The sequence below is a fragment of the Echeneis naucrates genome, chromosome 11 (genome assembly GCF_900963305.1).
Source record: "Echeneis naucrates chromosome 11, fEcheNa1.1, whole genome shotgun sequence".
Lineage (NCBI taxonomy): Eukaryota > Metazoa > Chordata > Actinopteri > Carangiformes > Echeneidae > Echeneis > Echeneis naucrates.
Window position 1 is genome coordinate 1949700 of NC_042521.1, and position 137980 is coordinate 2087679.

The 137980-nt window shown below is 43.9% G+C and overlaps 15 protein-coding genes across 19 annotated transcripts in view; 6 read left to right on the plus strand and 9 right to left on the minus strand.

The window, feature by feature from the left end:
• Positions 1 to 12917: 12917 nt before the first annotated feature.
• Positions 12918 to 35069, minus strand: cnot3b (CCR4-NOT transcription complex, subunit 3b). The gene is made up of 19 exons (XM_029513950.1): positions 34911 to 35069; positions 31624 to 31686; positions 28196 to 28263; positions 27084 to 27158; positions 26527 to 26616; positions 24373 to 24501; positions 23638 to 23733; positions 21753 to 21881; positions 21343 to 21433; positions 20898 to 21031; positions 19662 to 19718; positions 18480 to 19470; positions 18232 to 18334; positions 17983 to 18130; positions 16022 to 16118; positions 15604 to 15805; positions 14193 to 14325; positions 13617 to 13742; positions 12918 to 13381 (listed from the first exon to the last, which is right to left on the minus strand). Exons 2-19 carry the CDS (start codon positions 31646 to 31648, stop codon positions 13283 to 13285), a joined length of 2793 nt encoding a protein of 930 aa, XP_029369810.1. The 5' UTR covers positions 31649 to 31686; positions 34911 to 35069; the 3' UTR covers positions 12918 to 13282.
• Positions 35070 to 37300: 2231 nt separating this feature from the next.
• LOC115051398 (coiled-coil domain-containing protein 106-like) lies at positions 37301 to 39792 on the minus strand. Its single transcript, XM_029514791.1, has 9 exons — positions 39753 to 39792; positions 39608 to 39613; positions 39041 to 39058; positions 38834 to 38951; positions 38564 to 38760; positions 38210 to 38356; positions 37929 to 38135; positions 37685 to 37845; positions 37301 to 37456 (listed from the first exon to the last, which is right to left on the minus strand). The coding sequence occupies exons 1-9, from the start codon at positions 39790 to 39792 to the stop codon at positions 37301 to 37303; spliced, it is 1050 nt and encodes a 349-aa protein (XP_029370651.1).
• A 1067-nt stretch (positions 39793 to 40859) lies between these two features.
• Positions 40860 to 42420, plus strand: tmem238a (transmembrane protein 238a). Its single transcript, XM_029514002.1, has 3 exons — positions 40860 to 40922; positions 41319 to 41505; positions 42084 to 42420. Exons 2-3 carry the CDS (start codon positions 41355 to 41357, stop codon positions 42245 to 42247), a joined length of 315 nt encoding a protein of 104 aa, XP_029369862.1. The 5' UTR covers positions 40860 to 40922; positions 41319 to 41354; the 3' UTR covers positions 42248 to 42420.
• Positions 42421 to 44815: 2395 nt separating this feature from the next.
• Positions 44816 to 47256, plus strand: LOC115050878 (recoverin-like). 2 transcript variants are annotated; one of them, XM_029514001.1, is made up of 4 exons: positions 44816 to 44884; positions 45379 to 45887; positions 46743 to 46854; positions 46966 to 47256. In XM_029514001.1, the coding sequence occupies exons 2-4, from the start codon at positions 45507 to 45509 to the stop codon at positions 47049 to 47051; spliced, it is 579 nt and encodes a 192-aa protein (XP_029369861.1). In that variant the 5' UTR covers positions 44816 to 44884; positions 45379 to 45506; the 3' UTR covers positions 47052 to 47256. The 2 variants fall into 2 exon arrangements, with proteins under 2 accessions (XP_029369861.1, XP_029369860.1); XM_029514000.1 differs by having other exon boundaries at positions 44830 to 44884; positions 45360 to 45887.
• Positions 47257 to 49819: 2563 nt separating this feature from the next.
• LOC115050870 (germ cell-specific gene 1-like protein) lies at positions 49820 to 53176 on the minus strand. The gene is made up of 7 exons (XM_029513989.1): positions 52981 to 53176; positions 52022 to 52216; positions 51137 to 51196; positions 50899 to 51057; positions 50696 to 50807; positions 50356 to 50558; positions 49820 to 49998 (listed from the first exon to the last, which is right to left on the minus strand). The coding sequence occupies exons 1-7, from the start codon at positions 53174 to 53176 to the stop codon at positions 49820 to 49822; spliced, it is 1104 nt and encodes a 367-aa protein (XP_029369849.1).
• A 2772-nt stretch (positions 53177 to 55948) lies between these two features.
• epn1b (epsin 1b) lies at positions 55949 to 63339 on the minus strand. 2 transcript variants are annotated; one of them, XM_029513951.1, is made up of 11 exons: positions 63285 to 63339; positions 62615 to 62751; positions 62379 to 62484; positions 61977 to 62132; positions 61288 to 61416; positions 60738 to 60858; positions 60472 to 60647; positions 59227 to 60388; positions 58855 to 59001; positions 57983 to 58141; positions 55949 to 57499 (listed from the first exon to the last, which is right to left on the minus strand). In XM_029513951.1, exons 3-11 carry the CDS (start codon positions 62445 to 62447, stop codon positions 57096 to 57098), a joined length of 2523 nt encoding a protein of 840 aa, XP_029369811.1. In that variant the 5' UTR covers positions 62448 to 62484; positions 62615 to 62751; positions 63285 to 63339; the 3' UTR covers positions 55949 to 57095. The 2 variants fall into 2 exon arrangements, with proteins under 2 accessions (XP_029369811.1, XP_029369812.1); XM_029513952.1 differs by lacking the exon at positions 63285 to 63339 and adding an exon at positions 62903 to 63249.
• A 626-nt stretch (positions 63340 to 63965) lies between these two features.
• Positions 63966 to 69670, plus strand: necap1 (NECAP endocytosis associated 1). Its single transcript, XM_029513994.1, has 8 exons — positions 63966 to 64080; positions 65142 to 65242; positions 65558 to 65662; positions 65769 to 65850; positions 66180 to 66288; positions 66442 to 66589; positions 66827 to 66920; positions 67417 to 69670. The coding sequence occupies exons 1-8, from the start codon at positions 63986 to 63988 to the stop codon at positions 67469 to 67471; spliced, it is 789 nt and encodes a 262-aa protein (XP_029369854.1). The 5' UTR covers positions 63966 to 63985; the 3' UTR covers positions 67472 to 69670.
• Positions 69671 to 74042: 4372 nt separating this feature from the next.
• On the minus strand, positions 74043 to 78641 carry LOC115050859 (serine/threonine-protein kinase SBK2). Its single transcript, XM_029513972.1, has 5 exons — positions 78489 to 78641; positions 76183 to 76327; positions 75904 to 76106; positions 75562 to 75723; positions 74043 to 75455 (listed from the first exon to the last, which is right to left on the minus strand). The coding sequence occupies exons 1-5, from the start codon at positions 78492 to 78494 to the stop codon at positions 74868 to 74870; spliced, it is 1104 nt and encodes a 367-aa protein (XP_029369832.1). The 5' UTR covers positions 78495 to 78641; the 3' UTR covers positions 74043 to 74867.
• An 891-nt stretch (positions 78642 to 79532) lies between these two features.
• On the minus strand, positions 79533 to 85837 carry LOC115051399 (uncharacterized). The gene is made up of 6 exons (XM_029514792.1): positions 85829 to 85837; positions 85325 to 85421; positions 80960 to 81114; positions 80779 to 80871; positions 80524 to 80705; positions 79533 to 80279 (listed from the first exon to the last, which is right to left on the minus strand). Exons 1-6 carry the CDS (start codon positions 85835 to 85837, stop codon positions 80129 to 80131), a joined length of 687 nt encoding a protein of 228 aa, XP_029370652.1. The 3' UTR covers positions 79533 to 80128.
• A 7467-nt stretch (positions 85838 to 93304) lies between these two features.
• On the minus strand, positions 93305 to 99145 carry LOC115051400 (myelin-associated glycoprotein). The gene is made up of 11 exons (XM_029514793.1): positions 99097 to 99145; positions 98200 to 98387; positions 97840 to 97993; positions 97338 to 97495; positions 96827 to 96983; positions 96114 to 96250; positions 95743 to 95875; positions 94806 to 94902; positions 94611 to 94629; positions 94202 to 94279; positions 93305 to 93705 (listed from the first exon to the last, which is right to left on the minus strand). The coding sequence occupies exons 1-11, from the start codon at positions 99143 to 99145 to the stop codon at positions 93640 to 93642; spliced, it is 1236 nt and encodes a 411-aa protein (XP_029370653.1). The 3' UTR covers positions 93305 to 93639.
• A 1892-nt stretch (positions 99146 to 101037) lies between these two features.
• On the plus strand, positions 101038 to 107903 carry LOC115050856 (fMet-Leu-Phe receptor-like). Its single transcript, XM_029513968.1, has 3 exons — positions 101038 to 101160; positions 104683 to 104860; positions 105294 to 107903. Exons 1-3 carry the CDS (start codon positions 101066 to 101068, stop codon positions 106176 to 106178), a joined length of 1158 nt encoding a protein of 385 aa, XP_029369828.1. The 5' UTR covers positions 101038 to 101065; the 3' UTR covers positions 106179 to 107903.
• A 2840-nt stretch (positions 107904 to 110743) lies between these two features.
• Positions 110744 to 117592, minus strand: LOC115051401 (chitin synthase chs-1-like). The gene is given in 19 exon segments (XM_029514794.1): positions 110744 to 110929; positions 111419 to 111512; positions 111593 to 111807; positions 111896 to 112006; positions 112244 to 112308; positions 112772 to 113056; positions 113122 to 113301; positions 113387 to 113555; positions 113644 to 113759; positions 113842 to 114042; positions 114134 to 114470; positions 114580 to 114754; positions 114830 to 114985; positions 115200 to 115295; positions 115376 to 115559; positions 115680 to 116559; positions 116649 to 116837; positions 117009 to 117144; positions 117567 to 117592. Coding segments are annotated over 19 exon segments (3801 nt in total).
• Positions 117593 to 121142: 3550 nt separating this feature from the next.
• On the minus strand, positions 121143 to 125675 carry slc39a7 (solute carrier family 39 member 7). Of its 2 annotated transcripts, XR_003841236.1 has the most exons (9): positions 125548 to 125675; positions 124423 to 124904; positions 123808 to 123976; positions 123645 to 123707; positions 123365 to 123499; positions 123094 to 123207; positions 122732 to 122928; positions 122149 to 122466; positions 121143 to 121998 (listed from the first exon to the last, which is right to left on the minus strand). XR_003841236.1 is itself a non-coding variant. In XM_029513966.1 (8 exons), exons 2-8 carry the CDS (start codon positions 124888 to 124890, stop codon positions 122212 to 122214), a joined length of 1401 nt encoding a protein of 466 aa, XP_029369826.1. In that variant the 5' UTR covers positions 124891 to 124904; positions 125548 to 125675; the 3' UTR covers positions 121143 to 122211. The 2 variants fall into 2 exon arrangements, 1 of the variants encoding a protein (XP_029369826.1); XM_029513966.1 differs by having other exon boundaries at positions 121143 to 122466.
• Positions 125676 to 126156: 481 nt separating this feature from the next.
• Positions 126157 to 129104, plus strand: LOC115050863 (major histocompatibility complex class I-related gene protein-like). The gene is made up of 8 exons (XM_029513980.1): positions 126157 to 126308; positions 126688 to 126954; positions 127263 to 127541; positions 127690 to 128016; positions 128121 to 128219; positions 128410 to 128427; positions 128567 to 128636; positions 128806 to 129104. The coding sequence occupies exons 1-7, from the start codon at positions 126254 to 126256 to the stop codon at positions 128611 to 128613; spliced, it is 1092 nt and encodes a 363-aa protein (XP_029369840.1). The 5' UTR covers positions 126157 to 126253; the 3' UTR covers positions 128614 to 128636; positions 128806 to 129104.
• Positions 129105 to 130662: 1558 nt separating this feature from the next.
• LOC115050862 (class I histocompatibility antigen, F10 alpha chain-like) overlaps positions 130663 to 137980 on the plus strand; it is a 10812-nt gene continuing 3494 nt past the window's right edge. The window contains exons 1-7 of one of the 2 annotated variants that reach the window (XM_029513978.1): positions 130663 to 130803; positions 131740 to 132000; positions 135060 to 135338; positions 135498 to 135800; positions 136049 to 136150; positions 136650 to 136676; positions 136766 to 137980. The exon at positions 136766 to 137980 is cut by the window's right edge and continues 130 nt beyond it. In XM_029513978.1, coding sequence (XP_029369838.1) covers positions 130752 to 130803; positions 131740 to 132000; positions 135060 to 135338; positions 135498 to 135800; positions 136049 to 136150; positions 136650 to 136676; positions 136766 to 136821 — 1080 coding nt within the window. In that variant the 5' untranslated portion in view covers positions 130663 to 130751 and the 3' untranslated portion in view covers positions 136822 to 137980. The remainder of the gene's footprint in view (positions 130804 to 131739; positions 132001 to 135059; positions 135339 to 135497; positions 135801 to 136048; positions 136151 to 136649; positions 136677 to 136765) is intronic. The other variant, XM_029513979.1, reaches the window with a different exon arrangement.

The window sequence follows — 137980 nt, forward strand, 5'->3', positions numbered from 1 at the left end:
AATCTTGTTTTCACTTATCTATTTAATAAAATATTGACAAGCCCATTTGATATAAAACAAATCAATTTCTCTCTTTAATGAGATGTGTCCATGCACTGCAGCTCAGGTCAGTATAATAAAACTCATATAGAGAATCTGAAAATCTTCACTAAAGCCTGACAAAAGACGTGAAAAAACATTTGGCTTTTATTGTAAATCGATGCCCTTGTCCTCATTAAAAAAAGAAATCGTAAATCCATAACTGAGATTTTTAAGTTGTATCTAGTTTCAAAATGCTGTAATATAAAATGAAAGTCAGAGGTTTAAGCTCTCAAATGGCTTTCATTTCATGTTGCTATCTGCTCAGTCTGAAGAATAAAGGTTTTAGTGAGCGTTAGGCTCTTCTGAAAGCAGCGCTGAGGCTTTCTCAGGTCGCCTCATCGGGTTAAAGGAAGCAGGTGATACTGGAGAGCTGTCAACGTTTTGGCATGAGTGTGCTGCACTTCTGAGAGATGATGGAAGAAGAAGGTCGGGGGTTTTTCCACACCTGTAAACAGACACATTTCATTTCTCACTCACGTCACCGAAGCTGTGGAGGAGTTCCAGGAAGAGGAACCACAGTACAGCACAAACACAATAGTGTTTGTTCCCGAAGGTTGTTGTGCACATAAAGCACCACCAGCCATTTGTACCCACTCCCCCAACGAGGAACATGAAGAACCGAGTCTGCCCCCCCCTCAAACATCCGGGGGAGCAGCCAAGGCCGTTTGTCTACGTACAGAGCCCATTTCCAACGTGTTCGCTGGTGAAAGCTGAAGGCCTGACCCCCACCTATCAGATTAATCACTGCTGACTCATGAATCGACCATGATGGATGGTGAAGCTGCAGACGATCCACCTCCTCCACCACAATGAGCCGGAGTTTTCCATTACGCTATAAGGGACAGTAGCTTCGAATCATCGACTGCGCCGCCTTTAAAGACTGAAGTCCGCTCCAGTGCAAACTCTCACCCAAAATACACCCCGTTCTGAGGAACAACCCCGCTGTTATATCATCCACCTGTGATGTTGCAATGCTTCTGTCATAAACTAACCGTACCCACATTCTCCTTCTCTTCCACTTCAGGCAGTGATTTCCCTCCGTTTCCCAGAATGCCTGTCAGCAGCCCCCAGAGAGCGGGCGTGAACTTGTTGATTTCACTCAGAGGTAGGCGTATGCAGGCACACAAACAGCTTCAAAGTGTGATCATTCAGCTGTGGTGTTACAGGCAGCCATAATCACAGCGATGCCCCTTACTCAAACACATGTGCTGTGACTGCACTGCAGTCCGGTCTATGGAGGCTGCTGTGGGTGGACTCAGCGCTCCCTCTCTTCCTCTCCTGCAAACCATTTGCAGCCTCATGTTTATGGGAAATGATATTAAATACTCTCAGCTCTTCAAATTTAAAGGACTGACATTGAAATGTTTCCTTTGCAGCAAATGCTTCAATCAATGGATCAATGTTTTATTGACTAAACAATTAACTGCATCAATCAATGCTGAAAAATAACTGTTGGTTTGCAGCCATCCTTTGTCTTATATAACCATTAAACAACTTTGTGTTACAAAATGTTGGTCAAATGGAAATCACTCGGTGCAGGACCTCCACGCTGGCACAACACTGAGGTGGAAGAGTCCGTTTGAACCATCAACGTGGGAATAAGCAGCAAACCTGCTCCACCACCTGAGCCACAGCTCATCAGGGGAATCAATAAGACAATGGAATCCTTCATTTCCGGCTCTGTCCTGTGACAAAACGCTCCCAAAATCTGTCTTCCAACAATTCATTTTTTAATCAAGCAAAAATTCCAGACATTCTGACTTCAGCACAAACACAATGATTTGAGAGGATAAATAAATAAATCACCTCAATTGCCTGATATTAAACAGACTAAAAGATAAACTGGTTTGCCAGAAAGAGATCAGATGAATGTCAGTTGAATCAATAATGAGAATAATGAGAAGTTACAATCTTGCGTCGGCGTCTGAAGCATTTCCTGCTGAAGGAACTGCAGTAAAACATCTGGATGTGATATTACCGTCTGTGTTTATAGCCCCAAAATATTTAATCAATCAATCAGGCACAGATCAGCAAACATGCTAAACATCTGCTGTTTCCAAATTTTAAAGGGTGATAAATTTCAGCCTAAATACATAAATAATTATTTTGGGGTATTAAACTTTGTAAAAACATTTTTATGAAGATTTCACCTTGGCTTCTGAAAAAAAAGGACATTTTACTGACTAAAAATGAATCGGCAGATAAATCAGTTCACTGCATTTCTACTTTGATCGCACAAACACAGGAGTGTTGATAATCTGGTCGTGATGTTTATTAGTTAACTCATCCATGTCGATTCACAGTTCTACAGTAATAAAAACGAAGAGTTCACCCTGAGCAGGGCTCAGCGCCAAAAGCTGTTTTCACAGATTTAGCGTTTCAGGTCATATTTCTATCTTCAGTTTCAATTAGTCACTCTGCTGCAGGTGAAGCATCACAGCGGCGCTTTAAAAGCTCCAGAAGGGCTGAATCTAAGTGTGTCGGTTCTGGACGGGAAGTACTTCTCTAATACCCTCACTTCAGCACCCCACTGGGGCAGGTGTAGGTGTGCAGCTGTAAACACCCCGGTTAAAGCACATCCTCGACCACACATGTCCCTGGAACCATATGCAAGGTGATATCATCCAAAAACACTCACCTACACACACACACCTACACGCATGCTTTCCCAAACACAAACACACACACAGTAAGTTAGGTAAGGCTTGCCAACACCTGGGAGCCCATGAAGCAACAGTGCTGGGGGGGTTGGGAGGGGGCAGTTAGTTTGCAGTGCTTCTGCATTAGCATTCACGCTGGAGCAATCCATGAGCGAGTGTGCGTCTTTGTATACCATTTGTCTTTTTCCTGCATGACTCAAAGACGCACAAAAAAATGAACAAATAAATAAATAAATGGCACAATGATTGCCTTTCTTTGAGCTGCGAGGTGACTGTGTGTGTGACTGATGCTGCTGCATGCAGCGCTCCACAGTGAGACACAAAATGGGAGGGTTTTGTTGCATTATGCCGAGGCGTTACTGTATTGTATGTTTGCATTGATGGGAGCAGATGAGAGAGGAGCCTCATGATTTAAAAATTAAAACAAATTAATTGGAGAAAAACAAGCTGTCAGTCTGTGTAACACGCTGCAGCAGCACAAAGGAACACACAATAAGAAGCAGACAAAAAAAAGAAAAACAAAAACAACAGGAAGGGTACCTGTTTTGTCTCCACACGGAGGATGCTGGTCCTGTAGATGCGGCACCATTTTCCCCCTTTGGACAGAAGGACAGTCAGGATCCGCCAAACAAACAGCTTTTCTTTATGTTACGGACGGAAAACATCCAGCTTTAAGTTAGCATTTCCAACATGACTCATTTTACTCTGACAGAAATGTCAGGTTTGTTTAAGTTCACAGGAAATGTCTCGATTTCCATTTATTTTTGTTTGTTTTGCTCTTGTTGTTGTTGTTCGGTGTGAGTGTGTTGTTGTGTTTTATTTTACCTTTTGTCTTCTTTCCGTCCGGTTATTGTGGGTCCTCGGAGGAAAACGTGTCTCCTACATTTTTCATTGTAATTCCAGCTCAGTTAGAACGAACCGACGACCCGCAGCGAAGCAGCAGCAACAACAACAACAACAACAACAACAAAATAAACAACAACACAAACAGAACGTTTAAATCGGTCCGGTCTCGTTGTGTGGGCTCGAGCCGTCGCAGGCTCCCGGCCGTTGCTCGGTAACGTCTCCCTCAGTCTGACGGAGGCTGCTCTCATTCACGTCCGCAGAGCTCCGCGTGCGAGCCGCCGATTGGACGGCGCGCGGCACGCGCATTCCTCAAGTACCGACGGAGCTCAGCCAATCAGCGAGCGGCTGGCTCTCGGTCTTCGCCTCTGATTGGCCGAGCCGCGCTCGAAAACCTTCGGCCAATTTCCGGCTCTCGCGCACCTGCGACCGTTTCCGGCTCATGTGAATATTAATGAGCTGAGCGGAAATTAGTTCCGCATCAATGCGGGAATTTAGTTCGTAATTATTTATCAGACGTCACATTGCGTCATTCCGTCACGTAATGAGTTGCATATTAATGCGCTGAGCTGTGAGGTGGGTCTTTGTTCATCCGCCGACCGATAAAGTAGTTCCATATGAATGAGCGGACCGAAAGTGATGAGTCACACATGAAAGCTGAGAAATCATTATTCAGCAGAATTCATATCGGGTCGTCATGGTGACGGTTGATGATGCAGGCTGTCAATATTAATGAGCTGACCGGAAATCCGTTCAGTCGCCATCCACTGACCGGAAATGACGAATCACACACACACGAGCTAAGGAGATATTTGGAGAAATAATATAAAGTCACATTTTAAAAATGTAAATTAAATTATACCAACTCCGACAGCTACCGATCTGTATGATGCTAACAGCTAATGTAGCTCAATAACATTATTATATATTTTACTTTAATGTCAAATCCGTTTTCCTGCCGTCTGAAATCTGTTTATTTATATTTTCTGAACTTTTTTTTAATTTGTGATGGTTGTTGTGCATATTTGTTTTTGTCTGTAACACCAAAATGTCCTTTTATGGACTAATAAAGCATCTTTATTTTTTTATTTAAATTTACAGTTCAGCCTCGAGCTAAAGAATAAAACTAAAACAATGATATTTTACATTTTATCGGCCTTCATCGTCATTGACACGATTTGGTGGTTACACAGTTGTTTCTTTCTTCTAATGAAGAAGATAATTACTTTGCTGAGAAGCTAATGAAATACAACCACCCCGTCCAACATTAAAATGACCGTGGAAAAGGTGTTGCTCATATTTCTGTTTCCTGTACCATAAAAAAAAAACTTGGCTTTAGACCGCTGGAGTTTAATATTTTATCATCTAAAATCAGGAGAAACATCCCAAATAAGAATAAAGTAGCCTACACAGCCAGGAAGCTATCATCTGTGAAGTGTTTTAGTATTTCCAGGCCCTTTACTCGTAATGTACAGTAATTACCTTTATAAGATTAATACCTGACCAATAAAGGTGTGTGAGCTCTTCTCTGGGGAGAATTAGGACTCTAATGTGGCCTCCTGATGAATGGGAGGGAAGAAGGAGGACGGAGGATGCGGGCTGATAATGCGGTGTCATCAGTTACCTTGACAACCGCAGCCTCTCCGCGTTAATTATGAATTTGTGGCAGTAAATTAGCAGAGGCTTGTTCCCTGTTCTTGGCCCAGGCTGAAGGCGGCTCAGCTCAGGCCGCTCGCCTTCATTACTCACTGCAGACTTCGGCAACAGGACAGAAAATATCAAATGCAACATTACTGGAAGCTCATTTTGGTCCAAATATCTCACTCCAACGACCACTGAGGTCAGCAGGCATAAATAACCTGGAGAGTTTCAGGGCCAGCTCAGCTTTGGATGGATGGAAGGCACTCATGGAAATTCAGCCTGTACCATGATGTGGATCAGTTAGAGTGCATTGACGTTTTCATGGTGGAGGTGGAGAGAAGCACGGCTTCAGATTAAATATTTCATTTCATATTTTCTTTTGTATTCTGTCTGTCTGATATGGGTCAGTGTGGACTCTTCCATCAGTGATAAAAGTTCCACTCTGGCTAGATTCATTTTACTTATTCATGTTTATGCAAATGAATACTTTATTCAAAGGCATAATGTGTCCGGAGCGTCTCCTCCAGTTCAATAAGCACAACTACGGAAGTGGAGTTTTACATCTTGCAAACACGACAGCACAAGGACATGACCTCGGTGGTTACTGAGTGAATGTTAACCTGCACAAACAGCGTGAGCTTTTAAATGCCAAAGACCCAAAACGATGCACCATCGACATGATGTTAGCGGATAAAAATACTCCTGTGAACTCGGCTAAATCTCCACTGCATCCCCCACTGGATGAAGTCATGCTCCTCAGATCTGCTGCTTTATATTCAACCTCTCAGTCAGTCAGACTCTTGCCAGCTGCCTTCCAGTTACTGTTCTTTTTCTTTTTTTTAAAAGCAGATGAATATTTTATTCCAAGTCTGTAGGTTTGGACCTGAGCTGTGCAGGAACCACAGATGGAGCAGCTACATGTTGGACTCTGCAGGAATAGCCGGAGGACCGCTGGCCAGCTGTTCCCCTCACAGAAGACATTTCACCGTGATGTGCTCACAGGAGGCGGACTGATGAACACGTGTGTTTTAAAAGCAGCTAAATCAGTTAAAGTGTCAACAGATCAATACCGTCACGAAACTTACAATCAATACAGCACATTTTAGATTCCAGACAAACAAGAGAGAGAGCTGAATTCATTCCAGGGCGGAGATTTTTGAGAATAAAATCAACTCAAGTCATGAGAAGAGGCTGCATCATCATTATCAGCTCGATTAATTATATTATTTAGTGACAAGTGCACATATGCTTAACTCATTCGATCACATACTGACTTTACGTTAAAATATGCATGTTTATGAACGAAAGCTGATTATAGAAGACGCATGTTAAATAAAAATATAACCATCTGAAGCCTGTTATTAAATGTCATTACATCCTGCAGCAGAACGGGAAGAAAGATGTCCACAATGAAAGAGAACTAAATGTGAAATGCATAATTACTTTTGTATGAATCTGCTGTTGAAAATAATCTCATCTAAGTGTCTTTTTCTTTCAGGAGGAACCGAAGTGAATATAAGATTCAGTGACAATGAGAAAGCTCAGAGTCCGATGTGGAGGAGGAAGATGGAGGACGGATGAAACTCCAGAAACTCCGCTTCAAACGCCATCAAACGTTTGTGACGTCGGCTGTGCCGGACCTTGGTTGTCATGGTTACAGCAGGTGATGGTTGGGTTTGGGAAAAGATGGCGGTTTGGGGGTCAAAGAAGCAACTTCCTCCTCCTCCTCTGCATTAGATGAGCTTTGTTGTCACGGCAACGATGGGAATCGAACACAGCACCCCTGTGTCGGTGAGGGAGCGTTTGATGCTGCTCTCAGTGGTGGACCTGCCAGACCTCAGGACGTCAACACACAGGGATGAGTCAAAGTGTCCTCTGGCCAGCAAAGAGTGCGTCACCAGCACACATGAGCGAACACAAAAACAACACAACACATGTGCATAAGTAACACGTCAGACCAAAACGAATGTGATTTCACCGCGTGGCTTCACACAGCTCGATGAAGGACTTCTTTCCTTCAGGAGTTCAGCGGGCAGGAAGGCCGTCTGGACCAGAACACCTTCCAAATGAAACCACATTCAGGCCAGTTTTGGGTTATTTGGATCAAATCGTTTAACTCAGCAGTCAGTTTGTCAATCAGAGCTCCAAACTGGCAACACACCGATCAGTTCTGACACTCTCGGTGAGTTATTCTGGTTCAGTTCGGTTCGATTATCGATAAATGGGAAGAAAAACACGTTGTTGTTGTTTGGACAGTCGGGTTCTTTACCGAATCCAACATTAGATACACAACAGAATGTGAAACACCTGTATCAGGGGCGGAGCCATCCAGAGCGCACAGCAGCCACACACACATCTTCACCGTTTAAAAACACCAAACTCATCATCATTAGATCCATAGTTTGGCATTCAAAATCCCTCAGCTCATCTGGAGGTGGTCCAGTCTGCGTGTAGAGGTCGATATTGAAGTCCAGGATGAGTCATCTTTGAAAGCCCTGCTAACATTCAGACGTAGTTTTGTGTCACAGACGGCCGGTGTGAGGTGATGAGAGAGACCTAGTCTTCCCAGGAGTGTTTTCCTGGAGGGAAAGGAAAAGCTGGATGACTCTGCGGCATCAGGATGCAGGGACCAGGTTCCTGCAACTGCTGCCATGAAGACGATTTAATGGAGCCGGAAGAAGAAAATAAGCAGAAGATGCTGCACAGTGTCAAAACACTCAATGTCTTCTTTGACCGCTGCAAAGATGACATCGTGCATTTCGATGCAACAGGCAGCTTTGTGCTGAAGGACAAAGGTCAGAAGTCACCCTTCTACATGTATGGAGTAGTTTAGACACCAAACCTCTCCCTGCGGACACACCGCAGCATCGCTTTCCCAGTTTTTGGCGCCAGCGATCAGAAAACAAGGCCGTGGTGATCTGTGAAGGATCAGTGGCTGCAGATATTTCCCGATCGTAGTTGGACAGGCACAAGACGATTCCATCCGTCTTCCAATCCTCCACAGATGCCTGAGTCATGTCATGAAAAATGTGAAGGAGCTTTGCGAGAAACGGTACGAGGTATCCGTATGTTAATATGCTCAATTGCAGACTCTTACATTTTTTTAAATTTTCCTTTGTAGAGCCTCGAAACACTTCAAGTCGGCAATGCAGGTGTTTGGATGAATGACCGAGGCGTCTGCCCTGCAGGAAGTGGATGATCAAATGGTTCACTGTGCCAGATATTTATATCACCATCCTTATTCCTGGTTACCTCCTCAGAACTGTGCACCTTACTTCTGTTTATATTGGATTTATTTCTCATATTTTCCTAAACACTTTTTTGCACTGATCCTGGTGACACTCTAACTTCATGGTGCTGATGTATAATGACAGTAAACATGGTTCTCCAGTTCCTGCAGTGGATTTTCACCAAGGCAGGAGCGTGTGAGGAGGACGACTCCATCACAAATCAGGACTACGAGGTGTTTGGATGCAACTTTTGGCTTTTCCTTACACAAAAATGTGAAAGTTCAGACACACTTGGCTTAGATGATGCTGGAGTAGTTCTAAGAAAGTCTTACATATTTTTAAATTATGTTTTTAGAACGACGCAGGACCGACACCTTTTCAGCACCATTTTGAAGAGGTGATCGAGCAGGAAGGTGAAGACGACCCCAACCGTTGTCCAACCTTCATGAAGTACTCTCTTCCTCAGGCTGCCCTGTTACATCATCTTACGTCTACATGTCTGTGTATATACGTACACACACACACACACACAATATTCACTACTGCCTTCAGTTTTTGGATGTCATCAGTAACTTTTACATAATAGCAGAATTGGCTGCAGATAGGTGTGTTTTCCTGCTCGATCCTGCACGCAGCACAACCGAGCTGGCTGACTCAGATGATGCAGCAGACAGATCTCCGTAATGAAGCCGTTCTACCTGTCAAGCATGAATGCAGCAACTTCGAACCCCCAGAAACAGAGAACGAGGAGGATTTAGTCATTTGAACCAAAGGCTGGACAGGATCCCTCGTATTAACCACGTCAGCTCTGGAAGAGACTTTCTACCACAGAGATGCCATCACCAACGTCACCCGGCTGAGCTATCACCACATTCAGGACAGAATCGTCATCATGTCTTCGAAAGACGCAACACTGAAGAAAAAAATACAAAATCAAAGAAAAAGGTTTCTTCTTGCACACCTTTTACAGATTCAGTGTGACATCTGTTGTGGGTGGTTCCATGTGGAATGCCTTAACATGGACTCTGCAGCACTTCAGCAGTAAAAGGCTGACTGGACTTCTATTTTCCAGCAATAAAGCCATTGTTAGAACTTCTGGGCCAAAGTGTTGTTACTGAACAGTAAAGATGGAGTTTTTTCAGTGCAATACCAAAAAAATAAATAAATAAATCTCAATCAAATCAATCAATTTGTCCAAAATGACACAGTAAAGATGCTTGATAATGAGTGAGGCGGTAGTCAGGATGGTCCTGATGTCAACTGTACCAACCAGTCAGAACTTCTGGGCCAAGGTGATATTACTGCACATTAAAAATTCTTTGTTAGTCATTAGAATGAATGGGTGAGCTTCACTGATTGCCTTCATATTATCAACGACTTATTTTGAAAACTGGAAGTCATCTCGCTCAGTATTCAATTAACGTAAGTTCCACTGAAAATGTTGGTGCGGCTGGCTGGACCGCAGTATCCCCTCCTGGTAAAGAAGGGCCTGCAGGCGGTGACCTCGGTTGAGTTGTGTAATGATGTGGTGAACATGCAGCCAGTCATCCAAGAAAAAGAGAGAGAGAGTGTGTACAGCTGTCGCACAGCCAAACAGTCAAACAGCCGAAAACCAAACCACCAAAAAACTAAACAACTAAACAGTCAAACAACCAAACAGCCAAAAAACTAAACCACCAAACAGTCAAACAGGAAAATATGGCGGCACGTCTTCGTATGTCACTGAGTTTACATGAGGTGAAACCAAGTGAGGAGTAAACAAGCTTCACTCGGCCTCACGAACATGAAAGCATGAAAGCAGGGAGAGAGGGAGGAAGTGGGGCGGTTGTAGCCCAGAGGTGTGGAGGGGACGGGGGGGGGCTGATACCACCGAGGAGCCCTTTAGCAACACAGTTCACCCTGCTAGCTGCGAAGGAGGAGCCCAGAAAGTGTGAACGTGGGAAAAACATCCACGTCCATTCGAGGAAGGAGGAAGGAGTCGGCCATTTTGTTCTCTGCCACCACAGACACTCCGGAAAGATCAAACACTGATTCTGTTTGCTGTCTCATGTTCTCCTCAGAATACAAAACGCATAAATCATTTACACGAGTCATCAGTCTGCTCTGATTGGCTCCCTGATCTCAGGCCTGCGTGACCGCAGCGCTAAATCCAGCCAACCAGAAAAAGACGGAGAGGACGTGAACCGAAGGCGCCTTAACATCATCAGGGGGCAACGGCAGCAAGAGAAGAGAAGGCAGTCTGTGTTGAAGTCTATGGGGAAATGGCCCAACTTCCTGCTCTTTAAATGACGGTCCCATTTAGAGGAGAACAGACCATAATGCATTAGGGGGCGTGGCTTCAACATTTGGAGAAAATATTAGACAGATGATGCCACGCTGATCTGAACAAAACAACTCAGCGTTTTCACAAACCACAACTCAAGGCCAGTTTTCTGAAAAGTAATTATTTTAATATTTTACAATCCTTTATTCATGGTTATTTTATTATTTACTTTTTCAGCGCCACTTTGCAAGTGTCATTATTCCATGCTGTCTGACGACAACAACGACCAACAAAAGAAAAGGGAGGAGAAAAAAAAGTGGGGGTGGGGGGTTGAAGAATGAGAGTCTATACAACACTTTTTGTTGAGGGGCAGAGAAATTCACATTTGGGCTCTCGGATTGACCTCTCACCCCTTCTGCTTGTCAAAAAAACAAAAACAACAACAGGTAAACAGAAAGGTTAAAAGCAGGACTGTCAGTCAGGTGAAGGTGTAGAGTTGTCTGCGTCTGTTTGGCTATAAAAACACACCAGGACTGCTCAGAGAGGATCTTTAAAAAGAAAACGGGTCCTCTGGGTTTTTAAAATGCTTTCCCCATCTCTGGAAAAAAACAAACCAACAAACAAACAAACAAAAAAACAAGATAGAAACTACCACAGTTAATTCAAAAATACAAAATATAAAGATGGTCTCTCTTCCAGGTGCCGCTCCAAACATTGGAGGATAATATTTAGGTTTTTCTTGTTTTTCTAAAAAAGCCTTAAGTGAAATGAGAAGAGCTGCTGGCGAGTAAAGAGGGGGGGTGAAGGGGGTGAGGGGGGTGAAGGGGGGGGGGTAAATGAGATAAGAAGTCAGACTGTTTGTTGTGCTGTGGTGACAGGAGCTGCTGGCGGATACATTTCCTCATAAAATGATCTATCAAATACTTCCTGAGAAACAAAGGAAATATCTACCTGGTGTTCTGAGAGGGGGGGGGCAGTGTGGAGGAGGAGGGTGAGAGAACAGAATCAAAATCTGAGAACAAAAAGAAAATAATAATAATGATTAAAAAAACTGAAGAAGAAACAAGCGGCTGCAGCTCACTGAGTGTTCGAGGACCGGGGGGGTCAGGGCCTGTGGGCAGAGGTGCTGGTGTTGCTGTTTGTGCGTTTTGGAGGAGGAAGACAACAAACTGTCTGTCCAGCTGCAGGACATGTTGAGATGTTGGTGAAACAGTGGGGGGGGGCTCTGCTACAGAAACACGACATCAAACTGCACTGATCTGCTTCCTTCGCTCATTTCTGAATGAATCAAATGTTTGGGGTTTTGTTTTGGTGTCTTTTGGTTGAATGGATTTCATCTGAAGTCTGGAATGATCAGCTGCATCTGAACACAGCAGAGCAGAAGAGAAAATAAAAACCTGAACTCTCAGCGTCTCCCACGGATCCTGAACCGTTTTCACAGCGACTATTTCTGTGCTGAGAGGAAGCTGTGAAAGCGGGAGGCCTGTGGGTTTTTTCCAGAGTAACGGGGGCACCGCTCCTGTTGATAGATGTTACTGTTTAAGTTTTCAGTCCTGCGAGCGTCGTTAATAAAAACCACGTTCACCCCCACTGAGTTGGAACGGAGGCAGATATCTCAGAAATACCCCCCGACGTGTGTGTTTTTAAATGTGATTTGAATGAACGGCGCCTTTAAAGACGTTTCTAGCTGCATTTTAAAACCAGAGAGCGGTGACATAACGCTGCCCACCAGGTAAAAGACGGCCACCGCCGACACCTCGCTGGCTGTGCTGTCACACTCCTACGCCGCGGCTCGATGGGGGGAGGCAGGGCCGGCTATTTTTAGAGCACAGCAGCTGATGGTTCACCAAAAAAAAAAAAAAAAAAGATTTAAATCAAACCGGCTACTTTTACCACAAACAACAACAGCAACAGCTGCGCCTCGGGAGGACAGCTGAGTGTGTTGGCATGTTTGAACTGTAGAAACACAGGACCAGTTCAGATGGGTCAAATATCTAAGGTGATTCTGAAGCAGTTCTGGTTTGTAAAAATGTTTCCTGCTGAAGTCGCCGGCTGGACTTTGGCCGCTGGTCTGAGCTGTTTGCGTTAGCTGCCTCTTCTTCAGGTTTAGTCAGGGAAAGGAAAGAGTCTGGACTGTGTGTTTAACCAATTATCTTTGGTTCCTCAGAAGCAACAGCTTTTAAAGCTAAAACAACAGGAGAACACAGAGTGGGAAAAGCACGTGATGGTCTGAATATTAGGTGTGATTTTTTTTTTTTTTGTGTGTCTTATCTGCCAAAACAAACCAAAGTCTTGTTGTTTTAAAGAAAGTTCCAGTTCAAGAAAAGATGGAAATAAAAGGCCTGATGATGGAGGAGGGAGGAGCGGATCACTGAGGATGATGAGGTGGGCTGGAGGACCCGAGGGGGGGAGGGGTCCGAACCTGTCTGCCCTCCCCTCCTCTGGTCCAGTTGTCTCCCCCCTCCCCCTGCGATGAGCTGAGGTCATCCAGGAATGTCAGCAGGTGGACCGCCGTTCTTCTGTCTTCGGCCCGTCCGTCTGCTGTCCACGTTTCCCTCTGCAGGTCACTGGAGGTCTCGGTCTTCTAGGTACCGGTACTCAAACGTGAAGCCCTCCTTCTTCCTCTGGCCCCATTTCTCATAGTCAAAGTAAATGTACGTTCCCTAAAACACAGAAAATTAAATATTAAAGACGAAGTAGGTTCAGTAAAATGCCAACCAGCTGCCTGAGAGTTCAACCCGCTGTAGAAAGAAGGTGTTTAGAGCAGAGCGCTGTGGACTGAAGGTCCATACCTCCACCTGGTCTGATTCTAAATCAGGTCAAGGTTCCACGCTGACGGAGTAAAAACATTAAAGGCCTCAAAAATGTTCTGTAACTGAAGTAAAAACTGAATCTTACCTGCTCAAATTCATCAGTGATGGTTTTGGGTTCTTCATGTCTTTGAAACCACATCATGTATTTTGTGTGGAACCTCCAGGACTGTTTCTTCAGGGCTTTGGCTGCCAGATACTGGGCCTTAGTGCCCTGAGGAGAGAGGAGGGGGGAGGGAGGAGAGGGGAGGGAGGAGGGAAGAGAGGGGAGGGAGGGGGGAAGGAAGGAAGAGGGAGGAGAGGGGAGAGAAAGGAGGAGAGGAAAGGAGAGGAGAGGAAGGAGAGGGGAGGGAGGGGGGAGGAGGGAGGAAAGGAGGGGGGGGGAGAGGAGAGAGGAAAGGAAAGGAGAGGAGAGAGGAGAGGAGGGAGGAAGGGAGAGGAGAGGAGAGAGAGGAGAGAGGGGGGAGGGGGGAGGAGGGGAGGAAAGGGAACTTGAATTATCTTTCCAGTTTTGGTTTTGATGCAGTTTAAAAGAACAAAATGACTTTTTCAGATGAATGTAACATTAAAATCTTAATTTCAGTAGTTATTTTGTTACCAGCAGCCTGTTTTTCTGTGATTGTCTCGATAAAAGCTGATCTGATATTTCTGGTTCCATACGAACCTCCAGGTAGTAGAAGATGAAAAACAGGGTTTCTGTAGAAAGCCTCTGGTAAAACTCTACAGTGTCGGAGTGGGGGGGTGGCACCTGGTGGTGGAAAGGCAGGGTGGGGCAGGGGTTCCTCATCAGGTACTGCCTGGAGGGGCAAACGCATGAGAGGAAATGAAAAACTACTGCCAGAACAAATGTAAACGTACAAAATAAAGAGAGCAGAGAACGGGTGAATAAAAGGAACTAACTTTACATGGTTGACAAACTGCAGATACCTTATAGTCATGTATGTATTTTAACTATTCAATTTAAATCAAACTTAAATATATAAATATGTATAAAAAAAACCAAACTTTACTCTAAAACCTGATCAGAAACAAAGCCATCACAATCACAAATTAAAAAGAGGTCCGGCAACCTGAGGCGACCTGAAGCACCAGAGAGACGAATTTTAGCTAAAAACTATTAGGGACAATCGATTAACGCTGTAAATCAGACGAGCTCCTGATGGATCAGCACAAAGAGGGAAAACTCATCAGACGGTCACACACTCGGCCCCGATTCACTTTTCCATCCAGACCACGTGTTTTTAGATCGGGGACAAACTCAGATCGCCCTGTTTCCACGGGGACGAAGGACCAGAGGGGGACAAAGAGGACGAAACGTACGCACTTCAAATGACCCGAGGACGACGTTACCGTGACGGAGCGGGACCTGAACTGGAGCACACGTCAATACCTTGTTTCCAACACAGAAGAAGAAATATGTCCAAGCAGGTGGTGTGTGTGTGTGTGTGTGTCCTCTGGCTCTAAAATACAACAGGTAATGTGGAACAATAGTGTGCTTGAGTGTGTGTTTAAATGTCAGTTGTACCTGTGTGGGCTGATAGCAGTGTAGAGACAGCGTGCTCTAATTGTGTAGTTGTGTAATGTTGTTGTGACTGTACGCAGAGCAGTTTGAAAACACTAATGATGCTACAAATATAACTCCTGCTCCAATACACCTGTTTCAGTTTTCACAGAATGAAAATATCAATTTAAGTTGATCTGACCCTAACACACACACACACACACACACGTACGACTGGAGCCAACACACAAAGACAAACAACCACTCACGCTCGCATTCACACCTACGGTCAACGAGACATGCATGTCTTTGGACGCAGACCCGGGGAGAGCATGGAAACGCCACACTCTGAGCTACAAACCTCATATTCTCCAGATTTACAGAAATATTTTTGTTTGGTGAAAAAGACCCAACAACGATTGTGCCATCTTTACAATCTGAAAATCGCCTCTAACATATTAAATGCTGGTGGTGAAAGTCATCCTAAAGTCTCAGCTGATCGTTTGTTTTCAACATTTCATCCCGAAGGTTGACTTTTTTTCTGATTGGTTTCAAAATAAGAGCGTCACTGCACCTGATCCTCTCGGAGTCGGACGGGTGGGGCATGTGCATCCACGCCGCCTCCTCCATGGCCTGTTGGTAGAGCTGGTCTTTGGACAGGGGAACGGGGCCCAGCGGGCAGACCCCCAGCGACGGGGGGATGCTGACCTCTGACAGCGAGGGCTGAGGTGCTGACGGGGGGCCGGCGGGGGCCGTAGTGCTGCTGGGGAAGATTTCTGAGGGGAAGCAGAAGATGGAGAGTTAAAGCAGGTGGAAGGGGAGAGGAGGGGGACTCAGGATTTGAAGTTCGAGAGACAAAGAGACAGAATTGGAGTCAGGGATGATAATATCATCAGCAGTTTTTGTTCAGAGGAGGTGGGATGACATTTTGTTCCATTAAACTAAGCCCCCCAACCCCCCCATCTCCTTTTATTAGGCTCAGTGTGTGTTACCTGGGGTGAGGTGCAGGGAAGGCACGTCTCCCTCCATCCCTGAGCTGAGTGCTGCTCGCTCGGCCATGGACTTCAGGCTGCTCAGCGGCTCCTGGGGCTGACGAGGACAGACAAGGAGACTCATGGGAAATCTGATTCTGTCGGACTACCGTGCGGGCAGGTACGGAGCGACTCCAGGTCCGACACCAGCGGTAATGTCGTCATGGAAATCACTTCTGCTTCACTTTTTGGGCTGTCCGTTTTCTCCCCCCACCCCTCCCTCGCCTCCTGGCGTCTCATCGGGCAGCTGAGCGATTTTAAAAAATCACCGCTGTCCGTCAGACACATTTAAGACAAAAGTTAAACACGACACCCTCTTTTTAGAACATTTTCACCTCTCAGGTTATGAATCTACTCTCAGAATCTTCAATCTATTGTCATACTGTCACATTCTCCTGTTTCTCATTTTATTGATCCATTCAATCATTCCAAAATGTAAATGTAAACTAAAAACTTTCATTTAAACAAGTTTATTATATTGTTTTTAATATTAGCACTGTGGGACTGTAATTATTCTTGTTATGGTCATTGATGGTTTTGCATTCTAAGTTAGAAAACAGACTGTCAGTTTATTTTTACTCCGTTCCTGGCCCAATAGTAATCTTTTTAATTGCTTGTATAAAGAAGTTAACAGGTGTTTCGACCTGCTGATAAAGGGGCCGTCGTCTCGGTGGTCAGTTTGGGCTGATTGGTGAGTCAGACAGCTCACACCTTAACGGTGAATTTCCCGTCCTTCGTGGCCCCAAAGTGCAGAACTAAACGATGCACAGGGAGCTTCATTCCTGCAGTCATCACTCACATCAGCAGGTCGGAGTAACACCGGTTAATGGATCTGTTTATTTACTGCTGTGTGTTTTTACTGAGGAATGAAGGAGGATGACACGAACAGTTACTGATCAAAGTCAATGCAGTTTGAAGTGAGTAGAAAAAGGCTCACACAGTGAACGCTTGAAACGAATACTGAAACAAGTAGAGCCTTCATGCTGTCTGCAGCACAAAGAGAGTTAAACACTGAACACTAACAGCGTGGAGAAATACAGGATGAGCACATTTAGAGCCTCGCTGGAGAAAACCGACTCTGAACTATGACTCAAAGCCTGCGCTGTAGACATCTACGAAGGGACTCACATCCAGCATAAATCAGCTTTATTGCCCACCACGGTCCGACGTGTTGGACCTCAGTAATGCTCTTGTGGCTGAGTGGGCGCAAATCCCTGCAGCCTAGTTGCTGGTGGAGAGAGTGAAAACAGAGGAGTGGAGGCTGATGCAGCAGCAGATTGAATGCTCGCAGTTCAGGAACGATTTCAATATTCACACATCAGGGTGTCCAGATACATTTGACCATGTGGGCTACCTGAATGTTTTATTATGCAAAATGAAAAGCTCCATCCAAAAGGTGCCATCATTTTACATCTTTGTTCTTTTATTGGAAGACGTATTTTTTGGTTTCTAGAACCAAACCACCTCGCAGTAGTTTTATATGCTCTGTCTCAGGCCTCCTTCTTTAGCTCGAGTAAGAAAGTAATTATTAGTTTGATGATCATTTTAATATTGATTTCCTTTTATCTCTTCCTTCGGTTCTGTCAAAAAATGTTGGCAGGGTGTGAAAATCTTTGTTTGCTATTCAGACAGGAGCAATGAGACCATCATCATTATCATCTCGCTCGGATTTCACTGTTGGCAGAATTCATTAAATCACAGTGGAAGCATTGGAAGCTTTTAGCGCGTGTGCAGGGAAATTAATAGTGTGTGGAGATTTGGGAGTCATTTTCTTTTCAACAGGCGATTACAAACAGCACATCCTGTCTGCAAAAATACCTAATCCAAAAAAGATTAAACATCAGTGTAACAGACTGAAGGAGCTGTAAAACCTTCAGTGGATAAGGATAAAGTGACACTGTGTGCACGTGTCCCATTCTCACCTTGATGCTTTCGGAGGACTGTGAATAGGACAGTGGTCCGTTCAGCAGACTGCCACCGCTCTGCGCTTTGGCCTCGATGTAGGAGACCAATGATGGCGAGCTGGACGACAAACTCATAGAGCCCAATAAACTGGAACCAGTGTCCTTACTGGTGGGGGGGGGTGGGGTGCAGGGCATTAGGGGGAGAGGTCAAACTGTCAGCAATGACAAAAAAAACTCAAACAAAATAAACTGTGCCATCATACTCACGGCTGATTGGCTGTGGAGGTCAAAGATGATTGGCTGCTTTGTGATTGGCTGGCACTGTTGAGGGCGGACTCTGCTGTGCTGTCTGCTACCACAGCACTGTAACCTGCAACACGACGGAGACAAACAGTCTTTGAAGCTGAAGTTAAAATGTCAGAAAAAACATTCTGAATCAACGAACTGCTGATGACGCAGTAAATGATGACTACAGTGAAGAGACCCCTTCCAGTGTGCGGATTGCAGATACTCACTAGTGCTACCGTTCTGCTTCTGTCGGCTTGGCGGTCTGACGGACAGCGGCGTGTTCCCTCCCACCACTCCGCTCCCCGCCGATCCCGAGCTGCCTCCATTGCTCCCGATAACTCCAACTCCGCTGCCTGGGGCAAGGCTTCCCACTGGGCTCGCTGACACCAGAGAAGGCACCCCTGACGGACTGGACCCCAACCCCATAATTCCTGTGGTGATGCCGCTCACGCCCGCCGAGGTGCCCAGCAGACCTCCCGTTGAGGACGTCAGCCCGCCGACTGTGATGCTCGCGCTGCCAATGGAGCCCACCGTGCTGTTGGTCGACGTGGTGCTGACGCCGCCCAGAGAACCCGGTAGGCCAGAACCGACCGTGCCCAAGGCGGCTGCCTGAGCGTAGTGCGCCGGCGTGGAGCTGGACAGAAGGCTCGACATGGTGCTCAGGGATGCCGGCATCCCCGATAAGCCAAGGCCGGCAGACATCGGGCTGGTGCTGATGGAGCCGCCTTTCCCCAGCGAGAGGCCCAGCCCGAGGCCGAAGCTGTTGGAGGTCGGCGTGGGCCCCGACAGAGCCTGGGGCTGGGAGTTTGAAGTCAGAAGCCCCTGTGTGCTGGCATTGGGGGGAGAGGAGGCCGAGGAGGCGGGGTGGCTATTGGTGGAGGAGCTTGGGTTGCTGATTGGAGCTGAGGAGGCGGAGCTAACTGAGTTTTTGGCCTGTTGTTGCTGTACTGCTGGGTGTAGCTGCTGCTGGGTGGCGTTGCTGTAGCTGCCGGCAGAAGTGTTGGAGAGAAGAACTCCCGAGTTGATGTGATGACTGTTGCCCCCAGAGCCACCGCTTCCTCCCCCAGCGATGGTCACCATAGAGACCAGTGAGGATGAGGTCAGCCCTGAGACGGAGGAAGAAGACGAAGAGGAGGAGGAGGAGGAGGAGGAAGAGGAGGAGGATGAGGAGGAAGAGGAAGATAACGAGGAAGAGGGGTTTCCGTTCTTCACAGGTGACTGAAAAAGAAAACAAGAGGAGATTAACGGGTTTGCCTACAGGTGCTGACAGAAAGTTATGATCATGTGACAACAGCTGTAGAGAAGTGCTGATTTCATGATGAAATCATCCAAATATAATAATGAATAAATCAGCCTTTATCTGGATTAAATACAATAAAGAATTTCCATTCTAATGGCATCAGACTCACCTGACTAACTTCACTATCTGTGGAACGTCCTCTCTTCTTGTCATCCTCCGAGTTCTCCTGAAAGACATGAAGGGAGACGTAGATTATTCTTCCTGTTTCCTGGTAAACATCTTTTATTTCCTCTGATTCAGTTTCTGACCTTGTTGGTTTCTTGATTTGTAAGTTGAGGCATTTGTGTAGCACAGCATTTATGATGCATGACCTTGCTGTCCGTTGCAATTTCAATTCAAATTTGATTAAATGTGTAGCTTTATTAAAAAGTTCCAGCTTTCACAGTGAGCAGAAGTCAAGCTCTGGTTATTTCTGCTCACTGTGAAACATAACTTCATCATCCTCTTTCAGTTCCAAAAACCCTTCCTGGGTAATTAAAAGTTAAAACTACAACGGCTGAACTTCGATCCCAGGAGTCAGTGCGGTTCACAGCACTCCCCATCATTCACGTTCCCTTTCGTGCCAATGTACTACTTCCTGTCAGCAGCATTTAACAGCACCACGCCTCCTATTCAGACACATAATAACTGCTCTCAGTTCAAACTGTATGTGGGCAGAGGAAGAGCAGATGATATAATGGTAACATAGCCGAACAATGAGAGCAGATGGCAGCACGCTATAATAGCCGAGACAAAGGCATTTATATTAGGTTTATATTTTGGAAGCCTGACCTGATCAGAAATTAACAATATTATAAATTCAAAGATGTGCGAGGAGATGATAACCTGGTAATCTGTTTTTGGAATGAAAGCAGAGGATTCAAATTTATTCTGAGAGGTGTTAACTCAAGTCTGTGGTTGCTGCATTTCCACCTCCAGTCCAAAGTACTCTGACATTTTCAAACCCTGAAAATGAAGAAATTTCAAAATGCTGCTCATCCCCTTTTATTTGGAAAAGCCGCTGTTGTCTGAACGGGATAACACCTTGCTGTTTCTTGAATGTAGCTTCCTGTTATACTATTTCATGCATGTATAGAATGAGTCTGTGTGTTCATGGACAGTTTCTGATATGTAGCTAAAACGTCCTTCTGGAGATCGTGTTCATTTTAAAAATGTGGACAGTCTAAAAATTTGCATGAGGTAGAAATGTCAGACGGGCTGACTGCGAGCTCTCATGACTACAGATTTGAACTTGAAGTAGTTTATACTTTCTGAATCTTTGCAAGTCTGAATGTCGACTCGGACGCCGGCGGCAAGATAAAACTCTGGAGAAGGGAAGCGGTTAAAATAGAGAAAGTTTTCATACCGTAGTGCAAGTGGCAGGCGAGGGGGGTATGGGTGAGGATGAGGTGGTGGAGGTGGGTGTGCTGCTGGAGTGCTGGAAGATCTCGTCCTCTAAGTGCGAGTGCCCCGGCGGAGAGGTGGCGACGAGCGACTGGGCTGGAGGAGGCAAAGGTCAGCATGAGCGGTCAGGTTTTATAAAGAATAATCAATACCTTTATGAGACAGTCAACAGAACTGATCTTTCTACGGCTAAAGTGAATCTGAAGGATCAGCAGACGCTTGGCTGTATGTCTTTTGTGTTATTTTTGAAAAGGAGCTTTTTAAAAACTGGACACATGAGACACTGAGCCTCAAGCTGTACATCTGCTTATGTTATGATTATTTCCTTTTAATTTAACCTTCGTGTCTCTGTTTTCTATTGTGCATTACGAATAAACGGTTGTGACTCTGAGACCGTGTCTACTTACGAATGTCCTCCAGGTCCAGGTCGTCGTACAGGAACTCATTCTCTTCAAAGTCTGGATCCTGCGACGAGTCCAGATAGTACTCCACATCATCCTTCATGAGGAGAGAGTGATTAGAAAAGACGGAGGTTGACTGTGGAGGATGTTTTTCCATGTACAGTGAATTTGGTGTAAGGATGAGAATATTTCATTGTGAGCTTTGATTGGATGATAAGAGAAGAACAGCCATAACACTGAAGTGTGAAGTGAGGAATAATGATAATCTGGTTACCATGGCGCCTGTCGTATGTGGATGTGAGGGACTTTGACAATGACGGCTATTTGTGTGTTTAGAAAATGTTGAAACCACAACAAAAACAGGAACGCTGAACGTTTCTGTCTGAGAGTCTTCGTCCCGTCCGACATGAACAAACCTTGATCTTCCGCACGGCCTCCACCTGCACCGAGTCGTTGTCCAGCATCCTCAGTATCGTCTCCAGCATCCGGATGTGGTACCGATGCTTCTCGATGAACTTCTTCAGCTCCTCGATCCGGTCCTGTTTCTGTACGAAGGGAGGGGAGGAGAGATGTTCTCTTTAAGCATTAACCTTTCAATTTGAGTGTCACATAAAAAATAAATAAATATATAAATAAAAATTTAAATCTGCCTACAGAAGCACTTTTTTCTCATTAATGCAGAAAAAACAGAACTGAATAATTTATCACTGGAACAAAATGGCATTTAGATTGAAAAAACAAGCGAAGAGTGTGTATAAAAGAATGAAAGCACGTTTAAATTTTAAAACGTGGAGTGGTAAAGCCGACAGACGTAAAAGAACATATAGGAGCTATAACAGCATGGAGCTGGCCCCGCTGCCACTTCGGCAATTTATGGCTTAATGTGTCACATGCAGCACCGCGTCTGAATTCAATATTTAATGCTCCGACTCCTTCACACTTCCCTCACACATGTTCTGATGATCCCATGCACTCTAGTGTCATTTCATTTCTTTGCTTTTCCTTTTTCCAATTTTTGTGTTATTCTGGTTGAAATATGTTTCCAGCAGCTTCAGGGCCCAAACTGAATGTTTCTGGATCTTCCTGAGCTCAGCGCTCGAGTCTGTGTGGGTGACGAGCTGAAGTGCTGTGATTATTAAAAACACACGCAGGCTGTTAAAACACTTCGGATGCATGTTGATGGGCTGCATTAGTGGAAGCATCTTCGCCTCAGTACATATTAATGCAGCAGCAGCATGTTGGCAGAACAAGGGAGTCTCTGAGTGCAAGAACAGACTCTTTGTTTCACTAAGAGAAAGTAAATAGTCACATTAATATCTCAGCCAACATCAGCTTCTGGCCTTTGTGGGTTTTTTTTATTTATGATTTATTTTTTAATTCAATTAATTGGTGCTAAAATGTCCGTAATTAACAGCAGCCCATGCAGGTGTGTTTAAATGTTGATATTTAATATCACACAAATCCAATATCTCCAGAAAACAGTAAGAAACTAGAAGAATATAGTTTCCAACCTCAGAGAAGATTGAAGAAGAAATCATCACTGAATCAGCACCAGCCCGAACAACTTTGCAGCATCAGCAGATCGTTTCGACACAAAACAGTCGAGGAATGATTATTATTATTACTATTATTATGTAGAGACACTGACTGATAAAAAGGCGGAGGGAAAACAAGCACAATGAGGTTAAGAGGGAGTGATTCAGACTTCCTCCCCCTCTTATCCCTCACTGCTCGGCCAGCCGCCGTCTGCATGTGGCTAAAGTTTATGTTTATCTTCTCTCCTGCACAACTCGTCTTCAACAGGCAACAAATGGAGACTCTGTGTCAGGATTTAAAAACAACACACTGTGGATCTATTGACACCTCATTCAGTAACTTGTACCGAAGCCTGAGACACAACGGTGCCACATTTCCCTGAACATCTCCACTGAGAGACGCTGTCCTACGCTCTTGGCCGGCAAATCCAAAGGCAGACAAAAATAAAAACCCCTTCTGGGTCTCATTTAGTAAAGGTCCTTTTGCGTAACTCTTAAACTCAGAACAAAACAACTGAAAGAATGCTGGATGCAATTATTTCCTGAGAAATAGACGAAGAGTCCTTTTTCTGCTGGACCCGCTTGCTGTCTGAAGCTCCTGCCCTGTCAACAAGCTCTTTCTATAAATGAGGCCCCCAGAGAGAAGTGAGCTAAGGTTGTCCTCGTCAGGGCAGAGACAGAAGATGAATGGAGGACATGCTGTGTGACCTCTGGACCAGAGGAAACCACGCAGGAAAGCAGTGAAGTGAGCCGAGGACACACTGACCTCCTTGTCTCCTTTCTTTTTCCTCGTCTGGACCGACAGAGACTCCACTTCGCTCTCAAACTGGTCCACCTGCATGTTCAACATGTCTATCGTATTCTGATGAAGGAGAAGGACACAAAGAGTCAGCGTCACAGTCCACATGATGAGCAGTCAGTGCTGAAAGATGAGACGCTTTAAAACATTCATGTCTATCAACAGACGTTTGTCTTTTTACTTTTGGGTGAATTAACCATGACCCAAAAGAAAGTGACATTTCGATTAATTCTTTGTAACGACCAAAGATATTCAATGAATTAAGATATAAATCATCTGCTTGATCAATTACTTGGATGGTAAATTAAACATCGATATGTTGCCATTTCATTTTCAGTTTTTTTGCAGGTCTTTGTGATCGGGCCCTGTGACACTGAGCGTCTTTCATCTTTCAGCTCTTTGTCCTAAATTTGGTTTCAGTTCTGATTTTCAGTGTCCTGAATTTTTAAACACCTGAAAACACAAACTGTTGGAAACACAGCTGACCAAGTTTTATTTTGAAAACATCCTGGATTGCATTCTAATCTAGAAATGACACAATTACCGGTCTGTCTTTGCATGTTGTCGCTACAACTCTGTGGTATTTTCAGTCGTGCCAATGAAGCCTGTAATTTAACTGTTCTTTTTAAACATGGTTCACATGTACAGATGTTACTCCTCCCGTTATGAACATGTCTGACACCATTTGATGGTGAAGCTCACCGTCAGCCACGTTCCGACCTCCTCCTTCTCCTTCTGGGCAGGGTCCACCTTTTGAGCCAGACCCAGCCCTTCTTTGGAGTAGGCTTTCGTCTTGGTTTCTCTTTCCACGATCTTAAATCGCTCCATTTGCTGCAGACAGGCAAAGAGACACTTACACATTATTAAAAGTGTGGATCACATAATGACTGAATCAATTAAAAGGTGACAGGTACATTTTTCCTGCAGATGACAGATGTTTTAACGTTTTTAAAAGATACAGAAGATCGCCTGTCCCGATCTCCGCCTCGCTTCCTGAGTTATACTGTTGAAGCAGAAGTGACAATATGATGGAGCGCGTCCTTCAGAGGCTGATGGACACTGAACCACCTGATCGATCATTAGTGGACCAACTCTCCTGAGATTCACTGCATGCCGACATTGAAAGCAACAAGGAGTGAACTTTAAACTCTAAGTATTCCTGACGCAACACATCAAACCGAAGGCCTGAACAGCAGCTCTGTAGACCAGACTGTCTCATGGGGGGGACAAATGTTTGTAAACTATAAAACTTCATGCCCTCATTTTATTCTATTTGAATATTTGGGCCAGATTTGAAGAAGTTCTCTCAAATGTCTCAGACTATACAGAGTGACTGAAGGTTCTCACAACCTCTTCCCTCCTGTATAAAATCTAAACAGTCACTTTAAACTGCATTCAGACAGAGGATGTGGCTTTGACCTCTACAGATGACTCCTCTTTCAGTCTGAGCATCCAGAACATTGTGGGGTTTTTGTGTTCAACTCCACGCCTGCTTCCTGCAGGACTCCTCTGACCGAGCGTGTAATTTCAGATCACACAATAAAAGCACAGGAAAACTCGAAGAGCAGCTTCGGGTTAAGATAAAAGAAAAAGAAAAGGCGACTCGTGGAGATCAGAGGAAGTCCTGCAGAGTCGCTCTCCTCCTTCATTGTACAGGCAGGTGGCTGCATTCAGTCCATCTCAATATCCCTCATCAGAGGCTGGCGAGGCTCCACGGCTAAAGAACAGGTGTTAAACATCGGACCAGTTCCCCAGAGTCCCGGCGTTTGGTGAAAAGGGCCGTGATGAGCTTCTCCTGGGATCAGCAGTTCCTCATCTAAAGGAGTTATTGTTTGTGCTGCTTCCGGCACTTTCTGCATAAAAACTAATGGCTTGTTAGTTTTCCAAAGAGTAAGACTGTTTAAAGCCACAAATTTAAAAACGTTAAGTGATTGAAAGATGGTTTAATTCACTATGTGTCTGAAGATTATTGTGGTAGTTTAATTTATGAGACCGGATAAAATATAAAGGAGATTTTTCCCAGAAGTGAAAACCAATGTGATCAAATTAAAGGAGACTCCATCGTCTTTAGTTTAAGGCCACTTCTCATCTGTAAAAGGATCCACTGCTGGTCTGTGGGGGGTCGCGGGGTGCTGCAGTCGAGCCCAGCTCTGGGGTTCACCCCGAATACATCGACAGTCTCACACTCACATTCACACCTGCGGCCGTTTGGGAGTTTTAACTGACCTAATTAATTAACCATCATGCCTTTGGGTGTGGAGAGAATCAGGAAAGGCACCAAAACTCAGAACCTTCCTGCTGTGAAACAGCTGCCACAGTTCCACCGCGCCAATGATGAAGCAGACTGCTTGTTTTTCCTCACACAAACTGACACTAGACAGTTAGTTTGAGAACAATTATTTTTAGTGAATTGAAATTATCTTAAAATATTTTTTTTGTCTTTGTCTCTTGTCCTGTCGAATTTTTTGTCATGATGTGAAAGAATACGAAAATTAAACAAACCTGCAAAAGCTGAACTACAAAATGACATTTTGTTTTGAACAGTGAACACAAAGTAAGACGCCAGTTTGCTGAGAGTTTCACTGGGTCAATCACTAAAACCTGTTCTGGAGGTCAAACACTCGTGATGTCCCTGTGACCTGACGAGTCAGTAGTAAAACTATGAAATCACCAAAATCACACAACCATTTTTCTTTCCTGCTCTTGCTTTTCCCAGAATTATTTCCGGGTGACTCTTGGAAGTTTCCATGCCATATCAGACCTGGAGTTTGTCAAAGACAAGCAAAGAAAATCCTTCTTTCCCAGAATGAACTCCAGTCCTGGAGGGACATGATCCTCAGTTCAGTTCCTACTCACCGTTTCTATGAGTTTGCGGTTCTCTACTAGCTGCCTTTTGTCTTTGATCTCGTTGGATGCCACCCACGTCTTGATCTGGTCTCGAAGACGCTGAGGGACCAGAAGAAAAAGAGGAGGAAGGGGGAGGGGGAGAGAGAGAGAGAGACATCAGTGATACCTGCAGAGACTCGTCTTCAACAGTCACGGATGGTGAACTTGGCTTGGAGTTTGGTCCTCATGGTAACAACCACATGAAACGCAGTGTCTGGCTGACTGTGGTGATTTTTAATACTCCACAAGCAAACACACTGTTGACACACACACACACACTTCCACTATCTGTAGACAGATTAAGTGATTTCACATCAGAAAACAAACTGTCTTTTCATTTTCAGGGCCCAAGATGTCCAAACATGAGAGCAGGTCTGTTTCTGTCTCAGCGGATGTTTGGCTTCAAATTAGATATAAATCTGGAAGTTCATTCACACACGAGAGCTGCAACCAGCAGGTGATTAATGGGGCCGAATATTAATCCCTGATAAGTGATTGATTGCATTCATCATGGTCTCTGTTTTTACCTGTAGCTTTTTAATCTCTTTCTTGAGGTCTGCTTCATATTTCTCCTTCTGGTTGGCGTTGGCTGCATTGTGAAGCTGCAGAGATGAAACATGGGAGGGATCAAACAATCAGTCTAAAATGACAACCTCCTGACCAAAGGTGAAGTGGATTTCATTTTTTGTTGATCTAAATATAAATGATAAATAAAAGTTGTAATAAATGCAGGGAAACTGAAGAGAGGCTGGTTTTGTACTGATTTCTTAAATATTTATTATCCTAATTTTTTCCAAATACAGACTGTGCTTTGTAAATATTATTTTATTAACATTTTTTACAGGCTATATTTAATATTAACATTTCTGGAATTTATTGTGCTATCAGTGTGTTTAAGGTCAACTCTATTGATCTGTTTGTGGAGATGCCATTTTTTCCTGCAGCAAAGTTTACACGATTCAAAAATAAACCACAAAATAGATAAGCAAAAAATAACAAATGGGAAATGAAGCAATTGGAGCCTCCAGAGAGTCGTGGTCTGTGATGTAATGGAGGAAAAGGGGCAACTGGGGTCTGAACTGGGGTTTTAAATGAACCACTAATGACTCTGTTTATTAACAGATTTCCAGTCTGGGCCTCTGGGAGAGCTTTAATAACTGCTGTAACCACTCACTTTATTAGAAGGATAATGAGGACTGAACATCCTGCTGCAGTTTATTTAGCTATTATGACTCCAGAAACGATGATCACAGCTAAAAAGGAGCGTTTTGTCAGCGTTAACTCCCTGATCGACAGGAAATTATTTGACAATCACTTAATGATCGATTAATGAGTACATCATGAAATAAGACAGCGACAAATATTCAGGAGGCTCCCTGAAATCTGCATTTTTTCCTCTATTCTAAAACAATAATCTTTTAATCCAAATGAACTGAATCGGTCAGTTTCTTAACTGAAAGGAAATTAAATTGTCAAGTGAAATAATGTCAGTTGATTCATCGTGTTAGTTCTTTTTCACCTAATCATTTTTGAAGTTTTGACACAGCAAAGCTTCTAATAAAGCTTCTAATAAAATCATCAACATTGTGTTTTCTGATGTTTTGCAGACAAGGATGTACAGATAGTGATCTCTTCTCACCTTCTGCCAGATGTCTTCAAACTGCTCCACTCCCTCTGCTACTTTTTTCAGACATCGATCTATTTCACCTGGAGGAGAAAAGTAGCAGCAGAAGAAAAGACTGAGTACTAACAGATCAAACAGTCAAAACAGTTCAAAGAAGCAGCCGGCTGATAAAATAACAGAAAAAACTGAAAACGTTTATTAAAAGGCTCAGATTCGAGAGCAAGAAATGATCTTTATCTCGATCAGATACACAACAAACACAAACGCGCCACAGGAGCGCAGCACCTCAGTGAATTGTGGCTGACAGCTCATGAAATATGAAAATCATTAAAAGGTACATTAAGCTTGTGGGAACACACAAACGCACACATACACAATCTTGAAATCTTAAACCTGCAGCTCCAGGATTGGTGGATGGCAGACGAGCCATGAACAGATGAGGGAGTGACAGGAAGAGATGAGTGTGTTTACATTCAGGCTTTGTTATCACAAACACGTCCCAGATTTATGTTTCCCTGCGTTGTGTGACTCAGATTAGCCATTCACTATTAAACGTAAACAGGAAGAGGCAGATTTTTTATGCGACATAGCCACCTTTGACCTGAATCACGCTGAGGCTCGACAGACCTGACAGTGCCTGTCAGTGTGTTAATGAAGTGTGAATGGAGAAAAAAGTACATTTCCTGGTTTGATGAGCTCTGATGAGCAGCAATCACACAAAGAACAGAAAAATAATCATAACAACCAATTCATTGTCGAATGGCAAAAAAAGCCTCATAAATCTGAAGACTCAACCTGATTTATATCATAATAAACCATTCTCAGAATAATTGATAACCATCTGCTGGACGAAAATATCAGAAGCTGTTGGGTTCAATGCCTCATAAATGTGACAAATGTTGCAGGATCTGGACAACATCTGCATTGAAACATCGCACAACTGCAAGTTGCAAGTCTCAGACACACAATAATATAATCCTGACATTTTCCAGAGTCAGTGGCAACAGCACAATGTGATTTTTTTTTGTGGACTTGTCAGTTTGTTAAGTGAGGGAAGACGTAGAAAGCTGAAAAGAGCAGCTCCTCAAAGGACACACACATTCACTATTAATATATGTGATTGTATATTGCATCAGTTTAAATGTTTAATAAGTAAATGCAACACCATTTAATATTTTATCTGTCCATTGATTTATTATGGAATAATAAATTATTCCAAATTAAATTAAATGGAATTCATATGAAATTAATATATCATTATTATTCTTCGTCCACACAGAAACACGGCACTGATCAGACTACATAAAACAGTTTTAAACCTCATTTTAAACCGGATTAAGGATGTTCTTTGGATGGACAGATGTTGGTGAGGGAAGGAATGAAGTTTGATGCTAAACTCACAAAGTTTGCTCAAAAGTGATAAGAACACAGCTGCTAATGCTAATGTTAGCTATGCAGCAATAAGAAAATGTACACACAAGCCCTTTAAGTTCTAAAAGCTACAGGAAACAGAAAGGAGGAGTTGGTGGAAACTGTAGAGAGAAGAACTTCATGAAACGTGAAGGATTTTTTTTTCTGACATTTAAGGTGACAAAATGACATTTTGAGATTGTGCAGAGCAGCAGTGCTCCAATTCCAGAGGGTGAAAATCCTTCCAGCGCTTTAAAAACAACAGCAATATTGCTGTGATTGCTACTTGATGGATGGTGTGGTCACTGGCAGAGGAACAAAGAGTGACAGGGAAAGATCCAACAACCATCTGCAGACATCTGAATAAACTCCAGCTCCAGTCCGACCTTAAACAGCCTTGATGTTAAAACGCGGCTGCCAGCGTGCTATTTTTAGATGAAAGTCCACCTCCTCTGTAATAATACATTACAGTTTGGCAAAGCTGGGCTGATGCCTGCACTCCATCTTTTCTTCTGAATGAAGGAAGTGTGTGTGTGTTTCCTTCTTAATATGACAGCCATCCAGTCAGGAAGTCACAGGAGCACCGTGAGTGATGCTGACAAGAGGGCCATCAAGGAGCAATCCTGTCAAAAACTGTGTGTGCAACCTGAGGGGATGAAAGTCAGTTCAAAATATCGTCAAGGAAGAAGAAGTGGGGAGCGTTTCGGCGGGACGGAGCGGAGCCTCCGGCTCTTCTGTCTCGGGTTACCGAGCTTGTGGTGGTGAGCATTTAGCTGCTGGACGCTGGTCGTCAGAGTGGTGTGAAACCATTCAAGTCAGCCAACGTCATTGATACACTTTCAAATTAAAAGCACCGTGAACATAGGAGGCAGATCCTGACTCTTCTCAGTGAGATTAAAGTGTGTCTGTCAGTGGGGGTGGACCAACATCATGAACAGACTCCAACATGGACACATTGTCACCCTGTGCAAGAGGTAGTGCCAAACCAAAACAGAAAAAGAAAACTTTCAAGCTTTAAAGCTGTGGCAGAACATATGGGTCTAATTCTCTAATGTGTCATGAATGGTGTCCATCAATCCTCCACACACATGTTCAACACTGCCTAAATTAAATTAATCACAGCGGCACAAAATTCACCGTTAAGACAGAAAATGTTAAATAAATCACGATTGCAGATGAATGTTTCAGCCCTTCAGCGCCAAAGATCTGAGTTTTAGCTCCTTAACCAAGCAACATTTTTAATGCAGTAGTTTTAGATCAATACAGAAGTTTTTCTAATTCAACAGGTAAAGCACATGATATCGACTTCAGGGTTTCAGTGTTTTAAACTGGAGCTTCACCTCATTACATTGCATTCATTTAGACAGAAAATGGAGATTTTAGATGAGGAATCTAAGAGGAATAACGAAATCAGTCCCTAAATAAAATAGGCTGAGAGGAAATTTGACTAGTGCTTCTACTCACACTTCCTTTGTTTTCATTCACTGACGGACACCAGAGGAGGTGGAAAGCAGCAAAAAGCTGTTGTGCAAGTGCATCATGCTACAGTAAGCAAAATCAGATTGAATTCAGAGTCCCACTGGAGTCCAAAACCTCTAACCTGGCAGGATGACAGCTTACACAACTCTGTAAACAAGCTACTTGTGAGTGCATGTGACTTTTGTTTACAAGCCACAGTTCTCTTTTTCAAACCAAGCAGCGTGAAAATAAATGCAGAAATGCACCAAAGCTGATTGGTCTGAAAATTAAAGACACAATCAACAAGCAGCAAAAGGTACGATCGCACTTCGCCTGCAGACGCTATGAACCTAATTTAGCGTGACACACGGTTGGAGCTGCCACAAGGAGACTTTCCAACCACAGCAACTTAGATTACTCCGACACTGAAATGCTCTTCTGTGATTGTGGCATTTCCTGTACTATAATTAGTGGTAAACCTCACCCACCTGGCATCTGATCAGACCACTGCAAAAACCTCACACTAATGTGAATTAGCTCAGGTGTTCGATGACACACACACACACACATCTCACCTTGAAGTTTCCTTTTATCGGCCATGACTGATGACTAGGATGTTGTCTTCATGCCTTCTTTCACTGCAGAAAAAAAGACAAAAATATATTCATCAGTTTAGTTGATATGACATGTTAATTAAGCGTTCTTTAAATGTTACAAAACAAGTCAAATCACTAAACACTTAAAAAACTGAAAACCTATATACAAAGAGAACAGTTTGATTACACGAAAGAAAAGTGAAGAAATAAGACAGTGATGGGAAAGGCGGTGAAGAGAAGGATTTGGGACATACAGGGGTCAATGTGGATCTTTTTACACAGAATGCACACACCAGACAAGTTTGACCTTTAACCTCTTGAACATCTCTATAAGTCTCTGAAACTGTCACAAACACAAAAACACCACTTTGTCTCAGGGTCTTCATCTCCTCCTGGTTTTTCAACAACTTTCAGAGAACAAGTCTGGACTTGTTGTGTGTGATGCCTACTTACATCGCCTGCATGTGACATGCTTTAGGGTGTGGACATGTTGGCTTGTGATGATATGTCGTTATAAGACCGGAGTTTTTTGGATTTATTGATGATCTGTTTCTAAATCTGTAAAACACCAGAATCCACTGAGCTCTGCAGCCAACTAATCCCTTACTGAATCTTTCATTCTCCTGCTTAAATATTGATCTCCATCCATCATGTTAAATAAGATCTTTTCTCCCATTTGATAAGTTGAGAAGGAGTATTTGGGCCCATCAGGCTTTTCACTCTAAAGCAATCCAACAGCAAATCTTTAGTGCACGGTGCGTGCACAGCAAACTGATGAAGCTGAGTGAAGATATTATTTTTACTTTAGCATCTTTGGCTTCTCTGTATGTCACACAGTGACGGCAAGCCCAAGCATGAATCAGGACAGAGTTAATGAACCTCACAGGACATAAAAACTTTTTTGGTCAGTTTACAAGAGCTTCAGTCATCATCTTGGTAGTAAAAGAGGTTATAAGTGGCCCAGAGAGAAGTGCGTCCTCAGGGCACATTGAAGCTATCACCGTTGTCACCGTTGAGAAGTGACTAGGAGGCTGAGGCTAGATGGTTAGCATGCTAACTTCAGTGAAGAAAAGACATGACATCAGTTAACATTGCCGTTGCTTTCTGTGTCTGGACACAGATGTGGGTGGATAAAGGAATGAAGTGTGATGCTTGTCTCAAGTTTCTTCTCGACTGAGTTAACAGCTGTTAATGCTAACATTGGCTATTTAACAACTGCAAAATTTACATATCACGCCTTTAAAAACTCTGTCGTCACCTTAAACACCTAAAAGGCTTGATACATCACAGCAGTAAAATGTGCCAAGTGGTAACTTGTATCACTTCACTGGAGGATCTGGTGTCATCAGAATTTTTTTACACCAACTGAGAGTGTCTCTTGAAATGTTCAGCAAATAAATATACTGAAGCTACTCAAAAGCTACTCTGTCCTCAGAAGTTGTGTCTGTGATTCATAACAATAATGTGCTTTTATTGTACAGCAAAGAACGGCATGTCTCACTCAGCTGCGTGTCCAAATGAAGTGTTTCATGTTTCCTTTCTCCACAGCAAACATGTAAATATAGACCTTAACTAAACAAGTTCAGCCTGGCTTCTTCTGAAGTGCATCCGATCCGTCAAGCAACTGCTAGAACTGGAATTTCACAGACATAAGTTCTGCTTGGCCAAATCAAAACAGTCCCGACTTCGTGTTACATTTAACAAAGTCATGCAGAGCATGTTTGATGATGAAAAGAGGAGCACATGCAGGGAGGACGTATTAATAACAGTCACTCAGCAGTCTGAGCTGAGGGACGATATGCCACCTCAGCTTTAAGACACAAGCGGGCAGCAGCTCAACAGTGAGGCCAGTTATCACATTCAGACTCAGGCCATTAAACAAAGGCATTTCTCGCCACGCTGGAGCTGCAGAGATCTTATGTTTGCAACGCTTTCCTGAAACAGATGGGAAAATGTACAGTTACAGAGGAACAAATGAAAATGCTTTTGTTCAGCTAATGCACTGAAGGTGATATGATAGTTATCCTGGGCTTCTGGTTCTCAACTGGTGGCTTGGGGTCCATCGGGGGTCGTTGATAAATCTGTATTATGGCAGTAGATTTACCTTTTTATTAATTTAATAAGTTAACATGATCATCATTCTGTGGCTGTCAGAGGGAAACTGTCAGCGTAAACAATCCTGCTGTCCTCTTTTTTTATGTGTTTATTTCATGTGTTGTGTTTTCCATGCAAGTTCATTAATGCTAAATTTTGTCTAAAACCATACATTTTGTTGCTGCTTGCGTTGCATTGCAATAAAACTTTGCATCCACCCCACATATATACAATTTCACTCCCTGAGGGACTAATAAAGGGTTATCTTATATTAGAAACTAAAGGGTTTGTTGCATCCTGCAATGAACACCTCAGAACCAAATGAGTCCACACATCAATGCCAACTTTATATATTGGTCTTTCTGTGGCTTCTGCTGATAAGAAAATCTTATCTTCCATGGTGTGGAGCCTGCTGGCCTGAAGTTGTGCTATGTTGTCACCGTCCTGTCACATAAAGCAGCAGAGAGATAATATGTCATGAAAGCGGTCTTCATGTGAGCCAGCTGTGAATGAGAGGGCCATCATTGTGATGAACCTCAGCAGAATCTGTCAGAATTAAACTGAACTGACTGGGTTCTTAGACACATGATGTAAGAAATAAACTTCAAACCAACAGATCAAGCTCTGAAACTGGACACTTTTCTGTTTGCTAACTGATTTTTTTTATTTTTTTTTATTTAAACGTGACTTTGGTGAACCAAAACTTGCCTATGTGGGCTTTTTGCAGTTTCTTTTTCCAGCAGGTGCTCTGGACTGGACCGACCGAGCAGACTTTCACTGCCGGTTTCTTGCTGATTTTCGGGAATTTGGAGGTAAATTCAGGGAAAGAGGAAGCGGAGGTCGAGCCGGGTGTTATCCGGGATGTTTATAAACAACGCGGGCATCATCGGTGCCAACGGCAGCCGGCGGGCACCAACCTCCGGGCGGATACACTTCGAAAACAAACTCCGGACTCGGCTTCCGCCGCTCGGCTCCGGCCCACAAGTTGCGTTTTGACCGCGTTTGGAGCACGACAGCCGGGCTCGGAGCAGCGTGGAGGTCCGCAGCTTCCCACCGGCTGAGCTGGTTGATGTTGGAAGACACAATTTGGAGAGAGGCGGAGAGAGAAAGAGAGAGAGGGGGGGGGGGACGGCACCGAAATCCATCAGCCCGGGGGCCCCTAGCCAACTTACCTGGATGTTTCCGGGTGACGAGTCCTTCCCTCGGTCGCTCCACTCCGGTAAATCTTCGGCGATTCAGTATTAAGACTTATTTTCTAAAAATTTTCACAATTCTTCTCGCCAAACAATCGCTCCGCACATCCAAGATGGCTACCAGGAACACCTCCTCCTCCTCCGATGCCCTGTTGGACACGAGTCCCGCCCACCTCGCCTCTGATTGGCCACAGACGGCCGCTCCCGCTCTCCCATTGGATGATGTTTACTGTCTGTCACTCTAGACTTGTTTTACTACTTCCCATACAACTCGCGCTGTCATTGGACAGATTGCAAAGGTGAAACCCCGCCCCCTCTCGGAGGAGGGGGGGGGGCTTCTGGTGGCCGCACAGCAATCTGGGAAATTGAGTACAACACTGCGTGATCGTAACAGTATATTTATTATTTAGCATCAGTTTTTACTTTGTTTTGACAGAAATGTCTTAAATTTATCGACTAATTAAGTTATTTTAAAAATATCATAACTTCATTTATATCTGTATGTTCTGTGTTGTTTACATTTTGACATTTCCAATTAATTTTTACTGAGAGTCCATTCACACGTAATTTTATTTTCTCTTCTGTACTTTCCATACTGGTAATTGATTTTTTACATTCTATCCATCCTGTAGCTGTTAAGTGTGATGAAGTTATACAGACATGCAGTAAAATGAGTGGTTTGGAGTGATTCAGGTCTAAATACAGCCGTTTACGTGTTTTGTTTGTGGACTGAAGCTGCTGCTGCCCTTTTCCATGGATGCATTATTAAAGTCATTAAATGCTGCTAAGTATTTGATCTTAATAGGAACTCACTGTGTTGAGGTCAACAATGAACGGCAGAATTACGTATGAGATGTGTTCTTACTTTAACCTTCAACAAGACGAATCGATGAATGAATCAGTCATCCGCTGACCTGACTGTGACCTTGGCACTGATGCCTATAAAAACAGTCAGCAGCTCTCTGATGCATCCATCTTCCACTAGTCGTCGTCACGTGTGAGTCCCGTGTGGCGCCATAATGAGGTGTTTGAAAGAAATAAGTGTCATGGATGGCTGTTTTTTTTTTTTTTTTACCTGCACTCATCGACCCTCATTATGATTCAAGAAAATCCCTTTTCATGGTCGACCTGAATGCTGCAGCTGCCATGAGAACTGTGATTCATGAAAGCAGCCAGTTATTGATCAGATTTTAAAGGCCTCACTGAGCTGATGCTCTCCCAGACTCACAGATCACGTGGCTGAAGAAGACGTTCTTTTATCACTACATTTATTACAACACAGAAAATAAAGTTTGTATAATTAACTGTTCAAACAGACTGACCTGAAACTTGTCCAAATTACAAATGTGTTTCAAACCTTATTTCAACAAAATGATTTACCACATTTGACCAAAAGCATGAGGACACCTGAAGATTATACTCTTCTGTGATTGTTGAACATTTAATTCCAAAGCCATCAGCATTAATCTGCTGCCACAGAAGCCTCCACTCATCTGATCGGGTCCTGGCTGCAGGGATTTGCTCCCATTCAGCCACATCAGTATTTGTGAGGTGCAGCATTGATCTGAGGTGATAAATCCTGCTGGATGAGATGAAGGTCAGGGTGGGGGGTGTCTGGGAAAACCCTTCATTCTAATGTTATCAGATTCTTCTGTTTTGTGTCTATTTATTTATATTCACAGGTTTTAAGCATTTAGCATCAAAACTACAATTTCAGAAAACATCCATCAGGATTATTTGATCCGGTATCAGTTTTTTTCTCTGTGACATGTTGCATGTTCCCTCTTTCCCAGTGGAGGGTGCTGCAGTCTGCAAACATGAGACGATCTTTAGCTTTTCATCCTTCAAACCCATGAGGTCATCTCATCAATCTCATCCTGATGCACAAAACCACCAATACAGTCAGACATTTAAAGCCATTTACTTTGTCGCATTGTGACAACTTAAATTTCTGATATCACACAATTCACAAAACAACAACATCAGTCTGGGCAACTTTGAACAAAGAAATATCACTCCCTTTCACGTTTTACAAAATAATCTATTAACTACAAAATACTGCATCAAAAGCTCAATAAATAATAAACATTTCTCAACCTTTAATAGAAAACAAAAGGTCAAACAGGTCAAGGCCTCTCAGGTTTGGCAGTTTTTGTCCAAAATAATAAATGAATGAATATTATATTAACTGCACTCTGATTTATAACTGAAAAAATATCCATAAGAGCAAGAAAAAATATCCTTCCAGCACAAACAGCTGAAAAATAAAGAAAATCAGAGACATTTGTCACACAAAGCAGCTTTTTCCCAGAAATCTTTTTTCGTATCTGACCTTCCTGCGTTAACGCTGAATATCACATGAACAGTCTTCAGTTCCTGAATCTGTAGGAGATGGGAAGCAGCTTGTGCATCTTCTTCATGGTCTGGACTTTGGCGTGCGTCTGGTCGTCCATGGTCTTGTAGCACCGCCGGGCGTAATCCAGAAGCTTCTCCTTCGATGCCTCGAACTCCCCGACTTCTGTCACCTTCAGGAAAAGTCAAGAAAGTTAAATCTGTTTCAGATCAGCCACCTTGAAAACATTTCTATGTCTCTGCTGCCACTTGGTGGTCGACACTGATCCTTAAAATGAGTCTTGAACACATTTGAACTGAATTGAACATTATGCTTTTTTCTGAATTTGGTTTCATGGTGAAAGTGTCACCAGCAGCAGCAGCAGATCTGTGCCGTGAAAAACCACAAAGAAAGCTCAGACCTTCTCCGGGGCCACCAGCAGCAGCTCTGCGATGGGCGAGGTGGAGGCCATGGTGTTCCGGTCCACTCCGTGGATCTGGAAGGCTCTGGACATGCTCCTCACCCGCTGGTAGGTGGACAGGATCTTCTTATAACGGATCAGGACTCCGTCTGGGTCTTTAACTGGTGGGGGGCAGAAGGAGAACAAGCCTCAGACAGTGAATGAAGGTTTGGTGAAGGAACAAAGGCGAGTGGACTCTCCTCACCTCTCTGTCGCTCCCTTCCATGGGTGATCCTGAAGATCCTCCTCATCTTCATCCTCGGCTCGCCGCTGGATCGTCCTCGGCCCTTTTTCTTTGACCCCTTTTCCACCGACGAGTCCTCGTCGTCGTCCTCGTCCTCCTCCTCCTCACCCTCCACATACTCGTCCTCAGTGTAGTAATCATCTTCTTCCAGATGAAACTCCTGCTTAACTGCAGCAGACAAACATTAAGTATTCCTGGCCTGACATTGTGGAAAAACACCTTGGAGACTTTCACTTCCTCACCAGGGATGGCGGTGCTGCGACGGGGCCGAGGTCCGGGCCCTTTAAGCCGTTTCAGGGTCATTCCAGACCTGGTGGTCATCGGGGACAGCGGCGAGGGAGAACTGGCCGGCTGGACCTTCACGCTCCGCTGGGCGTCTCCACACCACTCTGGGAAGAAACAAAGAGCTAAAGCACTTTAACGAGCCTCCTGTTTTCTGCTTTTTAGAAAATGACCTCAATCTTCAGGAGCAAATAAACAGAAAAGAGGCAGGAATGTAAATGTAGAAATGTTCTCTGTCCTCCTCAATTCTTCCACCTCCCACCTTTTCTCACATCCAGCTGATCAGTCACATGACATCTTTTCCGACGTCTCACCTTCGGGTGTCCTCATGCTGACGATGAAGCGGTCCAGCTGACAGCGCAGGAAGTTTCGTTCCTCCTCCAGCTCTTCTATGCGCTTCTGCAGCCAGGCGTTCTTCTCCAGGGCCACGTACAGGTGAGCCCGCAGGTTGGAGACCAGGATGAAGGGGCTGTACTGGGAGGGAGGAAGCTCCTGAGCCACGGGCTCTGCAGGAGGAAGAGGACGTCACACTCTGTTACTGATACATAATTAATACGGCGAGGTGTCGTAGCTGAGGCGTACCCTCCATCATGTGCTGGCCCTGGTTCAGGTGATAGGCAGGTGGCCTCTCTATGCTCTCCTCCAGAGGAAAAGACACCTCATAGGCATCCAGGTACAGATTCCCTCCTCCTGCTGCCGCTGCTGCTGCAGCAGCTGATGAGGATGAAGAAGATGACGACGGAGGCATGTAGTGCTCTGACAGAGAACAACAACAGAAAATTAAACCCCACCTCTCACCACGGAGTCATCTGATGACATGAACATCGCCACAAAAAGATTTCACGAGTTTAGCATGAGTCAACTGAAATCAGTGAAAATCATTGATTTAGTTTTCTTCTGCACTGTAAGGATGCTGCTTCAGGTCCTGAAAGGTGCAGAGATCTTTACAGAAGATAACAAGTGAGTGTTAACTGCTTAATTAGACTGTTGTCTGCGTTCTCAAAACAGGAAGACAAACATCTACACACATTTTGTTTTTCTTATTATTAAATTCAATTTATATGAAGATAAAAAAACTTCATTTTGAGAAAAGTTGGATCTTTGGCATGATGAAATTTAAACTGATGATGTAACAATGAACAAACTTCACAAGTGCTGCAGATGAATAACTGCTGACTTCAGCTCTAATAATGGCTAATAATGAAGTTACTTAACTTCTGCTTTAAGTTCAACAGCCATGAGAGATAAAACCTCTAATCAGCATGAAGAGCAAATGAATGAAGTGAAATAGAAAACATGAAGCTTTAAAGTAAATGATCTGGAGCTTCAATCCACAGGAAGGAGTTTGAATCACTCACACTCTGCTGTCAGATAACACAAAAGACAAACACACAAATGTTCATAGGCCTGGACAAACGTTGCTCAGGCTAATTATTGCTCATGTGGATGCCGACTGGCGACTTTGGCCGGTTCGGTGCTCCAGGTGGGGTCATCAGCGGTTACCTGGCGGGTTGGAGGCGTCAGAGCTGGTCGGAGGATTCATGTCTGTCGGCTCAGCTGCTTGTTATTTCAGTCAGAGTTGAGTTATACTTCAGTAATAGGACCTGAAACGACCCCCAGCTGCTGCTACAGGCCGGAAGCACGCAGCAATTACCTGATTATAAAGTGGCGTCACAGGTGAGCAGCTCACCTGGGCTCGGTTCACACATGCGCACAACAGAGGGGTCCCCCCGCCGACAAGATGTCAAGATGTCAAGATGTCAAGTTTTTTTTTTTCAACTTTATTCACAAAGAACAGAGCAAACTGTGGGAAGGAAGTAAAAAGAGAATTTATTAGACGACAACGTTACCGAATAATAACACATTAAACACACAACTTACACACAAGACAACGCAGTTTACAGTCACTTCTGAAGTTTCTCTTCATTGGACTCTTTAATGATCTAATTTTTGGAGGAAATGATGTAAAAGCATTTGTAAACGTGATTTTTGTGTTTTTTGTGATTTTAAACATGCATCAACTCAGAGAGGCCAATAAAGGAAGAACAATGAGACACATCTGATAAATTAAAATCAGTCTCTTTGGGAAGAACATGTCCATAAAAAAATATCTTAACTTGACAACAACAATGAGCTTTTGCAGTGATGTCACCAAAAATACTACTCATTAAAATTGTTTTGCCCAAAGATTTATTATTGTGAAGGAGAAGTTAGAAGTTAAAAGTTATTGACTATAAATAAAAGCAATTAATTATATATAAACACAATTTTAAATTTAACAATGTGATTAAAATATTTAACTCTCATTGCTGTGTTGAGTTAATAGTTTATCAAATCAACAATAAATTATGGAAGAGAAACAGAATGAGTATTTTATTAATTCAAACAATATATTTATTATATTTATTTTCATTTATCTGAAAATGATTTGAGTTTTTTAAAAAGAAATCAACAGCAAACATTAAAAGAAAAGAACAACTTCACTCCATTTCATAAAATTAACATTCACAGGCTGAAGTTATAAAAAAAAAAAAAAAAAAACGGCAGCAGAGGAACGGCAGGCCGGAAGTTTGTCACCTGAGGGCGGGGCGAAGGTGAGTGATGGTGGGCGGAGTCTCCGAGGAAGGTGAAGGCGGAAGCAGAGAAAAGATCCGCGGAGGCAAAAATAAACAGGTGAGACAAACAGCAACAAGACGTGAGTGGAAATCTGAACTTTGTTTGAAAGATGTTTGTTTGGAGTGAATCAAACACCGGATGGGAGTTTTACCTGATCCGGGTTCGGGTCCAGGTCCAGGTCCAGGTCCAGGTCCGGTACTCGGACTGGGACCAAAAAAACCACCACGAATTTAAAATGAATCTTACTGTTTTATCACAAACCTTTTTAACAGGAACAGAAACACAAAATAAACACGAAAACAAAGAACAACCTTTTTTAAACAGAATATTTGAAACCAAAGAGACCATGAACTCATCAGGAAAACGTTTACTGAGCTGATGAATCAAAGGAGAAGGAGGGCCGTATTCCCATAGACTTCAACACAATCTGAGGTCCAAACTTGTGCCTTGCAGGTCAGTGGTCTGTGTTTACCCACAGTTCCTTTCACCATGGTCCTGTGTGAGGGCCTGTCTCACTGTAAAGTGGCTCTGGCCTTCGCCATCTTCATGGATTTTTTGGGCGGTGCCGCTCTGCTGGTCGGAGTCTTCGGCCATCTGCAGGTCAAAGGTCGGGACTTTGGAGACTTGCTGGTCTACACAGGTACAATTGTATTGTTTATTTCCTTTAACGGTGAAATTCAACAACCATTTAAACAGTAAAGTAAAAGTGATAGATGCAACAACTCCTCGATAAATTTTCTTTCTTAAGATTTCTTAAATCTTGTTGTTTCTGTTTTTCATTGTCTAACCTGATTTAAAAAAAAAAAACTTTTAAGGTGTAGGAAGTGATGTTGGATATTTCTCACAGCTTTTTGTGAAATTCTTTTAAGATTAATTGATATAGAAAAAGAAATAAGCAACAGAAATCAAAACAAAAAGTACACAGTGATAGAAAAAAGTGTTAAAAATACATTTTAAATAATATTTTTAGTTGAACTATTTGCTCTTGCAGCTTTATTTGATGTTTCCATGCAAACAAATGAATGTGAATTTGAAAAGATGAGTTGCTGGAAGATGAATCTGCAGCTGTTTGGATGATGAATAACTAGTTTTTATTTTTAACAGACATTTTCAGTTATATCTGACAAACCAGCTCAACCGTTTGAGAACAATAATTGGAAAATAACCAATAATAATGCTGCTGACGGAGGTGACCTCTGACCTCTGACCTCTGTGCAGGGGCCCTGCTGGTGCTGATGTCTCTGGCCGGATGGGTTTTGTGGTACAGCGGAAACATCGAAGGCCTGAGCACCAGGAAGGAGGCGGGACACATCGGCAGCATGGTCGACCGGCTCGCTCGCAGCCTCAGCCGCAAGATCCGCAGCTACAAGAGCCACCGCTGACCCGGATCCATCTGGTTCAGCCGTCTGTTTCAGTATTAATATGAGACTGAATCAAACTTCTACGATAACGTGGCGTGTTCATGTCAGAAGCAATGAATCCGTAGATGTTACTGTTTTGTTTTAGTGTTAAATGCAGCAACCTCCTCTCAATAAACGCCTTTTTTTTCACAGATCATCTCAGATGTTTCTGCTTTGTGAAACAAAACAAAGGATTTTCTTCTGTGCTCTGAATGAGGGGGGGTCGGCCACGACAGCCGGGTTTTCCCTGCAGACAGTGTTTGTAGGAGCAGTAATCGGATTATGAGGCCAGTTAGCATGATTTCACTGGGTCTTGTTTTAAACGGTGGGACTGAAGTCAGCCTGTTGACCTCAGAGGTCATAAAGTTGATCTGTCCTGAAGGAGTCGGTGTAACTTTACAGATTTCATCAAGAGAAAGTCTTTTCTTCTTCTAAAAATGATATAACTGACAAAAGGCAGTAAAAGTGTGGTCGCTAAAGCCACTGAAACCAAAAGCTTTATATTTCTAACATGTTTTGTGCATGTTCAGAGACACGGAGGTCCAGCGCAGGCCGGCCCTGAAGCCACCTGGATCCACATGAATCCACGGCGGCGGCCATTTCTCTCCAGATTAAACTTGTTGGCTCAAACTGCCGTGCTGACGATTGTCAGCTGTGATTCGGTAACAGTTGAGTAACGGTCCACTCCTTGATTCAGGTCTCTGTTTGCTTTGCTGCCAAATCCTCCTTACGCTGCCTCCCATCAACACCTTAACTCCTCCCCCGATTTAATCCCCCCTCTTAAATCAAAGGATTCCCCTTCCAGGAAACGAGTTTAAACCAGTTTATAGGCTAAAGGTGGGATTGTGAGAGGTAAAGGCTCGTCTGCAGAGCCAACGGACCAAAACCTCTAATCAAATAAATCCAGAGCTTTCAGTCTCTGTAGCCTGAAGGGAAAATCCCTGTTCTAAAAGAGGAAAGCTCTCCCAAACAGGGCACTTCTTAATTTTTGGCCCAATTTCAGATAAAAAAAAAAAGACCAAACTTGGATGTATTGGGTTAGGGTTAGTGTATATATGTATATAAGTATATTTGTGGATTTAAACCTGAGTGAACTCGTTCACTCTGAATGCAGTAAGCTTCATGTTGTTGTCTTCAACATCAACACTTCTGTGTTTAAAGTAGAATGTACCTGTGCAGCCCCGTCATGATGGCGAGGGGGGGCTGCAGTTTTTTCATCCTGTCAGAGCAGCTGTCTTTAGTTCTGGGCGTCCTGCAGATCGGCTGTCAGAGCCTCCGATGGAAAAGTCTGGATCACCTGTGGAGCAGTGGGTGCCGGTGCCAAAGTGGGGGGGGTGTCAGCAGCAGGAATTAAGATGAGCTTAGTGGAGATGGTGCTCTGATGTCATGTGGTTTATGTCACTCACAATAGAAACGCTCACAGGCTTGATGACATCATCATCATTATGTCACCAACCAGCTAATGAAGACGAAAATGATCAGAGAATTTAGGACCGGTTTCTGATCTGATCCTCTTTGGTTTACGGAAACTAACAAAGCAGAATGTGAACAGAGATCTTCTGTTTGTTTTGTATCAGTAAATTCCTTTGTGATAATTAAATACACAATAATAAGGCGTCAGGGCCGTGGGGGCAGGTTTACAGTCGAGCAGATGGAGGATCAGCAGTCATAACTCACCTAAGAGCATTTAAATCCCCCGCTGAATGGCGAGCATCTCTGGATTTAGACTGCTAAGTCTTCACTGGAGCGATGGTCCAAGGTAGTTTTGGGAACAGTTTGTTTTTACGCTCTCTCCACTTGATCAGGTTTATTTTTACAGCAGGTAAGACTGTTGTTGTGTGTCCGTGCCAGCAGGTTCAGACAACTGATTTGGTTTTTTGGCAGGTGGGAGTCGAGCAGCCGGACGTCGTCCTTAAAACATGAGTATGAGAAACAAAGCGTGGACGGGTCTGAGGTAAAAGTGGAGTTTGATCTAATTATGGCGTCATTAGATGATTAATACTGAGGCCTCGCTGTCTGAGTAGCTAATAAACTGTTTCAGGTCAGCAGGTAAATCTGAGGTGAGAGACAAAAAATAAATCTCTGATACATTCATTCTCCAAACTTTGAATTTTGGATATGTCCATATTTGGACATTTAAAGTGCAAACCACAAATAATTATTTCTCACAGACTGGCTTTAAAAACCGCGAGCTAACTGCAACAGTGCATGAGAATACATTTGTGTTTTGGTTGTGGAAAACTAAAGTGAACCAAAATGAAAGCATATTAACCAAATTAAGACAAACCAGACTAAGTTAAGCTAGGCTAAAACCAGACCGGGCTAAGATGATCTGAACTTAGACATCACTGACATAACTGCTGACGTCAACAGAGAAGAAAACATTTTATTTTGTGTTGTATGATTTTTGTCAACATGTGTCACTTCCTGAGCTCCAGTGTGTGAAAACATGTACCTTATAAATAAAAGTGGGCGGTGTCCAGCAGCTCAGGGGTTCAGACAGGTCTCGGTGGCTCCGCCTCAGAGTGATCCACTTTAATTGACTAATCCCAGCAGGAGCAGGCTGATTCCCTCTGCGGCTCCGCTGGACTTCATCCTGGACTCTTCAGCCGCTCACAGGTGAGACACAAACACAAACATTAATATCACAATCCTAAAGACCTGTGGGATCAGACTCAGGAGGTTGGTGCTTTATCTAAAATGAGTTTCACTGAGATCCTATTAGTTGTGTGGATGTCAGGAAAAGTTTGCTCGTCTGAAAAATGTTCCATTTAATTGCTTATGAACTCGTCTGTTGTGATTGTCGAACCAGTGAATGAGTTATGTTTCATTTGTTGTGTAAAATGTGATTTCCCTTCCTGAAGTCACCGATGGAGGAGAACCACACCTGTTCAAGCTGTTTTTGGATTCAGTGTTTGTTTTAAAGTTACAGACGGCTTAAAAATGGCCAAAACCGTCTGAAACATAAGAAATGTAAACGTCCATAAACCAGCAGCTCAGTTCCGACCCGACGTGAACTTTGTCCGTGACATGGCTGGCATTACTGATGACTGATTGGATTAATGACCTTAATGGACTTCTGCTCTTTTCACAGCATTTGTTTCTTCGGGCAGAATTTCAGGTCCAGGTCCAGAATCAGGAGGGACACGGCAGCCATCTTCCAGGAGTAGTCTTCTGTTCAGTGCTTCGACGAGGTCGAGGAGGGAGCTCCCCGGGCAGAGGTCCACCAACACCAACATCAATGGGGAACAGCAAGAGCGGAGCTGTGTCCAAGGAGATCCTGGAGGACCTGAAGCTCAACACCAAGTTCACAGAGACTGAGATCGTCCAGTGGTACGAAAACTTCAAGAGACAGTGCCCGACGGGGCGCATCTCCAAAGAAGAGTTTCAGTCCATCTACAGTAAATTCTTCCCGGAGAGCGACCCCAACTCGTACGCCCAGCACGTCTTCCGCTCCTTCGACACGAACGACGACGGCACGCTGGACTTCAAGGAGTACATCATCGCCCTCCACATGACGTCGACGGGGAAGACCAACAGGAAACTGGAGTGGGCCTTCTCGCTGTTTGACGTGGACAAGAACGGATACATCACCAAGTCAGAGGTGACGGAAATCTGCACGGTGAGTTTTCAATGAAGGGAAGAGAGGTTTAAAAAGTTTACAGACAGCAAAAGCAGTTTTTCACAAACCAGAAGAACCAATTTCTTTGTCAGATTCATAGACAACAGCGTCATCTGTTCAGAAGTCAGTATTCAACTAAATACCTTTGAGAGCATGGACAGCAGATTTTATTCATATAAAACATATAAAAGATGAATATTTATGATCTTTAATGCGTTTCTTTGTTTGAATGTGTTTTATGTTTACATTCAGAATCGTGCTGTCCAAATTAATCAATGCTCATTTAATCTAAATGCTAATTATTTTATGGAAGCGCGAATTGAGCAGACGAATAAAGAGCTCAAACAGAGCGACGAGCCGAATTGTTGTCCAACGTTGTCATCGGTATGAGTGTGTGTGTCTGTCAGCTGTCTGTTGGTCATTTACTTTTTATTTTTATACACACATGACACAGGACGGGAGAGAAGAACTAATTTCCCTAAATAAGGAAATATTGGCATTTATATTCTTTATAACAATTTCTTACATGAACTCAGAGATGTTCTGCTTTCATATATATCTACAGACTGTCAGAACAGTAAGATAACACTATTTTAGGGATATTTAAAACCAAAACTCTGACCGCAGGCCTATTTATAGCCACCACATTTCAATTTCACAGATTAGACTTCACTTAATCCCAAAACAAAGCCGGAGACAGAAGAGCAACTTTCAGTAAATGTCCCTGTGAAATCTGACTAAAGGGAAATAATGACGGCTCACAGCGTGACCAGTTAAATGCATTTAAGGCAAACCAAATCTGTAAAAACGAAACATTTCCCCTCCATCAGTAACTCCTGTTCTCATTCCCAACAGTCGATTTTCAAGCTGATTCCTAAAGATGAGCTGGAGAATTTGGCTGAAGATGAAAACACGGCGGAGAAGAGGGCCAACAAACTCTGGAGCTTCTTCGATAAAGGAGACGATGGTGAGAAAGTCCCAATGATCTTCTGGATTAGATGTCAGGCAGCTGTCACGTTTCTGTTTTCTGCTCCTTTCAATCACACGAACTAAACGAGTTCCTCCTTTTCCCGTGCAGACCGAGTGGCCGAGGGAGAGTTCGTCCAGGGAGTGATGGATAACGACGAAGCTCTCCGTTTGATTCAGTATGATCCTGCAAAGTAACGGTTCCTCCGTCGTCTCCACCTCAACGCAAAACACACCAAATATCTCCTTCACTTAATCCTGCATATTCATACCAACACGTGTCACCAATGCAAGCGTGCTGTAAGCTCTCCTTTTGTGTTAAGCGTTTAGTTTACATCTCAGGAGAAAAGAAACGGTTCAAATATGCCGTAGCAGCTCAGAGAAACATGTTTAGTGAGCGTTCTTTGTTCTGTCTCTGGATTTTACACTGGGGTGTTTTTTTTTTTAAACCCTGACAGACATGTAGCTCTTAGCAGTAAAAACAGGGGGGATCCAGTGGTTGTGTAACTTTGTGTGTTCACTTCATCCATGTGACAAACTCCTACGTCTGTTTTAGTCAGCTGTTGCATATCGGAGAGTATTTTCGTTTATTGCTTCTGGATTTCTCTTCACAATAAAGTCAATCATTCCCAACTATCAGATTGTAATAAAACAGAAGGTGTCTAAAGTTTTCTTTTTCCTTCCTCTGGAAACTAACAAGTTTTACAAAGCCAGCATTAACATTTAGAGCTCATCATTATTGTTTCCAATGTAATTATTCTCTGCAACAGGAATAATATTCATCATCTTAGTTTAGCATCTTAGCATGGTTAGCATCAGCATCAGGGAACACAAAGAACAGATGACGTTGCCGGTTCTGCGGGTTTCAGGATGTAAACAAATTTGGAAATAAGAATTTGGAGCTGATGATGATTTGATGATATTGTTCCGCTATTTCACTAAAAAAAAAAAACAAAAACAAACAAACACAAAATTCTAGTGAGAAGTTCCTGAAGTTTGTTCAGTTTATTTTAGTCTGAACCAAAGTGAAGTGAGAAAGATGTGACATCATCTCACTCACATCAGGAAAGTCCGTCCCGTTTGTCTCCAGTCCACCTTCTTCCTGACCGCCGCAGCTTCGTCTCTAATTTTCTACAACACAAAAAGAGAGAAACTCTTATCCACAGACCGTTCCTGCTGAGGTCTGTGGATTATCCAGAATAACCAGGAAGAAGTACACAAAGAAGTCTGCTCCTTATTTCTGACAAAAAAACCTTCAAGGTTTTGGTCTGTAAAGTTAAGAAGCCTCCAGATGTTCACAGCTGTCCTGCTTCACAAGACAAGATTAATATTGTTTCATAATGAGAAGACCTACTTCACGTTGTTGTTCCAGATTCTGGGAGACAAAGCAAATTTACTATTTTAACCAGGATGCTGTTTATCTGCTCCTTCCAAGATAAAATAATAATAAAAAAAAAAAAGGAGTAATCCTCATTCTACTTGATGGACTATCCTGTATCAAAGCAGCATTAAGTACAGAAATAAAAATAAAAAGTTAAAAAATAAAAATTAATTAAATTGTAACTATAAAGAAAGAACTTCTGGATTGTTTTTGAGGAAAATAAATCACAGCAGCTCTTCTTACATAAACGGTTGTATAAGTCAACCTTTTTTAATTACTCCACAGAGGCAGGACGCTGATCTTCACCTCACTGCCTGTATTATTTCAACAGCTCTTATTCCTGACTGGGGAGATTATTCACATAATCTGCTGTCCAGTATTTGAAGGCATCTGTCTCAACATCCAACTCTCTGTACTGCTGTAATCTTTGATTCCTGCTTCTTTTTTCCCCCTCAGAGATGCACACAAACACCAGGTAGCAGAAAAGTCGGCTGCCTACATATGAATGCGTTTGTGTATTTGTCAGCAGTCAGAAATCATCTTGTGGACATGTGCAAATATCCACTTTGTGCACACAGACAGGAGAAGCTGAGGTTTAATTTGTTTGATAACGTGACTGAGCTGCGGTGACAAATATTATTTACTGATAACCGTATTTCTCTCCTCCACTTTCTGTAGAAAGCTTTTAAACTGCTCATTTTCCAGCCAAATGAAAAATAATCACCATCTCACTCCAAAATGAAACTGTCTGCTTTGTGATGGAGACTCAGTTAAAGCTGACTGTGTATCAGTAAAACGCACAGCGTGTGGTTTGTCTTATTCATCCCAGCACGGAGGGGAATTTCCATCCATTCATGCAAACACTGATTAAAAGGGGAAAAAAGCCAATCATACAATTTTCTACAGTTTTACCAACAATTTATCTTTAATTTCACACTTCATCCACAAATGTGTTACTTGAGAAACACAAACAAGACTTTACTGATCAATATTTGATATTGTTGTGAAATTTGTTTCTGTTTTTATTCTCTGATGTTGGCTTTGTTCTGAATTAACACTCAGGGGTCAGAAAATGATTCAAAATATTTTCCTCAACAGAATGTAGAAGTTCTGTTGGTGCGACATCATGCTTTTGTCTTTTGGTCCTTTAACATGAAAATTCACAGCTATTCAGTTAAGCAGCAAATAGTTTCTTATTAAAAGTTTTTTAAATATTTTTGGACATACAGTTTTTGAGCTTTCAAATTTGTGACAACGTCAGAAAAAAAAAAAAAAAAAGTCAAAGTGTCATCGCAGCAGTCGGGTTCAATGTGTGCTTCAGCATTTTTGTTATTTCAGCTTCTTTTGGTTCTTTTGATGCACAAACACAAAGTCTCTACGGCTTCAACCAAACCAGCCCAAACAGACCGGGCCAACTCTAATTTACCTGCCCAAAGATTCTCCTGTTGGGTGGCGACCAAAGCGGAGCTAAAAGGAGAGAGATTATTGGGCTCAAACTCATCAGGGTGATGAGTGACCGACCGTCTGACCTCCCACCGATGAACACGGAAAGGTGGGTGTGGTCGGGCTGTTGGTCACAGAAGTCTTAGCAGAGTGAGTCCTCTCTCTCCTCCTGAAGAGCGTAATCTATCTCGTCCATTTCCCGCTCACAGTCTTCACAGCCTTCGGCGCCACATCCCTCCACCACCACCACCCCCCCATGAGGGTCCACCAGCCGCCCCAAACCCAGCGTTCCCGCCCCCATTCCCCCAACTCCTCCCACTGCTCCTACCCCCATTCCCACCCCGACTCCCCCCAGAGCTCCCAGTGTTCCCATCCCGACTCCAACTCCTCCCACTGTTCCCACCCCCATTCCCCCAACTCCTCCCACTGCTCCTACCCCCATTCCCACCCCGACTCCCCCCAGAGCTCCCAGTGTTCCCATCCCAACTCCTCCCAGTCCCACTCCAACCCCATTTCCTCCTGCTCCACCCATGACCGCCATTCCTCCCATTTCCGTCCCGCCAACGCCAATTCCCCCTCCCCCGACGAGCAGCGCTCCCCCAGCTCCACATGCCAGCGGTCCAACAGCAGGTCCCACTCCTCTGGGCCACAGCGGGTCCATGAGCGCCCCCTGCTGGCCGAGCTGAATCAGCTGGCTGACGGAGTAAACCCCTCCGCTCCCGGCTCGAACCACCTCCTCGTAGGAGGGGGCCCGGGCGGCGGCCCTGGCCTCCTCCAGCCTCATCCGGGCCCGGTGCTTCATCTCGATGATGGTCTTGGTGTAGGAGTTGAGCGTGGCCACGGCGGCCGCCATGCAGCAGCTGAACGACAGCCACGCCATGCTGAGGAGTGCAGCAGGGAAAGAGGAACAAAGTCCATAACAGAGTTAGGAAACGGTGGAACAGCTGAGGCTGATGGGAACTGCAGAACTTACAAACGGGAAAGAGTCACATTCAGGCATCAACTGAACCAAACTTACGCAAACGACCAGCCGTAGTCCCAGGTCTGCGGCCTCCAGTCTTTGGGTCCGATGCTGACAGTCATCTGAAACACTGTGGTGTACATCATGTGTGCTACCATCCCCATCATACCTGAGGCGGAAAGGAAACACGGAGACGGAGCGTGTTGGAAGACTGAGGAGAACAACTGGAGGAACAAACCACAGAGAGGCCCCGTGCTCACCCGACAGGACGGTGCACATGGCGGCGAAGGCGTTGATCTTGAGGGCGTTCATCTCCCTCTTGGCACAGAGGCAAATCACTTCCACGCACATCAGCAGGAAGCCCATGGCCAGAAGACCGATGTACATGAACTCACTGATGACGGAGAGCCACAAGACGCCTGCAGGTAGAAAAAAAAGAAAGAAACTTAAAGGCCCTGAAGCCTTTTTCATCGTTTTCCGCCTTCAACTCAAACCGACCTTGCGTCTCTCCAGGCGTCAGCTCAATGAAGCTGCGACACTTTTCTTCCTGATCGTCACCTGAAACGACAATCAGGTCGGATTTAAAAAAACCGGCCAGCTGACGAACGTGGATGATCAGATCAGAGCAGAGAGACGTCAGTTTCTGCAAATATGAAAAAGCTGCTTTAAGCTTCATTCATCAAATCTGCTTTGAGCTGCTGATGATCAACCTCGACACACGACAGCGTCCTTTACCGGAGCAGACTTTAGAGCATCTGGATTAGTTTCTGGTTTTTGGTGGATTACCAAAATAAAGATTTACATGCGGCTGTTTTTGTTTTACTTCTTTATAACCGTCCTGTCTGCTGGAGGTAAAGCAGTTTAACCAAACTAAAATATAGAAAGATTCAAATCTTTGATTTGACTCTGGACCAGAGGACTTTACTTCAATAATCCAGGCTTCCATCGAAGTGATACTCCTCAGTGAGAGATTAAGGAGGAGGTTTAATTGTAAAACATCCGTGTTGACTAAAACACAGTAACTCAAACACGATTTAAACCCTCAACGCCGGTCTGATCCATGTTAACGTGGTCAGTTTGCCTCGGACGGATTCATGGAAACTTCACGTCCGGACCGAAAGTCAAAGGTTTGTGAGCTGCACTGTCAAAGAGTCGGGTGTGTCTCCGGCCTTCTGGTCCATCAAATAGATGTGACTGAACGATGTGCTTCTGATTTAACACATTACTGGTTTTCTGACACAAATTATGACTTTGACACACATTCTGAAGCTGCTGCCTGCGAAATGAAAAGAAAAACTGGGAAACAAAGAGCTGAATGAAAACAAGATGAGGATTGTGTTCGATGTTTTCCAAAGATAAATCCAGCCCCCGTCGTTCACAGACCTTCGTTGTGCTTCTCACAGGAGAGCCAGAAGCCGGTGTGGAAGTAGCGCAGCATGTATTTGTCTTCGCCCGTCTCCCAAATGTAGTGGACGGCGTTGGCCAGCTGCTTCCTCTTTATCCGGGCCAGGTCCTCCTTCTGCTGCGGAGACAGAGTCACATTGGAGGCCGGGTTCTTGGGGTCCGGGGTGGGGGCCTCTGAACAGAGAGAGAGAATAAACATCACATCTGGCTCCAGGTCTCCTGTAGGTCACAGCCCGGAGCTCGGCTCTTTGTGTCATTCTGGGTTTTTTTTCCATGTTGTGAAAATTGAATACTACATGGAAACAAATAGGCTTAGTGCTGGAAGATAACCCAGCAGGTCGGAGTCCAGATAACAGACAGCTGCTGATACAAAGTTCTGAGATTAGCAACAAAGCCGGGATTATCTGAATCTGCCCCGCGAGTGTAAAATACTTCAGTGGTGGACGCAAGAAAAATATTGTGTGCGCCTCAAAATCCTGGAGTGACTTATTTCTGAACTATTTTATTCTGAAATGACCAACATCTGATTAAATATCAGTCTGATCAGGACGTCCACGTGAAGCGGATGACAGAAGCATAGAGGTGTATTCTACATTTACACCTTTAATGGACATGATCTAACAGCGTTATTAACACAGCGGCCTATTTAACAGTGATCTTCTGTTCGTTCTTCTGCTTTCTGAAAGCAGAAGCTGTAGCTGAGGAGGAGTGAGGGCCGGCGCTGAAACTGCTTTAGCCACGCCCCCTAACCAGTTTCCCGCTTTGTGGTCTATTTTAAAAAATGAACATCATGTGTTGAAGACTAAACTCAGGAAAAAAAGTTTACTGAGGAGGAGGAGAGACATTTCCCCATAGACTTCAATATAATCTGGCTTCTTTTGATCCTCGAAAGATGAAATTCAGCATTGGCTCTTGCTGACATCACTTCCTGCCCTCACCTGTGGTGTACGGCTGGCTGTTGTTCTGGCCGCAGTTCTTCAGCTTCACCGGCGACAGGCAGAGCGGCTTCACCACCTTGTGCGTCCCCTCGCACCAGTAGGAGGTGCAGAAGGCCGAGACTGACAGGGTGAGGGCCAGGGAGGTGAGGGACAGGGACAGCAGCGAGCGGTTACGTCGGGACATTTTCTCCAACATGGCGGCCTGGATTGGACTCACACCGACTGGGGCGGGAAATCAGATCCGCTTTGACCAATCAGGACGAAGATTAGATGAGCGAGGGCGATTCTGTGACACCACCAGAGCGAGTTGATGACGAGATGGGTGCGACAGGTCGTTGTGGCGATTGGGCCTGATTCATGGAGGAGGGAAAGGATGGAAATGTGAGGGAAGGGGATTAGGGACGTTTGAGAAGTGGAACAAAGGTTAAGATAAAAAAAAAAAAAAAAATGTTGAGATGGATGAAGGGCGAGGTTTAAGGAGGACAAACTGTCCGTCAGGAGGTCAGAGGAGGAAGATGAAGCTCTGGAATTTAATCACATCCAGCAAGTAAAAATCAAAGAGACAGATGTTTGGGCCAGAGGATGGAGCTCCAGCTCTGCTCAGAGAAAAACACTTCCTCTCCTCTTCACGTTACGGCACACGCCAAGCCAGATGTTTGACTCCATACGTCGCTGCCATCACGACCCCGCTGTCTGCGTCTTGTTCGTTTCTTCCCCAGAAGATAAATGTCTGAACTTTAATCAGTCGCAGCTCTCACGGCACATCTCGGTGTCCAACCTGTTCCTCCACCTCCCCGGGAAGGATGGCGAAGTGGTGATTAGTCCAGAATCTGAGGCCTACCTCTGCTCAGGCCCCGTAATCTGTGTTAATCTTGCAGAGTTAGGTGGATGAGATTAACGTCCGTCTTTGACCAGAGGACCACCTGCAGAGGAAAGACAGGACACAGAGGCCAACATCTGGAGTCAGATGGAGTTTATTCATTTTAAAACACCAGTTTATTCATTTTAAATTCAAAACGGAAATATTCCTTTTCCCTCCCTGCTGGTGGAAAGTCTGAAGGTTGGGTTGAGTGAACAGCTGATCCAACAGGTCTGTGCAGAGGAAGCCTCACCTCGTCTCCCTGGCTGAACTGGAAAAATCCAATTTAGCACTTTATTTCTGACTCATTTTTGAGGCCTCAGAAGATTAAAGCCCTGATTATGACGAGAGAAGACAAAGTCCACAACTCAATCAAAACTGTGTCACTAATCGGGACACAAAAATTGTTTGACCCAGTATGTGAATGATGTCACAGAGCGGGCCGGCACTCATCAAAAATAAAGGTGTGAAAATACCTTTACAGGCTCCTCCAGTCCGAGCTGTCTCCGTTTTAAAACCGATAAAATCGGTCCATCACAAATAATCTGGATGTGTGAACCGAGTCCGACGCAGTTTGAGGTCAGAGAGGTTTCAGGGATTTGTTTTTGTGCTTTTAGCCAGATTTCCTGAAGCAGGAAGGTCGTTCTTCCAGCACACGTAACGCCATTTTAATCAAAATCACTGTAGTCTTAATTTCCGATCCACCGTGGAGGTTTCATTTGCTCCATCAAATCAAAGCAGCTCAGTGTGAATCAGTGAGAGCCTCCAGATGAACCGATCCTCACAGAGCCGCTCACTTTTTAAAATAACTGGCTTTAATTCAGACAGACTGAAGTCTTTCTGTATGTGGCAGCTTGCATTGGTGCAACAAAAGGAAAAAGGACTCACCATGTTTCCTTCGCCGCTCCTCCACCTTTCCCCTCCGCTCCCCCGTCACTCCCCTCTGACTTGGGTAAGGTTCTGTCAGGAGCCCATCCAGATTTCTCTTTAATCCTCACAAGTCCATCTGTTACTTCCCCTCGCCTTTGCTCCCTGTGATGTGTCTCTCTCTCTTTGTCTTCATCTGTCCTCTCTCGCTCATAACTCTCCTGACCTCTGATCCTATAGTGATTAATTTGACAGGATGGTATAGAACAGCTTGGACTTGTGTGGTACATGCTGCCCCGTAAACTTCGACCCTTCTTAACACAAAACCAGTGCAGCTGTACAGAGCAGCTTTAAACAATCTGATCTGATTGTCGACACTTTGCTTAAAATCTGTATTATCTGGGGTTGAAAACAGCCGAGGCACTGAAAGATGAAAGTTAAAGCTGCACACGTCTTTTTTTCCTGTTTATTCAAACAGGTTGACTCTTTCCAACATGATCCAACCCCAGATAACGATCACTCTACGCTCTGCCTTTGGTCTGTTTGGGATCACATTTTGTGCTCTGTCCCTTCAAACTGGCGTCCGAACTCTGAGGAATTCACTTCATGCTACATTTTCAAATGAGAGAACATTGTGAAGCTTCATATTTCCCTCTGATGAGGTGAGCACTGATGAGCACACCTGAAAGTGAACAGAGAACAAAGTTGTCATGACTTGATGCCTCTTCTGTGTGTTTGTGTGCCACTTCCTGTTAAATACACTTAATACTCACACGCTGTTGTGTTTCAGGTCACTGTGTTTCCCACTCCTGGAATTGCCCTGATGTGCCTCACCTGTGTGTCCAATCACCTCCCTTCACCCTCTTCTTCTTTGCCAGATCGTTGTAGTTTATTTTTATTTATATCAAATTATCTTAAAAAAAAAGAAACTATCTTGGAAATATTTTTGAGCCTCTTCAGTTCCTAATAAATGTTAAATGTGAAGCATTTCAGAGGAAGCTCTTCGCTGTGTTGACAGCTTTGGCAGTAAATGTTTTTAGCACAGCTCAGTGTGTCTTCATGGCCCTCTGGTGGCGACAGAAAACCGCCTCAGGTTAGGAGAGCTTGTGATCAGGTCCAGGATTCAAACCCTGACCCATGTTTAGCTGTGAGGCGTCAGGACGGAGCGCTGCACCGACCAGAGAAATCCACAGAAGAGCAGTGAAGTGTTGAAGACACGATAAAACATGATGTTTTATTTTATCCTTTTATTTTTCAACTGTACTGTTTACTGTCACAGTTTACAACACAACTTTCAATTTAAATACAAAGCAAAATAAATTAATTTCATACAAAATTATAGTGGTGTGGATTAATTCTTCCAAATCTCATCCATCTGTACTAGAGTGTTTTTACCCAAGTTCACATTAATCAGACTGAAGATTACACGAAGGACATGAACAGAATCTGAAGAGTGAAAACTTTGTTGGCTCTTCACGTCTGCCTGTACAGAGGCTTCGATTTTACTGAACCTTGAACCTGATCCTGCTGCTGTTCCCATTTTCAAACATGTCTCAATCATCTGTTTGTCGAGCTACACAAACAGACGCAGAGAAGGGAACGCGTGTGTTGAAGTAGTTCATTAATCACACTCAGCTCGGCTCAGGCAGCATGCAGACTGATGTGCTCAGGTTTTTTAGCCAAAACTGCAGCTGAACGTCACACAAGGACACACGTCTGCCTTTTGTCCAACAGCAGACAGAGAACACGTCCAGTTACACAACAAATCAGGAATGACCACAGGATGAAATAAAGCCACCGTTTGATCATCAAAGTCACGTGATCGCTACCGTCCTTCTGTGTTTTTAATCGCACGCCATCGTTGCATCAATAAACAATCAAATCAATAAATAGATCAATAAATAGTTACTCATGATTGTTACACTCTGATATACATTATATTTCAAAGTTTATCTGTGATCACTTCCACTATTTACATCAGACAATATATACTGCGCACACACACACACACCTTGCCCCTTTACAAACACATGCACACTGAATGAGATCAGTTGTGTTAATGTTTTACAGGTTTGGTCACAGACGACATTCAAACACACAAACTCTCCGGTCGCTCACTCAGGCGCTTCTGTTTGTCAGACAGTTGGTTCTGTTTATGCTGAGTCAGTGTGTTGGACCTGTGCAGATTAAGGAGTGAGGGAGAGGGAAGTGGGGGGGCGGGGGGTGTGTACATACTGCAGCCCATCGTTGTTTTGTATCAGACAGACATCAATAACGTTAGTCTGGAATCACTGTTGTTTTTCTGGAACTCTTCCTTCTTCACATTTCCGAACAAACCAGCAGCTTCCTGTGATCTGTATCGTGTGTTAAACTGTGTTTAACGTCAGCGTCATAACAGGAATGGATTGTTGTTTTTGTTTCCTGTGCCCCCCCCCTCAGCCTGTGGGGTGGACCCCCCAAAGAAGCTACACTGACCTACTCCTGCTGCCAGCAGAGGGGGGTTCCCTCCAGTCGGCACCATCATTTGTGGAACCCCACCCAGAAACACATTTTGTCCTGTTCCAGCTTCTGGAGCCGGCGGAAGCAAACCGAAACCAGAATACGATGCTCCAATAGTTTGGGAAGGGAGCTGAAAGAGGGGGGCTTCTCTGGAGGGATACGCAGCTCCAAAAGTGGGGGCAAGTGCACCGAGGGAGGAACCAAAGGCGCTGCCATGTAGGGGTGATATTTCTGGGAGGGGCACCCCTGATCTGAACACAGGGCCAGATGACAGGCCCCTGGCTCTGAAAGCGCCTGGGAAATCAGGAGTACAGCAGGATGGGAATGGAAGGAGGGGGGGAGGAGAGGAGGGGAGGAGGGGGGGAGGAGGGGGGGAGGAGGAGAGGAGGGATATACAGTTCGAAGTATTCCAGCAAAGAGAAAATGCACCAAGCAGAGCAGAGAGAGGAGTGAGGAGAGTTATATATATATATCTGCTGGTTAATATACACGAGTATCTACACAGAGAAATGTCAGGAGGTCACTAACGCTCACACACACTACAGCGATACCACGGGGGAGGGGGAGGGGGCAAAACATCGTCACACAAACCTATTGATAAATATCTATTTGTCAGTCATGCTGCCCCCCTCCTCCTCTTCAGCAGTACTGGACTGGTTTTGAACATCACTGTGTTGCAGACGTTTCGTCCCAGGGGTCGATCAGACATCCGTTTGATGAAAGCACACCAGCTAATAATTACACAGTCAACCCTTGAGTCATTTTCTCTGTCCTTACCGATGGCTCGTGTCTGCGCAGCCAGTGTGTTGATGAGGGGGCGTGGTTTGGGTTTGGGGTTAGAGGAAAACAGATCGTCCAAGTCAACCAGCGACGCCCCCGCCGAGCCCAAGAACGAAGCAGTCTTTGTATACACGTCTTCTTGTGCTGTTTGTTTTCCTGCAATAAAATAAAGGTCCAATTCTACTCTAAAAGGTGTTTTCTTTCGGGGACAGGTCAGGGAGGAAGAGAGAGCAAAGCGGAACAGAAGGTTAATTGATTAGCATTGTTAGACGCCAGATTGATAGAAAGATGGAGGTGAAATGGAGATAACAGGAAAATGGTCAAACATGCAAATGGCCTTTAAATGTACTCCAGGAAAGTGTCAAACCAAGCTTCCACACACAGTTTGGTTTTTGAGTCACTACTCTCAGCTGAAAGTTTAGCAAACATCTGTTGATTTCATCAAAGCGGTGCGAGTCACCGATGACTCCAAAGCTTACGGGCTTCTTTGAAATGAGGGCGAACGTGGAAATGAAGGCAGACGCTGTTTTCTCTGATGTGTTACATTTGGGTCAAACCGCTGTGATGTCATCTTGTGGTTTGTGAGCTCCTGTTTTGAAGCCTCAAGTTTGTAATTTGACTGCTGCCATCTTTGTCTTTGGAGAAAAGATGGAGCTGACCTTCTGTGCGCTTTGAAAATTAGCAGGTGCACCCAGGTTTTTTTGTTGATCTGATAAATACCTGTCTACTGTGGAGTCATTTCACCTGAGTCTGAGACGCTTTGGCCTTTTCCATGCACAAAAAGCCAGATGTTAGCGAGAGCAGCTAGTGGGAGTTCAGTGTTAGGAGTAATGATTATGGGATGGGACAGAACGTAAAGTGTGTTTTACCTGTGGCCTCGCTGGTTGAATTGCTCGGTGCACCCCAGGGATCATCAGTTTTAGATGCTCTGTCTCCAAAGGGGTCATTAGATGGGGAGGAGTCTGAGGGCGGAGCAGGTGAACCCCATGCATCATCAGTGTTGGCTGGAGCCGAAGCTGAGTGGGCAAAAAAAAAAAAAAAAAAAAAAAAAAAGACACACACAAACAAAAACAGATGATACAGTGAAACACAACACTGTGCATGTCTGACCAATGATACAAGCACAATGTCCACCGCAATTTTCATTGTGTGTTGAAGACTTGAACAACCCAGGAACTCGGTAAAGTCCCACATTTTCCCCTTTCTTATCAGAGAATTTCTATGACTGCAGTAAGTCCCACCTGCTGCTCCCCATGGGTCATTGTTGGGTTTGGACGCATCTCCAAAGGGATCAGAACCATCAGTTGGCGAGGTGGCACTTGCCCCATTGCCCCACGGATCTCCACCCTTTGCTTCACTTGGTGCTGATGTTGTCCCCCAGGGGTCTGATCCAGTGGCAGGTGGAGAGCTGGCAGGAGCTCCCCAAGCATCTCCACTGCTTTGGGGTGATGTCACAGGAGGGGCATCGAATGGATCCAAGGTATCCTCCTTTGGTGCAATGGATGTTGCAAAAGGCTCCTCTTTAGGGGGTGTTGTTGGTGCAGCAAAGGGGTCATGGTCTAAAGGTTTGGCTGGTGCAGAGAAAGAATCCTCTTTGGGTGTCGTTGGTGCAGCAAAGGGGTCATCTTGAGCAGGATTGGTGGGTGCAGAGAAAGGATCTTCGTTTGGCAGTGTTGTAGGAGCACTGAAGGGGTCATCTGCAGGTGCTGCAAATGGGTCCTCTTTAGGGGGAGTTGATGCTGGGGCGGTGAAGGGGTCGTCCTTCGGGGCGGTGAAGGGGTCGTCCTTCGGGGCGCTGAAGGGGTCGTCCTTCGGGGCGGTGAAGGGGTCGTCCTTCGGGGCGGTGAAGGGGTCGTCCTTCGGGGCGCTGAAGGGGTCGTCCTTCGGGGCGCTGAAGGGGTCGTCCTTCGGGGCGCTGAAGGGGTCGTCCTTCGGGGCGCTGAAGGGATCATCTTTGGGTGTATCGAATGGATCATTTTTAGAAGAAGAAAAGGGATCTGCTTTATCTTTTGGAGCTCCAAATGCATCATCTTTGTCTGCAGGTGTGTTGAAAGGATCTGAACTGTCCTTCGGGGTCTTGAATGGATCATCTTTTGATGCACTAAACGGGTCAGGTCCATCTTTTGGTGCTGTAAAAGGATCTTCTCCATTCTTTGGTGCACCAAATGGATCTTCATCAGCTGTAGTTGGAGCCACCCAGGGATCACTGCTTGTAGTCTGGTCTGTTGTGTCAGGTGCTGCGGGTGTCCCCCATGGACCTGTGGCTTCTGTCGGTTCTTTGGGTGCGCCCCAGGGATCTGGTTTCTCCTCCTCCTTTGCCTTCTCTCCTCCCCAGGCTGCGGTTTTAATGTCATTGCCTTTGCCTGCATCCTCCCATTTCAGTTCGTCTTCACTCATCTTAGCCTGCAACATCACAACAACAGATAAGTAAAGTCCAAACAAACACGTTGTTATGTGACGGAGCACTGTGCTGGCCTTTCACTCACCCTTCTCTCTGCTTCCTTCTTCTCAGCTTCCTGTTTGCGCTGCTCCTCTTTGCGGGCCGTGAACGAAGCAGTCAAATCAGCCACTGAGGGTATGTTGTCTAAGGATGGAAGCCCTGTGGCTCCGGGGACATAGCAGGGCTTGTAGTTAGGATCCTTGATGGTGTCCGCAGACGAGGCTGGTAAGAAGGGATCGAGAAGAGGTTGACTGAGATTTGATTTGTACTCCGCTGTTGAATAAGCGAGTATTTAGCGACTCAGAGACTCACCAGCAGAACTTTTTGAAGTCTTCTCTCTGGTCTTGAAGGCAAAGTCTCTTTCCTCCTTTAGTTTTTCATCATCCTCCATTAGAACGAGGACGACCTTTGCCTTCTCTCTCACATTCACACCCTGGGACAAATATACCGTCTTAGATTTTAGTCTGATTCTGCCTATTGAGCACGATGCTACTGAAGCCTGAAAAACTTCAACTTAAAATCTGAAAAAGAACTCAAATTTTACAGATCATATAAACCAGTTCTAAATTTAGCCTTACTTTTACACGCAAGACAAACAGGAAATATATTTGTGCTATATTGGGCCCATTAAGTGCAGTCATGTCTGTGCGTGCCAAGCATTGGTGCTGTGGGAAGTTTCCAAGTCCAATTTATATTGAAGCTGCTTTAAATCTTTAATTGTGAGGTTGGCTGAGGAGTTACAAAGAACAGCGATGAGGAGGGTATTATCGGGCCAATAACAGATGACCTTAATGCCTGCCATCCAAGCGCTGTAATGGATACTAAAAGGTGCCATGCATTGTACATTATTTGGAAGTGTCACCTGATCTTTGCCGTCCTTTTCGACAAAGCGATACTCTGTGAGGGCTTTGACGATGTAGATGTTGTCTTTCATTTTCAGAAGCACACGATCATCCCCGGTCTTTAACAGGTACTCCAGCAGAGTCAGGGACTAGTCCAAAGAAAAAATGATCAGAGACACGTTTATGTGAAATCAAATGTGCACGGGTGGCAACAAAATAACGTGTTTTCAACTGTTTGTCCCAATCTGTCTGGGGATTTCAGCCCACTGCAGAGAAATGAAACGAACACCAGCAAAGTTGTGATGTTGTGATATCACTGTAGTGAAATTGACAGAGAAGGCACCAACATGACAGCTCTGACAGCTCAACTGCTCTGAATCTTTGAATATTTCTGGACACACAGAGTCACGCTGACATGACGCAGTATGGCTTTCATTATTTATCATAACGTTACTCCTTTTAGTCCTTCACCTTCATAAATAAGTTTACCAGGCAATAGCTGAAACCGCCAATGAAATTTTAATGTGCTGACTTTATTTGCTCATGTTACTGTTCACTGAAGCTTTCTATTGAATTAGTACTCATTTTAAAAAAGCCCATTTTACTCTGCCAGAACTTTTATTAATTTAATTGACCTATAAAAGCAGGTCTCTTTTTTTAGAAAGTCAATCAACTCAACATGTAGAACTATTGGTCGCCTTTGCCCCACCTTGTGGATGTGTCTCCAGTTCTTGTCGTCTTTCAGGCGCTTCCAGAGCATGGTCATGATCTCGTTGCAGGCCACCACATTGTAGGTCAGGTCAGAGATGTCAGCCATCTGAGAGCTGGATGGACCCCATGGGTCGTTAGATGTGGCCTCTCTCACCTTCAAAAAAGCAACGTGGGAATTGACACTGTGCAACACGACAGCAGGAAGGTGTTGGAGAGGCAGTGATTCTTCCTGCTAGCTCTGACAGCGGTTGGTAATCAATTCTGCCAAATTATTTCAACCGTTGTTTTTCCTTTTTAACAGAACATACAATGACTGCTTCATAGGTTATACTGAACCAAATGCACAAAGGAAACATCTGTCACATCATACATATAACGGGAACAGTGTGGTTTGTTTTACCTTGACCTCAGCCTCAGAGTAGTTCTGGACCAGGTTCTTCAGCTGTCGGCGGAGCATAGAAGATGTCATGGTGTCGGAGTGGGAGGCCGGTGATGAAACCAGTAATCTGAGTCACAGAGAGCTCCAGAGAATTAGCAGATAGGACTGGTCCAGCAGCACACACACACACACACACACACACACACACACACACACACACTGATCTTCGTATAAAACTCCACAAGCTGCTTCCAAACCTTCTGGTACAGTCTGGCTGTGTCTGGCTGGTCGTCTGGTCTGTAAGAAGCTTTCATGCAGCATTCATCCTGCTGCTGTTCCCCCTCACTGCACCGGCTCCTCTCAGGGTGTCAGCAACCAGAAACCAGATCCAGCTCTGCAGGGAGGGAAGCAGTCAATACAAAAAAAAGAGCTGAGACAAGGGATGGCACGACAACAATGGCAAGCATTCACCAAAAGGATGCGTGACTGCAGCGCCGGACTGGACGCTGCTAGCTGTGTGGCTAAGCTACATGCTAGTTAGCTACCAGCGTCCAGAGGCTGCTGTGACGAAATAAGAGCTGAAGTGTGGCTGAAACAGCCGGGTGGGGTTCGGGTGGGGTTCGGGTGGAGGTCCGGGGGCGGATTCTGGAGGTTTTTTTTCTCAATCGGTTCTCGGTCTGGAGTCTCGTTCCCGGTTTTCAGGACCTCGGAGAGCGACGGCGGAGACCGGCTGCAGTCCAGCGGCTAACGGCCGAGCGACGCCTGCAGACCGGCCACAGCCAGCTCAGAGGTCCGGCCTCAGCGGCCGGAGGACGGGCTGTAGCTCCGTGAACACACACCTCCGACGGTCCGCAGCGACCCCGGCTCACCGTCCCCCGTTAAAAATCCCACTTATGATCAAACATAAATACATTACAAAGCACTGACCCTCCGGTGGAGCTTCAGGAATCTTCCAGGAGACGAAGCCACGCCGCCGTTTCCGCTTCCTGCAGGAGCGTGTTGCCAGATCTGACCGTCAAGAAGCCGCAAAAATAAAACCGTCACCCCGAATAAAGACAGAAACATTCGTTTAAATATCAGCTTTCCTCCAAGTGTTTGGGATGATATTACACTGAGAGTGTTTAAACTTTACAGGCAACGTTTCCTTGGCTTTCCAATATTAAAAACTACCAAGAAATTATTATTAAACTGAAGATTATCACACAAGTTCTGAAGCAGCCCCCTTAAGATTTCTAAAGGTGTCAAACTAAAGTGTACATTACGATATAAAAATAATAATAAATATAAGAAATCACACAGAACAGAGAAGGAATCAGCCAGAACTCATTTTTATTTGCCAAATTACATGAAAAAAAAATCTGGCAACGCAACGTGCAAACAACCGCCCCCTCATGACTTTATTTTATTTATTTACAATTTATTTAGAATAAAAATATATATTTACATTTATTTACACTGGTCCTTCACCTTTTATTCCACAATATCAATTAAAAAAATGTTGAATGAAAAATATAAAATATAAGATTTAAAGTTGAGTTAAACTGTTGTGATGCATTAACACACACACACACACACACACACTAAATGAGTCACAACACAACTCCCACATCAATAACAGTGGAGTCAAGATGGCGGCCGAGGGAGAGTACGAGTCCATCCTGTGCGTGAAGCCCGATGTCAACGTCTACCGCATCCCGCCGCGGGCGTCCAACCGCGCCTACAGGTACGGAGCCGGCCGGTACCGGAGCCGGCCGGTACCGGAGCCGGTGCCGGTTCGCCGGAGGGGAGCGGGTCGGTGTGCTGGCTGCAGCCGGTCCGATGGTGGGTCGATCCGGACTGCACCCTCCACCTCCCTCAGCTGGGTGACAGCTCGGATCTTCTCTGCTGTTTTTATTTTTTTATTCATTTAATAATATCAACGCGTTAATTTTTAAGGCTTTCTGATTGATATTGAATATTTTTAGATTCAAATCGAGGAAACAGTCTAATGAATGAATCACTGTCACTTTGGTCATCTTCAGCTTTTATTTATGACAAAATAGAGATTTCACACAGTCACACAGTCTTTGGCCTTGATTATCTTAAACCTGCAAGAATTATCTGAGTTCACCAATTAGTTAGTTCAAAATGATTCAGTATGTATAGTAGTATATTTTTGAGAAGTTTGACCTTCATGTTTAAAACCACGATCATCTGATTAACCCATCAGTTGATTGGAATAATGGAATAATTGGAATGATCAGGAACAGTTAGGTTGATTGATTAGTTAGTTTGGGCTGCAGTAGTTATCTGATTTAATCAGTTAGTTACTGCCATTTTAATTAATTTTTCCATTTTGATCACAGATTAATCAGTTAGTTCCTTTTATACTGATATGTTTGAGCCGTCTGATTAATCAATCAGACAGCTCCCTAAGAATACTTAGGGAATATATTGGTTATTGATTAGCTGATTTATTTCTTTCCTTTCATGTGAAATGTGAGGGTTTTCTGGTTCCCAGCCTGTGGGGCCATAAACTCATTTTAATTTGAGTTGTGTCATTATTCATTATATAGTATTGATAATTTAATCCTGAATCACAATAACAATGCTCACTGACAGTTGCTGCCATAAATGAACAAGTAGCTTCATTCAGTGTTTTTTCACAGACACTAGCTTTGAGAGCTTGTCACGATTTTCAGCCATTTTAAAGATAGGTAACAGTTAACACAGAAGATAATCATCATAATAACTGATGGCTGTTACTTGCAGCTCTAAAATGTTGCTGTTAAAATGCGTCTGCAGGGCTGCTGACTGGAAGCTGGACGCTCCCGACTGGTCCGGCCGAATGAGGATCACAGCTAAGGGCAAAGTGGCATTCATCAAGCTGGAGGACAAAGTCTCAGGTAAGAGCTCATCGTTAGTAACACCTGAGATTGAAACTGAGAGTCCCCATAAAGAGAAGGTGCTGCTGATGCTGACGTTTGATACCCATCTCTGCTGCTCTTTCTTCTGCTTCTAGACTATAAAACGAAATAACCTCAAACAATTATGCAACAGAGGATACCTGATCCAAGCTCACAGGATGACTCATAGGTGCATTACCTCCCCAGTATGCAATCTGTCAGAGGCGACTCAGAGAACACAGAGGAAGAGAAGCTGCAGTTTTCACACACAGTTCACTGACAGCAGTTGTTCCTTCTTTCGCTTTGGTCCTGCAGGTGAGCTGTTCGCCCAGGCGCCGGTCAAGGAGTACCCCGGCGTTGCTGTGGAAACAGTCAGCGACTCCAGCAGATACTTTGTCATACGGATACAGGATGACAACGGTGAGGCTGATCTGATAAAATAATAAATGTTCGCTCCGCACAACTTCAAACCATTTGTGAAGGCCAGAAAGTCCCGTTAAGCAGGTGGCTTGACTCTGTTTTCCAGGTCGAAGCGCTTTCATCGGAGTCGGCTTCGGGGACCGAGGGGACGCCTTTGACTTCAATGTTGCTCTACAGGACCATTTCAAGTGAGCAGTGGGCGGCTGGTGTTATGGTCCAACTGAGAGCTCTCTCCTCTTTGTAAAGCAGCAGCAGACAGGTTTCTCATAAATGATTATGATTTATGACTGCCCAGAGAGTTCGTTGTTCAGCGTAGAACCTGAGCTGTTGTGTTTCCTTCTGAGAGCCGTTTCCCAGAAACATTTGCTCAACCGTAACCATCTGCAGCACGACACTGCAGCCTGTGCCAAAGTACGAGCTTTGTGGAGAGCTGCTTGTGTGCTGCCTGCTGTGGCTTCCATAAAAACTGCTGAGATGCATTGTTTATTTCTGTATCTGTGTGTGTGTCTCCCTGCAGATGGGTGAAACAGGAGAACGAAATCAGTAAAAGTGCCCAGCTCGGGGACTCAGGACCAAAACTGGACTTGGGCTTTAAGGAGGGACAGACCATCACACTCAACATTGGGGTGAGACCGGCTTAACCAACCAAAAAAATAAATAACAACAACGAAAATGTAAACAACATAAAGGGCTCCAAAGGTTTTATGAATGTAAAAGAAATTAAAACTAAACAACATGCCACTAAAATCTGATTTCATTTTTCTTTTCTGCATCTCCAGCAAGGTAAGAAGAGGGATAAGCCCCGCCCACAAAGCTCAGGTGGCTTTGGACTCCTCCCACCACCACCTGGAGGCAAGATAGCCCCGCCCCCTTCATCAGGCTCATCCAATCACAACATAGTCCCCCAGATGGGAGGAACAGCAACAGGTAAGTCACGTTTACAGCACGCTTCCACCTCCGTACTGTTTCTGTGTTTTTGGATTTTGTGTGAAACTGACAGAAAGAGAGCGGCTAAAGCTGAGCCGTCCCCGAGGAGGCTCGGATCTGTTTCACTACACAAGCGGCCTATTTTCCTCAGCGCTCTGTTAATTAGTGGCTGTTGAACGTGAAATCAGTCAGTGTGTGAGCTATTTTTAATGACCTGTGTGTCTTCTTCTCTGCCAGGCTGCCTGTTGGAGCTGGACAGCAGTAACTCTAACACAGTGGTCCAGCAGAATCCCACCTCAGATCTTTGGGGAGACTTTTCCGCTCCTGCCAGGTAGACGATATGTGGCACGAAGTACGTAGACAGACAAACATTGCAGAGGAGGCAGACTCTTCCTCAGTTAGGTGATCAGGTCTGGCTCTGGCTCGTGTCGCGGTCAGGTCAAGTCCACCTTCACTTCACAGCTCTTCTCTTTATAATAATAATGACTTCAGGGAGCCAAAAACTTCCCACCCAGGGCAGCACTTCATGTTAAGAGGCTGAAACGTTGAGCAGAGCCTGAGTCAGGATGTGGAGGATGGTTGGGCTGATAGACGAGAGTGAGAGACACGTTTAAAATAAGCTGCATGATGAAAAGAGTCTGTAAAAAAACCACCTCCATCTGAGCAGTAGTAGTTATCACCTGGTAAAAGATTTTACTTTACATCCCTGTCATTAGTTTCCCTGTGTGTCTTAAATAGGTGTAAAGTGTCAGTACTTAATCCAAATTGTCTTTTAATGACTGAAATAATGTCTTCAGACTGATGTCAGGTTGTTTCGTTGTTTCCAGCTCTGTTCCGCCTCCATCTCGACCACAGAACGCCACGAACTGGATCCAGTTCTGAGTCGCCGTCGGCGCCGTCGCTCCTAATTTCCATCTCACCTGCATCTCGTGTCCGTAGCTTCCCGTGCATCACACCGAGCGTAGCTCCCACACCCTGATCCCAAAGCTGAGGCGTGAAACACCACAGAGCTGGAGGAACGGAGAAGATCACACATTCCTGACAGGAAATGAAGCATTAATATGTTGAAACCATTACATGATATGAGCCATGTCCAATGATATTCAAGGGCTATGTGTGACGTCCTGAGCAGCAGGTCTTCCTCTGTTGTGTGTCTGCGTGGCCTCCCCAGCAGATGGCTCTCCGATCAGAGCTTTAGCTTTCATCTGCAGCATTTCTGTCCCAGCAACAGCTCCCCCCGCAGGCGCTGCTGAGCATCTCAAGAACACAAACCAGGGCTCTCTGTCACCTACTGTGAATCAATGTTGGCCATTTTGACAATTTCTTGAACAATTGGCACTTAAATTTAGAGTTTCTGTCCAATGATTACAGTTTGTTTCAGTTTGAATCCTTATAGAAGGTATATTGTGGTTGTTTTTCGACTCGACAGGGGAATAACTAGCTCGTTCCCATCCTCACACTGTGAACTGTGTCCTCAGCCTGCAGGAAACCTGTCAATGGAAATCAAATGTCTCCAAGTTTGGTCTTCAGTGTGGTTTGACTAGATACTGGTAGTGATTTAAAGGCAGAACCTCCAAACGTTCCTGTTCGATTTCTATGTCAGATGCAAGAATTCATCGATTTATCACGACAAGATTGACGGAGCTCACGAAGACAAAATGTGTTTGATGGGAATATTACATTAACATTCCTCCCTGCCATATTAAAGCTATGAATTTTTGTTTACAATGTAAATTTTCATTTACTACAGGGTGCTTTTTATCAGCAAACTTTTCTTTTTTGCAATTCTGGAAATCCAGACATGCAATATTTTACTTCAGGAGTTAGAGAGCCGAAAAAACAATATTAAATATAAAAATATAGGGTATCCTTCTGCTGAAATGGGCGACGGGTGTCTGTCTGCTGGCAGGATATGAAATGAAATATTGAATTAAATGCTTTGTGGCCTTCTTCACCACAATCAGCCAGTTAACTTGACCATTTCTTTCTGAGCAGGACTGAACGACTCCTGAGCTGAAAGTCGGATTTTTGCCTTGAAAACCAGATACATTCCTGGAGGCTCAGCTAAAATCTCAGCTTCACTTTCTGCATCACCCAGATTTAAAGCTGAATATCAACATAGTTGTGTAGCTGTAACACCCGCACCTCTCAAGCATTTTGTGTTAAAGGTGAAACCGAGGAGCTTTGTCATCTCACTGTAACGACGTGCTGTGATGTTTACTGATTAATTTCTGCTTTGTGTTGGAAAGAGTGTGATCGCTGCTGAAGAGCACATTTATTCAAACTCCCTGCTTTTATTCACGTTTGTAAAAAGGATCATGAGGAGAAACCGACAAACAAACATCACTGAGAGTAAAATACAGAGATAGAAAAACAGCAACATGAGTTTATAAATAGCTGCGTAGTTAACATTATTAACTGTTTGTCTAACAGGTAGACGTCTGATCTGAAGCTCAGAGCAGCTCAGAGAGCCTTTTTCTAACCTGCTGTGATTTAAAGCTGCCACGTTTAACTGACAAACAGCCTCTTTAAAGTAGATTTTGGAAAAAGCTCATCGTTTTCTAGCTGAGAAAGATGAGAAGATTGATCTCAGCTGCTTAGTGTAGCTTAGCATAAAGACAGGAAACAATTGGCCTGCAGAAAAACGCTTCCAAATTTAACGTGTAATGTTCGGTCTGTTCTCATTTCCCCAAACGCTGATCTGACCCTTCAATGAATCGGCTGACTGGTTGATGTGGTTTATTTCAGAACCGAACACACTCAGATGATTGTTGCATTAATCTGATGAATGTCTAAATGGCAGCATATGATATGTGATTGTGACTTTAGATGGTGTTTACACAACTTTGATAAATGAATCGTTTGCAGATGTTTCTTGACTGTGAATTTTATTTTGCGTGGACAGAATTATCTTGTTTGTTGTGATCAGATCACATGAAGTGTATTTGAATTGGGGCTGATTGACATGCTGTGATGTTCCATGTGATGCGTTTACATTGCTCATGTTGGTGGCTAAAATATAAAAATGTCTCCCGTTTCTCACTCATTCCACTCTGGCTGTAAAATCACTGGACTAACGCTTTTTGATTTATGACCAATTTAATGAGAAAGAGGCAATAAATCCTTTCAAAGGACGTGTGGTGATTTATTCTTCATGTAAATACTAAGACAATATCACAAGTAAAATTCCTTTTCTGTAGGAGATGAAGGAGATTCTGTATTTCTGTATTATTTTCCTTCTGTTAGAGTTCGATGGTGACATGAAGACTTATGTGTCGTCCAAAAACCAATCATCATTATTTCAGCATGAAGATGAGGAAGGATTTTATTCCTTCTGTTTACTGAGAGAAAAAAATTAAAATGGGACACATGAGCATTACTGAGAGGAGTAAACAGCACATTGACCTTTGACCCAGAGCAGTCACTCAGGACAGCTCTGGTTCTATTCATCTAAACTGAAATTTAAGTTTAAAAGTTAAAGTAGCTTCTGTCTTGGATGTCAAATGATCATTTTTAAATTAAATAATGAAGCCAAATGAGTCAACAGTGGAGCTGTGAGTTGACAGCTCAGCGGTTCCGTGGTCACAGCTGGACAAACAGCGTTAAATGTGAGATTTTAACCAATTTAATCAGGAGTTACACTGAGAAAGGCGGAAATATTTGAGATGTCGTCATTGTGAACTCTGCAGGAGGTCAGTTGGAGAACCGGAGGCAGCAGAAATATTGCATGAATTCAGGACGCGGCCACACAGAGCAGTAAATTTTATCTCTGCTTACAGCCAGAGACGGAGCCGACAGACCCGCGACCTCTGACCTTCCTCAGGAAAACAATTTGTTTTCCTCTGATTTTCTCTTGGCATCTGAGGCTGTTTTGGCTAACAAACACTAACACGTGGATGAATGAGTGTGCAGACTTCTTCTGAATCTGGATCACCTCCTGCTCTGTAACACACACCGAGCAGCTGGATCAGCCATCATCATGATCACCAGTTTGATGAAGGGTCAGATTTAAAGGTTCAAACACAAACTGCACAAACCTCCAATCACTATTTTGGTCTTGAAACTGAACCTTGGGATCTTCCTGACGCTTTGAACCAACATGTGATGATCCACTTAAAGTGGCGCTTTGGACTGAATGTCAACCATTCTAATGAGCTAATGTTGGAACAGTATCATCTTCAGCAGGTTTCTAATCTTAACTTGCAAAAATGAGTTACAGACGCTGCAGGAAAAGCCAGGACATCATAGGACATCCTCTGGGCACCACGAATGACTATATCCACCAACAGCAAAGTGCTGACTGGCCCGCTAACTTTACAGGCATTAATAAAAGTCAGATAGTTGCACTTCTGCTTCGCTTCAGTTAAGAACAAAAACGCCGTGACGACTTTGGTGTCACCCAAATGAAGCGTGGTTTTGTCTGTCTGTGCAGACGGACGAGCTGGTGTTGGATCATGAAGTCTAATCTTAGCATCACTTTCACATCTAAGTACATCACAACGTCATAAATGAAACTGACAAGTGCATTTTTTATTTGGCTGGAGGCCGCGATGAGACGGATTTGGAGACGGTGTCCCAGTTATTCCCAGAACAGAGCTCCCTTTGCCTCAGCAGATCCAGTCGTGCTGGAGATGTGATCTTTGTTTGTTGGTGTATTACTTTGTAGTTGTGTTACTTTTCTGAGTGGATTTGAGGACTTCACTATGACATCAGCTGGTTTTCTGCCTTCAGACTGTTGGGACTGTTATTCTCTTAAAACTCGATGATATTCTCTCGATGTGGTCTCTTCTCAGCTTCTAGCTTTTTTTTTTTTTCACACTTCACTCTCAGTCCTCACACACACACTTTGCCCGGACAAGCACATAAAGACACACACTGTTGCGCAACCCTGGCGTACTTCAGACACATAGTGTTAAAACAACATATCGGGTGAAATGTCAGCAGAGGAATGTGGACTGGACATTGACCCCCCCTCCGTCTCCTCCTTTGGACCGCCAGACGCGCCTTCTAAGTGCGAAACGATTAAACTGTCTCGTATTAACAAGCTCACTAATTCATGGCTTTTGGCTCGAGGAGGTTTGACAGATTTCTCAATCCCAGTCCGTGGTTCAGACCAGGATGATCAGGGGAACACCTGTGGGTGCGTGTGTCTCAGGAGGGCTGATGGGTAATTGTTAACAGTTTACTTCCTGTTGTTAACAGTGTGTATTTGTAAATCCTGACTGAAGCCTAAAAACAAACTTGAATCCATCGTTAATTCACTCCCACGTTTGGTTTTATGTGCAAACGTCCCCGTTACAGTTCAGGAATGAAAGCAGCCATCTTTGTTTTTTTAATCTTTACAACCACAAATGCCAAGTTTATCTAAGTGGTGTGAAAACGTTCCATATGGAAACTGATATGACTTAAACAGATGACAGGGGCTCGTTGAGTAAAAAGCAATACGGATCTGGACGTATGGAGCGTGTAGGTGATATATGCAGGCCGGCCCCAGGGCCTCCGAGGTCGGCGTCTGCCCTCAGCACCGGATTTACTATTTCAACTGACCGCTGCTCTCATTCAGCAGTTCATGCAGCGAATCAGTGGATTTCTGAACAAGAACTCAAGACATGTTCACTTTACTCTACGACACAGTACTCCAGTAAATACTTTTAAAGGCTCAACGGTCATCAGAGATGTTCAACATGAAAACTGATCTGCACTTAGAGCCTCGTGTTTAAAGTCATAAACTATCACCGACTGAGGGCAGGTAACCCAAACCCTGAACGACAAGCTGGAGGATTAGTCGTGGGAGCCCTCAGGTTGTGGTTGGTTTCTGCAGGTTTCAGATTTGACAACACAACACAAACAGGAGGGGTTAAAAAGGACAATTTTAAACGTAAGAGTGTCCTCAGCTTCCAGAAAGACGGAAATCTATCAGTCTGTTTGTCCTAATAAAGAGGCCGGTTTGATTCCCCGCCACAGTCAGACCACAACCCACGCTGCCTTCAGGCCACAAGGACACACAAAGCAGACGAAGGACACAACAATAGACAGGCCTTCAAAAACAAAAAAACAGAAATCAGCTGTTCGTCTTATCTGAACCAGGACAGACACAAAAAGACCAACAGGGAGCATGTGGCTTAAATATCTTTGAGTGGAGGGACTGAACAGCTGCCTTCAATCAGCACCTGATCACAGTAATTGGGTTACACACACACACACACACACATAACCAGTGTGCCGATGATGACCCAGCTTTATCCTGTTACACTCTGAAACCGTAAAAGTTTTGTTTGGTGAAGATTTTGATCCTGCTGAACAAAATAAAATGGAAGAATTTATGGAAACATCTGTTTGTTTGTCTTTTTTTTTTTTTTTTTTTGAGGCAACTCAAAATAATAAGCCAAAGATGTAACAGTGCATTTATCCGTCCACAGCACTCAGGGATGGCCCCTCGGGACAACACCCCTCGGAAGTGTTGTCACTTGTTCGAGGAATAATAACTGAATTTCCCATCAACCACCAAATTCCAGCAGATGCTTTCCCAATGAGCTGATGAGATAAAAAGAGACAACAGACGAGACGCATCAGGCAGAATTATGCTGTTTTTGAATACTTTGCATAACTTTCCGCCATCTGTGAGAGAGCAGCCTGCAGCCGTTTGGATCGATTTGGTTTCCCAACACATCTGATAATGAGCATCACTCTTTCCTGCTGCGGTCTTAAAGTTATCGGGGGATTTTGGGGCAAATGTAGCCTTCCCGTTTTTACATTAGACGAGCAGATTCTTTGTTTTTGTTTTCACCTCGGCTTGTTATTTACGCCTCCTCTGGTTTATATTAGCGTGGGCAGAGTTTCAACATTCTGCTCCCACCTCCCACTCTGTGAACGCTCTGGACTTTCCCTTTTTTAAACAAGTGTCAAAGATCATCAGATGCTTTACGTTACGAAGCCCCCGGCCTGAGAAACGGTGTCGATAAGCTGCTTCAGGTGTCAGATATAAGAGGATGTTTCAGGAATATAATGAAAGTGGCCACCTTCGAACTCAGACGCAGGCGGATCTGTCAGATCTCTTTCCATGTTTGGTGTCAGCGCCGTTCACTCTGCCTCCCCAGTTTGTTTCCAGCTGATTGTGTTTGTGTGAGAAAATGTGTTGAGTGTGTGACTTGGCTGGACTTTGAGGCTGAAGGGTCGGAACTCCGACACGGCGCTGACAGATCTTAATGTCAGATTTACAACCAGGGATCTATTTTTGAAAACATCTGGGGAAGCTCTCCAGATAGAGTGTGTGTGTGTGGTCATTTGTGTATGTGATGTATGTGCAGTGCTGTATAACCTTACACGGATATTATTGAGGTTTAAGTGTGCCGGGACGTTTTTTAAGGTCACTCTGCTCAGTTAGAGATGTGACTTATTTTGATGAGATTTAAAGACTTTTTCACATTAAAACGCACTGTGAGCCTTGAACATGTGAAATGAAACACTGAGTTTAAGATTTCCTCATTTGCAGAGACGATGATCTTCAGCATTAACAGTTTGTTGGTCAGCGTTTGCAATGAGAGCTGATGTGGTGAGCCAAATTTTAGCAGCTTAAATACAATGAACAATCCAAAAAATGTCCATGTGAAAGTTCACCGGAGCTGAGATGAGGTCGGATCTGAAGCGGACTGTTTATGGCTGTAAAGATGGCACCTCTGCAGTCCGCGTACAATCCAGAACTGATGACGTATTACTCTTTCAAAAGTCTGCGCCTAAATATAGACGCAGCGTTAAAATGGTGTCTCTTTCAAGGACACGATACAGTTACAGCACAGCTAAACACATGTAACCTCCAGAAATACAGCTGTTGGACTACTTTTTAAATGGAACACATATTATACAGCCATCACCGAAGTAAATATATTAAATTAGCAAAAACATAATGTTGCCATTGAAGAGCAGCCAAACCAACTAAGGTCTCAATTGAAACAGTTATGAGCTTCACACAGTCACTCAGTTTCTCATAATGGAAGCCAGATTTCCTATAAAGTCAAGTTCCTTTAACGAAGGGGATTTTCATCACGTTTAAACATGCGGGAAGAGATTTTATCACCTGCCATTTGTGACCAATGGATGGCAGTTAAAGAGCCTGAGATGACTTCTAATTCTTTGTGTTGGCGACAGTTGATCGTTTACAGTTAGGTTATAAAAAAAGTAAACAGCAGCTTTTTACAAGCCTGAAGCATACGTGTGGTTTTTAAAGTTGATCAGTTCGGTTTTATAAAACAGCGTTAAAGTGTTTAATGACGTCGGCCGTTTATCTCTCTCCTCTTCCTTCCTTCTCCTTCATGTTTCTGATGGCTCCTTTTGCTCGGCTCTTCTTCCTCTCCTCCTCCAGCCTCATCCTCTCCTTCTCCATCATCCAGTCTCCTCCCAGGTAGCTGAGCGTGTCCTCAGGGCGTCCACGGTGTCCAGGTCTGGGGTCCAGGAGGGACCGGAAGAAGGAGCAGGCCAGCGGGGTGAAGCATGCGAACTGCGGCGCCACGGGGGGCACGGCGTCCCGGTCGCTCTCCGTCTTAGGCTGCGCCCAAACGTCCAGCTCGTCTTCGGGGCACTTCGCTCTTTCGAACCACTCTCGGAACGTCAGGTAGGCGCGGCAGTCGCTGGCCGTTTGGGCCCAGGGGTGGCTGCCGGTGATCATGGCGTAGGTCAGGATCCCCAGGGCCCAGCTGTCGGTGCTGGGCTCCACCGACACCCAAACCCTCGTCTTCTTCTTCTTCTCTTCGTCTTTCCCGTCGTTCACGCTCCCCCAGCTGTCCTCGTTTCCTCGAGCAATCTCAGCCTCGGGGGGGCAGTAAGGGGAGCTGTACCAGACCTCCGGGACCCTGGTACCCCGGGCCTTCACCTGGGGCAAAAGACTTCATTCACTAACACAGTAATCACGTCTCGTTTCTAAAGATTTCTTAGTTGATGGCGAAAGATTCAGCCAAATGCTGAAAAATCAAACTGACCATCCCGAAGTCTCCCAGTTTGACCCAACGACACGTCGAGTCGCACAGGAAGACGTTCTCCGGTTTGAGGTCCCTGTGGACAAAACCGAGGGAGTGCAAATGGGCCAGCGCACCGCCGAGCTGGGACACCACCCGCTGACAGCTGTCCTCCTCCATGCCGACCTGAGGACGAATGAGAAGGAAACTCTGAAGGCAAAAATCTAAATACACACAAACTGTGTCCCATTTCGTCCCGTTTTTGGATCCCTGAAGGCCCAAAGTGTCCCAGAATTCACTGTGCAGCAGTAATGAAGTCGATGTTTGGGGGACGGTGTGGACGGTGTGACACAGACACAGTCCTACCTCGGGCAGGATGACGTCGTAGAGGTCTCCGAAGAGGCCCGCCTGTTGTGCGAAGACGTAGTGGGACGGTGTGGAGTAGGCGATGCCCAGAGCCCGGGTGAGGGACGGGTGGGTGCAGAAGGACAGGGACAGGTTGTACTCCCTCAGGAAAGACAGCAGAGACGTGGACTCCCGCGGGAAGAACTTCAGAGCCATCGGTGTTCCTGTAGGACACGGCGACATGAAACAGATGAAGGTCGTACTTTGTTTTCTCGCGGCTGCTCGTGTGGTTTTCCTCACCTCTCTTCCTGTGGACGGCCAGCATGACTTTTCCGTACGAGCCCTCTCCCAGCAGCTTGAGGACCTTGAAGTGGTCCGACGTGTCCATCGGCGTCAGAGACTGAGCCGTCAGGTGACACATCTCATCCAGAAGCTTTGCAGCTGCCTGGAAGCACACGCAGAACAAAAACATTCATTTCACTTCATATTCATTCGATAAAAGCAGGTGCAGACGACGAGTCTGGATCCTCCTGCAGCTTCCAGACAGAAACTAAATCAGTTTTCAAACTCGTTCTCTGGCTGGACTTTATTCTAGTGTTTCCTTCAACTGTCCTCATCGTTCAGTCCTGTTCCAGATGCTTCTTTATTATAATCATTAAATGTCTTTATTGAATGTTGAATCATCTGACCTGGGGGGATAATGACTCAGGTTTGCTCTCGTTTTAATGGAAACCCCATCCTGACTCCACTTTTTGGTTGAAACAGTCACTTTGGTTAAATGTGAGTAACTGTGAGCTTCTGTGGATCCTGTTACTGTAACCCAGACCGCGATTTCCCCCACGAGATTAACCGACCTGAGCTGAACACGAGAGGCAAAACAGAGCCATTAAAGGTTTAATGAGGCCGCAGTCACTACACAACAAATGTAAATAACATGATACGACAATTGGCAGCATTTCCTCTTGGTGGTGGCAGAAAACGTAATGTGGTCGAGTTTCCCTCCAGAAGGTGTTTGTGACCTCTGACCTCTGAATGGAGGGAAGTCGTTATTGTGTCGACTGGTTGTCTAAGTGTAACAAATCAACAGTCAAACAAACGTTGTCACCGCGTGATCAGTGATGAGCAATTTTCCTTCAACACCGAAGACGAATAAAACCCAAATGTGAGCGGCTGTATCGGCTCGTTTCACGGCTGCTGGTATCAAACACAACCGTTGTCATGATGATTGTTGTCATGGCGATGCCAGCAACACTGATCCGTGGGCATAAACATGTCTGTTAATAGCCTCATAAAATCCTCACACACACACACACACACACACTGTTTTGTCTTTCCCCACAGCTGGGACCTTTTGGGTCCTGGTCTGGGCTCTGGTGTCACTGCGTGTCCAGACGGGAGGCAGCTCATTACAGCTCATTAGACAACATGAATGTGTAGTACGGATTCTCCGGATGCTCGACAGGACACACCGGCACTCACAGAGACGACGTCTCACAAAAGTTACGACAGGTTTTAAATGTTGAAAACATCCGATCGGCCGTCACCACTTTTCAGGAGGAAGATACTCTCCGAGGCCTTTAATCGCACAAAGAACCTCATAAAACAGGAAAAACACTGCAGAAGCAGTGCAGCATTGTTTCCATGTCCAACGTGTGCTGAACTCTGAACTCTGCTGCTGCCGGCCTGAGACACGTTTTAAACCCTGAAGGCCAAAAACAAGCCCTGAAATGAGTGAACTGTCTGTGCTTTCACTTTTCATCATCATGAAAGACAAAAGACCAAATGAAGACCTGAGATAGAGTTTGGTCGGGGTGGGGGGGCGTCAGGTCTGAACTGCCTCTGTGAGGGGCAGGTTGCATAAGACGGACTCATGATGTGTGTGTGTGTTAGACAGATAAATATCCTGGTAATGTCCTACATGCCATTAGATATCTGAGGATCACAAACATCAGTGTGATGAATGACATGATGCTTAGTGTGTGTGTGTGTGTGTGTGTGTGCGTTCTGTCAGCCTTGGCACACATCCAGAAGGCAACTGGAACCCCATCGTGCTTCAACATAACAGAGTAAAGTGTAACGTGACACCAGCTGAGATTTTCATCCTGCTGTGTTAACAATGTCAAAGCTTGTTTCAACTTCATTTTAAAGATTCTTCCTCATTATTTAAAAAAAAAAGAGTGAAGGGTAAAATAAACTGTATCGAACTTGATGATGATGATTTTAATTATCATCAAAGCAAACAAAACATCCTGCAGTTGAAACTAAACGACATCAGACAGAAAAGCTCTGCAACAAATCAGCTCTCGGTTTTTATTAAATGTACACCGAACTGAATTGAATTTTGGCCTCACGTCTGCACTAAAGGCTGCAAATTTAGGTTTTCTGTGTCACTAAATGAAGAGATTCATCATCTAATCATATGTTTGCTGATACTTCTTGGTTAGTGCAGTGAATCTGCTCGTGCATTAATCACATTGTTCATCACAAGTTTAGATTTAAAGGCTGAATTCGGCCGAACCTTCTCTGTAGTTTCCTTTAATCTGTTGTTGTGACGGCAGATCGATCAAACTCAGCTCCAGATAATCTCCAGAGCAGCTCTGACTTACGGTCATCTTGCAGCTTTGGTTCAGCTCGGTCCGCCCTCAGTCAGATTTCCGTGCTGGTCTCGGTGCAGCAGGTGCACCTGCTGGAAAATCCCGGTCCGGTTCTTCAGCTTCCCGTCCCCTCTGGATCAGGACGATCTCAGTCTGCTGCCTGCTCGGCTCTTTGCAGGATTTGCTGTCTGCTGCTGCAACTTTTATCCAGACGTGATCTGTCCTCACCTCCTCCCCCGTCCTCCCCCGTCCTCCCCCTGCTGCAGCTGCACTGTGGGCTGGAGCCAGAGCAGTACCGTGCATGTGTGTTTGTCTAAATGCTGCATAGCCGGAACCAAAGGAATATCTTCCTGTCGTTTGAGGGTTCAGACCTGGTTCTCAGGGTTTGAATTAGATCTGGATTGCCACATTGATGTGCAGTTTCGTTGAGTTCGTTTCCTAATAGAACAAATGAGAAGTAGGGCCATTTTCCCATAGACTTCAATACAAAATGTCTTCTTCCTTGGTGTCCATTTGACAGGAAACAGGCTTAAGGCTCTTTAGATGAAAGCTGTTGATGAACTGATTCAATTAGCCATCACAGTAAGTGTGTTGTGCAAGTTTGAAATCCAACTCTGGATCTGTCAGCACGCGGCCAGCTGTCGCTCTCTCTGCGGACAACACGTGGGATTCTGTCTGACACCCAGACCGCCGGCCGAGGACAGGTGAGCCCAATCACACAAATGTGACGTCGTAATATATAATTAACTGAGAAAATGTGGAGCAAAAACAGAAAAAACTTTGTGCTGCTCTCAAAGATAATAATTCTGTTTCAGCCTGAATATGAACAAATGCACCGGCTTCTGTTTCAGTGTAAAAAATTTATTAATGACTTCAAGCACGAAAAACATACAAAATGTATAAATATTAAACGACACTACAGATTGACAACAATTACATTATTATTATTAAATATTACTTAATACTTAACCCATAGAAAACAATGAGATGCCTGCATCTCACACTAAATACGATCACATAGATATAAAAAGCTCATAAATAGCATTCTAAATAGTTTAAACAAAAACATCAGTAGAAAAATAAAACAACTGTTCTACAACATTTTCTCGTAACTTTGCTCGAGTCAACAGTCTCACAGGGCGTAAACGTAACAGGTGACCTCGAAGGCTACATTTCCTTCCATGCGATAATACATTCTGCTCGCTGAGATGTTCAGATGGCCTCAGAGCTGAAACATGTAAACAGATGATGAAATGCATCAAAGCTGCTTCTGCTCTGTCCGTTTTTATGACATCCGGCGCGTCGCCTCATGTAAGCAAGACTGACAGTCAGAGTGTGGAGGCCCAATCAGGAGCTAAACGCCAATTCATTTAACTGGAAAGTCAGAAGGTCATGAAAGGGTCATAGGTCATCCCAAAGGAGGGACATGAATTTCCAGTGAGATTTTATGGCTGTTAACCAAAAGTTAAGATGTTTTACTGACCAGATGCTAACCTGAAGGAGTCACTAATGTCGCTCATATTCATCATCCACAAATATTAAATATCCATCTCTCTGTTTTTCGCTGCAATTATATCATCAATAGCTGTTGAATGATTCGGTTTGGATCAAAATGGTCCCTAGTGGTCCCATCCCCGGAGCTAAAAGTCCTTTCAGTGTCGGCCGCAGTGAGATTTTTTCTGCAGAGACTTTAAGACTCTTTTCGACCAGTTGGCGAAGACCTGCAACCGTTCAGAGATTTCAACGGAGTACTGGAGCACTTCGAACGTCGTGGAGGCGACGGGGAGGGGGGGGGGGCGTGGCCTGCGGGGCCTCCACGTTTATCTGAAGAAAAAGAAAATGTTTAGAGGAACGAGGAAGCACCAAACACATCCAGGCCGTTCGAAGCAGTACTTTATGTCTTTCTAAGTGAAAGAAAGTCTAAGTCTTCTGTTGTTGAACGTGCACATTTCATCTAGAAAACTTTGACTTCTTGGTTTCAGCCATCTTTGTAACGTAGAAATATTTAACTCAAATAACATAAGAAGTTTTCCTCTCCCTTTGTGACCCTTCAGCTCTCACCTGTTGCAGAGTCGTGCTGAGGAGGTCGCTCAGGTGCCGGAGCTGAGCGCTGGCGCCCTCAGCTGCCTGGGAGGGCAGGCTGAAGTTTTCTTTCACTGTTTTCAGCCACTCGACGTGCAGCTTAAAGGACTGAGAGTACGAGAACAGCTCGGAAAGAGACTCGTTCAGCTGCAGGGACAACAAAGACACAATCAGTCCGAGCTCAGGAGCCGCTGATGTTTCTGCAGTTCAGAAAGGTCACCTTAAGTGAGCTGAAGTGTTTCAAGGTGTGATGCATGTGAGGAAGACTGTGAAGTCTGTTCGCCTGGATATGGCCTATGAGCTCCTTGTCTGACTGTTGGAAACACACAAAGACCGCTACGTTAGAAAAAGGCACAAAAACAAAGTTCGGAACAGCTGATGAAGGCGGCGTTGATGCTCACCAGCTCATGGAGCTTCTTGGAGATGTTGACCAGCATGTCCAGGTGATGGCTCATCTGTCCAAACCTGATACAGCTGGTGGGACGAGATGACGAGAGGACGAGCAGCTGGGCCAATAGCAGCAGGCGGAGAAGGCAGTGGGTGGAGTCATGAATCACTGCAAAGACAATTAAACGACATATCATTTATTTATTTATTTATTTATTTATTTTAGCTTTAACCTTCACTCAGCTTTTAGTTTCCACACATCACTCATTATTACGAAGGAAAGTTTGAACCATTTCAGTTCAGTTCTGGATGAATAAAGAACTGACAGGTTGATCCGTTCAAAGTGCTTCCAGATGAAAACAGATGCTGTGAGCCAAATTTAATGACTTAGAAATAAAGTCTGAAAACTAAAAAGGCCAAATATTTAGTCAGAGGCTAAAAACGGCCGGTCCAGCTGTGCCCATGATCAACCCTTTGACGAACATCCAGCTGTAGTTGGTCACAGCTGTGAGCCGACAGGTGGCTGCTGGTCGTCCCCCGTTTGACCTGCTGCGTGTGAATCATTAAGAGAAACCACAAAGCTGCAGTTCCCAGGCCAGATCCACACCACACGACACCCAGTCCAGGGCTGGTGCTGAGGCAGTCAGGAAATCTCACAATTTATGTTGCAAAACATTTCTGCTTCACTCTCAGCTAATTCTGGTAATCTCCGAAGTCTCAGATAAGAGCAGCAGCTCAGATGTGAGATTAAAGGTCTGCGGTGTGATTGAAGATGTAGATGCAGAAAGAGGTCAGACGCTGTTGGTCTGACTGACTTCTGATCTCATCGGTCTGAGCGGAAAAAACACATTTCTGTAAACTGGCTGTATGAATTTCAGGGAAACATAAACAGGTTAATGAGGTCAAGTAATTTTATTTTTATGAAAAGAGAGTAAGCTCAGTTCACAGATCGTTTTATTTGTCTGATTTGTCTGATTGAACCGCGTTAGCAGCACGTTCACAGTGTCGTACAACAACGATATACAACTATTATTGTTGTGTATTTGCACATTGTGCATACTTTAGTCTTTAATTTAGATTTTTTTACTGTAAAAATATTTTAACATTACTGTATTTTCTGTTTCATTTCTATTTCTGTGCACTCTCATGCACATGAGTCATAAATGGTTTAACATTTGAACTGTGTTGTTGTGGACACTGAACAGTATTAATGTGTTGTGGTTGTGGTTTCGATGGCCGTCTGGTTTCAGTTAGCTGAATCGGTGAATCAGTGAGCTGATTCACTCCCTTTTAGCTTCGTTTTAGTGTCGACCTGCTCTCAATAAAATCTGTGGACTCGGATGTTTTCTGTTAAACTAAATCTGCTGCAGCAGCTGAAAAGAGGCAAACAAAAACCAAAACAGAGTTAAAATAAAACACTTTGGAACATGATGATAATTATCTGAGCAGCATCTTTCACATTCAAGTGCAGCTCTGATTTGGATGAGGAGAAATAATTTCCTCAAATCCTCTGTTTTATTTTACCTTGCTTCCTTGAGTTTAGTTTTAAATCATCTCTGTTCAAGGAACTAAAAATTAGTTCATGTCTGTAAATCAATTCGCTGCTTCATGCAACTTCAAAAATCCCATTAGCCGACGACAACAAAGACGTGAACTGTCCGTTAGTGTTGGATCAGGGATCAGGAATGATAGGTATGCTGTGGGTTTTTTTTTCCCCAGCCTGCTCCGGGCCTCTCCTTGGAAAAGGAAAGGGGATCTGGAGGAGCAGTCTGACTCAGATGAATCTCGGTGCGGTGACATCAGCAGGCTGGCGCCTCGGGCCGCGCTCTTTGGAGGGAAAACATCCACTTTGTCAGGAGTGTCTGACACTTTCAACACTTTTACTGCCGCTCGCGCACCAACACGGACCACGTCACAGACAAAACATGGTGCAGCTTAAATTAAAAAGGACATATTCCCATGAATTAACCGACATTCTGCCTACTCTGTTACCGAGTTCACATTTGCTCATCATTTATGAATGATTGTAAAATGTTCTGCAGAAATAAATCAAACAAGTTTAGTTTTATATCAGATGTAATACTCTAAATTAAAGCTTCATGAACGTGATTTGTGTATATAAACTATACATATGAAGAGCTTGTAAAAGCCTTTAATCATCTTTGAGCTGTCACTGCAAATCATCCACTGGCTGTTTAAAGAGGGGGGGGGCTCTTTGAGACATTGCTGAGGAGTGTGTCAGCCCTCAGGGCCCCATCGATGGAGTCGGGGCCCCCGGGCACTTTCATGTCCCTGCCAGGCTGATTTCACAGTCGGACTTTGGCCAAACTGCGCTAAAGATTCTTAAACTATGAGGACGCTCACGAGAAACACGTTGACCTTTTATTATTCGCGACCTTTCCACAAGCTAACAGGGAGGTGGCGTCCTCTGACGTCATCAAGACGCAAACTGTGATGGACGACAGTCTGAGCAGATTAAACTGACTTTGGCAGAAAACAAACGTGCACAAATGTCAGCAGTCAGACGGTCTGCTGGGTTTCAAAAGAGAACGACAGTCAACAGAAGAGCTTTTGTCCTACTGTTTTTTATTTTGATGAACAAGAGACAAATGTTTTGTTTCCTGTGATGCAATAGAAGGCTCGCTGTGATTGGCCGGTCGGCTCTGACAGCCGGGTGACCTGTGAACAGGTAGGAAACAGGAACATTACACCTCTAACTGAATATCCAGGAAACAAACAGGAACAGGCTGAGACGGTGTAATCAACCGAGCACAAGCCAAACATGAAAAAAGTTTTCATTTCATTTCTATTTTTAGAAGAAGCTGCAGCTTCATGTATTTACTGATTATCCTTCAGTTTCCTGCACTTTGTTTACATCCACTCAGGGTCACACAGCAGCTGCAGTCTATCTCAGCACTAACTGGAAACAGGAAACAGCTGCAAAATAATGTTTTCACTAATTAAAAGTCCCGTCGAGATCATATTACAGGACGGCGGATATGATGCTGTCGAACCTCTGAATTACTGTACCATATATATACTCCTCACTGTGAGTCAGACTGAGGCAGACGCAGCCTCGTCTGTCTGACGGGACTTCTGGAGGTGATCTATAGGTGACAACCTTTCGCTTCTTCCGTTTGCAGCCTGAAAATCGGAGGTTTCCCTGCACCGACGGGATCGTTTCAGAGTTCAAACACAACAGTGACAACTAACAGATGTTTGTGCAAACACGAAGCACACGTGCGGCCTTCTGCCAGCACACGCCTCAGAGTATTATTCATAACTCCTCTACATGCAATATCTGTCAGCTCTAGACACAAACACTTGAGACACACAAGGAAAAAACACTCATGTGGCTACTGGAAAGTTACGGAATAATACATCAGCAAAAAGGCCTCTGTGAGATTATAAAAACAGCCTGCAGCCCTGCAGAGCCAACAGCTGTGACAGCGTTACAGCTCAGAGGAAAGTTGCTTAAGAAGCAGAGTGGACGGGCCAACTCGGAAGGAAGCAGCAGGTTGTTTCATCAGCACACAGCGAAACATGCGACAACTCACACGCTTCCACTGCTTCCGCTTCAGTTTCTCTGCTGAGTCAGATGCTGGAGTTTCCTGCTTCTGCTGTCTGACACAGTGAACGCCTCATTTCCTCAGCTTTTACTTGAACAAACGTTTGAAGTGGCGAGCTAGCTTCCTCCAAAGCCACAATAAGCTGAATGAGGAGAGTTTGAAACACATTTCTGGATCAGTGAACGTAATTTGGTTGTTTCATGTTGATGCTGATTCTTTGAGCTGTTGAAAAAACTCATTAAACTCGAAGAACGATGTCTAATATTGAAGATATTGAATCATCACCCCAGTCTGCACATCTGTGGACATATTTGGTGTCTTTTGGCTCGTTGTTTGGGCTTCATGGACAAGTGCATGCAGCTTTAAACCAAAAACAAAGCAGGTTTTATTCTTTGGCTCCGAAAACACTGGAGTTACGTCGTTAGAAAGCAGGAGAGGGGGATTTCCCAGCATCAAGAGAAGGAAAACATCTGAGACGCTTTCTCATTTGATAACAAGGTACAAGCTTTGGCATGTTGGCAGGTACAGTAAACAGAAAAAACACACAATGAGTGAATTATTCGATAAAAAATATATCTGTAATCTGCTGAACGAACAGAGGGACATTTGTACTTTTCACAAGATCTGATTCGGTTTCATCATCTGACATCAGTCATCCTAAAAAGATCCGTGCGTTGAGAAAAGGAACAACTGCTGCTCGAGGAAGGGAAGGAAAGGAAAGGAATCTAAAAATAGGCTGACATGACTCCAGAGGGAGGCTGTAATGAAGCAGCGATGATGCATTCATGGGGTTAATAAACAAACCTCCACCTGCAGGGAGAAGCAGGAAGTGGCCGTCTTGGCTTCCTCCACTGGAATCAAATGCTAACTTGGCCGGCTGTTTTGGCTTCTTCTGTCTTTCCCACGACTAAAACTGTGTTTCAAGAGCTGGACACCAAAAACCTTCATGTTGCAACTGATTCCAGTAAAATTCCCGCCCTCCAAAATCCAGCTACATAACACCGAGCTGACATCACACACATAAAAATAGCTTCATCTGAACTCTGGGAAAGTGTCAGAAATATGAACACTTCCTGGATCAGAAAGTCAAAAGTAATAACTGACCAAATTTGGAGTCCAGACTGTCAAACTGGATTCACATCACAAAACCAACTCATCAGTTAAGACACAATCGGAGGTCGCACAATGATGCCGACCCGACACTTCTACGGTCGACAACCATCGATCCTGACTCGCCCCCCTCTGTGATGGTGCCGTGCACCATGAGTGTGCAGGTTACATGTCAGACAGGTGGTGACATCACCGTCTGCCCACCTGACTCATGCGACTAGCACACAGACAGACAAACGCACACTTTTGATTTGGGAAAAAATAATTGCCGACCGATCAGCTGGTTGTGTGACGTAACGTCAGAGCCGATGAACACAACAGCACGCGACACTTTGACCTGTAGCAGCAGGTGAGTTGACAACACGAACAACAGATTTATGAAACACGGCAACAGCAGCATCTAAAAGTGGTGATGGCATCTTTTACCAACTTACACAACTGTAACACAAAACATGAACTGGCATGCCTACTGCTCTGTCTTTTTGCAAACACAACCGTGTGTCATGTGTTGGCAGGTGGAATGAGCTCAGTCCCTGGTTCCTTCCTTCCTTCCTTTCTGCCGTCACATAAAACATGGCAAGTCTAATGACACTGTTGTGTGTCTGCGCCAAGTGCTGGCCGACACGCTGACTCAGAACAGCAGAAAACTGGATGTTAAATCACACCCAACTGTGTCAGAATTCACTTGTGAATTCTTGAGTTGCGTCCAAAAACATGTTTTATGAGGTCATGAAGACTTTTGACCTTTGACCCCTGAAATATAATTAATCAAACATCTACAGAGAGATAAAACTGCTGCAGCTCGTTGCATTTGACAACACGGAGTGTTATTAAAGGTTAAATATGAAACCGGTCTGGACGTGTCTCCTCATCATTTTTCAGAGTGACTCTGCGCTTCTATGAAAAACAGATTTCCCTCCAAAGCTCTCACATGGCCGCATTAATAACTCTAACGTGCCTGAGAAATTCTCTGACTCGGCACTTTTGCTTCCTGTTCTCACTGAATGAATGGACTGAAACAAAGGTCTCCTTCTGCGCCGAAGCTGCAGTGACGTCCTCCTGGTTTGTTTTGGACAAAAGCATCGCATGAGTAAATCAATATGGAACACTTTAAATATATAGAGAAAACTAGACAAACTGAAAATTCACCCCAGATTTTTCTTGTGACCACAACTTGACAACAAGCCAAATAGAAAGTCAACAACACAACAGAAAGGAGCTGCTCACACACCGATGAGTCAGCATTTAATTAGAATTATATCCATCAAGCGGATGAGGACTTTTATTTTGAATACAGCGAGTAAATGTAGTGGAAGATAAAATATGAAACTTGAAACTATACAGAAAGCACACACACACATGCACACAAACACACACACACACACACACACACACTCAGGACCAGCCAATCACACTCCAGCCTGAAACCAATCAGCTCGTCGTCTGTGAGATTCAAATTAAGCTAAATGTGGCGTGGAGCCACAAAGCTCCTGCAGCTACTCATTCATTCATTCATTCATTCATTCAGTCATTCAGTAATCAAACTCTACTTCTGGGCTGAAAGTAAAAGTGAAGACCACGTGCAGTAAAGTCCTCCTCCTCCTCCTACACACACACAAACACACAAACACACACTCAGTAGAGAAGTATTAAACTTACATTTCATCGTTCCTCTGTTGCTGTAGTAAACAAACCTCCGCCTGAGTCCAGTGTGTGTACTGTACGTGTGTGTGTGTGTTTGTGTGGACAAAATGTAAAAGTTCCCTTTTATAGCATAGAGTATGACACATCACCTGAGTCATCAGCCACCCCCCCCCCCCCCCCCCCCTCCCTCCCTCCCTTCCTCTGGCCCCCCTCATCTGAAAACACATTCAAATGTCTTTGTTTGTGGAGGTGACTGAATGAACTTCATCAGAAATTAAAAAAAACAAAACACAGAAGAATCAGAAAATACAAAGTTGAGCAACTCTGCAACGTCGTCATCATCTCACTTTCTTTCATTCACAAAACAACCCTGCTTCTGTTTCCTGTTCACACATATAAATGATGCTGGAGTCAATAAAACGAAGAATGAAGTCCCAAGTAGCAGGAAAAGATAAATAATTCATGTGATGAACAGTTTCCTTCTTTTTCGTGGTACAAGTTGATTTCTTTGGCAGGTTGGCACAGAAAGAGTTACAAAAATAAACAGAAAATGGTCAAAAAGAGGTGACGACAGCTGTCCATTAATAAAAGATATCTGCAGGCTGATGAATTAAACAAAGACCTCCCCAGTAACAGAGCTGTGGTCGAACTGGGCAGCTCCCAGTGTGGCTTCCTGCCAAAGCTTGAGCCAATAAAACCAACTCAGATAACAAAAGTTCCTGTTTGCCACACATCATTTATTTCTGCTTTCACCTTCCATGACTCTTTTTTTTTTTTTTCCGTCAGGAATTTCTGGAGTTTCGAAGAGTTGTGATTTTCCTTCGCCTTTGTAAGAATTGTGCCATCAGGGAAGAGGAAAGAAAGGAGAAATCCACATTCTGTTTCACATTTCATTTTTTTAAGCACTTCTGCTTGAGATATCTTTAGTTGTGTGTGAAATCTCCTCCCAGAGAGAAGCTGCTTTACTCTGATGCTGCCGTGAACCTGCAGAGAACCGCCGAGCTTCTGCTGGACCCACAACGAGGAGAGTCAGGGGAGTCAGTTCATCCCAGCTGATGCTCATCAGAGGCTAAAATGTATTGAAGTCTATGGGAAAATGTCTCCATCCATTTAATTCATGTTTTTCAAAAACAAGATGGCGACAGTAAAACAGTCGGCTAGAAGAGAGAGAGTTCTGCCCTCAGATGACTGGCCACAAATCAGTAATCAGATCACAGCGCAGGTTTGGTTCAGGTTTAAGCTGGTTTTTGTGACGTAGTTGCACTTTCACATCCTCCGACGGGCCGAGATCGCTGGCCTTTGATGTTTCAATGTAACAATCGCCGCTTCATTGGAAGTTCTCTGCATGAGCTGGTGAAGAAGTTATTAGTAGAAGACTATTTCTAGATTTCCCACTCATGTTTTTGTGTGTAAATTGCGGACACACCTCCTCATCCCTCTGTTGTGAGGATCTGGACCAGATGCACCAGATGTCGTCCTGTTCCAGCCTGTAAATAAAGCTTGTGGTGGCGTTTGTGGTTTTGGTTAAACATTTGAAGTCCTCTTCGTCTTCGTACTTCAAATCAGCGCTGACATTTTTAATGTTTGCCCTTTGAGGAGCGGGCCAGATGTGGACGACGCTTCTGACAATCACACAGAATATGGAAGCCTGGACCAGAAGAGGGCCGGCGGACCGGACCAGACTATCTGCTGGCTGGCATGTTAAAGAACTAGAATTGAAGGTAAAGAAAGAGTGGGCCGGGCTGCTGGTGGACGAAGGAATGAAACAGCTGCTGATGCTAACATTAGCGACGTAGCAATAAGAAACACTTACATCTACCTCCTTTAAACTCTGATGAAATACGCTGACGGTGGATATTTTGCAGGTGCACGTTTTGCTGCGATGGTTCACAGAAATATTCAACATGCTGTCCTCATTAAGTTCATTAAAAACATTTCACTGTTGGATACATGAATGGAAATTTTTGGGGGGGTGCGCTGAGCTTAACCTCTGTTCAGTAAGTCACAACTTACTCACTCTGTTATGTTGAAGAATGAAAGTGTCAGCTGAAAAACAGTAAATTGTAAGTAATGGGATCTTCATTATGTTACACACTTCATTCATTAAATGAAGCGGTTTGGTCAAAGCTGCTCAGTCAGAGTGGGGAAACAGAAAAAACTGAATTTGGCATCTGACGTTTCAGCATTTCCAAGAAGCTGCTAGTTTCCTGCTTCTCGTGAAGTGTTTTCTCCACCCACAAGGACACCGGTGAACTCCTCAGATGGAGTTGTTTTTTTTTTTTTATGTAAATGTTACGGTCATTATCATCACTACTGATGCTGAGCAGCCAAATGAGCTGCCAGTGAAAGTGATGAGTGGAAACTGAGGAAAGTCATCGCGTCATAACGGCTGCAGGCTGACTCGACCCCTCGTCCTCCTTTTGTCACCACAGATAACGCCATATGGGGAAACGGAGAGGCTGAGCTTCAGTGAGTGTGCACGTCAGGAGGGGCTTAGGGTCGGGGGGGGTTATTATCAATAGTGGTTTTCAGAGTCCAGCCCTGTTATTTCATCATTTCCCCAGCCACCCACAGTCCGGATATCTCCTGTCTTTTATCCTCTCCCTCCTCTGTCTGTCTCCCGCTCCCTCTCATCTGGCCTCTGTTCAATGGAGGAATGTGAGGAATGCAGCAGTGAATAGAAGAGTGGGAGAGGCGGCAGCAAATGACTGACAGACGCAGGTTTCTCTCTGTGTCTTTCTTTTATGACTTTTTAGGCTGGCTGAGTTCAGTATGACCACACAGAAGGCGGGCAGGCGGGGTCATATTTCTTTATTCAATTCATCGCTGGCAGCAGCAGAGCAGAGCACGCTCAGGACAGGAAATCCGCACCAACAAATATGGAGCGGTGCAAACACCTGCAGCTAAAGCCAAAGTGGAATTTGAACACAGACGAGAAAGTCCAGAACATCCACAAGTCCTGCCGTCACCAGTAACCAAAGTCCACAAGTTTTATTTGAAGTAAAAATAAAAGTCATACCGAGGAAAAGTGATCCATGACGTTGTTAGGCAGTTAATTCTGAGCTGCTTCTCGCTGCTGTTTGACTGAACACTCTGCAGAGTCTCCAGATGATAAATGAGGCAGAACATGAGAAAAATTTTCACGATTTATTTTAGATGTGTGTTCTGTTTCTGGTTTTATTTTGAAAGGTCTCATTGTTCCCTGTCATTTCCCTTCACAGTGATGTGATGTGTCTCACCTGTGTCCTGTTATCTCTCTGCCCCTTCCCCTCCTGTTAGGGTCAGGGTTGTGTGTTCATTTAAAGGGTCAGGGTTGTGTGTTCATTTAAAGGATCAGGGTTGTGTGTTCATTTAAAGGATCAGGGTTGTGTGTTCATTTAAAGGGTCAGGGTTGTGTAGTCGGTTAAAGGCTCAAAGTTGTGTAGTTGTTTGATGGCTCAGGGTTGTGTAGTCATTTGAAGGCTCAGGGTTGTGTAGTCAGTTAAAGGCTCAGAGTTGTGTAGTTGTTTGATGGCTCAGGGTTGTGTAGTCATTTGAAGGCTCAGAGTTGTGTAGTTGTTTGATGGCTCAGGGTTGTGTAGTTGTTTGATGGCTCAGGGTTGTGTAGTTGTTTGGCTCAGGGTTGTGTAGTCATTTGAAGGCTCAGAGTTGTGTAGTCGTTTGATGGCTCAGAGTTGTGTAGTCATGTGAAGGCTCAGGGTTGTGTAATCATTGGAAGGCTCAGGGTTGTGTAGTCAGTTAAAGGCTCAGAGTTGTGTAGTCATGTGAAGGCTCAGGGTTGTGTAGTCAGTTAAAGGCTCAGAGTTGTGTAGTCATATGAAGGCTCAGGGTTGTGTAGTTGTTTGATGGCTTAGGGTTGTGTAGTCATATGAAGGCTCAGGGTTGTGTAGTTGTTTGATGGCTCAGGGTTGTGTAGTCATATGAAGGCTCAGGGTTGTGTAGTTGTTTGGCTCAGGGTTGTGTAGTTGTTTGATGGCTCAAAGTTGTGTAGTCATTTGAAGGCTCAGGGTTGTGTAGTCAGTTAAAGGCTCAGGGTTGTGTAGTCATTTGAAGGCTCAGGGTTGTGTAGTCAGTTAAAGGCTCAGGGTTGTGTAGTTGTTTGATGGCTCAGGGTTGTGTAGTCATATGAAGGCTCAGGGTTGTGTAGTTGTTTGATGGCTCAAAGTTGTGTAGTCATTTGAAGGCTCAGGGTTGTGTAGTCAGTTAAAGGCTCAGGGTTGTGTAGTCATTTGAAGGCTCAGGGTTGTGTAGTCAGTTAAAGGCTCAGGGTTGTGTAGTTGTTTGATGGCTCAGGGTTGTGTAGTCATATGAAGGCTCAGGGTTGTGTAGTTGTTTGATGGCTCAGGGTTGTGTAGTCATATGAAGGCTCAGGGTTGTGTAGTTGTTTGATGGCTCAAAGTTGTGTAGTCATTTGAAGGCTCAGGGTTGTGTAGTCAGTTAAAGGCTCAGGGTTGTGTAGTTGTTTGATGGCTCAAAGTTGTGTAGTCATTTGAAGGCTCAGGGTTGTGTAGTTGTTTGATGGCTCAGAGTTGTGTAGTTGTTTGATGGCTCAGGGTTGTGTAGTTGTTTGATGGCTCAGAGTTGTGTAGTCATATGAAGGCTCAGGGTTGTGTAGTTGTTTGATGGCTCAAAGTTGTGTAGTCATTTGAAGGCTCAGGGTTGTGTAGTCAGTTAAAGGCTCAGGGTTGTGTAGTTGTTTGATGGCTCAAAGTTGTGTAGTCATTTGAAGGCTCAGGGTTGTGTAGTTGTTTGATGGCTCAGAGTTGTGTAGTTGTTTGATGGCTCAGGGTTGTGTAGTTGTTTGATGGCTCAGAGTTGTGTAGTCATATGAAGGCTCAGGGTTGTGTAGTTGTTTGATGGCTCAGAGTTGTGTATCACTGAAGCCTGACACAGGCCTCTGACCACAGCCATGATGAAGACACATGAAGACACATGAAAACAGACACACTACGCCGTCGGATGCTTTGACACAACTCGTCTCGCGGATCAAACGACTTCCCCGCGCAGACTAAACAGTTCAGCTCATTACATTAGACAGGAATGCAGCGCGGCAGATTTCCTATAGACGACAACTGAGACGTGAAATCAAAGCAAAGATGGAAGCAATCGGCATGTCACTGCTTCCTGTGGAATTTCTTCAGGATCTGCCATTTTGTCCGGCCCGACTCTGATCTCAGTCCAGGTTCTGTTTCACTGCGTATGGAGGGTTCATATTCTTTTCCAGTATGTCGTGTTTTCACTCCCATCTGGGTCCCTTTATAGCTCATTTGTCATCTCTTTTCTCCATCGCTGAGGAAATTTTACGATCTTGGACGCACAACTCAACCAAAAATGATTCCTCCAGACGATGCCAACAACATCTGGCTGCTCCGAAGCCAAACATCACTCCGGGGAATCTCATTCATGTGCTGCTGCGCTGTGGCGGGAATTTAAGGAATGGTTTGTGAATCTTACTGTTAAAATCTGTCTGACACAAACACAAAAGAAGCAGCTAGCTTGAATTAAAGAAGCTGAATTACATCAACAATTTATTTCTGCATTATTGATAATTCATCATGTCAAACTTTAGTTTATAGCTTTCTCGTGCATTATCTAGACATCATCGGCCCATTAAGTCTGCTGATCACCATAATAAGTCGGTGAATCACCCAACATGTCGCACATCAAACGATGTGCACGACTCAGCTGCTTCATTTCATCAGAAAACAAAGAGGCAGATGTGACATCATCATCCTGACAGTGAAACAGGAAGCTGGAGGAACAGAGCGACGTGTCGACAGTCGACAGGGTTCAACTGCAGTTCAGTTTTCCAGTCAGAGCGAGTGTGTGTCTGTGTAATGGAGCTGATGTGGACATAAAATATGTAGGAAGAATTCATTTACATACAAAATCATTACAAAAACAAACATGGAGAAAAAAAAACAGATGTGGAGAAAATGTTTGATGAATCTGTTAGAATTGGAACAATTTCATATATCGACATTTAGTTTTTGTTTCAAAAGAACAAGAAAAAAAAAAAAAAGCATACTGTAGCAAGTGAATGGAAACAGGTAACACACGCTTTGTGTGTCAGGCAGGTACAAAGGCTTGGACCCGAACGCACAACAGAGATCAGAGACAGACATGAGGATCAGCTGGGGAAAGTTGAAAACCAGGCCAAAGGTACCAGGCGGGGTCAAACAGGAAGGACACGATGGAAACACACACAAATCGCTGCCGAGTCACACGACAAAATGGCAACAAACACCTGAAGGACGAGACTCAGGCTTACCAAAGTAAAAGCAGGAAGTGGCAGGACAGAGACACAGACAGCTCAGTGAGCATTCAGACACACGGCGGAGGGACTTCAGAGAACGTTGGAGACACCAGCTCTACTTCGGGCTGGAGCTGTTCTCGTAGTCCACTTCAGGAGACGTCTTCGTTTTAGGATGCGGAAACTTTTGGAGATAAAAGACACACAACAAACAGCTCAGATCCACCAAGACGAGGTTTGGTGTTTGTCAGAGGAATAAAGACTTTTGTGTGTTGTGTGTTAGTTTTTTGTTTAAATCCAGTTCTTCTTCCTTATCGTTCGCTCGTGTTCAGACATGTAACGAGTTCAACATGTCAAAATCAGTTAAATCGCCCGTTTCTTCCTGCTTCCTGTTGCTCCATCTTTATTCTAAATCTGACTTCTCACATGTAAACAATTAGGCCAGAAACCAGCAAACAGGACATCCAGGCTGAATATCTGATATTCTGACATTCTGATATCAGGACGTGACAAACACCAAGAAGGAGGACGAGGATTCAGTGATGAAATTAGCGGCTCATTTGGAATCAGGAGAAACCGGACATTTGGTATCCTACAAACTGTAAACTTGAAGTCGATGGGAAAATGTCCTGAGATGTAGAGGAAAAGAGATGAAATGTGTCCGTGTGGGTTTCAGATACCTGCAGTTGTTCGTAGTCAGAGTTGGCGCTGACGGTCCCCAGAGGGAGGAAGGGTTGCCCCCACTTCAGCTCAATCTGCTACGGAAATGAAATCAGATTAATCCAAGCTGAACTGACCACAGCAGCAACAGACGGCTGGACGTCATCACATATCAAAGGCGAGCAAAGTTTCTCGCTCATTGTTCTAAATATTTATATTTGTGAATGTTTAAAAAATGATTTTGTGGAGCTGCAGCTCTTAAACAGTGAAGATGTCTAAATATTAGTCACGCTAATTTCCTGCTTCGGCCAAACAGCGTCAGCCAGACGAGACTCAGACTGCAGCGTGACGTGCTTATCAGATCCATTACTGTCCGGCTGTCCGGCACTTTCTCTGCTTTAAAGCGGAGGAAGAAAAACGTCCTCTTACCTTCAGCCTCCGTAAAACACTTGACAGGAGGAGAGAAACAAAACACAGAGAGGGAGAATCAGCCGAAACTAAAAGGAAAGTGTCTAATAAAGAATCCTCAATATCCTGATCAAATACTAACTAAAGTGAAAAGTGAGGGCTCTAACTCTCCACATGAAGGGAGACAAGGAGGGCACAGTCTGTTTCTCATCCTACCTCTGATACTTGTACAAATCGACAACAACAGTCAGGAAGAAGAGCACCAACACGGCTCCACAGATCCCGTAAAGAGCCACCAGAGTGTCACCGCAGCCTGAGACACAGAATTAAAACAAACACAATCAGCTTTCCAATTCCCTCCTTGTGTCACGCACTCCTTCCGTGATGCTCCAGGATATTTCGCAATCAAGTACTTTTTTTCATGATGTGCTGATTTTCCTAAAACTGGCCCTGTTTGCATCAGTTAGCCTTTTCATTGGCCGGAGTCCCTTTCAGTTTCCAGGCAATGTGACACGCCGGGCCCTGAAGCGTACAGCCCCTCTGCCGGGCAGCCATTTCTGACAAACTTCACATTTCCATCAGAAGTTCAGACTGAAATGTTTGAAAACAGCAACACCTCTTATATCACGTGTTGGATTATATGTTGAGGTTGTGGGGTTACATTTTTCAAATGCGATTTCCAAACTGATAGAAATCCATCAAAGTCGGGGTCAGACTGATTTGGTCGCCTGTCATTGATTTAAAAAACAGATTTTCATTCATGCGAGGCATCTCACTGCTGGATTTTCAGGTATGAGATAAAAAAAATGAGCAAACACAACTTTGTGTTTCCGCTGAGCAGCACTAGATAAACTCTCCTCACAGGAGTGCGTGTTTGTTCTTAAAAACACAGATGGTGATGCAACCATTGTGACATCAGCTCCCATCTCTGAGCACCACCTCTCTTCTTGTTTTGATTGTAAAACATTTGGAAACAGTCATCTCACTTTATAATTGGTCATCTCTTATCAGTTCATCATCAGTGATGATGAGCGATTCGGATTCTTCCATCAGCCGGTGAATCAGCGTTTCACTTCTTATGGGATTCAGTGACTTTCCTGTTGTACAATTCCACGTGTGAACGCAGAGAGCAGCAGGTTGATGAATACTTTACCTGGTCTGACCACCAGATTCACCAGTGACGAATTCTGGTAGCCGAGTGAGGACTGAGCCTTGCACAGATACGCCCCGCTGTCCTCCAGGCCGACCTGCAGGACCAGCGTGGCTCCTGATCCTTTCACAGTCAGCTGTGATGAGGAGAGACGATAAAGCTTTATATTCAGAGTGAACTTAAACAGGATGTGTCCCTGACGTACAGAGAGAGTGGCCAGAAGTACGAGGACAGGCTGAGGAATCATGTTTCCGGCAAATGTTTAAAACAGGCTGCAGGTTTGAACAACGTTTCTTGGCCAAAGTTCTTCAGGACACTGTCCAATTACTTCTGGCCACGTAGCATCTTTAGACTAAAAGCAGAGTGTCTCTCACCGCGCTGCCTTGCTGTCTGTACCAGGTGTAGCTGCTGACGGCGGGGTTGGCGTCACTCGTACACGTGAGTATCACAGAGCGTCCCTCAGGAACCGGACCAGACACATCCAGAGCTGCCGTGGTGTATCTGGGAGCGTCTGCGAAGGCAGGCAGCGAGAGATTCTGAGGCTTCGGTGGCACACAGTCCAGCCGCCTGCTTCAGGCCCCCCCCGAGGTCACAACGTGTTCAAACACGTCGACTGTCATTCAGCAGAGTTAAAGGGCGATGAGTGAGTGAAATGGAGACGGAGTGAGTCAGATGTGTGAGTGGGTGAATGAATGAATCAATAAGTTGGTCTTCTTCAGAACGCTGTTAGTGAGTTTTCTTTTTGATTTTTGGATGATTTCTGGGAGAAGAAAAGTTTTGTGTTACATCTTTTCTTTGGAAACATCTTCTGACATGTTGGCCTCTCTTTTTACAGGAAACTATCTGAAGCATTTGCAGGAAAAATCATCGAGTTTAAACTGACAGTGATTCATAAAACAGCTCATATGTGGGAAGCTGCTTTAAAAGAGGCCTAACTTCATCATGCTGAATTTTCCAGGATCTGGAACAGAACTGACGCTGGGAAACGACTCGGTGTCATGTGTATTTAACCCCGATCATTTTGTTCCTTGGATGAATAAAAGCTGCTCCATCAGCAGAGGTCACTGCAGACAAAACTGAGACTCACACTCGACGTGAAGAATCTGATTTGCAAACGATGTTGTGCTGCCCCCTCTCGTCCGCGGGTAGGAAGCAGAGCAGCCGACGCTTAGCTGGTGATGATGAGCTGAGGCGATGAAGGTCAGTGTGGACGTCATCATCCACTGACCGGCCACACTTTGGCTCTGGAACAAAATAACCTGCATTACTCTTTTAAATGTCACCAATACAAATAAACCTTCATCTTGAAATAAGAAGTGAAGGGAAAATATTTTTATTTTTATTTTTTTACTTTAAAGTCATTTTGCTGTCAGTTTAGTGAAAACACACAAACAGATTAATGCTACAGTTTAATTTAACCGTCTCAGTGCTGCTGGAAAATGAAAGCACACAATGAGGAGTAATCCGTTCTCAACAAATGTACCAACTATTTCCTTCTTTTATTGTTTTAATAAATATGAAATTGAGCTTCTTAAATTTGTAAATTTGGAGCAGGATAATGAATGAATGAATGAATGAAGGGATGAACGAGCCGTCACCTGCTGTGTTTTCCTGCCCAGATCGTTGTAGCTGCCCAGGTGGGTCCAGCTGAGGGAGGGGGGCAGGATGGGGCAAAGCACGGGGGCCGAACACTGCAGCATCACACTGGACCCCTCTGAGATTCGACCCACATCAGCCAACGTGGGCTCAGGCGGTTCTGTTGTGGATGAAGCAGAAAACCAGGAACGAATGATGGAGTAAAAAAAGTAAAATCAAAGTCGTGCTTTTGGCCACCTGATGAGAAAAAGTTTTAGTCAAAAAACAAATAAAGAATTCAAAGTCAGAGGAGCTGCAGCTGATCAGAAGATTGTGTTGATGGTTAACACACTGCTATTTTCCAAATAACAAAAAACAAAAAATCAGAACCACGCTTGACTTCGATCTCAAATTTCACCTCGACCGGAAACGTAGAATTCACGAGCTAAATTTGCTGGTTTCTGTCTGAAGTGTCCATACAAATAAGTGAGTGAGTGATGACATCATCCATTCATCCGTTCATACCTGGCTGAGAGTGGATGATGACGCCTTTATTGAAGGTGAATTTAAGAGGATCGTCACAGTCCAGCCTGAAGAAGTACACGTCGCTGTAGTCTGTCGGGAAACTGAAGAACACCGTGGTGCAATTCTTCTTCGTCAAGTCCCCGATTATTTGGCCCTGAAGAGAGATTCAAACACAAAACTTTGAACTGAATAATGTTATATTTCAGATGATTCACCATCAGTGATTTAAACTGATCTCCTGAATGGCTTCATTGCTGGAAAAGGAAACTGGAAATGCTTTGCAGCCATCAGTGGGTGTCACCAAATGAAACCAAATGGCTCGATGCTGCTGAGCTGCGTGTAAGTGAAGGAAGAATGAACCTGTAGGGTGGGAAAGACGGGGGGACTGTGTATGTGTCCTCTCTTCCAGTTCCCGCCGTTGGAGCACTTCAGGAGGTTTGCTTCCTGACTCTCCGGGACCTCGAAGTGACACGGGATTGTGACGCAGGAGTTAGTGATGCTGACAATCCTCTCAGGCAGCGTCACATTCCACGTTTTACCGGAGACACCTGCACAAACACAATAATGTCATTATTTTTGGAGCAGACCACTGCGGAATAAAATTTTTCCTTCTGTTTCAATACATTTGGCTCTTTTTGATCCACTAAATGCTCACAAACATCAGTGTTGTGTTTGGTTTTCATCTCTATTTCCATGCGTGACCTCTGCGTGTGATGATGAGCTGTAGAAATAAACTCACCTCACCTTTGGTTACTTCAAAACGAGCATCTCTTCCAAAGCAAGATGCAACCGGACATCGTTCTCTGTCTCCCCTCGTGATCCATTTCATTGTTTGCTGTTGAGTCTCTAAATCTATAAAGAGTGATCTACCAACCTGCACTGTCTAAAAATAAATTTGTCTCGTGTCACTTCCTGTTTGCTGTCCTTCCTCCATGTTTGATTTCTTGACCCCACCGAATGTATTTGCTTCATTGCATCAATAATTAGCCACACATGTGTTGAGCCATTTTGGCTTTTCAAAACTGGGAGAAAACACATTTGGAGGTGAAGGAGGAGCAGAGGAGGAGTTAGGGGTGCAGTCTGTCAATCACCCCATAACCACGCCCTCTAATGCAACCTGCCTTACATGATGGTGGTCGTTAGAAAAGTGCTTTGAGGCGTCAGCTTCAAAATCCCTGATTTAGTTTGTAGGACCTGAATAATTAAACCACCAAAAGAAGAAGAAGAAATGTTGTAGAAATGCTGGAAGACACCGACCTTTCATCACAGTGATGAGGACAGCGAGCACCGTCAGACCAACACCCATCTCAGCTGCAGGAGAGGAAGTATCAACAAATAAATCTAACACACAAACAGAAATCAAAACATTTTAATGTCCTGCCTATATTCCAAAAACTTTTTTTGTTTTGTTCTTATTATTTCCCCAAGGACATAAAAAATCCAAAGAAATACATTTCCCATTGCTTGTTTCTTGGTGAGGACATTAAAAGGGTTAAAAGGGTTAAAAGGGTTAAAGGCAAAACAAAGATTCAAACTGTGATTCATGTGAACAAGATCATTCATACAGTCAGGATGTGGAGCCATCACCGTGCCAAAGGCAGAAAAAAAGAAACAAACGGACAAAATCAAGGAGCTACTTCCACAATAAACAACCCGTTTTGGTTTAATGTCCAGCACACTCACAGTGAAATGTTCGACAGCCGTCCGACGTGTTTTACCTTTCTGATGATGATGATGAGGAGGAGCAGCTCATCCAAAGATGATCGCTGCGTGTTTGTTGCTATTTTTATGTTGATGTTCCGTAAAAGAGGAAGGAATATCTAAGTGTTGGAAGTTGTGAAATTTGAAAATGTTTTTGTGGGAAGTCCATCAAAGTGAATCTGACCGAAGCCAAACAAGAACTTTCCATAAATGTTTTTTAAAGTCCTCCTTTTCTTAACCAGCGATCCACTTTGATGTTTTTCGTTCGTGTGATCTATTTTTAAACTATTTATTCTCATTTTGTTCAATTTCATATGAAAACATTTTTATACACAACCAGTCAAAGGTTTGGTCACATTTTCCTGTTCAGTTAAATGGTGTGTGTGTGTGTGTGAAGTCAAAGCTGAAGAGCCTGAAACCTTCATTCTATCTGATGACCATGAGGGGGCGACTTCCTGTCAGACACACAATCAGTGGCCAAAACTTTTTTTCATTTTACTTTGTTCATTCATTCATCCATCTCCATCCATCTTTCCAGGTCTGGAGCCAATCCCAGCTCACACTGAGCGAGGGGCGGGGCCACCTGGACAGGACGCTAATTTACATTGTTTTCAAACTATTTCATAAAATTGAAAAAAAAAGTTAATCATTCATTGAAGTGTGAACTCAACAGTTCTCCTTTTTTTAATAAATAAGCATTGTGTTTGATCTGGAACTGAGGAAAAAGGAGGTCAGAGAGTCAGGCCAAAATCCGGTCGATGACGGTGGAGACTGTGGCGGAAAAATCCAGAGTAAGAACATCAAAGCGTTTCAGTCTGGACCAGAATCACACAAATCAGTCCATGGACACCTGAGGAAACCTCAGAGGAAACACCAAACCTGAGCTGAACGCTCGTTTCCTGTTCCCTGAGTGTGAAGACGGTATTTCTGTCGTGACCTCTGTGCTGCGCTGAAGGCCGGCCGAAGAAGGAACTGACTGAAAATGGAAACGCAGAAAAAAGAAAAGAGGAAAGTGATGAAGCCAAGCAGCTGATGCTGCCGTAGACTGTGCTGAAGTCTTAATTAAGTCCCATTCAGTGGAAAACAGACGATGCATTTAGGATGAGTAGGGATGTTTTCCCATACACTTCAGTACAACAGGTCATTTTTCAGCTTTGGCTTCACTTTTCCAATCCGAAATCTACGTACATTTTTATCTATGACTCAAATGGATCCACAGCAGAAACTCAGGGGATGTTTGTTCGTCTTCCAGTTAACTGAATTTTAACAGAGATCATCTGTAATAACACGAGCTCATCAACCCTGTTTAGACAAATCTGATTGATAACAACTCTGTGTGTGTGTGTGTGTGTGTGTGTGTGTGTGTGTGTGTGAGAGAGAGAAAAGAGGAAGATAAAGCCAGACACACATGACATGAAAAAACAGAATGAAAGAGGAAGGGTCTGTCAGTTCGTGCATTTATGTGTGTGCAGATGTGCTGGGTTGTGTGTATGTGGTTGTGCGCTCAGTTCTTGGCTCAGCGTGCATGAACAGACTGACAAGATGCGGCTTCACTGCGGCGCTGAACTGTGAGCCTGAAGCAGCTGATCTCAGACTGAGATATCAGCTGAACGTCTGCAGGTAGGAAAGAGGCTTTCTCATTCGGGCACACAGACTGAAAACACGTGCATTTGGCAGCAACATGTTTGCTTTTATTCCAGCTGGAAGGAGCTGAGATGGGAGTCAGAAGTTAAACTGGGCTTGTCTGTGTGTGAAGCTTTTCCAGTCTTGTGTTAACGGTTCAATTAGTGTTCAATTATTAGTTATTATTATCTTAATTATCTTCAATTTTTGCTGATCGCTTTCATCCAAGAATCAAGAACTGACAGCTTTTCATCAGTTCCTTCCAGGTTTCAGCAGCTTGAAAAGGTAAACAGCGAAATCCAAATGAATAAAACAAACAAATTGAGCTCAAATTTATGTAACCGCTTCAAAAGCTATTTTTAATTTGATGTATAATTATCTGCTTTGCAAAAACTTGAAAGTCAATTACATGAGAAAAGAAAACGTAATATTTCCCTTTTTTAGAGGGAAGCTTAAAAAGCCAAAACAGAGCTCTGCTGTCATCATCAAAGCAGGAAATGTTCATTAGACGTCAGATTTCTACCAGCTGCCTGAAAATATTCATGTCCACCTGCACAAAGAAAACAAAGGCTCAACGTATATCTGCTTGAATATTTGCTTAGAACGAGGACGGCGGTTTTTGTGTGTTTCTGCAGCTCGAAGAGACCTTCGAACTGCTCTGGACTTGGTCGGATCTCCACCGTGTACTGAGCTCACTGATTCAGTAGCCATTTGCTTAACTTTCACTCCGTACTTCTTTCTGTCTGTGGGTGGAGGTTTGAGGTTTGGTCAGATGGAGCATAGCCCAGTTTGTACTGAGCTGCTGTTGTTTTCTGTGGTATTGTGTAGAAATTCCTCTCATCACACAACTGATAACGAAAGACCTAAATTTGGTTCCACCATTCATGTGAAATTATCTTCTGATTGATCGGCATACAGAAGAAGACCTGTCAAACTGATGACTTTAAAATCAGCTTCTTCATCGATCATCTGACAGACCTCCTGATTCTCAGGGTTTCGTCTCGTTTGGTTTTTTTTGTGCTGTAAACATTGATAACATTAATCCTTGTCGGTTTTTGGATGTAATGGCTGATGTGCGTGTCAGAGAGAGAGAGAGATGTAAAGACGCTCCATCATAGAGGTTCAACTGGAGAAGTTCAACACACAATTAGTGTATGAAATGTTGCAGACACTTCATTTTGTCGTGCTTGAATTAGATTGTTTATCTGAACCGTCAGACATGTTTGCTTACGATGAATCAGTCTCATTTTGCTTTTATCAGACGGATCACAGATGGGGAGACAAAGATCTCTGACCACAGCTGAGCTGAGACGTCAGCGAAACCCAACAAGAAAAGCCCGACGAGTCCATCAATTTGACATGGTCCATAAAAACCATGGTGAACAGACTAGATGCTAACACACATGCTGAAAAAACCCACCTTTGTCTTCCTAAAGCAGCTTCAGCTCAGAAAAACGCCACGCCGCTCTTTGGCAGCTTCCAGTTTTCTTTTTTTTTTAAGCTAGATTGTGTTTATGTGGAGAAAAATGCACAAACTCAAAGCTTCTGTCTCTCTTGTTTATAATTTAATAAACATTGTCCCCAATTTTTTCCAAATATTTGGCATGTCAGGAGACTTCTGGATGTCTGGGCAGACACACACCGACCTGACTGACAAACACGTTTCACAATAAGTGTTAGAACCCTTTTAAAGCTCTAATAACGACTCTCCGCAGAAATAACCTTCCTGAATGTGTGCAGCTGCTTTGACTCATCGCCATCACATGAAACGTTCGAGGACTTTGAGGAATTAGGGGAACATCTGAGTCTCACTGAAAACATGCTGCCGGTTTCTGTTCATCCACGTATCCGACAGTTCAGCAGCAGAGAAAGTGAAAGATCAGTGATCAAAACGATGAGCTAATGAGAACTTCAGCTTCTGTCGGATGTGTTCATGCTCGTTCATAAACGTGTTACCAACCACAAGTCACCTCCGGCTCTTTGGTCAAATGACCTCTTCTGCCTTAGTTTAGTTAGTTTCGTGCCTTGCTGCCCTTCTGGTACGTCACACCTCCTGCAGATCCGGTGCCATGGGCCCAGACTTCTGCAGAACCCAAATCTCTGGTTAAATTGCTGACTCATCCTGGTGAGCTGGTTAATGTGAATGCACGTTATTTCTCCCCACAATGTGATAACATCATAAGAAGGCTTCTTTTTCTTATTTGCAGAAGGAAGCTCTGTCGTATTGTCTTCATTTCCTGTAAACCACCTCAGCGCCTCTCAGCTGCGCTTCATTAGCTCTAATTAATGAAATCTTGAACCTCCTCTGGCCGACCGCTGTCGGCACAGTTTCACGATCAGTTCTCAGGACAAAACTTGGTGTAATAACCGAGCCAACGTCAGTGAGACTTCTCTGTGCAGCTCTCCTGCCCTCAGATTGGTACAGCAGCCGACCACAGACTGGGAGGGGAGGAAGCAGCACGACATCCAGTCCAAGTAGTCCGTTAAACTGATGTGTGTTAGCAGCTGTGTCATAAAATCTGACTGCAGTCGGCAGCTGATGTGAAAATGAAGAGCTTTGTGAACTCAGTAGCACCTGATAAGGAACTAATGCTTCAAAGTGATCAGATTGCTTTAATCCTTTCATTATCACACTGAGCACGGTACAAATGTTCAGACCACATCCGCGTTCAAGCTCAGCCTTCTGTCTAAACAGTCTGTCATGAAGGTGGTGACACCTGATGCAGGTAATCTCCTTGTATTTATTTCTTCCTTAGAGATTTTGTGGACATGTTGTGTCATGAGGAAGAATCTTCAAACCAAAGTCTAAACAAGCTGCCTGGCAGGTAATTAAGTTATTAGCTTGCCATTTGGTTGGCAGAGGTTTAACCTAACGTGGAACAAAGCTTTGTCACAGCGCTGTGTGGAGCGTGAATCTGAACCTGGATCCTCATTTTACGTGCAAAAACATCCCACCATATAAACGGAACGCAAAAATTATGTTTTCATCAAAAATAAGACCTGTGCTGTTCAACAATAACACAAAAAGTCTGAGGTCACATGATCTACACAACAGAGCAGAACGTAATGAGCCTCATATCTCTATTATAAACCAGCAAGTCAGAAAATCTGACTTGTTTAAGAGACGCTGACTTTTTTCAGCGGAGCTTGTGACTGATTTTCCTTCATTGTAACTTTTGGCCAGCGGAACATTTTCGGCATCGAAGTAAAAAAGGAAGTTCCCTAAATCAACAGCTTCGGAAATAGATCCGGACTCTTGTATGAAAGGAATCGAGGTTGATTCACCGCCGCTCAGACGGTGATGACGGATGTCGGTCTGCAGGCCTCAGTCGTTCAGCTGCATTTCAACAAGTGCACGTTGTTGTGCGTTTAAAAAGTAGAATCAAATTTTCCAGCCTAGTTCCAGATACATCTTCTCTGGACTTAGCTGGAAAATTCACAAATGGTGCCACTCAGCGTGTGTTGATGAGTCAACATGATGACTTACTTCAGATTCTTCTGTTCTTCGTCTGTTTGCAGCGACAGAATGTCTCTCAACTTCTCTGCCGTCCTCAAGTCGCCCAACAATGACAAGGAGACAACGGTGGATATCGACGCCATCATGGACAACGTCTCCATCGTTCTCTACACGCTGACCATCGTGCTCGGCATCACGGGGAACTCCGTGGTGATCTGGGTGGCCGGATTCAAGCTGAAGGTGCATCTGATCAGAGCTGGTTGGAGAATATGTGATCGATCATTAAATTCACGGGAGCCATTTGTCCACATGGACAGGCATGATACTGAGGCTAAAGCTAACGCTAACAGGCAGCCATGCTATGAGCTACTTAGCCTTTTCCTGACAGGAGAGAGTTACGACGTGGAATTAAAAATTGACACGAAGGTCGTCAGTCTGTCCTTCTTTGGTCGGACCACAAACGCACCTGCTTGACGGCCTTCCTCTGTGTCTGAGGACAGAAAAGTTTTAGTGCGCTGAGCTGAATGTCAGATGATGATTGTTTGAGGGGTTAGTGACGATGAATCATGGCTGCATTGTTTTTTGACAGTTAATGTTCTAAGTCCTTTTCCTTGATATTTGTGATAGCTAACATTTCCCTTTTGTCTTTTCTTCTGTCCTTCTTCCTCCTCAGCCGAAGGTCACCAACGTCTGGCTGGTGAATCTGGCGATTGCCGATCTGATCTTCAGCTTCACACGAGTCTTCTCCCTCCTTAAGAAGCTCTTCTTCGACCACTGGCCCTTCGGCGTCTTCCTCTGCAAGTTCAACGGCTTCTTCAAATATGCCAACATGTTCTGCTCCGTCTTTCTTCTGGCCGTGATCAGCCTGGACCGGGTGCTTTGCATCTGGCAGCCCGTCTTCACCAAACGTCGGCGCACCCTGGGGGTCGCCAAGGTTGTGGCGGTCTGCGTCTGGATCATCGCGGTCATCTTCAGCTCCCCGTACTTCGTCTACCGCCAAGTCTACCTGGGGAAGAACAACCTGAGTAAATGCACTCTGGAAGTGAAGGAGGTCACAGAAGGTGAGCAGAGAACCAAAGTGGCTCTTTATTCCATTCGCTTCCTGTGCGGCTTCATGGTTCCCTTCATGGTCATCCTCATTTGTTACATCCTCGCCGGCGTCGGCATCCGACGCACCCGTTTCTCCGGGAAATCGCGGCCTCTTCGTATTTTGGCATCGTTGGTCATCGCCTTCTTCCTGTGCTGGGGGCCCTACCACTGCCTTCTGCTGGTGAAGATGGTGGACAGCAAGAACAAGGTGATAAAGATCTGGCACCCGGTGGCGAAGGGCATCGCCTACTTTAACAGCTGCATCAACCCGCTGCTGTACTTCTGCCTGGGCCTGGACCTGAGGGGCCGCTTCAGGCAGAGCCTGGCCAGCGTGTACCAAAGGGCTCTGACGGACGACGTGGACGGACAAACGACGCAGTCCAACGAGCGCTCACTGGACGACAGCACCGGATCCAGAAACAGGAAGGAGTCCGATGTCAGAGATCGTAGTCAAAGTCTGAGCGCTTAAAAGTGATCGTCTCTGAAGTGGATGTTCGATCCTCAGTGTGTTTCAGAGGAAAACAGTGAATGATTACAAAACCACTGACATTTATTTTTAACTGTCTGAGTTGCATCAAAAAGTAGGAGAGAGGGCGAGGAAAAGAGGAATATCCTGCAGTGTTAAAAAGTAGAGAAACTCAAACAGCAACTCTTCAGTTGTGCGTCGCACCAGTCGACATGAACGTTCTTTATTTTTTAAATCCAACACACTGATATCGAGCCACAGAGTCTTTATGCTGAATTAACGGTGAAATAAATGAGTCAGAGCCAACCAAAGGTTTTAAATGTTCCCATTTTGTTCCTCAACAAAGCCCACTGACCACAAAAAAACCAAATTGGTCTTTTGAATTGTTCTCTGTATCAAGTTCCTCCTTCTGCAGAAATCTGTTCATCTAAAGAAGATATGAAACTTGTTGAAATCTTAATGCTTAAGCTGCAAAAACCTTCACCATCAGATAACATGTGCTAAAGACATGTTCCTCATTTTTGCGCGACAAGACGACAACGTTGTAAAGCACCAACAAGGACTGCTGAATATTTTGCTGAGGACATTTGCTTGTTTCTTTGTTTGCTGCGAGGTGAAAATCTTGTAAACTTTCCAGCAGCATCAATACTGAATGCCAAGTGTTGCTGATTTATCGTGTTCGCTGGCATTTTAGCATGACAGCTAACTTTGTTGTTCCTCATTCCTCATTCGTTAGTTAGTAGATACTTCATCATGCTTCAGCTGAAAATTTATTAGAAATGTCTAAATGAATTGTTTTGGTCTGCTGACCTGAACGGGAAAAGACTAAAGTCGGATTTCCCTGAAAAACTGTTTGGACTGATGTTTTTTATGCGCGTCCTTAAAATGTCTGATGAGAAGCAGAACTGTGGTGATTCTGCAGAGGCAGGAAGGAAGGAGGACTGAAGGAAGTGAGACTGTCAGAGACCCAACAGGAGTGAAATCTATTGGAAAATGCTTCTGGTCAGGTCTCCGGCTTCAAGTCCTTCGAAATACACCATGATGTGTTTTTTTAGAAGACGGTTCCATTTAGAGGAAAATAAAGCAGATGGTCTCCGCCAACATTAGAAAGTGGAGGCTGAGTGACATCTGGACGGTTTCATGCTGAAGAGCTGATCAACTGAAGCTGACCAGTAAATTCACTGCAATAAAATAACTGGTCTGTTGGTTTCTGTGTCCGACCTCAGCTGAGAAAACAGCAGAACATTTTCGGACACTTGCTATAAAACCAAAGCTGCTTTTACAGCCAGCAGCTCATAAAACACAGCTGTTCTGGTTCTGCAGATTACTGACACATCACTGGACGTTTTATGGTTTTGCTGCGTCCATCTGTTCTGCAGCAGCAACATCATGAGTAGTTTTAACTGAATCTTTGATTTTTGAATTAATGATGATGAAAACACATTTCAGTCACAGCCGTGACAACCTTTTCTACGTAATCCACAGAGAAACGGTCCTTTGAAAATAAAAGCTTTAAGCTGAAGAGACTTTTAGTTTTAATTCTTGAAATAAATTTTTCCTTTTTGAAATAAAAGCTCTGAGAACGTTTGATATCTTTCAGCCTGACAGGTGAAGACGGTCAGCAGGTTGATTGTACAGCCGGATTGTTCAGGTGCACCGAAAAGGGACATTTATCAGGCACATCTCTCATGATAGTGATTTTTTTGACTCTGGAAATCCAAAGTTCAGAGTCGTTTTAAATCCATTCCATTCACATTGTTTTAGTTCAGTGTTCCTGCTGCTAAAGGTAAAAATAAAAGTTTGATATCTGAATGACGGAGCTCAGTCTTCACGCTTCTCTCAAACACTTGTACTGTTGACAGATCTAATTTGGACTCCGTTCCTCCTCTGAAAAGTGAAAAGAGGATGTGACCTTTTAACTTGACCAATGAGAAGGTTATGAAACCAAAACACTAATATCCTCGTCATCTAGCAGTTGTCTGTGGTGGAATCAGAAACCTCACTGTGGTACTGCTGCCTGCTTTTTAACACATCTTTGTGTCTGTTGTGTCACTTTTAACGTCACGAACTGGGTCAAACATCTGAAAGTGCGATATCTTAGAAAGTGTAGTTAAAGCTCAACAGTGTCGCAAAATAAAAAGGAAATGCTTTTCAGGGTTCCAGGAATTCTCTTTCATATTTGGCTTTGGCAGCTGCAGCTGAAACGTGAAAAATTCTGAAGTTTCATTTGATTCAGGAAGTTTTTAACAATTTCCACAATTTGCACAACTTGATCAAGACAATTCATACACACCTGCAGCTTCTGCATCATTTCAGTAAAGAGCTGATGAAGCCAGACACATCGAATACAACCCATTATTTATCAAAAACAGCAATGATGATTACAAAAACGTGAAATAATAAGCAACAGGAGTCTAAAAGTAAAAATAAATTTAAACAACTTGGTGTGAACTCATTATGTCAGATGCTGTTGTCATATGTTAGTGTTGGCTCAGGAACACACAACACAATGATGATATAACTTCTGTGTGTCCTGATGCCAGCGCTGAGGTCACTGGCAGGTCCTGTTGTCAGCTGTTGATGATTTATTTGTCATTTAAGTTCCTGACAACACCACACACTCTAAGAAACCAAACAACGTGATGAGCGGCAAACCGGGAATTTAAAAAATGAGAACACGTAATCTACATTTTTGGCCAGCGATCAACAGAAGCATGTTTGAGAGAGAAGGCCGGATGAGACTGAAGGTTTGGCTTTAAATACACAGTTCACTGCTCACACCTCATCCACCAACCAAAAGAAAACTTCATGGTTATGTAACTGTCTTCTGTTGAAATCCCACTCATTTCTTCCTTCTTTTATTTCCTCCCCGTCTACATCCATGTCACAGCATCGAGCTGCGGCGGTCGCATCAACACGGATGGATCTAAAAGTCAAACACAATAAAGGCGACACTGCAGCTGCTGAGCCGACACAGAGGATCAGCAGCTGCTCGTCAGCTCGTTACCGGCAGATTGGCTTGCCCTCAACGAGCTGTGTGACAACTATTGTTTGTGTCCAGTGGCCAAGATCAAGCACAAATCTGTAGGTTTGGGCTCAAGTACAAAAGTTAGAGGCCAAAAACTGCACAGAAAAAGAAATAGTGAACTCACGGCGGCTGATTGAAGTCCAACAGCCTGAACCTGCCTCAGATTATCAACCACCACATCCAGGTTTTTGTGACTTTAGTTTGAATAAAGTTTTGAAATGATGTCCTGATTACAGGACTGATGGACGAGGAGTTCAGTCAGAAAGCGGAGCTACTTCCTGTTTCTTATTGTGAACAACGTATTGAATTCAGTTCATTTATAACTTTATAATTAAAGTTAAAAGTTAAAGTCAAATGATTTACTTAAAATAAAATGATTATTTTTGGTTTTCGCCACGTGACACATTTTTTAGTCATACAACCTTTTTATAGCACATTAGTCACTTGCTCACAGAAATACAGTAGTATGTGTGTGTGTGTGTGTGTGTGAAAAAATATGTTTTAATTACACCTTCTGTAATGAGCGTACACACCTCAAGGCGCAGTCTCATTTGATCATTAGTAATTAATCTGAATGAGAGGGCGTTAACCCAAACATGAGCCTGGAAAAACATAATTACAGTCTGTGAACTATAATTATATTTATGAAAATAAATGCACTTGTGTTAGCAGCAAGTTAGCAGTTAGCATAATGACGTTTGAGGTTGAAAATGCATATTTCCATCAACATGAATGTCTAGAACAGAGAAAACTGGATATTTCTTTCTCTTTTATGTTTAATTTAATTACATTTTTGAATGAAAAGATGATTTGTGTGCAGTGATGGTTGCACATTCATTTTTGAAAGATTTTGGTTAAAATATTTCTACAGATAACTAAACAAAAAACTTAAAATGTAAAATTACACACAAATTTACTTCAGTCAGTTGGACTTTTTCATTTATTCTATAATAAATAAACCTATCTATAAATATATTTGATATTGATCATAGATTTGGTTTCAAGTAGACATTTCAGAAAGACGGTAAGCTACTAACAAGTTTTCATCATAACACAGTCAGTACACAGCATCTCTGGAACAATCAGCAAATCCATTCATTCAACCAGATGATCATTTTTCTGATTCAAGATTTGATCCAGATATTCAATATTTCAGCCAACTGACCTGCTAAACATTAAACACTTCACTGACAAGAATTTTCAAGAACTTCATTGTTTTGTGACACACAGACGGCATCGTTCATTTTCACAGTCGGTCCTGTTTCTCGCTTCAATCATCCCAGAGCGTCACGAAAAGGAGCAGCAGTTCAACATCACACAAAGTTCTTCACAGATAACGATTAACTGCTGATAATGTTCTATTTACTGATATGATGTCGTATCCTCATGTGACAAACGGGTTCAAAACCAATTTGCAAAACTAATTTCACAAACAATAAATACAAACTTAAATGATGCACAAGGTCGAGCCGCTCTTGGTCTCTCTTACACACATTGGAAATTTCAGTGCTACAGAGTTTTGGTTGTGCAGAGAGTGAGTTCACACCATCGTCCCCGAAACCCGACTTAGGCTGCTGTAACTTCGTGGGAGATCTTCTTCCTCGTCGTACGGGAGGGAGATGGAGTCGGCGTCGAAGTTGGACTCGAAGTTGGAGTCGGTGTCGTAGTTGGTAGTGGGGTCGGAGTCGGGGTTGGACTTGTGGTTGGGGTTGAAGTTGGGGTCGAGCTTGGAGGTGGAATTGATATCCGATGTGGGTTCAGCGTGGGAGGAGATAAAACAGATAAATCAGTGGAGAACTTCTCTGACAGGTTACTGAGGTGGCAGGTGGTGTCAGGAATGTGAGTACATTCAGTATCTGTGTAATTACCCTCCAATTAAATGTTCTGCTCCACTGAATGCCTCACATAACTCTAATCTGAGTGAGGATTGTTGAACTCTACGCAGTGATGGCCCAGCGCCTCTCAGACCATTTACAGCGACAGATAAAAACATTATTGTCGTTTCCATACTAAATCTGGCCTCTTCACCGCCCAAAGTTTTGAACTACGAAGCCACAAAGGTTATTTTTCAACACGTCTGTTTCATAGACTAGGTTGTTCTGGATTTACAAAACTTTTAAAGCAGGATGCCCGACGTCTACATTTTACAATATTTTCTTTAGTAATATTAGCTTTAATCTGAATTATTAGTAATAACAGTAATAGTTGTAAATACCTTGTTTCCTCGAAGGTCCAAGCCCATTTTTTCTAATTTGGTCTCCTGCTGGACGGTGTCCACAAAGGCAACATAATGAATCAGAGTGTAGATTCTGGAAAAATATAAAACATTTAAATTAATTCAAACGTGTTTAGATGAGAGAACATCACAAGGACAACAAACGGCGGTTACCTGTGATACAGCATGCCGAAGAACTGGATGACGACCGAAGTGGCAAACCCCAGAATGAACATGAAGCCGATGGGATCGATTGTGACTTCTTCTCCGGTGTTTTGGAGGTCCAGGTCGACCTTCGGGAGCGTGATGGAAAAGGAGGCGTCGAGTATCTGGAGCGTGAAAGTGGCCACCAGCCAGAGAGCGTTCAAGATGAAGAAGACGAAGCTGATCTGTTGGTTGGAAATCAGAGTTTTGGGTTCAGTTTGGGTTCAGATCAGCCAGAACTGTTTCCTGTCGCGCACAGCGGTTCACACTCACCTTGTTTCTCAGCTCCAGCAGGTCATTCCTGACCTTTTGCTGTTTCTGTTTGTCATCAGGTAGCGGTTTCAGGTACTTCTCCTGAAGCTCCACCCAGAACTCCATCTCCTCCTGCAGAACGGCAGACAGTGAAACTACGTTCGATCCATTTTACATGCTCTGCTTTGTAAACTGATCTGACTTGATGGACACAGCCGGAACCAAACGTCCGACCATCTTGTCAACCAAACGAGTGTAATGCTCCAAATGAAGTCTTCTTCTGTTGTGTTGATAGATTGTGTACCACGTACTGTCTATATGACACGGCAGCGATTAAAACGTGACCAGGTAATCACTGATCAATATTACCTGGTCCAGTGAGTCCTCTTGTAGCAGCATGTCAACAGAATATTCTTGTAGTTGTGTGACCCAACCTGGAGCAAAAATCAGAAATGATCTTAGACAACATCACATCTACAACTGGGCTGGATTTATTTATTTATTTTTTTTTAAAGGCAGTTTTCTGTGAAATTGTCAGAACTTACATTTCCCCGGACCGTTGAAAACAGCTGGCTCTTCCCTGAGATACAAAAAATATTTAGCACCGTCTCATTTTTCATGACTGACACGTTTCCAATAATGTTCCACCTGTGGACCTTACCCCTGCTGCTCCTCTGTGATCGATATGTCTTCTACGATTGTGTTTTGGGGTTCGGCCTCGACGGGTTCTGCCACCGCGTTCTCCTGATTGAGCTGCTGTCCTTGAGTCCATCGCCTGGATTTTTTACACATACTGCACGAGAAGAACCGCTGCAACATGCTTTTGGCTGCAAGAGTGAAAATATACTTCAGCTCAGCTCGGCACAAACAAGCCGCAGTCAGTGTGGAGTCACGTACCTTTCTGGGCTCTGGTCTGTTTGGGGGCCGGGGCAGCGGCAGGTTTGGCGGGCCCGGTGGCAGCTTTGGTCTCCCTGGTGCCCCAGGACACGTTGTTCATGTTGACCATGGAGTAGATGATGAGCAACAGGTAGGCGCTGGGAATGCAGATAATGTAGAGGAACCCGTAGAAGACTATGGGGAACTCCTGAGGATGCATTAAAGCGGTGATGATGTAAATGATGGCCATCACGACGACGAACATGCTGCTGGGAGTCAGGATGGTTTGGTCCTTCACCATGGCGCCTGAAAACAGAGGAGTTTTAAGCACTGAAGCTTTGAGCTGCTCCACCAGTCAGAACACAACTTACCGATGATGGAGATCATCACCACCAACATGAGGAACGCGTAGATGATGCTCAGGACTCCTGCTATTTTGATCTGAGTGTCTGCCTTCAGCTTGAAGCACAGGATGAGGAAGATGGCTGGAGGAATCACACCCAAGACCAGAGCACCGGCAGCATGCATGTTGAAGACGAAGGCCAGACTCCCTGGAGGACAGGAGGACAGAGGAAAACCACATTTTCTTCTGGCCTTTGAACAAGGAGAACTAAGTGTACGCCGCTGAAGACTGACCTGCAATCATAAGGCAGATGGTGGCCGGCGCCAGAATGGATGAGATCAGGGCAAAGAGCTGGTAGAACATGAAGAGTTTGGACATTGATGGGTTCCTCTTGGAGATGATGTTGCTGGAGCCCAAGATGTCCACAATATTGGCCATGGTGGATGGTCCCCATCGCCGCCGCTGAAGATGGCAGAAAACCATCCGATGATCAGATGATCAGATTCTGAAAACGTTCACTCGTCATACTCTGATGAGCTGCAGAACTCACCTGGTTGTATAATTCCTTGAAGTCCTCGGGTGCGTTGGTGTAGGCGTCGGACGCCGCGTTGTACTCCACCCTCCATCCCTGCTTCAGCAGCAGCGTGCAGAGCCAGCGGTCCTCACCTGCACAGGCGAGGAAACGTGTCAGATGGGAAATGTTGTGTGGAAACAGGAACGGGCAGGAAGTCCAAGCAGCTGCTGTTACCTTGGTCGTACTGGACGTAGTGGCTGCCCTCAGTGGACTTGGTGCAGTATTTCCTCATCACGTTGTCGTCCATCAGCGCCTCAGCTCTGAACAGGCTGAAGCAGCCGGGACTGCACAGCACGGAGCCGAACACGTGCTCGGCCGTTTTCTGCAGCCAATGACTGACGGCGTACTCGAACTTCTGGAACCAAACTACCGGGCCTGCAGCCCAAACAGAGCGATGAACTCTCCATCTGGACTCCTTTCATTTATACTTTCCCCAATTCTTTTCCCGTATCTCCCGTTTACCGACCTGATCCGGTGGGATGGATCCGGCCACACGCTGCCCCGACAAGTGGGTACATTTTCAGACGATCGATGAGCAGCATCACAGAAGTCGGCTGGAAGTCCGTGTCGCCATCCAAAGCCAGCAGGTAGGTGTTGTGCTTCTCTCTCTGACAGGCAGAAACATTTTGTTCAGTTCATCATTCATGCTCAACTTTTCAAAAAAAAAAGAGTTCTTGCTTTTTCAACTTCTTTGGACTCACCCAGGCTTCTGCTTTCAGCGTTATATCATCCTTGTTCTTCTCCCAGCGTGAGTAATATTTGGACATGAGTTTGTAGCCCAGAAGATAGTAAAAATACATGACCTGTAAAATAAGAAGTGACACTAAACCAATCTGTTTCCCACAATGTACGTCTCTGGGACAGGGACCTTTGATAAAAACATTTCCACTCTCCAGTTTGTGGCTCTCCTACCTGAGACCATCTCTTCTTGTGGCGGATCAGTTCCTTGTCCTTGAAGTGAACCATGATGGCGTTTCCTTGAGGCATGGTGATGACAAGTCGCCCTCCGTACGGCGTCCTCAGGATCTTCTGCCCAGGGATGTGATGCTCCTTCCTGAAGAACTTGTCATCCAAGTTCACAAAGGTTCTGATGACAGAGAGTGAGTTGAGCTGCGCTGATGCTAATTTAATCCCCATGACTGACAGCGGGTGTGATTCTTACCCATAAACCTCTTTGATGACTTCCACGAGGTTCTCAGCGTAACTGTTGAGGTGGCGGTCCAGCCCGACGTCTTCAAATGCGTCATCGAAGTAGATATGAGCCTCGAAGGTGAAATCTTTGGTCTTGGGATTGTTCTTTGGTCTGTACTGGTCCAGTCTACAGTCGGACAAACACAAAGACCGACTGTGAGTAAATACACTGCGATAAAGAAAGAATGTGCTGACAAAACCAGCTGGGACAAGAGATCAACCAGGATTCTGTGACAGTCAAAGGAGAAGTTGGTCTTTTGTTTTTTTTTTAAGCAACAGGATGAACTCTTAAGCTGAAGTCCACAAAACCATTCACATCAGGCTCTAATACTAAAGCTCACCTGAAAATTGAGATAATGATGTTCATCATCTCATCGTAGGTCTCATGCCACATGGTCGCACACAGATACACCATCGACATGTCCAATTCTCTGAAACTTGACAAAAAGTTCACATGTAAGAAAGAGAAGAGGCAGATTTCAAACCTCAGTCCAACGACACTGAAACACACACTTACTTCTTCTTCCTGTCTTTGGTCTGGATGTCGAACCGGGTGTTGAGGAGCAGGGACTGCTCGATGAAGGCTCCTTCATAAAGCCTCCTGACAAACAGGTTCTGCGTTCTCTGGATACGGTAGATTTTGAGGAACCAAAGGTGGAGGGTGGCCAGCACCAGCCCAAGCCACCAGGACACTGCTGAACCTGAGGAGAGATCCGTAAAAACATCAGACAGATGATGAAGCATTCTGTGTTTATATCTGTATATTCAGCAGAAGCAGAGCTGGACTGTGGCGGCGCTCACAGCAGGATGCCGTTCTTTACCTGTCAGGAGGCCAATGTCAATTATTTTGGACATGTCCAGGAAGCAGAGAGTGTGTGTCACGTCCAGGACCAGGTTTGGGAAAAGTGTGCCATTCTGAATCTGTTGTCTTTCGACGACATTTTCACTGCAGTAGCTGGTGAAGTTGATGCTTCTGGTCCCGTTCAGGCTGATTCTGAAGTCCTGGTAGTAGACGATGACGGGGACGATGAACAGAACCATGACAGCCAGAGAGGCGGCGTACAGAGGCAGGATGAAGCAGCGCCTCAGAGCGTGCATCTTACAGGCAGCAATAGCAAACCAGTGGCAGAGAGCCGAGGAGATCAGCTGGACGCCGACTGTGATGGCGATTATTCTCGTCTCACGCTGCGGGACGGATTTCACCACGTCCCAGTCCATTTCGGACAGGGGGACGTAGGCTCCCAGCACACAGGCAGTCACTGCGATCCGGAGCAGGCTGGACAGGATGTGCAGGAAGTTCTGGGCTCTTCTCATGTCATTGGAAATTTCCCAGAGGATGACAGAGCGGCCCTTCTCACCGATCAGTCTGAAGTAGGTCTCCCACCAGTTGAAGGACACCAAGAAGACCCCGCCAACAGCCAGACCGGCCCAAGTGATCGTCCTGACATCTGTTACGTCTTTGGTGATGTACAAGACGAGGAACAGGATGAAACCGGTCACAATGAGGCAGAAGGCAACAATGGACGGAACCAGGAAGCGGTTCCTCTCCTTGGCGGTGCACTGAGTGACCCCCTGCAGGATCGTGGAGAAGACGGCCACGCCATTCAGGATCGTCACGTTGGTCACGATGTCCAAGTGTGGCATCGCAACGATGGTGAGAACTGCTGCTCCGAAGGACACCAGGAACTCAAAGAACAGAACCTGAAGGAGGAGCAGAAGAAGAACATGAAGAATCACACAATAACCTGCGGCCATCAACGAAGGGAGAGCGTTCAGAGAGGATGGCTTACGAAGGCAGCTGTTTTTTTGCTTGGTATCTTTGACGTTTTGTAGCACGCCTTCCAGATGCTTTTGAGAAACAGTAGGACACTTGAGGAGATGAGACAGCAGCCGATACAGAGCAGAGCCACGGGCTTCAGCCTCGCCGGCAGCAGCTGCGTTCCTTCGTTGGAAAAGGTGATGAGAAGGAGGAAAGACGTCTGGAACAGAGAAAGAAAAATGATTTTATCAGTAAAATCAGCAGACCGAGCCTCCAACTAAGAACTACACCAAAAATAAACAGAGTAGAATCTGACTGCTGACCGACTTGATATCAGGGAGCAAGAAGTTCATTTCTAGTCAGATTTTAAAAATGTTACAAAAACACAAACCTTGCTGCATATTGCCAATCCAAAGACAATCACTCCGACTAAGAAAACAGTGATGATCTTTAGTAGTTTGAGTAGTTTCCAGGGAGTGTGTTCGTCTCCAATGATCGGGACTTCTCGACAAACGTCCCACGGTCTCCTAAACGTCCAAAAAGTCCACGAGTAACGAGTTAGAGAGTTCATACATTAAATCAAAAGAGCTGTAGGATCCAATTAAAATGTAGTTATAAAAGATGAATCGCTGATAGACACAGTTTCCTAAGTAAATGTTTACCTCAGTGATAGCGGTTTAAAAAATGTTTTAAAAATCATCTAATAAAATTAATAAATGCTATTAAACTACTATAATATAATGTGAAATAGACAGAAGGGCTTTTTACATGTTTACTCATTATTCTTCTTTTGTTTGTGATGATTAAGATAAAGTATTATATTTATATGATTGGATGAAACAGGACAATAATGCAATAAATCTTTTCACATTATCACCTTAACAACCATAAACTCCATAAAAAAAATCAAAATAAAAAAGATTGAAATATTAAATGACTTTGAACTTACTTGATTGTCTCCTTGTCTTCCTCCATGCTGACAGGTGTGAATGAATCCTTCAACTGAAAGGCAATTTATAAGGTACCTGTATGACTCAGAAGGGCGGCGTTCTAAATAACATCAATAATTTTCTCATGGCATGCCGACAGAAACTCCAAATCAAATCAAATGAAAAAGAAAGAGGGGGTCGACCCAAAGGGAGTATCAGCACCAACAGTATTTTGGAGAAATGATTATTCAAAGTTTGACAGTTTTCTGGTGCTTGACAGCAGGTCAAAGAAGTCATCAGGAAATCACACACTCAGAAATCCATGAAATTGGTAATTATTAAAATCTCATTCCCAATTATGTCACCAACAGAAAAAGTCACAGTACGTCAGCCGTGAGCAGGGGGTTCATTATTTCATCACTTCATCACTACGACTGGAAGAACTCAACAGTTTGGTGAAGGAATGTGCAGAAACATCCATTTAGGAGAAAAGGTGGACTTGCTAACTTAAAATAACTCAAGTTAAATAGTCATTACAAAGTATGAGCCGTCACATCCTTGATTGGGGCCGGTGCCAACGTGCGTAAACTGATTGGTAGCACTAAGAATAGCCACGCTCCATGACGTATTGACTGATGACTGCATTTTCAGAACTTACCTACAACAGAGCCTGGCTGCAAACTTTGCCACTGATTCTACAGCCCCATCTAGCTGTTAGAGATGATTATTTATAGTTTTTATTTTTATTTTATTTTATTTCATAGTTCTATTTTCTTTTTTTTTTGTACATGGCTCAGATGTATTGGTCGTAGTGGTTGTAAAGGAGGAAGCCAGCCACTAAATCAGTTGTACAGACACACGTTAGACACGTTGCTGACATCTTATCAAAATGAAAATGACGAATGAACTGATGCTTGTGACATTCTTCCTCCAGATGTGATTATCCAAATCAGCCCAAACTCTGATTCACACCCAAATATGTTAGCAATGGTAATTCACATTGACAGTGTTGGATACTTGTGGGACTGGTCTGTCATGTTGTAATTAACCACCATTAGTTCTTCTCTTGTGTCAGTTTTTATTTCTGAAAAGATGAAATGATTTAAACACTCTTGTCCTGCGATCGGATTTTTTTAGTTTTAGTTTTTTATTTGTTTGTCCCAGATGCTGATTGTTTCGTATTTTTCCCTCCCTGATGTTTGGCAGCATGTTTGTCCCACATTACTGTTACACCGAGCTTCACATGTCAAGTCTGACGTGTGCCAGTTAAAACACGTGAAGAAGTATGTTCTGTCCTCAGTGGTGCTTCCTGTATTTCCTTATATTAAATATTGGTAGAAGAGGTCTGGTTTCACCAGAATAAATCTCCTGCAGTTTTCCAGTCTGACTGAAAGCTCCGCAGTTATCAGAGGAAACATAAAACTAGCATGGTAACATAAAAGTCTGCGGATTACCAGAAATCAGACACAAACAAGGAGTAGAACTACAGACAACAAATGAAGAAATGGAGTCACGGCTGTGGAAGTCAGGTGCCCTGCTCAAAGGCACATTGACAAAAAGATGTCACATAATAAATCAAGTGCTTGTTTTATTTTTTGTATCTAAAAGTGAAAACACTTGCTATAACAGATAAACTCAAGAGCATGATGTCCACTGACAGGTGACGGAATGATGTTGATTACCTGGTTGCCATGGATACCTGCCAGTGGGTGGGGTCTATCAGGCAACAGGTGAACATTCTGCCTCTTAAAGGAAGTTTTTCTTTGCCGCTGTCACCAAGTGTTTGCTGTTGGTCTGGACCTGCTCTGTGAAACTTTGTTCTGCTTTGGCGTTATACGAATAAATCAAATTAGATTTGATTTCGTTTGAACTGATTTGAATTCAAGCATGACTAATTGGTGTTAATGACCGTAAAAGTTCTTCACTGCAAGTGGCCAGAAAAAGCTAAAGTGATACCGAAAACATTCGATCTCAAGAGATAATCATTCTCTAATCATAATTATTGTATCAAGAATTAAAAGGCCAGCTGTTTGTAATTTGGCTGATTTATTTGAAACCAGAGGAAACGATATTAGGAGGAGTAGGTGGAGCTGAAGATCTGACCTGGTCTGGACTCTGGACTGGGGCCTGTCATTTCAGGTGTAAGCTGTCAATCAAGAGGAAGCTCTAACCCATCCTGCTTTCCTTTTAAAACTTTAAACGTCTTCAGAGCTTTTAGCTGAGGCCCGTAGTTCGTCATGCAGATCGGAGTTTGTTGCTGCTGAAAACCATCATATTTTTAAGTGAGTTTTGTGATGCCAGAGCATTTCTCAGCCACCCGTGGCTCAACAGATTCATGTTTTAAGAATGTCAGAGGAATACTAACAATTCAACAAACAGGAGAACAGCAGAACACCCTCTGTAGTGTTTTCTAATCCCCACGTCACCGTCCCTCATAAAGAGGTTTCACCTGCAGGTTTTCCCCTGAGCTGGGACTTCCTCATACACACCACATGGAGTGAAGCTGGGAAAGGAAAACAAACAAGTTTCAGTGCTGCTGGTTGAAATTGATTGAAGTGCCAGTAAATACCGTGCTCGTGCGTGCCTCCACTTCCTTCCTTTGTATGAAAACAAAGGCCCAATATGAAAGGTGCTGCCGCCTCATGCTGAGGCAGAATTACATAAATATGAGGAAGGAAGTGAAGCTGTGGTATCGAGGTTCAGCTCACACACCCACCCAGACCCAATCTACCTTTGAGTGATCATTACTGTGTACCAAATGTACCAAATCAGCGTCATCCAACATTTGACTTATGGCCTAAATTTACAGATCATCTGTGACTTGCTTTAATAGAAAGTCTCTTCGAAGTTGCTGAGTAAGTTAAAGTTATTATTATTATAAACAGTAGAGATAATTCATCATTTCTTCTGGTTTCTTCTTTGACTGCTTTGTTGTATAATCTTGTTGTCATGGAGCTGTGTTAATCAGCAGATTGGCTCGTGGTGCTTCATCAGTTCCTGCTCATGTTTCAGAAGATGCTCCGGCCAACCCAATAGATTGATGAGTCACATTTAAAAGGGAATCATTTATCATACCAAGGACGTTAGAATTCAAAAACCAGCTAATTCATAGACAGCCCTCAAAACCAACAGTGGTTTTGGGATGAAGCTGCGTTGAAAAATGTCACTGAGTGAGTGAGTCAGTGCCGAGAAGCTTCTACCTGCGACAGACATGTGACCTCAGATATCTGCTGATACAGGTGGAGTCTAGATACCATTTTAAAATGTTAACGGTGAAGTGTTGCCAGCTGCTGCCTTTAGGAATCAACGAAAGCTGCAGTGACGGCCACGTGTCACTCCCTGTTCTGTCACTAATTACTTTTGATTTGTTTTCATTCTTCACTAAGCGCACGCCTTTTTCCTCAGCTGTTACTGTCTCTGCTGAGAAAATAAACCTTACAGCCTACTGTCATCTATGATACGCCATTTAAATGAACGTTTTGCTTTAATAAGTCACTGAATATGCTTCACCCTAATTATATCTGGAAAAATGGCCAATGTACGTGAGCCAGCTCTGCAGTGTAATTAAAGCAATGACCACTTTGAGGTTATCACCCTTTATTGGGAATGTTTATCACAGCCGTCAGTGTTTTTTTCCTGAATCATTGATCAGGTGAAAAAAAAAAAAAATGCAATGTAAGAACTCAACAGTTAAAGGTCCCATATTGTGAACGTCTCCCGTGTTGATATCTATAGAGATATAGAGATATTGATGTGCTCTTAAGAACTAAACGAGTATCGCAGTGTCTTCTGAGTGACCTAATGAAGGTGAAGCAGATTTCAGGTATACGGTCTGGATGGTGTTGCAGCTTGAGAGAATGGCTGATGGTGTGACATCACAAAGTTACAAAAGTCTTGACAGTTTGATAGTTTGACACAGGCTGTGCACATTTAGCTGCTGCTTTATAACCATACGCACCTTCTACAAAGTGGGACCTTCAAAAAGAAAAAAGTACTCTCTTCAAGCACATCAGTAAAAGCCACAACATTTAATTATGTGTGGAATGTAAAAATATTAACATTCGGTATCTTCAATGAAACGCGTGTAACTGAGCAGGTCGCTGCCGTGAGAACTGATCCAGCCCAAAGCTTTCTCAGCTGTCCCACTGACCCAGCTCTGAAATGTAGAGTGAAGGACCAGCCACTGCACAGCTCAGAAATTGATTTACTTGAAGCCACTTTTGGAGGGAAACAAATGTCAGTTTAAGCTGCAGGTGATTCATGCAGGGAAAGTGGCAGGTGGATTTTTGGGACCGGTACCTCCCGTCCTGATGGTCGTCAGTGAACAACACAGCAGTCCTCAAAAACACCTCCGTCAGTTTCTTTCTGTCAAGTCTTGGTTCTTCATCTGAGCTGACACTTTTGCTCTCACCACAAAATAGTAACACAAATCAGGGATGTGACCGTGAGCTGCTAAAACACACAACACAACAAAAATCATCCATTCACTACTAGTGAGTCACATTTGTTCCAAAAGAGAACAATACCAAAAAAAAAAAAAAAAAAAAAAAAACACACCCCTGACAAAAATAATCATCTTTTAATTAAAACCACCTGTTTAACCTTTTTGGCCCTTTTCTCTCTCCGTCTCTGGCGCTTTGTAAGGACGGTCCTCTCGGCTGTGTCTCACTCGTACTCTGCGATCAGCACCATCATGCCGACTCCAAACAGCAGGGCCAGAATCTCCATTAGGGATTGGCCGAAACTGGAGCGGCCCGCCAGCAGCTCTGGGAGCACAGTCACCGTTGCGATGTAAACGAACCCGCCGGCTGTGAAGGGCAGAATCCAGGCGGTCGCCGCGGCGCCCACGCCTTCAGCAAATAGGGAGCAAGCTGTTCCAGCCAGAGCTCCCAAGGCTGTCAGCAGCTGTAGACACATGGCCTGATGGGACAGAGGGGCGGGATTATTTAACATTTATCATCTGATCTCTCCGTCTTTGTTAATGAGGTGTAGGTTTTTAGTGATTTGTATGTATGACAATAAAGGCATCTTTTTCTAAAAAGCTCTGTGTCATTTTGGTTGTTTTATAGACATTTCAGTCTCAGGATTTTTCAGCTAATCTAAAGTTATTTTGTCATTAAGCCGTGTAAGTGTCAGAATAACAAGCCAGTAGACTCGGCAACGAGATAAGTCTTTGGCTGGCTACCTTTCTCTTGGTGCAACCCGACTGCACAAGGATGGCAAAGTCTCCGATCTCATGCGGGACCTCGTGCAGCAGGATGGTGAGAGTGGTGACAGCACCCACTGCTGGGCTGACCAGGAAGGACGCTCCGATTGCCAAGCCGTCAGTAAAGTTATGTGTGAAGTCGGCTGCCAGGTTGAGGTAACCAGACACCTTGATATCTGTGTTAGGGCAGAGGACAGAGTGAAGGAAAGCACCTTTTCCGCTCATCTGAGAGTTAAAAAGAAGTTACCCTCTAATTTGGTTTCTCGTGGTGTCATGCCACCATGCTGACCAGCAGAGGGCATTATCACATTAGGATCAGATCAGAAGTCACTGGAAATCACCTGAGCTGCTCTTCTCCTCTTTCTTTGGGGCCTTCTTGGCTTTGCCTCCTTTCTCCTCTTTCTTCTTATTTTCCTTTTCTTCCTCTCCATCACTGTCTTTTTCCTTTGAAGCAGCTGCAAATGTTACACCGACATAAGTTAAAAAAAATTCCCTGGTGTTGAGATTTTATTTGATTAGTTTTATTTTAAATAAACAAAAATGCAATGAACAATTTTAAGATTATTCCTGTTCATGTATTCACAGAAAGAATGCAGGTGAGCCTCTTCATACCATGTGAGTGGCCGTGGGAATGTCCATGACTGTGCCCTCCCTTAAGGAGACGCACAAATTTCTCGACAACCAGGAAGGCAATGATCCCGCCGAGAACCCACAGACCCACCGCCATCATGTGAGCGTGGGCAGCTCCTGTGAAGGGAGATGATGATGACAATCGTCAACATAGCTCAAAAGGTTAAAAACACTTCATCATAAAAAAGTTGACCGTGGGCCTTTTTTGGCGAGGACCAGCAGACTACATGTACAATCATATAGAGCGGTAGTTACTGCGCACCGTGGGAGTGCCCGTGGTCATGTGAGTGTCCATGATCTTCCTCTCCATGATGGGAATGAGGCTCTGTAAGAAGAGAGAAAATAAGAAGCCTGACATTAAAAACTTAGAAAGATCCACCAACTGTTAGTAAAAGAGCAAAAAGACTCGTTGACCTGCTACCTACCCAGAGCGTGTGGTATGAGGTGGAGGAAGGCATCACCCAGCAGTCCACCGGACGCAAAGCTGAGCAGAACTTTGAGCAGGTTCTGGTGCTGGTCACTGTTGGACTGAACTGGGATCAGAAAGAGGATGAGGAAAGGAGCCGCACTGATCAGCAGGGTCGCTCCGATAGCCTGCGGACGAGGAGACATTCATCAGCATCAGCAGGAGAGAAAATCTTCAAAACTGCAAGACCGGCTCAGGTCAAACACCGGGAACATTTACATGCACTTGATAAAATGGAGTAAAGTGTTTTTTGTGAACAGAACAACACAACAACACACAACACAACTGCAGCTGCATCTTTGCTTGTTTGGCAAACAGACATGACATTTAAGTACCTCAGACTAAAACACTGAGCAAACATTTCTGTTCCTAAAATTTAGCTTTCAATAAATAGTACAAACTCACTGTAATTATTTTATGCTAACATTAAACTGGAGCAGAAGAGGAAATTCGGGGAAACAACTCGCTCTTGCTCTCAGCACAAACTAGCTGCTGTTGAAACACGGGATCTGGCTCTCGTGGACGTAATCACAACATCTCAAATTGGTAAACACTGATCCCAGTGTGACCACACCTGCATCCAGAGCTCCACAATGTCCCTCTTCTCTGCCTCCGCCTCTCGCTTCACTCTCTCCCCTCCGTGTGAGTGTGCAGTCTCCTCCTTGTGCACCCGAACAACATCCTCATGGTGGGCGTGGGCGTGGCCATGCCCATGATCATGAGCATGTGCGTGTCCGTGATCATGAGCGTGTGCGTGCCCGTGATGCTCCTCTTCGGGCGTTGGGATGTTGGCCTCAGCGCTCCACTTACTTGCTCCATGGAACATCTTCACTTGAGCGCCGTGTGAGTGTCCATGGTGGTCATCTTCGCCATGGGAGTGGCCATGGTGATGGTGTCCATGGTGATGATGACCGTGGTGATGGTGACCATGACCATGGCCGTGGTCTCCATGCGAGTGGCTGTGAGCGAAGGTTGAATGGGGGGCTAACAGCAGCGCTGCAGATGTGGCCAGCGTCAGCACCAGCAGATGTGAGCAGCCCATTTTGTCTCCTTTGACTAAAAGAGAAATGAAGAACACAGAATAAATAAAAACCCAACAAACAGCAACATATTCGAACATCTACTCAATTCCAGATCAGAGCAATGCTCTGGTTTTATCCCATTAGACAAACACAGACCCGGACAGGACAAATGAATCAGCAGATCCAGGTGAACAGTGAACAACTTCCTCCAGAGGTTTGTTGTGTTTCTTCATGTGTTCCACTCTGGACTCATCATCCCAGTGTGGTCAGGTGGGCTTCAGATTATCACCACATCTGGTTCAGGTGCTGGAACTGAAGTCTGTCTGCAGTGAGACCAAGCTTTTCACTGTTCACATCCAGATGTGCTGTGCTCTGCTTCCCTCTGACGAAAAGCACTTTAAACAAGGTCTGCTGCTGTTTGCTAACTTTGAGTTCCCTTTGTTTGCTCGGACAGGGCATAAAGCGGATAATCTCCCACAATCTCGACTGTAATCCGACAGCAAACAGTGAAAGTCACCCAGTAAAACAGCGAGCATCGACCGCTGCAGTCTGGAGGACTTCAGCGACGCCTGCTAGCAGCAGAGCTAGCTGTTAGCTCGCTTGCTAACAAGTTGCTGCAGCGGCAGCGACGTTTGCTAAAAGCGACACGGCGAGAAAAACAAACCGTAAAGTCTCACCGGGTTGTGTCGGATATCGGTGCTGGCCGGGCTGCAGGATGACCCTCCGTCACACCGACTGTGTGTCCGGTAAAGTGCTGATTATCCGCTCCGGTGCTGCTGGTGGCTCCGGATAAGACGTGGCATTTACTCAAGTCAACTTGAAATCTCGCGAGAATACGTTTCAACCCGAATCAGCCTCCTTATGTGCTCCCTCTTAGTTCGAATAAGAATCAAAATGTACTCTGTTTGTAAATGAGGTTGTTATAATATTCAACAAACTTCTTTACAATAAACTATAAACGATGCATGACTTTATGTGAGATGATGCAAAGGAAATATCGCGAGATGACGTATTTTGAACTTCCCTCCGGTGTATCCTGCAGAAAAACAGGATGCGACTAAAACTGCTTGCAGCCTGAATTCATATTTTCAGTGTGGAGCCTTAAATCAGCATGTTATAGATATGTTTAGTGGCTGCAATTCATGTTTTTTTTTTTTTTTTTTTTACATGTAGCTGCCTAATAACCAGAATAGAAAGTTTTTTGTTGTTGTTGTTGTTGTTGTTGTTGAGAGCTGCATGTCAGTTCATAAAATGTCTGATGTTTTATTTACCAGTTACACATTTAAACGTTTGGAAAGCATGTTTTTCTCTCTTGCTGGCTGACACTCCCACTTTCTCCTGGTTCAGACTGACTGACTCCTCCTTGGTTCAGCTGGGAAGACAATGAACATGAAGGAGCTGTTTGTGTTGCTCCTCATGAGTCATATTACAACACCAGGTAAGAGCAGCTTTTTATTTCATCTTCCTGATATTTTTCTGCTGTAACGGGTTTTTAATCTAGTCTTTGTTGTGTCTGGAGCAACACTCTGAAGAGCGAACTATACTTTCATTTTCACTTTTTGTCAAGCAAGTCGCATTGAACTTAAATAAACGTGATTGCATGTATGTATCATTAAAGATATTTCAGTATTATTGGTATTTCACATAAAAGTCAGCAGACAACATACATTTCTGTTAATTTAGGAAAGATACTTGCTGTCTTCACTTTTCGATATGTGACATTGTCATTATAATAAAAATCATTTTTAGCAGAAAGGGAGCTTGTAAGTGACATATTATTTTGAGGCCAATTGAAATCTCTTTTTTGGGTCCCACAGTGAAACACTCCCTGAAATACATTCTGACTGCGACTTCTGGAGTATCAAACCTTCCAGAGTTCATGGGAGCCGCAACGGTTGATGAAGTTCAAATAGGCTACTGTGACAGCAATATAAAAGTAGCTGAACCGAAACAAGACTGGATGAAAAAGCTGATAAAAGACGATCCTCAGCACCTGGAGTGGTACTTACTGAAGTGTTCTGAAACTCAGCAAGTCTTCAGAGCAAACATCGATGGCTTGAGGCAACGGCTAAACCAAACTGGAGGTACAGTACAATTAAGTGTATGTGCACATGCAGTTTTATGTTCTCTGTGCTCAAAGACGAACTAGTTCCCAATTTAAACAGATGTACTCATGTTGTTTTGAGGAGAAATCCCAATCTTGAGTAAAACAGAGTCACAACTGCTTTTGTTTCCCTAAAATTATCTGAGGTCCCTGAAAGCTTTCCAACATCCTCACGTTTCCTGAGATGATCAGAGCAGTTCACTCTGATGTACTCTGTAAATCTGCAGATGTGACCTGAGGTACAGCTGTGATGTCAGTTAATGACCTCACTGTCTCTGTCTTTTTCAGGTGTCCACATTTTACAGAAGATGAATGGCTGCGAATGGGACGAAGAGACTGGGGAGGTTGTTGGTTTTAATCAGTATGGTTATGACGGAGAAGACTTCATAACGTTGGACCTGCAGGCACTGACGTGGGTCGCTCCAGTACCGCAGGCTGTCATCACTAAACTGAGATGGAATACTGAAAAGGCGAGATTAGAACACAATAAATACTTCTATATCCACAAATGTCCTGAATGGCTGAAGAAGTATGTGAAATATGGACGGAGGTTTCTTCAGAGAACAGGTAGGATTACATGAATGGTTGGCTATTGATACAACAGACATTTCTCCTTAATTAACTGGAACGTTTAAACGAAAAGGCAACAATATATGGGCACATACAACTTCTTTATCTATCACATGTCAGTATGAACTCATCTCTCTCCCTGCAGACCGTCCCTCAGTGTCTCTCCTCCAGAAGTCTTCCTCCTCTCCAGTCAGCTGCTTCGCTACAGGTTTCTACCCGAACAAAGCCGTGTTGTTCTGGAGGAAAGATGGAGACGATCTCCATGACAACGTGGAAGAAGGACAGATCCTCCCCAACCCTGATGGAACCTTCCAGAAGAGTTCAGACCTGGACCTTTCATCAGTCAGACCTGAAGACTGGGGGAAGTATGAATGTGTGTTTCAGCTTGATGGGCTGAAGGATGACATCATCACCAAACTGGACCAATCAGACATCAGGACCAACGATAAGATTTGGATCAGAGGAGATGAAGGTGGAAAACACTTTTAGTCAATGAGTCATCAGCTAGTCTGGTTCTCCTCTGACCTCTGACCTCTGACCTGGGCAGCTTCTGATTGGTCTGTTTTCTCCCAACAGAGAAGTCCACCCCCCTGATCGCCATCATCGTCGCTGCCGTCGTCATTCTTGCTCTCATCATCGCTGGTGTTGGATTCTTCATCTACAAAAAGAGAAGTGGTGAGAGACCAAACCAGAGACGCTGACTCTGTTTTTCAGAGTTTTCATTTTAGCTTCATCCAGATTTCAGAGTGAAAGCAACTTCAGCTTCTGGCTGCAGTTTGATGATGATGATGATGAAATGGACGGCTCATAGAACAGAAATAATTCCTGATTTTCTGCTGAAATATTTCTCTCTTTTTCCTTTCAGACAAGCGTCCTCCATCTCGTAAGTAACATTTGTTGTGTGGTTTTGGTGTTGAGTGTGAAGAACGTTGTCAGGACAGTTTCCTGCAGTGTTAGCTGTTGGTCAAACAGAGTCAGTTCAGAGGAGGATGTGGACTAACTGTGTGTTTCTGACCTCACAGCTGTGAGCAACCCAGAGGTCATGGAGCAGCTGAATCCAGGACCCTGAACCACCAACACACCATGAACACGGTGAGGACAAACTGAGACATTCATCTTTAACACTCATTAACCAAATGAAGAAATCAACTGTTGTACTGCAGAAGGAAAGTTACCAAATGTTAATGAACCCTTAAATGAGTCTCCAAACATAGATGTTAATTTCATGTATAAGATGATGTTTTTCTTTGTGTCTCTTTAGGTTCATGGGACATTCTGCACTGGATACAAAAGAAGAGTCACCATCTTCTCCTCTCTGATCTGGGAACTGATTATTCATCATTTAGAAAATCACACTTCAGAAACAAGAAGTAGATTCTGATTGATTTGGATACAAAGAACATGAACTAATACATTTAAAATATAAATGGTGACAAACAATTTGATGATTTAGTTAAAATTAAAAACAGGAATCCCCTCTGATGAAATATCTGCTTAAAAATCTGTAAATTAAATTATTCTTTTTTCATCAGCTGGAGATGAAACTACTTTTTATTTAATGAGTGGAAGCCCTTTTCTTCATATTCAGACAAGTTAAATGTTAAAGCTTATCCATCATATTTTGGTATTTTTGTTGTTGGTTTTGTGACGACCACAAAAGTGTCACATTTGTCTTTATGGAAATAAGATTAAAACAAGAATAATTATCTTTTTATTTTGAATACAACTTATTGTAATTTATTTTGCAAAAAATACCCCCAAAGAGTTTGCATGTCTTTGTGCAGTGGTTTGGTTTCCCCATTCAATGTGTATTGCATCAATGTGTTTGCTCCATGCCAGCAGGGTGGCGAGGGCGGGTTGTGGTTTCAGTGTCTTGCATTGAGTTTTCCTTAATTGCTGCATGATCCTTGAAACTGACAAGCCGTCTCCTCATCTCTCTCCTGTGCCTCAGGAGTTGATCTGTCAACCAGGGTGCCGTTGGTACGGTACCGTTACAGTTTCCTAGAGAATCAATCACAGACACACACTCACTCACACATAAACACACACAGAGTGTACATATGTTCCCTTTTCATACACATCATTCTCAGATTGGTCATTTTATGTCACCTTGAGATAACAAACTTTTGTAAACCTGTTGAAAGATTTATGTTCATATTTTGTGAATGAAGAATGACAAACAATGAGAGGTGATATCAATGAGACACACACAAACAAAGACATCAATTAAAAATGTGTAAATATTTTTTGTTTATTTAAAATGGATCAATGTTAAAAAATTCTTAGAATAATTAATTTTTCTTCTAAACTTTGTGAATATTTAAAAATGAAACAACAATATTCCAAAGTGCTTTGTTGTGCTCACTTTTATTTATTGAATGTTAAATAAAGTTGAACTGCTGTTTCATTCTTTATATACTGTTGTTTGCTCTTCAATAAATTCCCCAAAAATCTAAATGTCTGCTTGTTTCTCAGGAATGTTGCACACATTAAAGCCAGAACTGTCTTAATATTTCCAGAGAATTCACTTTATCAGACTAAATTAACGTGACTTTTACCTGTAAATGTTATCATGATGTCTGTAATGAAAAGAGGTCTTCACATGAGAGTATCAGTTCTTTTTATTATTCATCATTTATCATAGGAGGCTCGTAGCGGTTCTCAGTATAATGTGTAAAACCACAGACAGTAAGATCAACATGTATATGAATCAGTTTAAAGGTTCATAAATGAAATTGTTTCTCTAAAAGATTTGTTTGGTGACATTTTATTCAGAATTGTTTCAAATCCCACAAATATCACACACAAAACAAAAAAGAGAATAAGACTGATTTCTCTCCACTGATCCAGGTCAGTGTGACCTTTGACCTCCCAGAAAATTCCCACATTTCACATTCTAGAGACTTCAAACTGAGCAGATGAAGTTATAACATCCAGTCAACATGAGAACAAACTAACATTCAGTGTGTCCTCTGAAACAGACTACAAACAGACTTTACTTTCACTTTCGATAACAACCTCAGTGGATCAGTTTGACCCAGATACCAGTGACGTCACAGTAAGGCTGAATTCTCATTGGCTCCTGTGGCCGATGAAACAGGCAGTTCTCCTCGTTTCCTCCTCAGTTGAGCTGCTGCTGCTGCTGGAAACAGTTTGTCTGTCAGAATAAAGACATGAGGTCAGATCAGCTCAACATTAAAAACCACCATGAAGATCTTTCTTCTTCTTCTCCTTCTTGGAGTAAACGGGGCAGCTGGAGGTGAGTGATCATTTTTTGTGTTCATTTTTACTCTCATGGATCTTTCGGTTACTTCACCTCCATTTCCTGGTTTCAAACACTCTCTGATCCAGCAGAGTCTTTTTCTTTTTCCAACGCTGCTTTTGCTTCTTAAATAAATATAAATAATAAATATAAAACATTTGAAGCCATCAGAACAAAGTGAAAAGTCTTTTTTCAGCCTCATTAACAAAAAGCTGCAGTTCAGATTGAGGACTTTATTTGTAACTTCACCTTCAGATCAGCTGGTGGCGCTGTTTTCATAGAAACTGAAGCCTGATGAAGACAAAACAACAAAAACTGAAATCACTGACTGGACCAACAAACTTTACTTCTCTTTAAATACTTTATTTTTATAATGTCTCTATTATCCTCCTTTTATCCTCCAACTGCAACCAAACAATACAAACTTCAGGATTTACAGAGCAGAGAGAGAAATTAATTAATTAATTAGAAAATATGACCTAAATAACTGGATATGTACAAAGAAACAGTAACGTAATCAAACCTGAAACATGAATATTAATTTCAACCGAATTCAAGCAAATCAAAATGTATTAGAATATTATTATTGATAATAAATAAAATAATATTTGTTTTGGTCAAAGGTTTTTGTTTTCAGATTTCAAACGAATAAGATATGAATGACTTTAAGAGAATATTTCTAGCAGACAGTTTAAAACAAAACTAATAAATCCAGTTTTAGAAAAATAATATTGTTAACCAGACAAAGCAGCATGACTGACCTGTTCTATTAATGCATATTAATACATAGTCAACAAAAATATAAAAGTAAATAATTTCTGGAAGATTCTTTGTTTTAGGATTTGGATTTATTAGGATGTCCTGATGAAAATAAAATTATTCAGTTATTTTGTTTCTGAAAACTAAAATACTGACCTGACCTTTGTCTTTCAGTGACTCACTCCATGAAGTATTTCAAAACTGCATCTTCAGGGATCCCAAACTTCCCAGAGTTTGTCAGTGTCGGTTTGGTTGATGAAGTCGAGTTTGTTCACTACGACAGCAACACTAAGAGAGCCGAACCCAAACAGGACTGGATGAAGGAGGCTGTGGATCAACAGTACTGGGACACACAATCTGAGATCGTTTTGAGACAACAGCAGACCTTCAAGGGAAACATTGATATTCTAAAGCAGCGCTTCAACCAAACTGGAGGTTTGTTTATTTTCCACTTATTGATAAATGTTGTAGATGAACTACTTTCATTGTTTGTATTTCAGTAAACACAAATGATTACACACACAAACACACACCACTGTTATTGTGATATAAACACACAAACTGTCAGGAAGGTTCACAGAAATGTTTAAACGTTATAAACACTAAAAGTTTGTTCTGCTGTTTAATAAACCATCAGTGTTCTTATTTTATCACACACACACACACACACTAACACAACACTGCTGATGTGTTGTGGCTCTGTCTCAGTGTTATTGGATTAGACAGAAGGTGAATACAGAGACTGAATACAAACAGACACACAACCAAACACAACGACTGTGAGACACATAAACCCGTTTAAAATCCAGAAGGGAGTCACATCAGAGCAGCAGCTCCACTCACTGTGATTAACACTGAAACAAACACACAAGAACAACACAACGAAGAGCTCCGTTTCATTAAAGTGGAGTTCAGCTCCACCTCCATCAGCTGTTCGTCAGCCTTCAGGCCTCATCCTGAAAAACACACAAAGTGCTGACAAAAGCGTCAGAACAAACTGGAAAGGAGCCGTCAGCGACCTCACAGGGAAAAGTTTAGATGGAACAAAACAAAAGAACAGCAGGAAGAGCTGAATTCATCAGGAGACGAGAATCAGAGCTGAGAAAAGATCCGTCAGGTTCAGATCTCCGCTGTTAGCTGAGCCAACAACGACGACAAACACACACAAACTCACACCGAACTGTGCGTCTGGGCTCATCCAACACAATCCGACTCGGCTCAAAGAGTCCTGCACAGTTATTGTGGACGTTTTCAACACGTTCCTTCTGAGAGCCAGAAAACAGAAACTGTGACGATGTCAAAGGTCAAATATTTTACAGCCTCCTGTTTCTCCGCAGAACGACAGTCTTTGTTTTAGATCGTTACGGATTAAATATCCGTCACTGTGATGGACATTTTCACAGCTTTATAAAACATGAAGTCAGCGTTTAAACGATGAGTTTAAAATAACATCATTAATCAGGACAGCACTCGTTAGTTTTATTCCTAATTATATAAAATATAACGTAGAACAACAGATTAGATTGACTTTACTGCACCAACCACAGTGACTTCACCAAATAATGGACATGTTGGAGAAAAACACATTAAATTAGATTAACTTCACTCAACCAAAGTGTTTTTACCATAAAATAGAAATATAATTCAGACAAAATGAGAAATCATTGACAGTTTTATAAACAGAAAATCAACCATCAACAATTTTAAGGTTCAAATAAAATCTTTTATCAGGAAAATGTTTTTTAATCATTAATACGGTTTATTAAATAATAAAATCTGTCACTTTAGTCTTTTTAATATAATATTAATAAAATAAAATAAAAGTGGAAGCCCGATGACCCCTCCTGGAGCCAGGCCTGGAAGGAGGGCCCATCAGCGAGCGCCTGGTGGTGGGCACGCCACGGAGCCCGGCCAGGCATAGCCTGAAAGTGGTGGTTCCCTTGTTTAAAAAGGGGGACCAGAGTATGTGTGCCAATTACCGGGGCATCACACTCCTCAGCCTCCCTGGGAAAGTCTACTCCAAGGTGCTGCAAAGGAGGGTCCGGCCGTTTGTCGAAGCTCAGACTGAAGAGGAGCAATGAGGATTCCGTCCTGGTCGTGGAACAACGGACCAGCTCTTTAGTCTTGCGCGTATCCTGGAGGGGGCCTGGGAGTATGTCTATCCAGTCTACATGTGTTTTATGGACTTGGAAAAGGCGTACGACCGGCTTCCCTGGGATATGTTGTGGGAGGTGAGGGGGTCTCTGCTGAGGGCCATCCAATCTCTGTATTCCCAAAGCGAGAGCTGCGTCCGAGTTCTCCGCAGTCAGACTTATTTCAGGTGGGGGTTGGCCTCCGTCAGGGCTGCACTTTGTTACCAATCCTGTTTGTGATTTTCATGGACAGGATATCGAAGTGTAGTCGTGGGGGAGGAGGGCTGCAGTTCGGGGAGCTGAGGGTTACATCTCTGCTTTTTGCTGATGATGTGATCCTTTTGGCTCCATCGGTCTGCGACCTCCAGTGCTCACTGGACAGGTTCACAGCCGAGTGTGAAGCGGAGGCCATAGTTCTTAGCAGGAAACTGGCAGACTGCGTACTCTGGGTAGGAAATGAGTCCTTACCCCAAGTGAAGGAGTTTAAGTATCTCAGGGTCTTGTTCACAAGTCAGGGTAAGATGGAGCAGGAGATTGGCCGGAGAATCGGAGCAGCAGGGCGGTTTTGCGTGCGTATGGCACTGTTGTGACAAAGAGGGAGCTGAGCCAGAAGGCAACGCTCTCTATCTACTGGTCAGTCTTTGTTCCTACCCTCACCTTTGGTCATGAGCGATGGGTTATGACTGAAAGCACAAGATCACGGGTACAAGCAGCTGAAATGGGTTTCCTCAGGAGGGTGGCTGAATTCTCCCTTAGAGACAGGGTGAGAAGTTCGGCCATCCAGGAGGGACTCAGAGTAGAGCCGCTGTTCCTTCGCGTGGAAAGGAGCCAGTTGAAGTGGTTCAGGCATCTGATAAAGATGCCACCAGGACGCCTCCCAAAGGAGGTGTTCCTGGCATGTCCAGCTGGGAGGAGGCCACGGGGCAGGCCGAGGACCAGGTGGGGAGATTATATCTCCACTCTGGCCTGGGAGCGTCTTGGGATCCCCAAGTCAGAGCTGACCAATGTGGCCGGGGAGGAGGAAATTTGGGGACGTCTGCTGGAGCTGCTACCCCCACAACCCAGCCCTGGATAAGCGGATGAAGATGATGATGAAGTTTTTGAACTGATGACTCAAACAAAAATCACTAAATGAATCATAATGAAGTTTTAGTTTTCGCACTAAATGTCCTAACATCTGTCAGTTGTCAATGATTGACAGCTGAACGGACCAATCACGACGCAGACAGCCTCCAAGTCTGTAATGTCCTGATTGGTCTCTGACTGTGTGTAGGTCTGTGTGTTAGTGTGTGTGGATCAGTGTGTTGTTGTGTAGGTCAGTGTGTTCACAGTAGTCTCTCTCTCTCTCTCTCTCTCTCTCAGGTGTCCATATTGTCCAGGTGATGTACGGCTGTGAATGGACTGAGGGGACTAAAGAGGTTAAAGGTTTTTGGCAGGAGGGTTATGACGGAGAAGACTTCATATCATTTGACCTGAACACACAGACCTGGATCGCTCCAACAGCAGAGGCCGTCATCACCAAGAACAAGTGGGACAATAACAAAGCTGAGATCGCACAGGCCAAAAACTACCTGACTGAGATTTGTCCTCAGTGGGGGAAGAAGTACCTGCAGGCTGGGAGGAGCTCTTTGATGAGAACAGGTAGAGTCACATGACCTGATGAAGTTTCTGAACATCACAATGAAGATGAACTGTCTGTTTCCACACATTTCTCTCTCTCTCTCTCCTTTCTGTGTAAATAAATATGACTCACTAAATCAGAATAAATGAACTAAAGTAGTTTTCCTGCTGACTCTGCAGACCGTCCCTCAGTGTCTCTCCTCCAGAAGTCTTCCTCCTCTCCAGTCAGCTGCTTCGCTACAGGTTTCTACCCGAACAAAGCCGTGTTGGTCTGGAGGAAAGATGGAGACGATCTCCATGACAACGTGGAAGAAGGAGAGATCCTCCCCAACCCTGATGGAACCTTCCAGAAGAGTTCAGACCTGGACCTTTCATCAGTCAGACCTGAAGACTGGGGGAAGTATGAATGTGTGTTTCAGCTTGATGGGCTGAAGGACGACATCATCACCAAACTGGACCAATCAGTGATCAGAAGTAATTCAGGTAAGAGTGAGATCCGCAGACTCTGAATGTGACTGAATGTCTCTGGTTTGTTTGCTGTTTCCGCTCTTGTTCTCCAGTTCATCAGAATTGATAATTAGACATCTAATAGCTGTTGGCAGACCTGGTAGAGTGTGTGGCAGGGTGGTTTTTAGGGGGGTGGCATCCGATCTTAACAGTTGGATTTCTAGATTTGCTTCTATTCAAGTTATTATCTTCATTGATTTGTGTATCTGATTTCTTTTTACCAGACGACGTTGATGCCCTCACCGTCTCCATCATCATTGCATTGGTTCTCCTCGCTGTCGTTCTCAGCACTATCGCTGGATTTATCTTCATCAAGTGGAGGAAAGGTGAGAGACTGATACAATAATTAGATCTTAGTCTTTGAGTTGACCAATTTATCCAGATCTAAATAATGACAGAGTCATATCAGCTGTGCTGAGATGATGATGAGTCGGACACATTGTTGACAACACAAACAGACACAAAACAGGAGAAACACACTTGGCCATCTTCCTTTTTGGGAGAAATAAAATTGATTTAGAAGAAGAGCTTAGAGTTTGTAGAGAAAGGAGTCACTGTTATATTCAGTGTTAAGGTGATGAGACGTCCTGTCATTTACAACTGTAACTGAACTGACTTTTTTTTCCTTTTCAGCCAAAATGTAACTTAAATGTAGATTAAAGTTCAAAGGATGTTTTGCTTAAAAGCTGAAGATTGCCTGCTTCAGAAATAAAACTTTCATTTGAGTGGACAGAGGGTTGGGTCATATTCACTGATGAGGTGATGGAAGACATGCTGCCATTTACAAATATAACTGAACTGGTTTGTCTTTTCTTCAAATTTTAGGGAAAACAACTCTATCAACTCTCTCTGGTAAGTAAAACTTTAATTATTCTATTTAAAATGATGTAACATACTTTTTTGGTGGCTGTAGGTTTCACACAGTGTTTTTGATCTTCCAGGTTCTGACACATCGGAGCTCTCTGCAGCACTGAATCCAGCGTTACAGATCCAATAATTGATTGACAGGTACACCCAATGAGACTCCTCGTGTGGGACACAGAAAAACAGCACTTTGACTTTTGGAAAGAACAACAGTCCTAAATTCACACGAGTTGGCTAAAATTTAGTTTTTGTGTGCCATGAAAATCAGCTGTAAATGGAAATCAGGCATTTAGATGCACTACTTTATAATTCACCATTCGCTTACTGCTCCTGCTATCGTTGTACACTTTTGTACAGTGAATGTTGTCACCACTTCAACAATCAGAAGATAGAGCTGCGTCTCACTCAGCCAATTGGCATTTTACAGAAAGAAAGGAAGGTTACAATTTAGGACTACTGTAAATCTTAGGGTTAGGGTTAGGGAAATATAAAGTTATCCCAGATGTTTCTGTTTTTGGAGAAAACATCTCATAGCAAAGTCGGAGCGTGCAACACAACCAACTTAGTTTGAGTTCTAAGCAGATTGTCACCGACAGCAGAGACAGCAAGATATTGAACATGACATTGATATTTATGTCATTCGTTTGCAATTTCTGGATTGAAGGGAAAACTGTGCTTCAGAATTATGTGTTGAGTGGTCCTCTAACCGTGAACACAGTTCAGCTCCGAGTATGAAGAGTGGATGTCTGCCGAATCACCAAGCTGACGTCAATCTATTAAATGAAAAAAGAAGCAATTAAGAACAAAATAACATTCACATACATGTGTGTGAATTTATTGATGTATGTGAATGTAAATATGTGTGAATTTGTTAAATTTAGATTGATTTTGTGGGTTTAGGAAAAAAAACCTACTGTATATTTTTGTTGTTGTTTTGTTGTTGTTTTTTCTTTACTCAGCATTTTGAGTGGAAAACATTTATCATGCCTTTGCACCGAGCTTATCTGCACCAATGAAGTTTAATGTTTCAGTTTTCAGTTTCAAACTGTTTGGCTGTATTCTTCCGTCCACATCTTCTGATAAATCTGGTTAAAGCTCCACACCCCTCTATGTCATTTTTAATTCTCATGTGTCTTAAATACCGATTAAAATACGAATGTTATTTATTTTACTGGTTACAGTTTTAGTGATAAGGTGTGATGTTTAGAGTTTGGTAGTTTTGCAGTAATGGGTAAATAGGAGATGTTTTGCTGAATGTTGCTATGCCACGCTAGCAAACCGTTGCTCGGAGT

Bases quoted from the DNA above. Each gene is read 5' to 3' on its own strand.
- epn1b (XM_029513951.1), bottom strand. From the start codon at position 62,447: ATGACATCTTCTATGCTCCGCCGACAGCTGAAGAACCTGGTCCAGAAC. The intron at 60,648-60,737 runs GTGAGTCTCTGA...CCTTCTTACCAG, and splicing joins GACTTCAAAAAGTTCTGCTG to CCTCGTCTGCGGACACCATC. The intron at 57,500-57,982 runs GTAAGGACAGAG...CTGATTTCCCAG, and splicing joins TGCGCAGACACGAGCCATCG to GCGCTTTCAGAGCCAGGGGC.
- LOC115050870 (XM_029513989.1), bottom strand. From the start codon at position 53,176: ATGTTGGAGAAAATGTCCCGACGTAACCGCTCGCTGCTGTCCCTGTCC. The intron at 51,058-51,136 runs GTCGGTTTGAGT...TTCTACCTGCAG, and splicing joins GACGCCTGGAGAGACGCAAG to GCGTCTTGTGGCTCTCCGTC. The intron at 50,559-50,695 runs GTAAGTTTGGTT...TGCACTCCTCAG, and splicing joins GACTACGGCTGGTCGTTTGC to CATGGCGTGGCTGTCGTTCA.
- LOC115050856 (XM_029513968.1), top strand. From the start codon at position 101,066: ATGAACAGACTGACAAGATGCGGCTTCACTGCGGCGCTGAACTGTGAG. The intron at 101,161-104,682 runs GTAGGAAAGAGG...GTCTGTTTGCAG, and splicing joins TATCAGCTGAACGTCTGCAG to CGACAGAATGTCTCTCAACT. The intron at 104,861-105,293 runs GTGCATCTGATC...CTTCCTCCTCAG, and splicing joins TGGCCGGATTCAAGCTGAAG to CCGAAGGTCACCAACGTCTG.
- LOC115050859 (XM_029513972.1), bottom strand. The intron at 75,724-75,903 runs GTAGGACTGTGT...ATTCGTCCTCAG, and splicing joins ACGACGTCATCCTGCCCGAG to GTCGGCATGGAGGAGGACAG. The intron at 75,456-75,561 runs GTCAGTTTGATT...CTTTTGCCCCAG, and splicing joins AACTGGGAGACTTCGGGATG to GTGAAGGCCCGGGGTACCAG.
- slc39a7 (XM_029513966.1), bottom strand. From the start codon at position 124,890: ATGGGCTGCTCACATCTGCTGGTGCTGACGCTGGCCACATCTGCAGCG. The intron at 123,977-124,422 runs GTGTGGTCACAC...CCTCGTCCGCAG, and splicing joins TTGTGGAGCTCTGGATGCAG to GCTATCGGAGCGACCCTGCT. The intron at 123,208-123,364 runs GTATGAAGAGGC...TAACATTTGCAG, and splicing joins TTCCCACGGCCACTCACATG to CTGCTTCAAAGGAAAAAGAC.
- LOC115050878 (XM_029514001.1), top strand. From the start codon at position 45,507: ATGGGGAACAGCAAGAGCGGAGCTGTGTCCAAGGAGATCCTGGAGGAC. The intron at 45,888-46,742 runs GTGAGTTTTCAA...CATTCCCAACAG, and splicing joins AGGTGACGGAAATCTGCACG to TCGATTTTCAAGCTGATTCC. The intron at 46,855-46,965 runs GTGAGAAAGTCC...TTTCCCGTGCAG, and splicing joins CTTCGATAAAGGAGACGATG to ACCGAGTGGCCGAGGGAGAG.
- LOC115051400 (XM_029514793.1), bottom strand. From the start codon at position 99,145: ATGGGTGTTGGTCTGACGGTGCTCGCTGTCCTCATCACTGTGATGAAA. The intron at 97,994-98,199 runs GTTCATTCTTCC...ATCTCTCTTCAG, and splicing joins CCGTCTTTCCCACCCTACAG to GGCCAAATAATCGGGGACTT. The intron at 95,876-96,113 runs GTGAGAGACACT...TCCTCATCACAG, and splicing joins ACAGACAGCAAGGCAGCGCG to CTGACTGTGAAAGGATCAGG.
- LOC115051399 (XM_029514792.1), bottom strand. The intron at 80,872-80,959 runs GTGAGCATCAAC...TGTTTCCAACAG, and splicing joins CCAAGAAGCTCCATGAGCTG to TCAGACAAGGAGCTCATAGG. The intron at 80,280-80,523 runs GTCACAAAGGGA...GAGGCCCCGCAG, and splicing joins CAACAGGTGAGAGCTGAAGG to GCCACGCCCCCCCCCCCTCC.
- tmem238a (XM_029514002.1), top strand. From the start codon at position 41,355: ATGGTCCTGTGTGAGGGCCTGTCTCACTGTAAAGTGGCTCTGGCCTTC. The intron at 41,506-42,083 runs GTACAATTGTAT...ACCTCTGTGCAG, and splicing joins AGACTTGCTGGTCTACACAG to GGGCCCTGCTGGTGCTGATG.
- necap1 (XM_029513994.1), top strand. From the start codon at position 63,986: ATGGCGGCCGAGGGAGAGTACGAGTCCATCCTGTGCGTGAAGCCCGAT. The intron at 65,663-65,768 runs GTGAGGCTGATC...TCTGTTTTCCAG, and splicing joins ACGGATACAGGATGACAACG to GTCGAAGCGCTTTCATCGGA. The intron at 65,851-66,179 runs GTGAGCAGTGGG...GTCTCCCTGCAG, and splicing joins GCTCTACAGGACCATTTCAA to ATGGGTGAAACAGGAGAACG.
- LOC115051398 (XM_029514791.1), bottom strand. From the start codon at position 39,792: ATGAATCCTCCGACCAGCTCTGACGCCTCCAACCCGCCAG. The intron at 38,761-38,833 runs GGGTACGCCTCA...TCCTCTTCCTCC, and splicing joins CAGGGCCAGCACATGATGGA to TGCAGAGCCCGTGGCTCAGG. The intron at 38,357-38,563 runs GTGAGACGTCGG...GTTTCTTCCCAG, and splicing joins CAGCATGAGGACACCCGAAG to AGTGGTGTGGAGACGCCCAG.
- cnot3b (XM_029513950.1), bottom strand. From the start codon at position 31,648: ATGGCCGATAAAAGGAAACTTCAAG. The intron at 21,434-21,752 runs GTTTGTTCATGT...CTCCTCATGAAG, and splicing joins AGGCCGTGCGGAAGATCAAG to GATGATGTGGAGTACTATCT. The intron at 14,326-15,603 runs GTGCAGTGACGC...TTGCCCCTCCAG, and splicing joins TCCGACTCCGAGAGGATCAG to GCAGTACCTGATGAGGAACC.
- LOC115050863 (XM_029513980.1), top strand. From the start codon at position 126,254: ATGAACATGAAGGAGCTGTTTGTGTTGCTCCTCATGAGTCATATTACA. The intron at 126,309-126,687 runs GTAAGAGCAGCT...TGGGTCCCACAG, and splicing joins GAGTCATATTACAACACCAG to TGAAACACTCCCTGAAATAC. The intron at 126,955-127,262 runs GTACAGTACAAT...TGTCTTTTTCAG, and splicing joins ACGGCTAAACCAAACTGGAG to GTGTCCACATTTTACAGAAG.